At 51.0% G+C, this 131,822-nt stretch overlaps 5 protein-coding genes across 11 annotated transcripts; 2 read left to right on the top strand and 3 right to left on the bottom strand.

Annotated features, from left to right (window-relative positions):
- The first annotated feature begins 25,913 nt into the window (after positions 1 to 25,913).
- On the top strand, positions 25,914 to 32,696 carry NGDN (neuroguidin). Its single transcript, XM_068547491.1, has 11 exons — positions 25,914 to 25,951; positions 26,304 to 26,363; positions 26,988 to 27,059; positions 29,695 to 29,832; positions 30,084 to 30,168; positions 30,252 to 30,304; positions 30,556 to 30,679; positions 30,767 to 30,935; positions 31,714 to 31,870; positions 32,012 to 32,069; positions 32,525 to 32,696. The coding sequence occupies exons 1-11, from the start codon at positions 25,940 to 25,942 to the stop codon at positions 32,542 to 32,544; spliced, it is 948 nt and encodes a 315-aa protein (XP_068403592.1). The 5' UTR covers positions 25,914 to 25,939; the 3' UTR covers positions 32,545 to 32,696.
- A 36,231-nt stretch (positions 32,697 to 68,927) lies between these two features.
- On the bottom strand, positions 68,928 to 97,344 carry ZFHX2 (zinc finger homeobox 2). Of its 4 annotated transcripts, none has more exons than XM_068547460.1 (10): positions 97,115 to 97,344; positions 80,342 to 82,437; positions 79,637 to 80,154; positions 78,833 to 79,073; positions 77,425 to 77,499; positions 76,941 to 76,999; positions 75,275 to 75,475; positions 74,748 to 74,874; positions 71,103 to 74,573; positions 68,928 to 70,842 (listed from the first exon to the last, which is right to left on the bottom strand). In XM_068547460.1, the coding sequence occupies exons 2-10, from the start codon at positions 82,386 to 82,388 to the stop codon at positions 69,863 to 69,865; spliced, it is 7,719 nt and encodes a 2,572-aa protein (XP_068403561.1). In that variant the 5' UTR covers positions 82,389 to 82,437; positions 97,115 to 97,344; the 3' UTR covers positions 68,928 to 69,862. The 4 variants fall into 4 exon arrangements, with proteins under 4 accessions (XP_068403561.1, XP_068403571.1, XP_068403555.1 ...); XM_068547470.1 differs by lacking the exon at positions 97,115 to 97,344 and adding an exon at positions 89,221 to 89,280; XM_068547454.1 differs by lacking the exon at positions 97,115 to 97,344 and adding an exon at positions 84,645 to 84,771.
- Positions 97,345 to 99,805: 2,461 nt separating this feature from the next.
- On the top strand, positions 99,806 to 106,287 carry THTPA (thiamine triphosphatase). 2 transcript variants are annotated; one of them, XM_068547449.1, is made up of 3 exons: positions 99,806 to 100,144; positions 100,518 to 101,069; positions 102,179 to 106,287. In XM_068547449.1, the coding sequence occupies exons 2-3, from the start codon at positions 100,523 to 100,525 to the stop codon at positions 102,289 to 102,291; spliced, it is 660 nt and encodes a 219-aa protein (XP_068403550.1). In that variant the 5' UTR covers positions 99,806 to 100,144; positions 100,518 to 100,522; the 3' UTR covers positions 102,292 to 106,287. The 2 variants fall into 2 exon arrangements, with proteins under 2 accessions (XP_068403550.1, XP_068403549.1); XM_068547448.1 differs by lacking the exon at positions 102,179 to 106,287 and having other exon boundaries at positions 100,518 to 101,269.
- Positions 103,200 to 111,594, bottom strand: AP1G2 (adaptor related protein complex 1 subunit gamma 2). Of its 3 annotated transcripts, XM_068547445.1 has the most exons (22): positions 111,558 to 111,594; positions 111,177 to 111,387; positions 110,636 to 110,760; positions 110,351 to 110,492; positions 110,128 to 110,224; positions 109,878 to 109,954; positions 109,664 to 109,759; positions 109,179 to 109,259; positions 108,786 to 108,884; positions 108,555 to 108,610; positions 108,275 to 108,388; positions 107,949 to 108,089; positions 107,810 to 107,864; positions 107,607 to 107,729; positions 105,844 to 105,933; positions 105,627 to 105,754; positions 105,258 to 105,362; positions 104,808 to 104,931; positions 104,590 to 104,725; positions 103,736 to 103,899; positions 103,412 to 103,510; positions 103,200 to 103,324 (listed from the first exon to the last, which is right to left on the bottom strand). In XM_068547445.1, exons 1-22 carry the CDS (start codon positions 111,581 to 111,583, stop codon positions 103,223 to 103,225), a joined length of 2,391 nt encoding a protein of 796 aa, XP_068403546.1. In that variant the 5' UTR covers positions 111,584 to 111,594; the 3' UTR covers positions 103,200 to 103,222. The 3 variants fall into 3 exon arrangements, with proteins under 3 accessions (XP_068403546.1, XP_068403547.1, XP_068403548.1); XM_068547446.1 differs by lacking the exons at positions 108,555 to 108,610; positions 110,128 to 110,224; positions 110,351 to 110,492; ... (1 more) ...; positions 111,177 to 111,387; positions 111,558 to 111,594 and having other exon boundaries at positions 109,878 to 109,896; XM_068547447.1 differs by lacking the exons at positions 108,555 to 108,610; positions 109,179 to 109,259; positions 109,664 to 109,759; ... (4 more) ...; positions 111,177 to 111,387; positions 111,558 to 111,594 and having other exon boundaries at positions 108,786 to 109,168.
- Positions 111,595 to 113,746: 2,152 nt separating this feature from the next.
- JPH4 (junctophilin 4) lies at positions 113,747 to 120,732 on the bottom strand. The gene is made up of 5 exons (XM_068534761.1): positions 120,354 to 120,732; positions 118,834 to 119,605; positions 115,658 to 115,776; positions 114,769 to 115,301; positions 113,747 to 113,830 (listed from the first exon to the last, which is right to left on the bottom strand). The coding sequence occupies exons 1-5, from the start codon at positions 120,730 to 120,732 to the stop codon at positions 113,747 to 113,749; spliced, it is 1,887 nt and encodes a 628-aa protein (XP_068390862.1).
- Positions 120,733 to 131,822: the final 11,090 nt, after the last annotated feature.

The following is a 131,822-nucleotide window of genomic DNA, read 5'->3' as shown; positions in this document are numbered from 1 at the left end:
CAGAGTGCAGGAGAGTGCTGTGGAAGTGACCTGGTCAGGGGCTGTATATATGGGGCAGCAGGGCGCCCCCCACCCCCACCTGCACCCAGTCCCCAGCCAGATTTAGAAAGGACTGTTGTCACTGGAAGCATTTCCCCCAGGCTCCCCCCCCTTCCCAAACCGTGCTCCCCTCCCTGCCACCTCCAGCTAGGAAACAATTGGAAGTGGTTGTCATTGTTATGGCATGGAGTGAGCAGGGTCTGATTCCAGGGGGCGGGGATGGCTCCAAGTACAGCCAAAATATCTCCCAGGCCAGGCCTCACATTCCACAGCTGGCAGGAGAGGGAACTGACCACGACCACCATGACCTCAGGCAGGCAGGGCCCTGGCCCTCTGCTCCCCGTCCCCGCCCCCTCCGTGCTCTCCTGGCCCCTGACACTGCTGCCCTCAGGGCCCCTGCCCCCAGGACCAGCCTGGTTCCTCTTGCACAGTGTCCTTCCTGCTCCTTGGCCTGGGTCCTGCATCCAACTGTGAGATGGGACGGGGCTGAGTGTCAGCAGCAGAGGGGTAGGGCAGAGTTGGGCCCAGGGTAGGGGCTAGATGGGGGCAGCTAGAAGGAGGTTTCCCAGCCAAATGGCAAGAATGACGACCAGGGAGCTTAGAGATGGGGACTCTGGCTCGGGCACTGATTTCTTTGGATGGCTGGGCAATGTGTTGAGGTCACCAAGCCTCAGAGCCAGACAGGTCTTAGTGATGGGTCCAAGTCCTTCACTTTATGGAGAGAGGAAATGCCTTCTTTAAGGTCATGCAGCCAGTCAGGGCAGCAAGATTCAAGGGCGGTGGGGAGGAGCTCAGCAGATGGAGATGGAGCCCAGCCTGTGGAGGGAGGCCTGGGAAGGAGGGCTGGGAGTCCAAGAATTCGAGGACCCACTGTGCGCGGAGGGCAGGACCCGGCTGCCTGATGGTCCTAGTTTGGAGCCTTTAGCCCGTTTTCCTAGCTCTGCCCACAGGTACATAATGCCCTAGCCCAGGGCCATAGATAATACAGCTGCCCTGGTCTAGAAGGAGATGCCTAACCAAGACAGCTGTGCCTGCCCACACCCCTCTTGTGTTCTGTGGGGTGATATCTCTCCGGCTCTGGTGAGATTGGTATTCTGGCAAGTCGGGCAGAGGGACAGGAAAGATCTCCCACTTCCCTGGGGGCCTGAGGAGAAGCCACAGAGGAGGGGAGGAAAGGGAGCTGGGGCTCAGCCTGTGAGCACAGAACGTAGCCGATGCCACTCCTCCGGCAACTGGGTGTGCAAGCTTCACTGGCTCTGTGTCCAGGCAACCACTGCGTGGTTTGGTTTGAAATTCCCCCTCCTTCCCAATCACAGCTCTTCAGCGCACGCGGGTTACTCCATCTGATTAGCTTTCTGCTTGGAAGGAGAGCTGCAGGCTGGGGGATGGGGTGCAGCACAGGTACATTTTGAAGGGGGGGGGGTGGGTGCAGCAGGGTAGGGCCAATCCAGGTGGGGGCCTCGGTGAGGGCTGCTTGGTAACCAAGACACAGTGTGAGGGCGCTGAGCAGCATTAGGGGCAGGGAGCAGGCAAGTGGGAGGCAGACCATGAACCGCAGGGGCTGCGCGTCCAATGCAGCCGCAGCTCCGCAGTGTCAAGGTATGCAGCTGCCGAGGTAGTCCCCACAGGCCCTGCTCAGCAGATCAAATTCCGGGGGTTCCCGCCCAGGCCCTGCCAGGTGCTGAGCGATTAGGCCCACTGGTAGGGACCTCAGGATTGGTGATGAAGGGCAAAATCTCTTTTCATCCACCCCTCCATCTTTCCAAGCTAAAGCTGCTGCCCCTCCCTGATTTCCCAGGGCTCGGACACAGATGCAGGCAATTGAGATGCACAAAGAATGTCTGGGAGATAGCTGAGCCATTTCAAAGGCAGTATCTTCATCATGGGCCAGCCTCTGTGGCGTGGAACTGGAAAGCCTTTTCTACAGTTAGTACTAGTAAATCAGTCGTACTTTGTTTCCCCTCCTGTTGGGTTTGAGGGGTGCTGGCCTACTGATGTTATGGTGTTATTGTTCTCCACACCCCACTTCAGAATAGTACTCGCCTGTCTGCCTCTAGGCTCTCTGCCTCAGTGCCCCAGTTTGGAGACAGACTGGAGGGTCTGAGGTCCTAAAGATCCCCACTCTTTCTCCAGCCCTCCGGCACCTACTCTCGGCTCCATCATGATTCTCTTCCTTCTGTTCGCTACTGTTTGAAGACTGAGCAGCTTCGCTGATTCCTTCATTCAACGAGTATTTATGGAACAGCGATGTGCCAGGCACTTTTCTAGTCAATAAGGATCTAACAGTGACCAATACAAAGATCCTTCCTCCAGACAGCTCTGTTCAACCGTTTGTAGAAGTGAAATCCAGGCCTGAGCTTAGAGCCAGTGCCTTTGCTCACATGCCCATTCCTGGTGGGAGGAGCGAGGGGCCAGGGGCCCCTCGTGTGGTGGGTGTGTGGGGAGAGTGCAGAGTGTACTGGAGTGATAGCAGACAAGACAAAGGAGAGCAGAGCGAAATGCTATAAATAAAGAGGGGCCCGAGGGAGGGCCGCTTCACCAAGGTAGACCAAATAAGGCCTGGAGTGGAAGGAAGGTAATCTGTCTCCCCTGCTCTCCCCTCCCCAGCATTGTGACTGCTTTGTCTGGGCTCTGTCACCACCCTGATCAAGTGTCAGGCCCAAACAGGGGCCATTTGCTGTGAACATGCCAGCGGGAGTTCAGAGAAAAAGTTGCTAAAGTTACTACCAGGAATGGGAGGAGGAGGGGTGCACTAGGGCAAGTCAGAGGAAACCTCAGCATGAAAAGAGGGAAATCAGAAAGGAGCCCCCAAACCCAAAGGGATGGGAGCAGGAGAGGGGTAGAAAGAGGCAGGGGTCTTGGCCCAGAAAGAGGAAGGAGGCATGGGTTGTTTGCACACATGGGAGAGGGGACCCACCCTGGAGTGGGCCCAGCACTCCTATCTGCCTGCCCCCAGAGTCCCTGACCTTGGGGGGATCCCTACCCTGGCTCCACACGAGCCTGGGCTTAGGGCCGGAGCTTTGTGCCTGTCTCAGGTTTCCCTTTAGAAACAGCTGTTCCTTCTTGTCATTCTTTTGTCTTCCTGCTGGCTTCCAAATCTTTGACCCCCTGCACTCTGCCCCCACTCCCTTGTCCAGTCTCTGCTTTCCGATAGACAGTGGACAGCTGGACGGAGGGGCCTGGGGGGCTGGGGCTGGCCCAGTTTAGTTTGGGGTGTTGGGGAAGGTAGATCTTGCCTTCAGGGAGTGTTTAGAGGGGCACAACTCACTAAAAGAGAGGCTTGGGGGTGTGTGACTAGTCTGCATCTAGGCTGGAGGCCTCAGAGAGCATTCGAGGGGCAACCTGGCAAGCTTTGGAGTTGGTCACAAAGGTCCACTTTGGAACCCAGCCCCTCCATTTCCCAGCTGTGTGGTCGATGTCAGTCGTGGAACCTCTCTGAGTCAGTGTCATCATCTGTAACACGGGGATAGTAATGGGCAATTAAGGCCATTAGCGTTTGCACAGATAAAGGTTCCAGCACAGCCCTAGACATATAGTGGGCCCTCATTAAATGGCAGCTTTTGGCATTAGGAACACAGACCTGACTGCAGGCAGGTAAGGTGGTTTCCCTGCCATAGGTTCTGTGCCCCACATCTCCCTCAGTCCCACTAAGTCCACTTGGTTCAAGGGATGGTCTGGGCCAAGGTAGGTCAGAGATCCAGCAGGCCCATGGTCTCTTTTGCCCAGATTGTGGCCGCCTTTGGGAGCAGCATGACCAAGAGGCAGTCCTCAGGCTGTCCTAGGCCCAGTCCAGGCCCACAGCCCAGCCCTGAGGCTGGGAGAGACACCACTGCATGGCTGACAGGCCACTGTGCTGAGTCCCACCAGGAGTCACCCAGACTAAGTGGTGACATTGGCCAAGGACACCTGATGGGAGCAGATGCCCTGAGGTGGAAGCTGCTTGACCATTAGAACCAACCGTCAGTTAGATTTTGTGTGTGTGTCCAGGCCTGAAGCTCTTAGGGATCCTGGGTGGAGCTGCCTAATGGAGCTGGGCTGGCCCTAGGGAATGGGAGTTGGGGTGTGGAGGGGGGCAGATGAAACTGAGGCCCTCAGCGAGGGGACTGACCGAGGTTCCTTCGGCGGTTCTAACCATCCCTGGGCTTGAGCCAGACTTAGCATGTAGAGGGCCTAGGAACCTCCGGAAGGAGAATGGCCAGGGTATTGTGCTATGAAATAATCGGGCAAACTGAAAACCAGCATCCTGGAGTCACCTGGGCACTTCGGTGTTAGACCTGGAGCCCTGCACGCTGCCCTCTCTGTGTTGGGCTCTAGCTGGGGACCCAGCCCAGGTCCCCGGCTCCTCCACCCGAGGACCTCTGCTCTGTTCACAGGCATCCCTGGGGCAGTATCCTGGCTGCCAAGCCTGGATCAGCCCAGGATATAGAGAGACCATGGGATTTAATAGGAGTGGCTGGTAATTGCTCAGTGATTAGCCAAGAGGTTGAGTAATCAGCTGCCCCTTCCCAAGGGGAGAAGGGGTTCTCTATTTTTTTTTCGTCAGAGACCACCTTTTCTTTCTTTTTTTTTTTCACACACACACACTGTATTTTATTTTTACAAGAGATAAGTAGACTGACACCAAGCATTGTACATGGATGACCACAACAAAAGCAACAGTGATTGCAATTACCAAACATGAAACACACTCATACTATGTCATAATATTGACATTCAGTCCAGTAATCCTCCACTGTAACAGCTCCTTTACTTTGCAGTGAAAATTGATTTGTATATTCTTTGCCTCTGAGTCCTTGTGGGATTTTTTTTTTTTAATTCAGACAGAAAGTCACAAAAATTATACTCATCCTCATCAGTTCACTCAGTCCCATGTAATTAATTTTTTTTTTTTCATCTTGATCTTTTGTTAGCACTTTTATGGGTTCATCAGTTTTTCATTAGAGTTCTGAAAATGCTTATTCATTCAGTTCAGCAGTACAGTCAGTTACCAGAAACCTGTACTTGTCAGAGTCTTTTCCATGAATTTCTTGAAGATGAAAGCCTTTTATAGGAACATATTTGCAAAAGCATCAGAGTACACCCAGAACTGTCTGTAAATGACAAAAGACTTAAAAATGACCACTGTTAAAGATTTGATGAAAGTTCATAATAATGCAGTTGACAAGAAAATTAGTTATTTCTGAGATATACATTTTAAAGTAATAACTAGGATTATTACTTATAACATTATACCAGAACATATAAGATTTTTAGAAATTTCATGTAATGTCTGAAACATTTCTATTAACATATTTCCATACATATTTCCATACAAATACAAATATAAGATTTTTAGAAATTTCATATAATGTCTGAAACATTTCTATTAACATATTTCCATACATATTTCCATACAAATACAAATATAAGATTTTTAGAAATTTCATGTGATGTCTGAAACATTTATATTAACATATTTCCATACAAATAACCCAATGAAAGTTTAGTATTAGTTGTTTTGTTTGTTGTTTTATACTGCAGGTTCTTATTAGGCATCAATTTTATACACATCAGTGTATACATGTCAATCCCAATCGCCCAATTCAGCACACCACCATCCCCACCCCACCGCAGTTTTCCCCCCTTGGTGTCCATATGTCCATTCTCTACATCTGTGTCTCAACTTCTGCCCTGCAAACTGGCTCATCTGTACCATTTTTCTAGGTTCCACATACATGCATTAATATACGATATTTGTTTTTCTCTTTCTGACTTACTTCACTCTGTATGACAGTCTCTAGATCCATCCACGTCTCAACAAATGACTCAATTTCGTTCCTTTTTATGGCTGAGTAATATTCCATTGTATATATGTACCACATCTTCTTTATCCATTCGTCTGTTGATGGGCATTTAGGTTGCTTCCATGACCTGGCTATTGTAAATAGTGCTGCAATGAACATTCGGGTGCATGTGTCTTTTTGAATTACGGTTTTCTCTGGGTATATGCCCAGTAGTGGGATTGCTGGGTCATATGGTAATTCTATTTTTAGTTTTTTAAGGAACCTCCATATTGTTCTCCATAGTGGCTGTATCAATTTACATTCCCACCAACAGTGCAAGAGGGTTCCCTTTTCTCCACACCCTCTCCAGCATTTGTTGTTTGTTGATTTTCTGATGATGCCCATTCTAACAGGAGTGAGGTGATACCTCATTGTAGTTTTGATTTGCATTTCTCTAATAATTAGCGATGTTGAGCATCTTTTCATGTGCTTCGTGGCCGCCTGTATGTCTTCTCTGGAGAAATGTCTACTTAGGTCTTCTGCCCATTTTTGGATTGGGGTGTTTGTTTCTTTAATATTGAGCTGAATGAGCTGTTTATATATTTTGGAGATTAATCCTTTGTCCGTTGATTCGTTTGCAAATATTTTCTCCCATTCTGAGGGTTGTCTTTTCGTCTTGTTTATGGTTTCCTTTGCTGTGCAAAAGCTTTGCAGTTTCGTTAGGTCCCACTTGTTTATTTTTGTTTTTATTTCCATTACTCTGGGAGGTGGAACAAAAAAGATCTTGCTGTGATTTATGTCAAAGAGTGTTCTTCCTATGTTTTCCTCTAAGAGTTTTATAGTGTCCAGTCTTATATTTAGGTCTCTAATCCATTTTGAGTTTATTTTTGTGTATGGTGTTAGGGAGTATTCTAATTTCATTCTTTTACATGTAGCTATCCAGTTTTCCCAGCACCACTTATTGAAGAGGCTGTCTTTTCTCCATTGTACATCTTTGCCTCCTTTGTCATAGATTAGTGGACCATAGGTGCGTGGGTTAATCTCTGGGCTGTCTATCTTGTTCCATTGATCTATGTTTCTGTTTTTGTGCCAGTACCATATTGTCTTGATTACTGTAGCTTTGTAGTAGAGTCTGAAGTCAGGGAGTCTGATTCCTCCAGCTCCATTTTTTTGCCTCAAGACTGCTTTGGCTATTCGGGGTCTTTTGTGTCTCCATACAAATTTTAAGATGATTTGTTCTAGCTCCGTAAAAAATGCCATTGGTAATTTGATAGGGATTGCATTGAATCTGTAGATTGCTTTGGGTAGTATACTCATTTTCACAATGTTGATTCTTCCAATCCAAGAACATGGTATATCTCTCCATCTGTTGGTATCATCTTTAATTTCTTTCATCAGTGTCTTATAGTTTTCTGCATACAGGTCTTTTGTCTCCCTAGGTAGGTTTATTCCTAGGTATTTTATTCTTTTTGTTGCAATGGTAAATGGGAGTGTTTCCATAATTTCTCTTTCAGATTTTTCATCATTAGTGTATAGGAATGCAAGAGATTTCTGTGCATTCATTTTGTATCCTGCAACTTTACCATATTCATTAATTAGCTCTAGCAGTTTTCTGGTGGCAGTTTTAGGATTCTCTATGTATAGTATCATGTCATCCGCAAACAGTGACAGTTTTACTTCTTCTTTTCCAATTTGTATTCCTTTTATTTCTTTTTCTCCTCTGATTGCCGTGGCTAGGACTTCCAGAACTATGTTGAATAATAGTGGTGAGAGTGGACATCCTTGTCTCGTTCCTGATCTTAGAGGAAATGCTTTCAGTTTTTCACCATTGAGAATGATGTTTGCTGTGGGTTTGTCATATATGGCCTTTATTATGTTGAGGTAGGTTCCCTCTATGCCCACTTTCTGGAGAGTTTTTATCATAAATGGGTGTTGAATTTTGTCGAAAGCTTTTTCTGCATCTATTGAGATGATCATATGGTTTTTCTTCTTCAATTTGTTAATATGGTGTATCACATTGATTGATTTGCGTATATTGAAGAATCCTTGCATCCCTGGGATAAATCCCACTTGATCGTGGTGTATGATCCTTTTAATGTGTTGTTGGATTCTGTTTGCTAGTATTTTGTTGAGGATTTTTGCATCTATATTCATCAGTGATATGGGTCTGTAATTTTCTTTTTTTGTAGTGTCTTTGTCTGGTTTTGGTATCAGGGTGATGGTGGCCTCATAGAATGAGTTTGGGAGTGTTCCTTCCTCTGCAATTTTTTGGAAGAGTTTGAGAAGGATAGGTGTTAGCTCTTCTCTAAATGTTTGATAGAATTCACCTGTGAAGCCATCTGGTCCTGGACTTTTGTTTGTTGGAAGATTTTTAATCACAGTTTCAATTTCATTACTTGTGATTGGTCTGTTCATATTTTCTGTTTCTTCCTGGTTCAGTCTTGGAAGGTTATACCTTTCTAAAAATTTGTCCATTTCTTCCAGGTTGTCCATTTTATTGGCATAAAGTTGCTTGTAGTAGTCTCTTAGGATGCTTTGTATTTCTGCAGTGTCTGTTGTAACTTCTCCTTTTTCATTTCTGATTTTATTGATTTGAGTCCTCTCCCTCTTTGTCTTGATGAGTCTGGCTAATGGCTTATCAATTTTGTTTATCTTCTCAAAGAACCAGCTTTTAGTTTTATTGATCTTTGCTATTGTTTTCTTTGTTTCTATTTCATTTATTTCTGCTCTGATCTTTATGATTTCTTTCCTTCTGCTAACTTTGGGTTTTGTTTGTTCTTCTTTCTCTAGTTTCTTTAGGTGTAAGGTTAGATTGTTTACTTGAGATTTTTCTTGTTTCTTTAGGTAGGCTTGTATTGCTATAAACTTCCCTCTTAGAACTGCTTTCGCTGCATCCCATAGGTTTTGGGTCGTCGTGTTTTCATTGTCATTTGTCTCTAGGTATTTTTTTATTTCCTCTTTGATTTCTTCAGTGATCTCTTGGTTATTTAGTAACGTATTGTTTAGCCTCCATGTGTTTGTCTTTTTTACGTTTTTTCCCCTGTAATTCATTTCTAATCTCATAGCGTTGTGGTCAGAAAAGATGCTTGATATGATTTCAATTTTCTTAAATTTACTGAGGCTTGATTTGTGACCCAAGATGTGATCTATCCTGGAGAATGTTCCGTGCGCACTTGAGAAGAACGTGTAATCTGCTGTTTTTGGATGGAATGTCCTATATATATCAATTAAATCTATCTGGTCTATTGTGTCATTTAAAGCTTCTGTTTCCTTATTTATTTTCATTTTGGATGATCTGTCCATTGGTGTAAGTGAGGTGTTAAAGTCCCCCACTATGATTGTGTTACTGTCAATTTCCTCTTTTATAGCTGTTAGCAGTTGCCTTATGTATTGAGGTGCTCCTATGTTGGGTGCATATATATTTATAATTGTTATATCTTCTTCTTGGATTGATCCCTTGATCATTATGTAGTGTCCTTCCTTGTCTCTTGTAATATTCTTTATCTTAAAGTCTATTTTATCTGATATGAGTATAGCTACTCCAGCTTTCTTTTGATTTCCATTTGCATGGAATATCTTTTTCCATCCCCTCACTTTCAGTCTGTATGTGTCCCTAGGTCTAAAGTGGGTCTCTTGTAGACAGCATATATATGGGTCTCGTTTTTGTATCCATTCAGCCAGTCTATGTCTTTTGGTTGGGGCATTTAATCCATTCACGTTTAAGGTAATTATCGATATGTATGTTCCTATGACCATTTTCTTAATTGTTTTGGGTTTGTTTTTGTAGGTCCTTTACTTCTCTTGTGTTTCCCACTTAGAGAAGCTCCTTTAGCATTTGTTGTAGAGCTGGTTTGGTGGTGCTGAATTCTCTTAACTTTTGCTTGTCTGTAAAGCTTTTGATTTCTCCAGCGAATCTAAATGAGATCCTTGCCGGGTAGAGTAATCTTGGTTGTAGGTTCTTCCCTTTCATCACTTTAAGTATATCATGCCACTCCCTTCTGGCTTGCAGAGTTTCTGCTGAGAAATCAGCTGTTAACCTTATGGGAGTTCCCTTGTATGTTATTTGTCGTTTTTCCCTTGCTGCTTTCAATAATTTTTCTTTGTGTTTAATTTTTGCCACTTTGATTACTATGTGTCTCGGCGTGTTTCTCCTTGGGTTTATCCTGTATGGGACTCTCTGCGCTTCCTGGACTTGGGTGGCTATTTCCTTTCCCATGTTAGGGAAGTTTTCGACTATAATCTCTTCAAATATTTTCTCTGGTCCTTTCTCTCTCTCTTCACCTTCTGGGACCCCTATAATGCGAATGTTGTTGCGTTTAATGTTGTCCCAGAGGTCTCTTAGGCTGTCTTCATTTCTTTTCATTCTTTTTTCTTTAGTCTGTTCCGCAGCAGTGAATTCCACCATTCTGTCTTCCAGGTCACTTATCCGTTCTTCTGCCTCAGTTATTCTGCTATTGATTCCTTCTAGTGTAGTCTTCATTTCAGTTATTGTATTGGTCATCTCTGTTTGTTTGTTCTTTAATTCTTCTAGGTCTTTGTTAATCATTTCTTGCATCTTCTCAATCTTTGCCTCCATTCTTATTCCGAGGTCCTGGATCATCTTCACTATCATTATTCTGAATTCTTTTTCTGGAAGGTTGCCTATCTCCACTTCATTTAGTTGTTTTTCTGGGGTTTTTTCTTGTTCCTTCATCTGGTACATAGCCCTCTGCCTTTTCATCTTGTCTATCTTTCTGTAACTGTGGTTTTTGGTCCACAGGCTGCAGGATTGTAGTTTTTCTTGCTTCTGCTGTCTGCCCTCTGGTGGTTGAGGCTATCTAAGAGGCTTGATGGGAGGCTCTGGTGGTGGGTAGAGCTGACTGTTGCTGTGGCGGTCAGAGCTCAGTAAAACTTTAATCCACTTGACTGTTGATGGGTGGGGCTGGGTTCCCTCCCTGTTGGTTGTTTGGCCTGAGGCAACCCAACACTGGAGCCTACCTGGGCTCTTTGGTGGGGTTAATGGCAGACTCTGGGAGGGCTCATGCCAAGGAGCACTTCCCAGAACCTCCACTGCCAGAGTCCTTGTCCCCACAGTGAAACAGAGCCACCCCCCGCCTCTGCAGGAGACCCCCCAACACCAGCAGGTAGGTCTGGTTCAGTCTCCCCCAGGGTCACTGCTCCTTCCCCTGGGTCCCGATGCGCACATTACTTTGTGTGTGCCCTCCAAGAGTGGGGTCTCTGTTTCCCCCAGTCCTGTCAAAGTCCTGCAATCAATTCCCACTAGGCTTCAAAGTCTGATTCTCTAGGAATTCCTCCTCCCGCTGCCGGACCCCCAGGCTGGGAAGCCTGACGTGGGGCTCAGAACCTTCACTCCAGTGGGTGGACTTCTGTGGTATAAGTGTTCGCCAGTCTGTGAGTCACCCACCCAGCAGTTATGGGATTAGATTTTACTCTGATTGCGCCCCTCCTACCGTCTCACTGTGGCTTCTCCTCTGTCCTTGGACGTGGGGTATCCTCCTTGGTGAAGTCCAGGGTCTTCCTGTCAATGATTGTCCAGCAGACAGTTGTGATTCTGGTGCTCTCACAAGAGGGAGTGAGAGCACGTCCTACGACCACCTTTTCTTAAGCAAGCCTCCCTGGTACCATCGCCTGTCTCCCCACCTCTACTCCTACCATAAATTCAGGTGAGTGGCCATGAGCACACGTGCCTACACACTTTACACATACATGGGTATGTATACATCTCTGCAAAACACCTATGGTACAGAGTCAGAGCCGTATCTGTAGCCAGTCTCAAGACGGAGCATTAGTGTTTGATGAACTCTCCAGGAATGCCTCTCTTCCAGCTGCCAGCCTGTCTCATTCTTCCTTCCACCCTCCAGCTGGGTCCCAGTCAGTCACTTAATCAGGCACCTTGCTGAGCCTGCTGCATGCCCAGCTCTGTGGGGGCCACAGGAAGATCACATGGGCTCTGACTCACAGGCATTCCCATCAGGAAGCCACAGGTAGCACACTGGAAACCAAGTGAGGATGGCTCAGGGCTACACAGTGTGGTCCACATCCAGGACGACCCCAAGGCAGAGAAGCTCTTGTTCAGTGTGGGCTGGAACAAAGGTTTCTAGGTGGGGCTTGAAGGGAAGGTAGGACTTTGAGAAGCACTGGGAGTAAGGATGTGGTCTAGGTGGTGAGAATCCCAGCATGACCAAAGGCATGGCAGGGAAATGGCGTGGTGAGGTAGTAAGGACTCAGAGGACATACGCCTGGCCAGACTCTGGGCTCTGGAGATGTCAGGTGGGCTCACATTGTAGAAGAGGGGAAAGGGCTTCGTATGTGGAGTGCCTATCTGTGCCAAGCACCACGCCCGGTGTTTGATGCACATCATCTCCCTTAACGCTCACATTTGCCAATCAATTAAATTGCATTTTATGGTTCAGCAATGGGGTCCAGAGAGCTAAGATGTTTGTTCAAGATAAAGCAGCGGGACTTCCCTGGTGGTGCAGTGGTTAAGAGCCTGCCTGCTAATGAAGGGGACATGGGTTCGAGCCCTGGCTCGGGAAGATTCCACATGCCGTGGACCAGCTAAGCCCGTGCGCCTGTACTCTAGAGCCTGCGAGCCACAACTACTGAGCCCGCGTGCCACGACTACTGAAGCCCGTGTGCCTAGAGCCCGTGCTCCGCAACAAGAGAAGGCACCGCGGTGAGAAGCCCATGCAACGCAAAGAAGAGTAACCCCCGCTCGCTGCAAATAGAGAAAGCCCGCGCACAGCAACAAAGACCCAACACAGCCAAAAATAAATAAATAAATAAATTTATTAAAAAAAAAAAATCAAGCAGCAAGTGTGGTGCTGGGATTCAAGCCCCATTCTGTCTTACTCCAAGGTGCTTTCTGCTGACTCTGCCATGTGTCCCAGACCAGCAAAATGGACAGTGTCCTAGAGGCAGTGAAGAATGACTAAAGCTCTGTAGACCTGGGAGCAGTCACTGTGATGTCATGACAGCAGAGTTCGAGGGCCCAGCACAGGTATTACTGGGCACTTTGAGGGAGAAGAGGCTGGAGGCAGGGAGATTGGAGAGGAGGATAGGGTAACGATCAAGGTCAGGAGAAGAGCAGGGCCAGCAGATGCAAAGGGGAAAGGGCGAGGCTGGAAGGATTTCTCAGGAAGAAATAAAATGCCTTGCTGACAGACTGGACGCAGGAAATGAGGAAGGAAGACTCACGACTGTGTGATGTTGGCAAGGATGGGGGTAGCAGCAAAAGGGAACAAGCTCTTAGGTGGGCAGGAAGAGGACAACGTGTTTGGTTCAGGGGAGTTGGAGGTCACAGTGGGGCATCTGACGAAGAAGGTCTGCATCCCTGTAGGAAGTTGGAATTAATGGGACTGGCAGGCAGGGCTGGTACATGAGACTGACTGCCTCGGGGGATGGCCATGAGATCGGAGAGCTTGGAGAAGGCGACTCAAAGAGCACCAAGGAGCACGAGAAAAGGGCAGTTTCCTAAAAGCCAGAAGAAGTTCTTCAAGAGGAGCAGGTGGCCATAGCATCAGATGCCAAAGACAGACTGAATGTCAGGGTGGCAGAGAGGAGGAACTCGGGTGATCTTGGAGCAAGCACCTTCTGCAGTCACAGGGCAGAGCCAGGCTGCAGCAAGGTATTAAGAAACAAACGGATGAGTGGCCAGGAAGTGGAGGCAGTGGGTGTGACCCCTGCATTTGAGGAGCTTGGCAGTGAGTTGAGAGATTAGACAGCAGCTAGAAGGGGAAGAGTGCCGAGTAACACGATTTGCTTTGCTTTAAAAATCGGGCAATCCTGCACTTGTGAAGAGGGGGTGATAAAAGATGCCCTTCTTTTGTTCTCCAGTCCCTTTTACATTTTCTGGTTTTGGTTTCTTATTCCTTCTCTCTTTCGGGAAGCTGGAGGGGTGGCTTGGGATACTTGGAGGGCTGAGGTGACTGCCTCCATAAAGTGCGCTTGCAAACGGGAGGAGGCCCAGCTGGCTCGCTCCTCGTTCCCAGAGATGCACGCAGGGAGCTCACAGCAGAGCACAGGGGCAGCCGTGCCGTCATCCTGTGGCCCTCACCGACTGAGGCCTCCTGTGTTCCACGGTATGAGTACTAGCCTAGGGCTGGAGGGCAGAGAGTAGCCCCACAGAGTGATCTGGAAACATGAGTAGCACCCGTGGCTCAGCTTCTTCTGCTTGCTTATGCCTCAGTATGTTTATTGCACCTGGAAAGATGATGTTCCTGGTTTGACGACCCAGGTACCTCTGCCCGTCCCAACCCATAACCCGCCGTGGGAGAACGGCTGGTCTCCTGGAGCAGGGCTCTCGCTGGTGTTCCAAGAGGATGGAAGGTGGAGGCCGGTTCTTCCCTGATCTGCCTGCGCTGCAGCGCTGGGCAGCATTCCTGTTGCTGGGTTTGCAAGCCTGAGTTTTAGTGCAGGACTCTGATACCCGTCCTCTGCCACATATGCCCCAAAGTTCTACACAAATATTAGAAACTGATTAAGAACACAAAGAGATACATATACACATCACGCAGGTCCTTCCTGTCATGGGGCAGGGGTGGTAAGCAACCTCCCTGGGTCTGATTTGGAACAAAGGAGCCGGGAGCTGGCTGCTGTTTTCTCCCAGGGGAGCTTTTCAGGGGCAGCAGGCAACCTGACTGCCAGCTCACCTCGGATCCATGGACCAGACTAGGGATTGAGAGCTGGTCACACTCCTCAAGGTCTCAAGAGACCAGAGCCGGGGTCTTAGCTTCCCCACCTGCAGCAAGGAAAGAAGAGCCTTTATCAAAGGGCTGTGGACTGACTAGATAAAAAGGCTGACCCATATTGAGCAGGAAGAGTGGGGAGGCGGTAAGATGGGAAGGGAGTTGGTTTGCTGGGAGTGGGGAAGAACCAGGAAAGGATGCGTGGGGACCAGGAGATGCAGCGGAGGGCAAGGCCAGCAGATGCAGCGGAGGAGTAAGGGGTGAGGCGGCAGAGCTGAGGTTCAGCTGTGAACAGACCAAGACTGCAGAAAGAGCGGCAGAGCTGTGTAGCTGTGTGTCTGTGCATTGTGGTGGGAGATGACCTTGCCCCAAGGACAGAGCCTTTATGCTCTGAGAAGTCAGGGCAGGGGGCCGTTTCCAGCCCAGCCTCCCATGTCTGGGCCCCTTGTCTCTGAGATTACAGCCTCAGCTGCCAAGAGCAGCTCCATGGGGGTGGTGTGACACAAAGCAAAAGGCCCTTTTGTGGTACTGGGTTCCTAAGAATAGCTCTGGCTGGGCTCTGCGAGGTGTCCCCTATGGCCTGCATGTCCTGGGTCTCGTCCTCAGAGGTAGCCCTTTGCCCGGTGTCTAGTGCTGATGGTTTCTAGTTGTCAGGGGAGTAGAGGCTGTCAGCCCACCTCAACCTCTGCTACTTGTGCTTGTCCAGCTCAGCTTTGAGGGAGGGGACACAGCAGCGGGACGGAGGGAGGGGTGGACGAGACACTGGTCCAAAAGTGTTAGGAAAGGGGAGTCAAAGGCCACCAGCCTGGAAAACAAATCTGGCACCTGAAGCTGAAGAGAGTGAGGCGCTTAGGAGAGGTGGGGGGGGGGGGGCAAAGGGGCCAGGAGGGAGACAGAAGCAGGGGGAAGGGTAAGTGGGAAGGACTTGTGGAAAGTGGTGGAAGGAAGCAGATCCAGGCAGAGAAGTAGGGAAAATAGGTGAAGGGGTAGGAACTTAGGAAGAAAGGGGATGAGGAATTAGGATGGGGCTGGAGAGGAACGGGGGACAGGAGGAGGGGACAGGAATGGATGGGCGCTTGCAGAGAAGAGCAGATGGAAAGAGAAGAGAAAGAAGTGGTGAGAGAACAGTGGTGGGCACCCCTACAGAGACACAGGGCAGGGGAGGGGGTGGGGCGGCTCTTGGAAGAGCTTGGAAAGAAAACACTCCCAAATGAACGCCATTCCTGTGAGATAACAATGCAGTTCAGATCCCTCCCTAATCTCCCGTCCTATTCTTAGCCCTGCGTCCTCTCAGAGAAGAGGCCACAGGGCCCTGGGCTCTGTCCCTTCCCCCATGCCCTTGGCTAGAATTAGACAGACATGCCTGCATGGTCATCTGCTAACCAGGGTCCTCCTGGCTTCTGGCACTGTCACTGGAGAAGAGCGTGGAGAGGTGGAGGGAAGGGGACAGGAAGGTCACTGCACACCCTCTGTGGACCAGGCGGCACCTAGACTCCGAGGGAGTAAACAGGCAGGTCAGAGGCCCGTCCTCAAAGAGTTTTCAGATCAATGAACACACGGCCAACATGATCACAGGTCCGGAGTGGCAACACTTAACATGGGGAAAGTAACTGAAAATTTGAGTCCATAAATGTAGGAATGCAGAGGCAGGGCAGTGAGGGGAGAGGGCGATGAGGGAAGGTTTCTGCGGAAGGTAAGCTGGAGGTGGGTCCTGAAAGGGCTGGGTCTTGAGCAACCCCATCCAGGGCCACAGTCCAAAGCTGTGTCCATCCGAGGGAAATAAGGGAGACAAAGTCTTCTATGTCGACTTTTTTGGCCCAGCCTCCAGGGAACAAGGCTGTCACAGCTTAACAGGGAGCAGCAGGATTTTTAGGCACACTGGATTTTTTTGTTGCTATTTACTTGAAACTGCTGTTTCTTTCTTTCTTGTTCTTTTTCTGTTTTCCCCTTGCCCTCCCTCTTGCCTCTAGTCTCTTTAAATATTTTTCATTGTTTTGATATTTTAAATGGCCAGAAGTTATGTATATTTTTATCTTGAGCTCTTTCAACTCTGATGAACCTACAGAAAATAAATGCATGATGAATAATGTACCAAAGAAGATGAACAGCTGCTGTTCTTTCCTATGAGGCCTCCAATTGCTCCTGCAGGATAGGGACATAGATGAGATTCCCTGGATCTTATTCAGGGAGAGAGTGGAGGAGGCTTCTCATTCTGTTCCTTTTTCTTTCTCTTTCTCGCCCTTCCTCCCTCCCTTCCTTCCCCCCTTCCTTCCTTCCTCCCGCCCTCCCTCCCTCTTTTTTTGTCTTTCTACTTTTCTTCTCTCTCTCAAATCATTCTTTCTTCCTCCCTCCCTTCCTCTTTCTTTCCTTCCTCCCATATTATAAAAGTAATGCTCGTTACTTTAAAAATTCAAACAATGTATCTTCTACAAGGCAAGTGAGGTAAAGCTTCTTCCACTATTCACAGTCCCATTCTGCAAAGGCAACCATGGTTAATAGTTGGAGAGTGTCCATCCAGATACACATTTATGTGTAGGTATAAAATATACGCTTGGGATTTTTTTTTTTTTTTTTTTTTTTTTTTACTGGGATACACAAAAATGAAATGTTTGTAGTTTTGGAGGTATCCCAGGGGTCCCTCCTCAAGTAACTTGCATTTGGACGATTACCAGAGTCTCCAGAGGCTAAACAGTAATTAGCTCTTAAAAAAGAACCCAAATGAAAATGAATCCAAGAGGCTCAGGAGGATATGTAAGGGATGCCAACAAACATCCCCCTTCTGTCTCAGCTTGTCTTTGTCCCTGGACATCCTCCTCTTGGAAGAGGGGTCACTTGGACAGAGGGACTCTGCCTGGGGGCAGGGGGTATGTGGTGGGCTTTGGGGTCATGGGAAATTATCCTAATACAGCAGAGGCTATATCTGTCTCTGCACAACCCTAACATTGACATAAAGATGTCTGCTAATTTATTTTGCAAAGCCAATTCTGAACTGTCACATTTTTCATGCTCAGAAATTGGTCTGGTCATTTTTCTGTTTGGGGCTCTGTAACTTATCCTTTAGGTCACATTTGTACCTGTCCTTTGCTGACCTTTAGCCAGAAGTCAATCAAAAGTTCTGACCAAGATCCTAATATAGTTGATGACTCTGATGTAGCTCTTGAGCTGACAGCTGGTGTAACGTGGATGGCTGGATTCCTGCTGTGGAAGCATAAGTCCAGAAGCATCTGAAATATCCTGTACCCGATTCTCACCCTGCTCTGTGCTACTCCTGTGGGCCCCCCACTCCCCACTGAAGACCCCAGACTTAGCCAGTACTAAGCGTCCCTGGTTTCTGCCACTTCCCAGATACCTATACCCTGGCCATTCAAAGGGAACAAGGCAAAATTTAAGGTGGTGGAAAAAAGAAAGAAAAATTTAAGGTAATTTTTATGGATCCTGACAGAACAAGGTCAATAGGATAAGGGCCTGAAATATGGAACCATCCTGTCATTCAAACACGGAGTTGGTATGTAGAGGACTGAGGTGGGAGGAGGGCTTGAAATCAAGAGAAGAGAAGGTGCAAAGGGAGAGTGCAGGGGATAGGGTCAGCAGCCCCATAGGATGCTGGTGAGCCCTAGGAAGGCCTAGCCTCTCTGGGCAGTGCCAAGGATCCCAGGGAGGAGGGTGTGAAGGTGGTGTGGCTCCCACCCCTATGATCTTTCTCTTCTCTCCCATGTGACCTTGTCACACTGGCAGGGTCAGTCCTGCCCCAGGCTCTGGCCCCATTTCAGGCTCCAGGCAGGAGGGATAGAACAAGCTATTGCCCACCTTTGGAGTGTCATCATCAAGTCACCCTTGCTTCTGTGCTGTAGTTCTGGAAATGCAGCTTCTATCTTGTTCCTAAGACTTGGGCCCCACCCTGTGCCACAGTCTGGTAACTGAGCCCTGGTTTTGTTCCCTCTGCCAGAAGCCCTGTCTTGGTAACCCTTTTAGTTTCTCTGGTGCCTGTCTACTTCTCAGGGATTAGATTTTTTCCCTTAAGCCCCAGACTGGAAGCGGGGTGCCCTGTTTCCTTCGAATAGAGGGAGACAGTATATCTTAATGACTAAGAGCATAGGTTTTGACATCAAATAGGCCTGTGGTCAAAAACCCTGGCTTATGGACTAGCTGTGTGACCTAGGTGAGTTACTTAACCTCTCTGAGAAAAAAGTGAAGTATCGTGCAGAGTCTTGTGACTCAAAGTATGATCCGTGGACTGACATATCCTCATCAGTGGGAGTTTATGAGGACTGCAGAATCTCAGGCCCCAACCCAGGCCTGAGTTACCTTTCTGCATTTTAACAGAATCTGCATTTTAACAAGACCCCCCCACCCCTGGTGATTTAATGCACATTAAAGTTGGAGAAGCACTCATGTAGAGAAAAGAGGACAGGCCCAGGAAGAACTATTTTTGAATCCCAGCACTAAACCACAGTCTGAACTGTAAAATGTGGATGGTAATACCTACCCCATATACTTGACTTAAGGATTACATATACGAAGTTATAAAAAAAAAATGGTACAGCCACTATGAAATACAGTATAGAGGTTCCTCAAAAAATTAAAAACAGGAGTACCATATTATCCAGCAATTCCTTTTCTGGGTATATATAGCCAAAGGAAATGAAATCACTGTCGTGAAGAGATACCTGCATGTTCACTGCAGCATTCTTCACAATAGTCAAGACATGGAAACAACCTAAATGTCCAGTGGTGGATGAATGGATGAAGAATATTATCTAGCCCTAAAAGAAGGAAATCTTATCATTTGTGACAATATGGATGAAGTTGGAGAGTGTGATGCTAAGTGAAATAAGCCAGATACAGAAAGACAAATACTGCATGATTTCACTTATATGTGAAACCTAAAAAAGACAAACTCTTAGAAGCAGAGAGTAGAACGGTGGTTTCCAGTGGCTGGGGAGGTGGGGGAAATGTTGCTCAAAGTGTACAAAGTTTCATATATGAAGGATGTAAGTTCTGGCGATCTAACGTACAGCATGGTGACTATAGTTAAAAGTACTGTATTGTGTACTTGAAATTTGCTATGAGAGTAGTTCTTAATTGTTCTGACCACCCCCCCAAAAAAGGGTGGAGGTAACTATATAAGGTGATAGATACGTTAATTAGCTTGTTAGCTTGATTGTGGAAAACATTTCACAATGTATACATATATCAAAACATCACATTGTACGTTTTAAATACATACACTTTTTGTCAAATATACCTCAATAAAGATGGGGGAAAAAAAGTTATAGGCACAGCTCCCAACAAACAGTGAATGCTCAATAAGTGGTATCTATTAATATTACTTCCACTTGCCTGCTTGGCTTTCCAAACCTGTTCCAGTGCCCTCTTATTAGAATATCTTCCTGATTCTGACTGCTTTAATAGACTAACTCCCTTCATCTGCTGCCAGGCTGGTCTGTACTTTCTTCCAGCATCTGCAATGACAATGTTCCCCAGGATCTGCCCCATCTCAGTGGGCCCTGTCTAATAATTCCAGATCCCAGCTTCTTCCAGTTCGATTGTTCAACTCATGTTAATGAGAATGATAATGTTAATGGCAGCGTGCCTTACCATAGCCCAGGAATGAACGTTCATTCCACCAACACTGATCAAGCACCAACTTTGTGGCAGGCACAGTCCTGACTTCAGGAGCTCACAGATTACTACGGAGAGGCAGACAGGTATAGGCAGTGACAGGCAGTGACAGTATAGTGTGGCATGTACTGTGATGGAAGTGCCAGGTGCTGTGATGGAAGAAATCCTGGAGCACAAAGCAAGGCCACCTAATCTGGACTGGAGATCAGGAAAGGCTCCCTGGAGGAAATGACTTTTAAGGTCAGACTTGAAGGATGAGCTGGAGTAGATCAAGAAAAGAAGGAGCTGGGCTCCAGAGAGACCAGCTTGTCCAAAGGCCTGAGAGGAACTGAGGTGAACTCAGTGTGGCTAAAGAATGGAAGTAATCAGGGGATCTGACCGCAGAAGAGCCTAGGAGGCAGGTGAAGGCTGGTCACAAAGGACCTCATGAACCAAATTAAGGGAGTGTGAATTTTAACCTACAGGCACCGAGCAGCCATTAATGTGTTTTAAGGTGCCGGTGTGTGTGTGTTTGTGGTGGGGGTGAGGTGGGGGGGTGGTTATATTATCTGATTTTATAGAATTGGTGGTATAACCAGTCATTCTTGGGAAAAGTGACATTGAGTTTTCAGATTCATTTGCAGAGGAGATTCTAGATTTGTGGTCACAGGTAGGGAACGAAGGGAACTCCCCAGAGAAGCTGAGAATTAGACATGAGAAAGGGGAGGGGGCTCAGGAGAAAGGCAGCCAACCACATTTCTATTCATCTGTAGATTCCACCTTCAAAAGGTCCCGCCTCCTCCCTACTTCCCCATTCTCTCTTTAACGTCATGAGGCAAGGCCCCTTCTCGTGCCTGGATAATTGCAATAGAAACTTAACTAGTCTTCCATCTGCTCATCTCACCAAATGACTGGCAGACTCAATTTTCTAAAGTACCACTTCTAACATATCTGTCATTCATAGAAACTTCCAGGGCTCCATGTTGTCTCGGAGACAAAGCCTGAATTCTTCTGACTGGCACTTAAAGACACTTCATAAACTGGCCCCAGATTGTCCCAACTTAGCCCTTCACAACCTCCCACCTCCAGATCTGACTGGTCTCCCAACAGTACCCTCACCCCAGGCTGGGCTTTCCCACCTCTTTAATATTGAGACTTTTCCTGCCTGCCCCTCCAGGCACTGCTCAGTGGCTCTTCTTTTTTTTTTTTTTTTTAACTATTCCACTATTAATAGAGAAATTGCCAGCAATATATCCAGGAATCACTTAAAAATATCATTAGGGACTTCCCTGGTGGTGCAGTGGTTAAGAATCCACCTGCCAATGAAAGGGATACGGGTTCAATCCCTGGTCCGGGAAGATCCCACATGCCACGGAGCAACTAAGCCCGTGCGCCACAACTACTGAGCCTGCGCTCTGCAACTACTGAGCCCACGTGCCGCAACTACTGACGCCCGCGGGCTCTAGGGCCCACGTGCCACAACTACTGAGCCCGCATGCTGCAACTACTGAAGCTCACGTGCCTAGAGCCCGTGCTCCGCAAAAAGAGAAGCCACCACAATGAGAAGCCTACACACCACAACAAAGAGTAGCCCCCGATCGCCACAACTAGAGAAAGCCCGTGCGCAGCAACAAAGACCCAACACAGCCAAAAATAAAAATAAAATAAAATAAAATATATTTTTAAAAAATTAAAATAAAAAAAAAATCATTAACTTGTGAAGTCCACAATGATTTATAATGTACTTACACATACTTTGCTTCAGTAGATTCTCAAAACTGAGTAGCAAAATTATATTTTTCCCATTTTCAAATGTGGAAATTCAAGTTTTTAAAGGCCTAGCTGGCTCTGATTAAACATTCAGTAATACCACAATATATATAAATAACAAAAATGTTGACGGAATGGATGAGATCCTCTGATGATTCTTTCTAACGTGCATTTAGAAAAAAATTTTTTTTCTTTCTTTATTTTTTGGCTGTGTTGGGTCTTCATTGCTGTGCGCGGGCTTTCTCTAGTTGCGGCGAGCCGGGGCTACTCTTTGTTGCAGTGCACGGGCTTCTCATTGCGGTGGCTTCTCCTGTTGCGGAGCATGGGCTCTACGTGTGGAGCCTTCAGTAGCTGCGGCACGTGGGCTCAGTAGTTGTGGCTCGCGGGCTCTAGAGTGCAGGCTCAGTAGTTGTTGCGCACGGGCTCTGTTGCTCCGCGGCATGTGGGATCTTCCTGAACCAGAGCTCGAACCCGTGTCCCCTGCATTGGCAGGCGGATTCTTAACCACTGTGCCAACAGGGAATTCCCTCTAATGTGCATTTTTTAAAAAATTAATTAATTAATTTATTTTTATTTTTGGCTGTGTTGGGTCTTCGTTTCTGTGCGAGGGCTTTCTCTAGTTGCGGCAAGCGGGGGCCACTCTTCATCGCGGTGCGCAGGCCTCTCACTATCGCGGCCTCTCTTGTTGCGGAGCACAGGCTCCAGACGCGCAGGCTCAGTAGTTGTGGCTCACGGGCCTAGTTGCTCCGCGGCATGTGGGATCCTCCCAGACCAGGGCTCAAATCCGTGTCCCCTGCATTGGCAGGCAGATTCTCAACCACTGCGCCACCAGGGAAGCCCTAATGTGCATTTTTTAATTGAAGTATAATTGATTTACAATGTCATGTTAGTTTCAGGCATACAGCACAGTGATTCAGATATCTATCTATCTATATTCTTTTTCAAATTGTTTTCCCTTATAGGTTAATACAAAATATTGAGTATAATTCCTTGTGCTATACAGTAAGTCCTTGTTGTTATCTATTTTATATATAGTAGTATCAGTGGCTCTTCTACGAAAGTACTTTTTGATTCAGCAGGGCTGCTCCTGAAACACAAACAAAACTTTGTTGAAACTATGCAAGTACAGAAATAACACCCAAGATCTCCTACCCAATCACATTAACTATTTTCAATTCTCAGCTTCTTTCCAAGGTGTGTGTGTGCTTCTATTATATATACACATACAAAAATACATATATGGTATACATATAGGGCTGCTGTGGGTACATACAATATGTACATAATCTTATGTTCTAGCCATTAGAATTCCATATTTCTGCAATCTTAGATTTTATCATTTTTATGATGGCAGATGTTCCACTACTATCTATAAAATGGAGAAAATAATATTGCCCATCTTATGGGTTTACTATGAGAATTAAACAAGTTAAAACAGAGACACTCAAACTTGACCATGTTGCAGAATACACGGAAGGCTTATTAAAATAAAGCATCTTAGGCCTTGGCCTCAGAAATTCTGATTCAGTAGGACAGGGTGGGGTGCCTGAATCTGCATTCCAGATGCTACTAGATCAAGGACCACACTTTGAAAAACCACTGAATTTATACATGTAAAGTGTTCAGAATAATGCCTCGCATATAGTAAGCACTCAATAAATGGAGTTATTTGCTATTTCTGTGATAATATATGAAAATTTACTTGTTTGATATTTGGATTGCTTATAGTTTTATAACACCTTTATTGAGACAATTCATATACCATAAAATTCACCTTTTTACAGTGTACAATTCAGTCATTTTTAGTATATTCAGAGTTGTGTAACCATCACCACTACCTAATTTTAGAACATTTTCATCACCTCAAAAAGAAACCCCCTTCCATTAACAATCACTCTCTAACCCCTTGTTTGCAGTTTTTTGAACTTATAAATAATGTCTCTGTAAATATATATATATATGGCTTCTTTTCTTTTTTTGAAAGATTTTGTCAGAATAAATTCTAAGAAATAGATTTCTGAGTCAATGATTATGAGTATTTTTACATATAGCGTGATGGTTAATTTTATGTGTAAACCTGACTGAGTCATGAAGTGCCCAGATAGTTGGTTAAATGTTATTTCTGTCCATGATTTCAAACTATATTACAAAACTATAGTTATCAAAACAATATCATATTGGCATAAAAACAAACACATAGATCAATGGGACAGAATAGAGAGCCTAGAAATAAACCCACACATGTATGGTCAATTAATTTACTACAGAGGAACTAAGAATATGCAATTGGGAAAGAACAGTCTCTTCAATAAATGGTGTTGCAAAAACTGAACAGCTACATGCAAAAGAATGAAACTAGACCCCTATCTTACACTATACACAAAATTAACTCAAAATGGATTAAAGACTTGAATGGAAGACCTGAAACTTTAAAACTCCTAGAAGAAAACATAGGCGGTAAGCTCCTTAACAGCAGTCTTGACAATGATTGTTTTTGGATCTGACAGCAAAAGCAAAGGCAACAAAACAAAAATAAACAAGTGGGACTACATCATGCTAAAAAGCTTCTGCACAGCAAAGGAAACCATCAACAAAATGAAACGGCAACCTACGGAATGGGAGAAAATATATGCAAATCATATATCTGATAAGTGGTTGATATCCAAAATATATAAAGAACTCATACAACTTAAATAGCAAAAGAATTACCTGATTAAAAAATGGGCAGAGGATCTGAATAGGTCACAAATTTATGTTGAAATGGAAATTTTTCATAATACAAATCCTGATAAACGGTATAAAAACTATTGGTTAATTGACTGAGTAGGCTGTCAAGGCACACTGAACTTCCATGCTGGGCCTGAAACAGCAAATAAATGCTTGAGGCAGAGGCATGAGGACTGGATACCTGGGCCCTGCCTTTTTCTTCCTGAATCCATCAAAAGATTTAGAAACCAGGATTTTCCCACCCTGGTTGCCGAGATATGGGAGTTATTCCTTGTTTAATTCCAGAAGACCACTCCAAGTCAGGAAATCTGATTTCTAGTCCTAGCTCTGCTCGACAGTTGCAGGTAAAATTCAAGACCATCATTTCCCCTTGCAGTGCTTACTTCCCAAGGCAGACGATAGGAACAATTAATACCCATCCAACTGACTTCATCAGCCTGTGAGAAGCAGGAGTGAGCTGACATATTTGCAAGTATTGGGGAAAGATGAGACAGAGCATAATGAAATACTATATATGCACAGGCTGGGTTTAAACCAAGTTCTGCAGGGACCTGTGTGACCAGGGGCAAGTCACGTAAATCTGAACTGGCTTCATTTGTTAAACGTCCCTCCCTTCATGTCGCCGAACTAGTAGGAAGTGTTGGGGCTGCAGCTGGGGGCGTCTCTTCGCAGCGCCCCCAGGTGCGTACGAGGCGCGTGTGTCCTTACTGTCCGTGTCTAAACTGGCTCTGGGCTTCTCTGGCCCAACTCTCCTATTTATAGATGAAAAAAGCTCAGAGATCGAATGACTTCTCCACGATCACACAAGGGCCTTGGGGTCTGTGAGGAATCTAGGGCGGCCCGCGTTGGAACAGGAGCCAGCAATGGCGGCTTCATAACGTGGCCACCTTCTCAGAGAGAGGCCGAGGCCCGTCACCTAGCGGCGGGTTCAGGCAATGCAAGAGAAGCCTCTTGAAAAAGACTCCGGGTACTGCGGCGTCCAGGAGCCAATATGTTCTCAGTTCGCTCAGTTAACTCCTTTTTTCCATTGGGTCTTTCTAACTGTCAATCAATCAATTGCCGAGTTTTTACTGGCTTAGCTCCAATCATTCTACTCAATTTACTAATCACATGCTTCTTTCCAATAGCATCTTTACGTCGTTAAAGCTCCTCCTAAGTCTGACGAATTTAGCCAGTTCTTCTATTCCATTGGCTGGACCCGGCCTTTCCTCTCGTATATCCTGTTCGGGGCGGAAGTGAGAGAGCCCTTATTCCTATTGGCTTAGGTTTGCAAGCGGCGGCGGCCTCTCAAGTCTATCAAGACAACGTCAGCTCTCAGGAAGTACAGTTCCGGAAGGGGCGGGCTTTGTGAAGATGGCGGCGCCGGTGAGTGTAGTGTGTTTGCTTCGTCGGCTTGGTATTGTGGACGTTTCCTTTCTCCTCAGTGCCTCGAGGCAAATTATTGGGGCGAGGGAAGGGTGGTGATGGAAATAACTCCAGGGAGGCGCCCTCCTTGAAACAGCGGGGCAAAAGCAGTAGTAGGGAGACGGGGCTGGAGTTACCGCTCCTTTCCAGTGACCTGAGAGGCCGGCCGGCTCTGAGGCGAGGCTGTATGTGCACCGGAGTGGGAAGGCAGGAAGTCCAGGGTGTTTGAAGGAGAGAGGGGGTTTTCCACCTCACACGTTCCGTCTTATAATCCTGAGGAAAGCATGATTTTTGTTTACTCTCCCTTCCATAGGAGGTGCTGGAGTCAGACCTGCCAAATGCCGTGGCACTTTTGAAAAACCTCCAGGAGCAGGTGAGTAATGGCACCCCTTTGGAATAGATTAGTCACGAATCGGCTTTGACTTTGTTTGCCGCACCTCTAAACTTTGGTGATTTGGGGGCATATATTTGAATGACCAGATACAGTAAGAGCAAAATGATATAATGAAAACCTTTTCAGGCCACAATTTAGAGTAATTGGTTTCTCCGTCCAAAGGAATATAGAAAGCTCCAGAAAGAAAGCATCTGAATCAATTTTCTTTATTCTTATAGCTAAGGAAACCGATGCCAAAAAAGGTGACACGATGTGCCCTTTGGGTGCCTAGCTCATATACGTTTATGTAGTCCTATGCATTGCAAATTCAACTGGTACAAAGCTACGATGCCCCCATCACCACTGTCTCAGTCCCCATCCCCTCCCGCTGGTTTTGTAAGATGATCTCTTTAGCTTTAAGAAGAGGTGGAAAGGTTTTTCTATCTTTTAAAGAAGTATCAGAAACCACCTCTCCTATACTTTCCCAGAACTGAAAAGATAGTGGTGTACTTTAGGCAGTGTTTCAGATAATTTTTAGGTGGCATTGTTTAGCCTTTGCACTTCACAGCTCACAGAGATAACTTGATGTATTCTAATCAGTGGTTTTATTTGGGTTAATTTCAGGTGATGGCTGTCACTGCACAGGTGCAAGCTCTGACCAAAAAAGTTCAAGCTAAAGCCTATCCTACAGAGAAGGTAGGACATAAATGAAGAGTAAGCACCCCTTGACTTGATGTTCTCAACAGTTCTTTCCATCGTAGACTTATTGAGTGTCTTGTATGTCCTTAGTGCTGGAGCTTTGAAGATGAATAAGATCCAGTTTCTGTGCTGAAGTCTAGTAGAGAAGGCAGGTGAAAGCAATAGGTATAAGCAGTAGCAGTCATGATGAGCGGCTGTGCGAGCTGAGGAGCAAGATTAAATAAATATCACGGAGCAAAGGGAGTTAGGGGAGGCATCTCAGAGAGGTAACAGGATTGTGAGGAATAAATAGGAGTCAGAGGGATAGAAAGAAACAGCATGTGCAAAGGCACAAAGACCTAAAAGCATGGTGATATTCAGGGAAAGGAGGTAAGTCATGTAGTGTGCTTGGGTGTGCATTTTGTTTGTGTGTTGGGGGCAGAAAAGTAGTCACTCTGTGTGAAGAGCCATGTAGGCCAACTGTATTTCATTTAATATAAAATGCTGTTAATTGGGGACATATCACTGACTTTATATACTGAGCATACAGTGTTGCTTGTTAATCTATGACATAATGCTAAGATACCATTGATTTAAAGATGTATCCTGACTTCAGAGATGTTAAAATATAAAAATGATGCGTATAATATGGTAGTTTTCAAATTAAGGTCTTATAGAACCTTCTCAGGGACCATTGAGTGTGGGGCAGTATAGAAGGAGGTCTCTGGGGACTTCCCTGGCGGTCCAGTGGTTAAGACTTTGCCTTCCAATACAGGGGGTGTGGGTTCGATCCCTGGTCAGGGAGCTAAGGTCCCACATGCCTCGCGGCCAAAAAACCAAAACATAAAACAGAAGTTTATTGTAACAAATTCAATAAAGACTTTAAAAATGGATCACTTCCAAAAAATTATTTAAAAAAGAAAAAAAGAAGGAGGTCTCTGGATCCCTCATACCTACTTGAGCTGGAAAACTTGGGTGTTACCTGTTTTATGTATTGAGCTTTCGTCCTAAGATATCATTTAAGCAAAACGTCCTGTAGGTCAACAGAAATACGAAAATCATTATAGTAGGTTAATAAAAATCATTGAAGGATTTTTAAGCATGAGATTTACAGCGGATTTGTGTTTTAAAAAGATAGCTAGGGCTTCCCTGGTGGCGCAGTGGTTGAGAGTCTGCCTGCTAGTGCAGGGGACACAGGTTCGAGCCCTGGTCCGGCAGGATCCCACGTGCCGCAGAGCAACTGGGCCCGTGAGCCACAACTACTGAGCCTGCGCCTCTGGAGCCTGTGCTCCGCAACAAGAGAGGCCGCGATAGTGAGAGGCCCGCGCACCGCGATGAAGAGTGGCCCCCACTAGCCGCAACTAGAGAAAGCCCTCGCACAGAAACGAAGACCCAACACAGCCATAAATAAATAAATTTAAAAAAAAAAAAAGATAGCTAAACGAATTTTTTTTTAATTTTTAATTTATTTTTGGCCACGTTGGGTCTTCATTGTTGCGTGCGGGCTTTCTCTAGTTGGGGCAAGCGGGGGCTACTCTTCGTTGCAGTGCGAGGGCTTTTCATTGCGGTGGCTTCTCTTGTTGCAGAGCACAGGCTCTAGGCATGCAGGCTTCAGTAGTTGTGGCTCGTGGGCTCTAGAGCGCAGGCTCAGTAGTTGTGGCGCACGGGCTTAGTTGCTCCGCGGCATGTGGGATCTTCCCAGACCAGGGCTCAAACCCGTGTTCGCTGCATTGGCAGGCGGATTCTTAACCACTGCACCACCAGGGAAGCCCCTAATACACTTTTAATTTTAGAAAGTTTAGAAGATACATAAAATCACAAAAAAGAGAATTAAAAATCATCGTAATCACCATTCTGAGATAATCACTGGGGTACATTTTTTATTTCGTTGATTGTAAAAGTAATATATGCTTGATGGAAAACCACTTTTTCAGTACAAGCACTCCATTTCTTTTCCTCATCTCGATCCTCAGGGGTAGCAGTTGTTAATTATGTTATTTTCAGACATTTTTCTCTGCATATAGAACGTGTGTATAATACTTCTCACCTCCCCCCCTTAATTGGAACCACATTATTCACGCTTTCTATACAGTGTAGAAAGTGTGTTGACATAGATAAGTCCATGTCAGTATGTACAGGTCATTGTTTTTACCTATATCATATAATTCCATTGTATGGGGATAAAATCAGTGATTGTTTTGGTTAAATTAATTTAAAATTCATTACTGTATGGAGACATTTTTGATTGTCACAACTTGGGGGGTGGCATCAATGGTTGGAGGCCAGAGATGCTGTTCAACATCCTTCAGTGCCCAGACAGCGCTCCACAGCAAAGAATTATCTGTCCCCCAAATGTCAGTAGCTCTGAGTTTGAGAAACCTTGCTATAGTCATTTTGGGGGATACTTTATTGATTTTCCTGCTCTTATTGTCATACAGTAATTCTCTGAGCTGCGCTTCTGTTGTGTTAGCATAATTTTCTCTGTGGCCATTTTAGGTGCAGCCACTTCCTTGAGACTACTCCAGATACCTTATATGAACTGCATGGAAGAAAACTTGAACTTGGAAAAAAATTATTCTGTTCTCCCTAGACTCTCCTCCTTATTCTGTGGTTAAAACTGAATTTGCATCTGTTACTGTTTGATTCAACTCAGGGTCTCAGCCTTTTGGAAGTGAAAGATCAGCTGTTGCTAATGTACCTTATGGATCTGAGCCATCTCATTCTGGACAAAGCCTCAGGAGGGTCTCTTCAGGGACATCCTGCAGTTTTGAGACTGGTGGAGATTCGCACGGTATGAGGCATTTGTCATCTTAGAGTTCTGCGTTTCTGTATCCTGAACTCCAGGACTGTGACACAATAGCTCTCATTTAAGTGGGTGTTCTCATGTTTAAGGGAGGAAACCAAATGAAAAAAAGCATTTTTGTCTTCATTTGCTCTACTTTGTGCATATTTTAGGTGCTTTATCTGGCAACTTAACATAGGGACTTTTGGTGTATGCTTAATTTTGAGGAGGACATGTAATCCTATTTAACCACATTATAGGTTTTGGAAAAGCTTCGTCCTTTGGACCAAAAACTAAAGTATCAAATTGACAAACTGGTGAAGACGGCAGTGACAGGCAGCCTCAGTAAGTGGGGGAAGCTGTAAGGTTATGTGTGGCCGTTCACAAAGTTCCAGATCTTGTAAAATCTCTTGGGTCTTTTATTTTAGGTGAGAGTGACCCACTCCGTTTTAAGCCTCATCCCAGCAATATGATGAGCAAGGTAAGAGGTTGCATTATCCTGATTTTCCTGAGGAATCTAAGCCTGAATGAGCCTTGTAATACTCCTGGATCTCCTGGGATTCTCTTATTACCGTTGATTCCCAGCTTGTGCCTTAGAATGTTGAATGTGAGAGTCCCCTTTCTCCCTCTTGTTTGTATTCCCACCTTCCCAGAGTACTTCAGCTTTGGATTTTCTTAGCGCTTGTTTGACTAACGCTTCCTAAGTTTGTGGACATTATGTTCCTTTTGTAGTTGAGCTCTGGGGGTGAGGAGGAAGATGAAGCAGAGGAAGGCCAGTCTGGGGCTTCAGGGATGAAATCTGGAAAAGGGACAGCTAAGAAATATGTTCCACCACGCTTGGTTCCAGTGCATTACGGTATGAACTGTGGCTGCTGCTTCCTCAGCATGAATTGTGTTTCTCTTCTCTGTTCTGGGATAACCCTTGCTGATTGTTATCACATAGATGAAACAGAAGCTGAGCGGGAGAAGAAGCGCCTAGAACGAGCCAAGAGACGGGCATTGAGCAGCTCTGTCATCCGCGAACTAAAGGAGCAGTACTCAGATGCTCCAGAGGAAATCCGTGATGCTCGGCATCCTCATGTTACTCGACAGAGCCAGGAGGATCAACACAGGTCCGAGTCCTTGCAGTTAGAAATTGTTTTCTATGCTGTAGAGACCTGTCCTTTTGCTTTGAATGACGATGATTAAGTGTAATTCCAAGAGAACCCACATTATCTAGAAAGTGGAGTGCAAAATTTGGTGTGACGGTTTCTAAGAGTTAGGGGTTTGAAGTACAGAGTAGGAACTAGCGGGGGAAATGTCTTTTTTTCCCCCCCAACTGTTCAGGCTGAGCAAGTGCTACATGGAGAAGAATGTATGCAGTTCCACCTAGTAGGATTTTAAAGTTCTGTATTTCACTCTCACTGCTCTTTATTTTCTGCAGAAGGCAAGAAAGTCACGTTTTTATAATGGCATGGAGAGTGCTAGATAAGTTCAGGGAAGAAAAGTAGAAAAGCAATTATAAGTTGAACACAGACACATCAACTTTGCCCAGGTGTTCATCTCTACAGTTGGTAGATTTGAGTGAGAAGGTTCGTGTAGAGGATCCTGTTTATGGAGCTGGAATATAAAGAATTTTCTGATATAGTTTAAGTATTCCTGTGGATGGGCTGTGAGTTCATCTCTGGGGAGGAGGGAAGTTCTAGTGCAAAGAACATTTCACTGAGTATTGAGCATTGAGTGTTGAGCACACAGTATCACCTCACTAAATACTGTAGTGGCTTGCTATGAAATTTCTTGAGAACTGTCTGAACGAGGGGTGAGTAAACACCTGGGCCCAGGTTCTTGGCTGCAACTTTCTGCCTCTATGTACTGAGCATGCTGCAAGTGGTGTCTGTGTTTCTCTGGCAGGATTAACTATGAGGAGAGCATGATGGTGCGTTTAAGTGTCAGTAAGCGGGAGAAAGGACGGCGAAAACGAGCAAATGTCATGAGCTCACAAATTCATTCCCTCACGCACTTCAGTGACATCAGTGCTTTGACAGGAGGAGCCCCTCATCTTGATGAGGTGAGGTAGTGATACAGTGGTGGGAGGTGACCTTAATGCTGTCAGCTAAATGTATGTGGGCTTGTTGCCGTGAGGAACTTGGGAAGGGACACTAAACTTGGAAGCTCACTGCCATTCCTTCCCTTCGCCATGTGTCTCCAGGATCAGAATTCTACTAAGAAGCGGAAGAAGATAGCTAAGAAAGGTCAGAAGAAAAAAGGTTAGTGAATGGCTAGGACCTGGGTGAACAAGTGCAGGATGGGGTTTACGAATTGGGATGCCAACTCCGGATTTGCCATCCTGTAGGTCTTACCAACCTTTACAGTATCTCTTCCATACTGGGTGTTAATCTCTTTAGAGGTGGGCATTTATTTTTTTCTTTCCCAAGATGAAAATCAGCATCATTCACAAAAGAGATTTCTGGATTCTATTTCTGAAGGCCCCACAGCTCCTGTTCAGGTTTCCTTAAGTAAACTATAAAAATGTCACTTGAAGGAACCATTATCCCATTTCAGTTTCCATCCTGCTTCTAGTCTTTTGTCCTGGGAGGATACAGAGAGTATTGCCGAGGGAACCCACTCCTATCGAGCCCTTCTCTCTAGATGTCCTTTTTTTCTGTCCCTTTGGCTTTTCCCAACTGTCCTTTGCCTCATTCTTGGTTTCCCTTCCTTTCAGGTTTTCGGAGGCGGCGGTGATTATGGGTGTACATATTTAATTTATTTTTTGTCATCCTGGGATACTTCTAATTTCACTGTATGTAGGTTTTTTCCTCGGAATTCATTAATTATTTGCTCTGGACATGTGGAAAGATCTTTATTAATAAAATTGATTTTACTTACGAATTGAAGCCCCTTTTGCACATGTATTATGTGACTGGAATCACTGGGTATGGGGTGCTTTTGGTGAGAGGGTGAAGGAAAAGGGAAGGATGAAGTTTTGGGGGGAATAAGAAAGTTTGGCTTTCATGGTTTTCTTTGATAATACATTTTCACTAGAAACTAGAAATTGGTTATTTAATCAAAAAATATTGAGAGATTAGAGTAGTATAATCCACTCTTTCATCCCCACGTTGCCCCAAGTTCCTGTATGATTTGTTATAATGATAATACAGATCATCTGAAATATATGGATTTTAAGGTTTATTAATATATCTTGCTGGCCACCAGGTGGCATTAGTGGCTCAGGAAACCTCCTTTGGTGCTTGACTATAATCAAAAGCTAGATAGAACCTTTTCTCATTACCAAGAGTTATTCTTGTCTCCACTTCTCTGAACGTTTTTCCTTTCTTTCTAAAATAGCATGGACGTAGGGCTGATCTTAGGTCAGTTATTGAGAGTTAGAGTTTATCTGGAGAGAACAGTAGAGTGAATGAGAGGAGTGTGAAGAATCAGTATAGTCTTGTGTTTTTCAGCCTCTTTGACCCTCTTTCAACAAAGTCTTCAGTTTACCAGTGAGCAAACGCCAGCCCTTTTACAAAGAGCTTGTGAAAGAATGCCAACAAGCAGGCAGACAGAAAATTCCTGAAGACCAAGAGAATGAAAACCCCTCAGTCATATCAGCCCAAGTCAGGAGACTGGTGGGAGTTACATATCTGAGATCTTGTATTCTGTTCAGAGAATGACTTCTGTTAGTGAGAGATCCCTCTGGCCTTGGATAATTTAGAAGGTGGAAAGAGGGACGGGAAGAGAGTTGAGTCTAGAAGTAATTCATTGGAGTTAATGATGTGTCATGGAGAGGGATATAATTTGGATCATTACATCAGTAAAACGTAGTTGATTATAAGTCCTATGAATTTGGACTTATATTGGTCTGCCCAGTTGGGGTGGGGGTCTGTTTTCAGTCAGCTGTAGCTTGGTAGAAAGTAGTTAAGAGAGAACCAGTACTGTCTTCTGTTAACTCTGTGATTCTGGGCAAATCATGTGACATCTCTGGCCTTTAATTTTCCTCAGCTGAAAAATAAATGTATTAGACTGAATCTCTGAGATTTCCTCCAAACCAAAGAGCCTAGAGCTGTTTCTCACGGATGATAACCAAGATGCGCTTACTTCTGGGGCCTCTGACTTAGTCCCTGGCAGATCTGAGTGACCCTAATGTACCCAGAGCCCTCATACTTCTATCTCCTTGAATGAATCTAAGCAAAGAGCCTCAAGAACATATTTAGAGATTCTTTTTCCTTTCTGGCTGAACTAACTGGACAAGCGGTTAGGACTACTACATTCTCTTTTTAGGACTAGCTATTGCATTTGCATCTAATTTATTAAGGATTTTTGGATTGTGGGAACTGCCAAGGAAAAGGAGATGCTCTTTTTTTTTTAAAAAAGATCTTAACTTTGTGTTACATACTGAGCTAAGTGCTTTATACTTAATCCTTGCAAAATATGTTGTCTCTATTTTACTAATGAGGAAACTGAGAAACTTAGGTTATTTATTTGCCCAAGGTTACACAACTAATGAGTTAGAGAACCAGTGCTTGGGGAACACAGAGGATGGAGGACTGCCAAGTGTCCTGGGGTTCATGAACGTCTTCAGGATTTTGTTTTTCCTTTTTTTTTTCCCTTTAAAAATACATTGGTGGGTAGTTTATGACCTGTAGCTCTCCCCTCCTTATTGCACCATTTCTATTCAAGCCCTTGCCTTCAAAGAAACCACAAGTTCCAGACACTGTTCTGGCCTTTTTGTATTGTAGGAGTGAACTGAACAGACTAAAATCCCTGCCTTTGTGGACCTTAAATTAATTGAATCCAGTCTTTAATCTTAGGAAATCTTGTTATCCCTGGCCTTCTAGATGACAGGCGATATTTGAAGGAGATTTCCAACAAAATATTGAGTAATTTTGAGAATATTTGCACCAGAGTCATGAAACAATGTTTAGAGTCCATTGTTGACAAAGTTTTGCGTGGATTCTCAACCTGTAAAACAGGCATAAGCTAGGTTACTGTGGTTGAAGCGAGGATGAGGGGTCCTGGAACTTCGAGTTCTCATGGCCCACTTTCCCCAGGATTTCTGAGGAGCTCCTAGGAACCTTTAGAACTCCATAGAATGTAGTTTAAAAATCACTTTTACAGTAGTAGGGCAGGGCAACTGAGAATTAAGATTTCAGGGTTTCTTTATGGCTGTTGTTTGTTATTCTTTCTCATTCCTACTCAGATTTAGTTCTCTGGTTGTTCAGACCACATGAATGTCAGATTTCTTCAGTGCAGTGCTAACAGCAGATCACTTCCAACGTTCACTAAGTAATGTACATCGTTAGTGCTCATGGGCACTTGTTCAGTTTTATCATGTGATGGTAAGGAGAGTCTTAGGATTTATTTTTACTTGTTTTAATTTATTTAATCTGTTATTATTAAAAATGTGAAGGATCCTTCCTCCCTGGAGGTACAACAAATACCACTGATCACATTTCTCTCTCCCCTCCATCTGCAGAGCTTCTGCATTCCCTCTGTCATTCTTTCTACCCCATCCCCCCACCCCCCAGGTCTGTTTGACTGGTGGGGGAACCCTTCCCTTTCCTTCTCAGAGCTTGGTGGCTCCCTGGGGGTTTCTAATGATGGTTGGGAGTTTCACGGCAACGCTGGGAGGAAGCAGCTGAGTGAGGGGCATCCATTGCCCCAGGGAGGGAGCTATACTCCAGCATCCTGTGGGGAAAGGAAATCACTTGGAAATAAAGAGAAAATCTTTTCTCCAGTACTGATAAGCCTTAGTATTGTCATCTCAGGGGGTGGGAAAAGGGTTTGATCAAGGCCTTTTTTGTCTCTGAAGCTTTGTTTTGTTATGATTTTATGAAGGATTGGGGAAATGTCTGTCAGGAGTTCACAGCAGTCTTCATGGATACCGTACTAGAAAAACATGTTTATGAGGGAAGGATGACTCAATTATGTCCATTTTCAGCACCATGGAGAGTTCAAGCTTTCTCATCTTGTTCCTTGCCTTGGGTTGGTGGACGGTACAGAGCTAAACCAATCCATTAGAGCTGCCTGGTGTAGACCTGCCCTTATGCATAGCGCAGTTTATCTGTTCCATCTCCAGTTCTGATTGGTACGGATTGAGTGTGAGTCAGCAGCAGTCCTGAGTATTCCCATCCTCCTTGGGATCTATTAGGTGTGTAAACCTCAGATTCATGTTGAGACTTATCCAAGGATTTGGCTAATTTGACAGAAGCATATGAATGAAATACTGCCTTCTGCTCTATTGCTAACATTATTCATATTGTGATGCACGAGGTTTTTAACAGCACTTGAGAAAAACTCTGTCCGTCCCCCACTCTTCTTTGCCTTCAGACCCTTGAGGAGACTGAAAGTTGCTTTTTCATTCCTTGGGCTTGGCCTCTTTTTCTGCCTCTGCATGGAGAAAGGCATCATTGATCTGGCTGTCTGCCCAGTCTTGGCTTTTGTATTTCTTTGATCTCATTGTTCAGAGGGTCTCAGAGAAGCCCCAAGAGCCATGCCTTTGCATGTTTAAGCTATTGATGCTTTTGAAATAACAGAGCGTCGCTGTGTAAGAAGTGTATTAAAGGTCTGTCTCGAACAAATTTGGGTCAATAGGTGGCAGTAGTCACCTAGTCCCGAGGCCCCGACACCCCCTGAGTACAAGCACATTTAATGGCCGTTATATTTAAGGTTGTGAGATAGGAGGTCACATTGAAATAAAAATGGGGAAAAAGCAATCCCTTTTGGTGGGATCCGGGAAATGCTGAACTGTGCTGGGTTACTTCTGTGGAGGTGTTGCATGTCAGCTGCGAAGGGCACTGGCAGGAAAGAGCGGGGCCTCAGATTGGGCGAGGACTAGGTGGGTACCAGGGCTTCTGAGAGCTGGAGTGAGACTGTGTTAAATGAGGACCTGTGCTGAAAGGATAGAGTCTAGGGTTGGGGGAGTAGAGAGAGGGAGAGAGGGGGAGGAGGGAGGGGCAGGGCTGTGTGAAGGGACCATGGAAAGGGTGGGCCCTGATGGGAGGACTGCGGTTAGAGGGGGAGGGGTAGGCTGCTGCAATACCGAGCCTATCTGATGGGGGAGGGGGCCAGGGAGATACTGGTCTGTGCTGCAGCTGCATTGGCTCCCCTCCCCCACACTTCCCAAGGAGCCAGAGCAATGCTGGCAAATCTGTCTTCATGTATTTATTATTATTAAAAATGTGAAGGATCCTTCCTCCCAGGAAGCACAACAAATACCACTGATCACATTTCTCTCTCCCCTCCATCTGCAGAGCTTTTGCATTCTCTCTCTCTCCTTCTTCCCACCCTACCCCTGCGCCGACCCCCCAGGTCTGTTTGGTGGCGGGGGGGGGGGGGGGGGGGGGGACCCTTCCCTTTCCTTCTCAGAGCTTGGTGGCTCCCTAGGGGTTTCTAATGATGGTTGGGAGTTTCAAGGCAATGCTGGGAGGAAGCAGCTGAGTGAGGGGCGTCCATTGCCCCAGGGAGGGAGCTATACTCCAGCATCCCGTGGGGAAAGGAAATCACTTGGAAATAAAGAGAAAATCCTTTCTCCAGCTAATGAAAGAAGAAGCAGGCGGCGCACACATGCCTTTCAGTACCTGGCATTCCTCCCCTTCCTTACCCTTCTCTTTTCTGCTACCTGAATTCTGAGAGGGAAACCCCCTTGGAATGGAAAAAGCCAGGAGTTCTCTGTCCCCCTCCCTTACCTTGTTAAATCACTGTCTTCCCAGGAGAGCCATATAGAATTTAGTCTTCTAGCCTGCATGTTGTGTTACTGAGAGGCTTGAAGGGCAGCAGCCATGACTTCTCCCTCCCCACCTGCACCCCAGGCTCCCGTGCCCAGGCGGGGGCCTCTTTTGTTGCTGTCTGTAACCCTCCGCCGTGCCCATAGGTGGTGCTGCTGCTGCTCTGCATGTAGGGTCCTCCCCTCCCCTGGCGCCCTCCCCCTTTCTCCAGCCCTCTACTGCCTGATTGTTATTCCACCAACGTCTCCTCTACTGTTCCCTTTCTCAAATTAATTTTGTGGCGCTCTTTTTTCCGCAGTGCCATCTTCTTCCCCTCCCCCCTGCTCCAGCTCCCTTGCTTTCTCTGTCTCTATTTCTCTCTCTGTCTGTAGGATTTCCATCTCACTCCCCTATCTAAAATCTACACTCTTCCTTACTCCCTTTTTTTTTTTCTTTCTCTCTTCTGCCTTTGGCATCTTTCAGATGACTCTCGTAATTAAAAGGGGCCATGGGTGAGAGTGAGTTAGAGGAGGACAGGGTTGGGGTGCTCAGGGGTCAGTGTTCAGGGCTAGGTGAAGAGAAGGCCGAGGCTCTGGGGAGAATGAGTGGAGAAGGGAAAGTACACTTATCCTTTGCTGTCCAAGTCTGTTCAGTGCCTGGATTTTAGATAGAGTTCAGCTGACAAGGGACCTGGTGTTACCTGAATCTGTAGAATTTGGTTCCACGTGCTGGGAAAATGGAAGATGGGGAGTCACAAGAATTCAGATAATAAGGGCTTCATCCAAAAACTTTTGGTTTAGATTGCTAAGGATAGCTGTGCTTTTGTTATCCTGTATTTTGTAGAATCTGGAGGAAAACCATGCTCTAAAACCTGTCCTGTGGTCCCTTAGGAAATGTCCTGTTTTTGATCTTTTGAGTCCTCAAATGGTCCTTGCCGGGGCAACTGTGACGCCTACTTGGTGGGTACCCTGGCTCCCTGGTCACTACTGAGCACAATTCTGGCTGTAGAACCTCATTTTTCTCTTGGGACTGCTTCCTCCTCCTATCGTTCCATGTCTCTCCTTTATCTCAGCCAAGTTCATGGGGTTCCCCACTCAGCCATAGCTCCCTTTATTTGTTTAGTCTTTCCAGAATATACCCAAATTCACCAGAGAGTACCCTCGCTCTTGCCCCGCCTTGCTTCTTAACTTTATCTGGAGACTGCTCATTCATTGTGTTGACCACTGCAACCCCTCAGCTAACTCAGCGGTGTTGTTAGTTGTAAAGTTACCCAGTTTCTAGGATGGCTAATTTTCCTCTTATTGAATTATTTTTGTGGATTAATAGCATCCTGGTAGCTCCCTGGATAATAGTGCTGAGTCTTCGCCTTGTGTATGGCCTAGGAATTGCCCACAAGATGGATGGTGTGGCCTCTTTCCTTCATTCCCTGGTGGGAGGAGATCTTCCTTAGCATAAATGGCAGCCTCACAATGACTGGCTTCCATTTTCCTTGCTTGTGTGAGTCAAGGCTGACTCCAGACTGTGGAGAGAGGCAGAGCCCTGGAAAGAGCCACAGTGCAAAACACCACATCCTTCACTGTATTACCTGAGCCTTGGAGGTACCTATGGAAACCTCTCTTTTGCCTGCCTCTCCTGCCGTCTTAAGGTGTGTATATTGGTGGAGACAAATGGGCCAGCGGCTGCTTTGTTTCCTCAGCTGATTTTCCTGCTGTCCTTTTCCAGGACCTCTCATCCTATTTGGGGGACTCTAGTTAGCGTCGTGGACTCATGTAACTTAGACAATGAAAGAGGAAACCTGTTAAGGTCTCTCTCTTTTTTTGTCCATGCTGCACAGCTTGTGGGATCTTTGTTCCCTGACCAGGGATTGAACCCGGGCTCCCAGCAGTGAAAGCGCTGAGTCCTGACCACTGGACTGTCAGGGAATTCCCAAGCAAGGCTCAGTAAATATTTGTTGCCTGAATGGTAGGGACTTTTCAGCTTTAGTACCTTCTACAAGAGTTATAAATTTTTAACTATTTCTTCTCTAGGTGCTTACGGTACTGTAGCTAAAATTGTACTGGTTAAAATTTTTGTTTTCTTCCACTCGGCACTGTAGGGGAAAGTGGTTTGTCCAAAACTGTACAGATAAGTCATTAGCAGAGCTGGCGTTAGAACCCACATTCTCTCAGATACCTGGGTCTGACTTTCTGTTGACTACCCCGATGGAAGCCAGTGTTCCCATTTCATCCCCACAGTCACTGACAGCTTTGACGCCAGCAGCACAGTCAGGTTTTGTAGCTAAGCCAGCCTGGGCTGGCCTGCTGAGGGCGAGCAGCAGCAGTGCGAGAGCTGGGGTGTGCAGGCAGAGAAGGTACCTGACTCCCTGGGAAGGGCTAGCACTCCCCTCAGGTGCTACATAGTCCAGCCTCTTGGAGGGGGCCTTGACAGTAGCAAGGTAGAGAATTTCCAAAGTCTTGGCTGCTATTGCCCATTCCAGATTTAATTTGACCTTACTGCTAACTAATACACCCGTTGCCCTAAGCCTTCTCCCCCCTTAAAAATATTTCAGGGCTGGATAGCACATGGTGGTGGATGCCAGAAACTCTGGAGGCTCCGTTTTTTGCCTTGCAGCTCGTTTGCAACTAACTCTTGGGTCCGGGACCAATAAAATAACAAAAGGCTCTGTGGACCACCCACTTTCTCCTATTAGTGCTAATAATCCTAAATCTTAAAGAATTTATCTCTACTGTAAAGGCATCATTGTGACTCTATTAATAAATGTTCTTACAATTTTTGTTAATTAAAGCCTAGACTAGAAAATAAGCTCAGAAAGCATTCGTGTATTTCCACTAGGACTGAGCCTGTAGCAACTTACTCTGAGAACTGCTTTGTCTCATCTGCCAGCCTTGGGTTTAGCCCCACGGGTGAGATCTGGAGAATAAAAAGCCCTTGAGTGTCTACTTCCTCTTCCCCAATTTTGATTCACGCACTGCTAGCTCTTGCAGAAAGCCCTAGGTGGTAAAGAGATCAAATCAGAATTCCTAGCCAGGAAAACCCTGTCTCTTAGCTACAATGACCCTTGTCTGCCATTGCGTTCAGTTCTGTGGCAGTTAACACCAGAGAAGATTCATCTGGCTTCATACCCTCCTTCTCAGTTTCTTTCAGTCAAGTCTTAAGTAATCTATTGCTGATGGCAGGCTTCTCTTGCCCTTTTTATTCCCTCCCAAGGCTTTAAGCTCCAAAGCTTCCTAGATGCCTCCCACCAAAAGGGTGCTTTCTGAAACCCAGCCTTCCCTCTCTTTCTCATCCCTCAAATCCTCAAATTGATCCCCTAATGGCTGTGTTTCCCTCAGAGTGTCAGGTGACACCCTTAAAGAGCCTGCTGGGTGCTGCTAAAAATCCCATTCCTCACCCATCTCCCCGCTGGAGCTCCTGGAATCGGATTCTGCAGCCTCCTGTCATCCTAGCCTCCTTTTCTGTTCATTTGGAAGCTTTTCTCCATTGCTTTTGATAAATTCCTGGTGTGGCAGAAGTATCCAGAATTTAGGAAGATCCTATGGGATGAGTCCCCTGTCTCCGGCACCTTTGTTGACCCTCAGGGATCTGCTCCTGCCCCCTCCCTGCAGTGCTTCTGTACCCCCCTGCCTGGCCTGGGCTGGGCGGGATCAAATGTGGAAGTCCTCTGCACAGACACTCCAGCCCTCTTTATCCTTCTTGGCAAACAAAGCATGTCTCTGCCCCTGACTTCCTCCTCTTTCTTCTCCATTATTTCTTCTCCTTCACCTTGTCCCACTTCTCCCTTCCCTTCACGAATACCCTTCATTCATCTTCCTTTCAATCTCCTTCTCGTCCACTTGCTCACCGTCGCCCATCTGCGCCCGCTCCCTCCACCCCCCCCCCCCCTTTCATTTTCAGTAGCTGTCTTCCTCATCGCCTGCCCATGCTGAAGAAGCAGCATGCTATGGGAAGAATGGCTGCAGAGTGGGTCCCTGGTTGTCAGAGTAGGCGGTCCCTTTTTCTCCAGAGGATCAGCAGCTGTCTTTCCCCATCTTGTCCTCAGGAGCCAGGGAACCCCAAGACGCTGGCTGTTTTTGGGGATGAACAGCTCTCCCCTTTGCTTCTCCCGGTCGTTCGGCTCCGGCGCCCCCTTGTTTGGCTCTTCCTGAGTGTGGTCTGTCCTTGTTTCTCCCACCCTTTCTCTCGTTTTCTCCCTCTTTCTGTCTCTCCCCAGCACAAAGCGGCGGCAGGACTGAATGTGTCTGTCTAGAGGCTCTGCCAGGCTGTGCCCCTCACTTTTGCCCCTCCCCCGTCGCTGTGCGTGCTGTTGGGGGGGGAGGGTTGGAGGGCGGTGGCATGGTGCCAGCCAACCCAGAACCATCTGCGGTGCCTTCTGCACTGAGGCGGGCTCTGTCTCTCCCGCCCACCTCCTCTCCTACTCTTCCTCTCCCATTTTTAATTAGCTGCTGAATTAATTAAATCCCACATGCTAATTAACATTCCTACAGGGAAGAATGCTAGGTCAGAAAAGTAGGAGGTGGTAAAAGCAAGGCTTCTGTCCATTTAGGATAGGAGACTTAGGGATGGAAAGGGGGCTGAAGGGTTGAAGAGGAAAGAACAGTCTAAGAGTGGAAAGAAATCTGAGGGAAGTGTGAAGAGACAGAGAAGGGAAATCATGGAGAGTGGAGCCTATTGAAGAGGAAAATAATTAGAATTAGTAACATTGGAGAAATGAGAGTGTCTTGACGCTTCTAAAGGTTAGAGGTAGAGCTGTGGGTCTCAAACATTAGCATGCATAAATAACCTGAGAAATAATGATATAGAGGATGCTAATTTGCTTCCTTGAACGTCTTCTAAAGAAATAAATCTCAATTTTAATAGGAGTGCTTTAGGTTAGAAATGAAGGAGAACGTCCTCCTTGCAAGTCAGTGACATGCTCTAGTGAAGGAACTCTTTGGGAGATAAATTCTTATCTGTCTAGAATGGTTAGAGTTTACCCAAAGCCGGATGAACTCTGAAGGTTTTTTCTAGATAGACATATTAATCCTTAAATGTATACTGTGTCCTGGAGAACCAAGAACATCCAGGATAGGAAAATTCAGGATTCATTCTCAGTTCCCTTTCCTCCTTGCATTCAGGGTGAACTTTGAGTTTGATCTCTGTGGTCCAGTCAACATTTTAGGGATGAGCCTTCTCTTCAAATCAGATAATTACTTCCCTGGGGGGTTTAGTGCACTGATTCCTAGCTAGGATTTCAGAGAGATGACTGTCTGATGGCTAGCATAGCTTCTGTCCTTGACCGAGGGCTGGAGAGACAAGAGAAGAGCTGCAGATGTATATGGAGCAGAAGAAGGGAGGTTGGGGTGTGCATTGACAAGGGTGTGGTTGGCACTGAAGATTCTGTTAAGGTCACTACTGTGGTCCGACCTGAAACAAAGAGGGACAACTTGCTTGTCATCGTTTTTCTCCTCTGAAAAGTAAAGGAGACTATATTCAATGCAGATTTAGACTCCCTCCTGTCTAGCCCTTCACCAAAGAACTGAAGTCTGGGAGGAGTCCCTTGGGTTAGCAGAGCCTCCTGACGGCAGCTACCCCAGTGTTTCCCAACCTTTTTCAGTCTGAAATACACCAGGAGCAAGTTCTATCATGTCTACTCTCCTAACCACCATTCACTTAGACGGCATTCCCCACTGTTATTCATACCGCAGTAATTAATTCACTCAGAAGTTTGCGTGTTAAACTGTGCAGAGTAAAGAGTATCATTAATTTAAGAAACATTTATTAAGCACCTACTATCTGCCAGACACTAGGCATCAGGTTTAGATATAAAAATAAGGGATGAGATAGAACTGCTACATCTAAGGGGTTTATATTTTGGTTCAAAGGGGAAATAAAGAATATACAGTAAATGGCAGTAACTCACGTTGTGTGTCTGTGTGCAAATGGGTGTGAACTCCTTGTAGCACCTATTCCCTGTGCTGCTTTTGTGTCCTCTTATATTGTTACTTACTCTTTCTTATACATGTGTCTTAGCTGTCCACAGAGATGGGATGCTAGCTCCTTGAGGGCAGAAATCCAGGTCTTTAAAGTGAGGTACACGTAGCACTAGCCTAAAGCCTTACACATTCCCAGCTATTCGGCAAATGTGTTGAATTGGCATAGAGCCATATATCAAGGTGTAATAGTTGCTTTAGAGTCTGTGACGTTCCTAGTTGTGGTAAATATTTGTCCTCTGGAGGGAGGACACAAAAAGTTACAATAAGTATGATGACGAGTAAGATAATTATGTGATGACCCAGGGAGGTCACTACACAGTATAATAGTGCTTAGGCTCCTCAGTAGGATTTTAAGCCAGTTCCTAAAGAGGGGCCAGGGCTGAGGAGTGGCAGTGGAGTGCAGAGAAAAGGACATAGGCTTGTTTTTATATGTACTGTATTTCCTTTTACTTTTTTATAGACATTTCTCACCATCTTCCTACTCCAAAATTATGGTTAGGCCATTTGTACACATTTGGACCCTGTTTTGTTCACTTAACGTAGTGGTGTATTTTCTTATGCTATTAAAAAATCAGATTAAAAAATCCTTAATCAACATGTAATATCTCATCATGGATATACCATAATTTATAAAATCATTTCTTTTTGTTAGACATTTATGATGTTTGCAGGTTTGTCGTTGTGTTTTCCTTCTGTGACAGCTACCCACATCTTTATACAGAAGTCTTTGCAATTTTCTGAAGTGGAATTTCTGGGGCAAAGGATAAAGGCCACCATTCTGGTCTGTGGAGTGGCTGCATTAGATTCACCTGAAGGAGGTTATGATTATATTTCTTTTCTCTTTTTTAAAAAAATTTATTTTAAAAAAATTATTTATTTATTTATTATTTTTGGCTGCGTTGGGTCTTCGTTGCTGCGCGTGGGCTTCTCTTTAGTTGTGGCAGCGGGGGCGACTCTTTGTTGTGGTGCTTGGGCTTCTCACTGTGGTGGCATCTCTTATTGCGGAGCACGGGCTCAAGGTGCATGGGCTTCATTAGTTGCGGCATGCGGGCTCAAGCTGCTCCGTGGCATGTGGGATCTTCCAGGTGCAGGGCTCAAACCCGTGTCCCCTTCATTGGCAGGCGGCTTCTTAACCACTGCGCCACCAGGGAAGCCCCAAAAATTTATTTATTTTTGGCTGTGTTGGGTCTTTGTTGCTGCGCGTGGGCTTTCTCTAGCTGCAGCGAGCGGGGGCTACTCTTCGTTGCGGTGCGCGGGCTTCTCATTGCTGTGGCTTCTCGTTGTGGAGCACAGGCTCTAGGCGCACGGGCTTTAGTAGTGGCACGCAGGCTCAGTAGTTGTGGCTCGTGGGCTCTAGAGCGCAGGCTCAGTAGTTGTGGCGCATGGGCTTAGTTGCTCCGTGGCATGTGGGATCTTCCCAGACCAGAGCTCGAACCCATGTCCCCTGCATTGGCAGGTGGATTCTTAACCACTGCGCCACCAGGAAAGTCCCTATATTTCTTAAAAGAATTTATTTTTTGAGTAGCTAAAAATGTAAACACTACAAAAGGGAGTATGATGAAATTTCCTTTGTACCTTTGTCCCTCATTTCCCTCCCCAGAGGTGTTCTATGCATGTATAAGCACATGTATAGATAAAGAACATTTGTAAATAAAGAGATCATTTGATCCCACCTCCCGGAAATTCTAATCTAGTCTGAAGTGGAACCTTGGAATGTCTCTTTTCCTCCCCTAATGCTTTCTAGCTAACTCTACTATGCAGCCAGATTTGGGACCATCAGGTTAGATGAATTCTTGGGATTCTTTCCAGGTCTAAAATTTAATGACTAAAACTCACAGAATTAGTAATTTAAAAAATAATGATGATTAATGTTAGGACTAAATCATCAAGTATCATAGATTCTCGTAGGAATGATCTCAGAGATCCAATTTTTGATACTGAATTTATTATTAATCAATACAAATAATGGTCACCATTTATTGAGTGCTTATCTGTGCCAGGCTCTGTGGAAAGTACTTTTTATACATTCTCACTTAACCCCGTAGCACTCCATGTACTAGGTAATTCTTAAACCAAGGCTTTGGAAGGATTAAGCAGCTTACCCACTATCAAGGGACCATTAAGTGGCAGAGCGAAGATTTGAACTCAGGCCTCTTACTCCAGGCTGATGTTCATTACCCTCTACCCTCCACCCTCCACCCTCATCATTAGATTATACTATGCCTGGTGTTTGGTAACTTGCTTTTTTCACTAAAAACATACCTTGAATATCTTTCATTTCATATATAAAGGTGTATATATCTATATATATATACATAATTTAGTTCATTTTTAGAGGGTGTTTTTGTTGGTCATTATTTACTACACATGAATACATTTCTAAAGCAGATTTCAAACAGTACAGATAAGGGAAACCCCTTTGATTTTCACTCCAATTCTTACAACCACTATTATCAAATTCATGTATATCTTGTGGATTCTTTTCCATGTATTTACGTATGTACAGAAATACATGGTTTTGTGAGTGTTTTATAGTTATTTTATTTTTACATAAATGGGAACACACTATACATAGGGTTTTATAACTTGCTTTTTTATCTTAATAATATATCTTAAATCTTTCCATATCTCTGCCTAAAGATCTTTCTCAATTTTTTCACTGCTACATAATGTCTATAGTTTATGTAACTATTTCCCTAATGATGGGAATTATTCTAAACACTGTTGTTGTAAAGAGTATTGAATTATTTTTCTCATAAATGTCTAGAAGTAGAATTGCTGGATAGAAGTTTGAAATGTTAATAGAGACTGAAGTTGCCCTCCGAAAAGGCTAATACGCCAGTTTATACTTCCACCGGCAGCCTGTGAGAGTGCCATTTCCCTTGCCAGCACAGGACACGCTGCAGCTCTTCCCCTGAATTTACTTTATGTTAATTGCTTCTTCTGGATGGTCTCCTGCAGAACACGCCAAATATTGACAGATCTCTTTTGATTAAACTCTAGGGTAACTTTTCCCCTATTATTTTTGACCTCTGTCCTGGGCCTGTTCTCTAACATACATAGACTTTTTTTTTTTTTTTTAAGAGTCTAAATCTTGTGTCTCTTCTGGAACATCCTCATGCCTGTCTGCATCTCCCTCCTGCAGTCAGTGATAGGTCTGCAGTGGTTCAGGCATAACCCTGCTTACAGCCAGAATGACTTCTCTCAATTACCTATTGGCACAGGGAGAGGCAAGTTGAAGAATTACATAACACTTTGTTTTAACCAACTGCATATTTTCTGCTTTAACACTTTCTTTGTTTACTAGCTGTTATTATTCCATATTTTTGTGATCTGTTTAGAATGTGTGGGTCAGGCTACCTTGAGTGGAAGCCGCTAAAGGGCGGGATCATCATCAGTTCGTTGAGAGGCCTCTTGATTATAGGGCAGCTTTGGCTGGTACCCAGACTGAAAATGGGCCTGCCCTGCCGTCTTTTGGATCACATACACAGGAATAAGTAAACAACAATGAGAAACAAACAATTCTAAAATTAAATGAGAAGAAATAAACATTGTTTGATACATTAAAAGGTTCAGTTGCCTTGGGCTTCCCTGGTGGCGCAGTGGTTAAGAATCCGCCTGCCAATGCAGGGGACACGGGTTTGAGCCCTGGTCCGGGAAGATCCCACATGCCGCGGAGCAACTAAGCCCGCGAGCCACAGCTACTGGGCCCGCGCGCCTAGAGCCCGTGCTCTGCAACAAGAGAAGCCACTGCAATGAGAAGCCCGTGCACCGCAACGAAGAGTAGACCCCGCTCAGCGCAACTAGAGAAAGCCCGTGTGCAGCAACAAAGACCCAACGCAGCCAAAAATAAAAATTAAAAAAAGTTCAGTTGCCTTAATAATTATTAGAAGAGAAAGAAAGAAGACAGATGAATTCAGGAAGCCTTGTATTTCTTAAGGCTTGATTTTTCTCCTGTGTGAGTAATGGAAGAATAAATATGTGGAGAGGTAAGAGCCTCTTGAAGCCCTGGGGATCTCGGGGTCCTTGAATAATTTGGAGTGTTTGCCTCTGTGGCCATAGAAAGTACAATTGGGTAATTTAGCTTCCAAATCTTTTTTTAAAAATAAATTTATTTATTTATTTATTTTTGGCTGCATTGGGTCTTTGTTGCTGTGCCTGAGCTTTCTCTAGTTGCGGTGAGCAGGGGCTACTCTTCGTTGTGGTGCGTGGGCTTCTCAGTGCAGTGGCTTCTCTTGTTGTGGAACATGGGCTCTGGGCTTCAGTAATTGTGGCATGCAGGCTCAGTAGTTGTAGCTCATGGGCTCTAGAGCACAGGCTCAGTAGTTGTGGCGCATGGGCTTAGTTGCTCCATGGCATGTGGGATCTTCTTGGACCAGGGCTCGAATCCGTGTCCCCTGCATTGGCAGGTGGATTCTTAACCATTGCGCCACCAGGGAAGTCCCTAGCTTCCAGATCTTGATGGCATGAACTGATGAATGAAGAAAAAAGTGACAGTGAGGGATTATTCAAGAAATTCCAGAGCATTAGAGCTGGAAGGAAGTTTGGAGGTCATTTAACAATAGCATATGGCTTAATGGGTTTTGGGATCTGAAAAAACCTGACCTTGAAACTCAACTCCCTAGCTGCATAGTTTTTGGCAAGTCACCTATCTCCTCTGAGCCTCAGTTGCTTCGTTTGCAAAATGAAGATAATAACTACTTCATAGGATTTTACGAGGAATGGAAGTAAGTATAACGCATTTCTCGTAGTACCTGGCATATAGAAGGTACTTTGTACATGTGGTTATCACATGGGCCAGCACCCTCATTTGCATGAAGAGACTGGTTCAGGGAGTGACATGGACAGCACAAGTTCATGAGTTGTGAGTAGCGGAGCCAGACCCCGATTTAGATTTCTTGACTTTTAGCCCAGTTTCCTTTCTACCACCGCACAATGCAGTCTTTTTCCATTCATTCTTTATTTTAAAAAGGAAAAGAAAAAACATGCCACCACCCCCTACTTCCCTCCCCTCCATACAAATTCTTCTTTGTTCTTTGTGTATAGTGTGATAATTGGGACAGAAACCCTACAGAGGTACAGGATAGGAGGCAGTATTCAGTTGGAGAGGCTTAATTGACCAGCTTATCAAAACTGGCAGCAGACTGGTGATCCTGGATCTAGCTCTGGCTGTGAGCAGGGAGGAATGTACTTTGAGTTCCTCCCTTATTTCCTACTGTGCTTGCCGGCTCTGGTTGGCCAGGACTCCCAAATGGATGAGGCTGATTTGAGCCAGCATCCTATTGGCCAACTCTGTTTCCTCCTAACCAGGAGCTGCTGAGAGGAAAATGTCTGGTTGGCCTCTGGGATTTTTCTGCAATCTTCAGAGGGAAAAAGGGAGGAGGGGGTGAAACTGGAAGGTACAAGGCTGAGGCCCTGGCCTCAGCAAAAAGATACAAATGCCTGGGAATCCTTGGCTCCCTTATGGCTAAATTCTGTGCAGAGATTGCCCTGGATGGAGGAAATTGGCCACACTCACCCCCTCTCCTTCCCGAGCTTCTGTCGGGAACTGTTGTATCTTGTGCTGACTAGCATGGCTGCCAGATCCCTCTTCATTGAGGCACCCTGTGCTCTAGACCTTTATCTGCCTTTGTGGATCATATTTTATTTTTTCATACCCCCCCCCCGTCCCAAAAGACCTTTTTTAAAAAATTATTTATTTATTTATTTATTTATTTTTGGCAGCATTGGGTCTTCGTTGCTGCGTGTGGGCTTTCTCTAGTTACGGTGAGCGGGGGCTACTCTTTGTTGCGGTACGTGGGCTTCTCATTGCGGTGGCTTCTCTTGTTGTGGAGCACGGGCTCTAGGCGTGTGGGCTTCAGTAGTTGTGGCTCATGGGCTTAGCTGCTCCATGGCATGTGGGATCTTCCCGGACCAGGGCTCGAACCCGTGTCCCCTGCATTGGCAGGCAGATTCTTAACCACTGCACCTCCAGTGAAGCCCAAGGCCTTATTTTTGTTAGGAGACAATGAATAAATGAAATCAACTAATCACTGCTAATGAGTTTGACTTCTCATGGTATCCTTCCCAGATGACATATACCTTAACCTAGGTAAGAGAAGCACATCTGCCTGCAGAAGACCAGAGGAATGACTCCAGGCCTGGGTAATTTGGGCAGCATGGTGTCTGTAACAGGTAGCATTTGCTAGGCATGCACTATCTCTTCTGTATTAGGCACTGTCAGAAGAGTGGGAGAAGTCACGAGCCCACTTCTGGAGGAGTTCACAGTTTAGAAGGGAGTCGGGCATGCTCAAATCATCACTGTGATGTAGAGTGTGCTTTGGAGCGGACCATTTGTGTGCAGTCCGATGTAAGATCAACTGAGGAGATCCATTAGTCAGGGAGATCTCAGGGCCTCAGTCCTGGCCTGGGTGGTAGCAATGGGGAGCCTCACTTTAGCTGTCTGTAGACTCAGGATCATATGGAAACCTGATACTGTGGTGGAGGCAGAACTCCTGAGGGGAGTTTATACTGGAATAAGTACAGCCTCGTGTCTAAGAGGAATTTTCTTGGTGTAGCAGAGGCCTTGATAGCATTGTTCAGTCACACCCAGGGGTAGGGACAGTCTTCATATGCTTTCATCCAGTTCTCTTACCTAGAGAATAACTGTATTGAGCACGAATCATGTGCAGAGTGGATATGGGAATCAGACATGTAGACTCCTTCCCTGACCCCAAAAACCCATGGTCAAGATTCAGGGCAAAGCTTGTAGGACCTAAAAAGGAAGGGTAAGTGTTTAGTAATTACTATTAAAACAACTTAATGGCAGGAATTGAGTTACAAATAATTATGTCTGTTTTCTTTTTTTTTTTTTTAGTAAGTACTCTGTACCTCCTTGCTTGGAGCTAGCTACTTAGCAAAACCCTTGATAAATAGTTGATTGACTAAGATATGTCAGTGAAAGGAAAGCCATTTCTGAGGGCCTTGGTAGAGTGATGTTGCATCACTTGAAATAAAACTCCCTCAGCTTTAGGATCCTTGGAGGGAGATGGTGAACTAAAGGCAGAATGCCGTCATTAGTCTGGCCCATGCCACTGGAAAAGCCTTGTTCTGTTATGAGATAGATAGACAGACAGATAGACAGACATAAATAGGTAGTAGGTAAATATTAGATATCATTCCCTCTTTATAGATGAGGCAACTGAAAGATGGGCTGACTCCCCCAGATTCACCCAGTTGGTAAGTGGCAGAAGTGGGAGTGGAACCTAGGTCTTCTGACTCTTGATCCAGGGCACTTTCCTCTACCCACATGGCCTGGACTGAAGCCATCGGCAGCTCACATCTAATAATGGGACAGGATGAAGTAACTGAGGCCTAGAAAGGCTCAGTGACTTGCAGATTATGTTTTGAGTTGATCATTATTTCTGAGAAAGATCTTTACTCAAATGTCACCTTCTCTGTGATCACTCCATTCAAAGTTGCTCCTTGCCCCTCTCTCTATACACAAACCCCTATCCCCCTCCTCTACTTTATTTTTCTCCATACCATTATCACTGTTTAACATTTATATATACTTAGTAGGCTTACCTACTGAACATTGCCTTATGGCACATTTTAGGCTGACATTTCAGAAGCAGAGGAAGGAATACAGTGATTGGAGTGAGCCGAGACATTGTAGGTCTTGGGCCTTGTCTTCTGGCTGAGAAGGGATTCTGCTGAGCAAAAAAGTCTTGGAAGTCTGCTTAGTTGAGTTCAGCTTCTAGGTCAAGGATAAAGCTAGTAGTAGATAATGTTTGGAAGAAGGGATCTGGGCAACAGGGCTCATGGGTTCATTTGCTCTTGTGCTTGGTCCTGGGCTCCGTCGTGCTGAGGGAGGCCAAGAGGGTTCTGAGGGCCCAGGTTCCCTGGAGCAAATTCTATAGGTTTGTGCAGTTATGAATAAGGCTACTGTATTAAGACTTCAGATTTATGCAAGATTTAATGATTCTTGAGGGAGGGATTATGAAAGGATTCTGGGCGTTTGTGTGCTGTAGATGACATAACCCTGGACTGAGACTTAGTAGCCCCAGCTTCTAATCTTGGCTTTGCAACTCATCTTCTGGGTGGCTTTTGTTTTTGTGTTTATTTATTTAGGCTGCACCGGGTCTTAGTTGTGTCACATGGGATCTTCATTGTGGCATGTTTAGTTGTGGCATGCGGACTCTTAGTTGCGGCATGCATTCAGGATCTAGTTCCCTGACCAGGGATCGAACCCAGGCCCCCTGCATTGGGAGCGTCTAACAAACTTGAGCATAACATTTCTTTTTTTTGAAAAATTAATTAATTTATGGCTGTGTTGGGTCTTCATTGCTGCGTGCGGGCTTTCTCTAGTTGAGAGCACAGGCTCAGTAGTTGTGGCGCACGGGCTTAGTTGCTCCACGGCATGTGGGATCTTCCTGGACCACGGCTCGAACCCGTGTCTCCTGCATTGGCAGGCGGATTCTTAACCACTGCGCCACCAGGGAAGCGCGAGTATAACATTTCTAAAGCCAACTCCATCATTTTCCCATCACATCTACTTCTTTTATTCACTTTCCCAGATGATGGTTCCATTATCTTCCTGACCACCGAAGCACAGAACCTGAGCATCATTCTGGATTTTTCTCTCCACTCTCCCCTATGTACCATATATACCATCAGTTAAGGAAAGCCCAAACTACTTCCCTTTCCTGTTACCACTGTTTCAGTTCCTAATCTCTAACTTCAACCAACCACAACCTCCTGTTATCCCTGCCTCTGGTTTCATCCCCATTCAAATCTAGCCTTCAATTAAAGACCAAAGTCATCTCTCTGAAGCACAAATCTTACCATCATCCCCCTGCTTAAATCCTTCAGTTGCTCTTGATACCCTGTAGAGCAACACTGACATTTCTTAATGTGTACACAGGAGGCCTTCCGGACCTTCTCCTGCATGTCTTTGCCTTATACTTCATGCTGCGCAGCAACGATCTGCCCTTGGTCCCTTGCGCTCACTGTTGCTGTTTCGCAGGCATAGCCTGGCATAGAATAGGTGCTCATTAGTCGAATGATAGTGAATAATATAAATGTGAGACCCACTGGACTAGAAGTGTCCTAGGTTTAGAGCTTCTAGGATAGGATACTAGGGAACCTAGATAGAGAGCCTAAAAGTTCCCCCAACTGAGAGGGTGTGTGGACCCTACTGACTATAAAATCATGCTGCACAGCTTATGGGATCCTAGTTCCCCAACCAGGGATCGAACCCCGGGCCCACAGCAGTGAAAGTGCCGAGTCTTAACCAGTGGACCACCAGGGAATTCCCTATACATTTCTTTTCTGCTCTTTGGTTTTGTGGTCTGGACTTGAGTCTCAACTCTGTTCTGGGATTCAGGACCCTTAGACCTAGTCTTGAATCTGTCAGTTGGGGCAACTCCCATCCCATCTCCAGGCCCAGAAGCAGTGGGCGAGCAAGGCAATTAAGAGAATGGGCTCTGGGATTTCCCTGGCAGTCCAGTGGTTAAGACTTGGTGCTTCCAATGCAGGGGCAAGGGTTCGATCCCTGGTTGGGGAACTAAGATCCCACATGCCATGCAGCATGGCCAAAAAAACCTGAAAAGGTAGAATGGGCTCTGGAGCCCAGTCTGCCTGGTTGGAACTCTCCTCTCTGTAGTTAACCTCTTCCTGCCTCAGTTTCTCCATCTGTAAAATAGTCCGTATCTCACACAGTTGTTAAATTGAATGAGTTAATATAGTTCCTGTTGTAGAGGAAGTGTCGAGTAAATGTTGGTTGCTATTATTGTTGAAGGAAATATATTTGGCCTCAGGGACACCTCCAGATGACATAATTATGAGCTTGACTTAGCAGAGGTAGAGGGAACTGAGGGCTCCTTTTCAATCTTTAGTCCTGGGGTCTGACCTAGCAAATTATATCTGAGTGACCTAGTCTTTCCTATCTGTGGAATGGGCATGAATAATGCTGGCCTCTAGCAAGTTCCTGAAGGGTGGAAGAGCTAAAGAAGAAAGAGAACAGGGGTTAAAGAAGACCTAAGGGGTGTTCCCTGTCTCTGTTTGCATCCGCTTCCTAGATGCCTTTACCCCGAGGCTCCCAGAGCCCTCATGCTGCTCCTTGGACCCTGGGACGGTCATGAAATATCCCTTCTTATACTCCTGGCTTGTTTCTCTTCTCCCAGGCCTGTATCCTAGAGAATCCTGGAGTCTCTGTGCTGAGGTCCGATTGATGGCTGTTGTGTCATCCCTTTGGGAACAGCTGCTTAGCAGTCACCCTTCCTGGACAGGCAGAGTTTCCCCAGGGAGCAGTAGCCTCAGTGGTTGGAATGTTAAGTCTCTTTCAGTTTCATCCATTAAAGCCTGTCTGGGCAAGAGTCTGTGTTGGACCCAGCACTTGGACGCACTCCAGCTGAGCTCAGGCCCAGGCCACTCCCCTGATATATATGCTGGATTTCCCCATTTAAAATGGACAGAGGGAGATGCTTGCATTATTCTAGACATACTCTTTTTTTTTTTTTGGCTGCGTTGGATCTTTGTTGCTGCGCACGGGCTTTCTCTAGTTGCGGTGAGCGGGGGCTACTCTTCCTTGCGGTATGCGGGCTTCTCATTGCGGTGGTTTCTCTTGTTGCGGAGCACGGGCTCTAGAAGACACGCTCATTTTTATTTGCTTACTTTCCAAGATGAGATATTTAAACTTCACACCTAACTGCTAAAGAGGCTGTCAAAAATGTAAGGTACAGGGCTTCCCTAGTGGCGCAGTGGTTAAGAATCCGCCTGCCAATGCAGGGGACACAGGTTCGAGCCCTGGTCCAGGAAGATCCCACATGCCGCGGAGCAACTAAGCCCGTGCGCCACAACTCCTGAGCCTGCACTCTAGAGCCCGTGAGCCACAACTACTGAGCCCACGCGCCAAAACTACTGAAGCCCGCGCGCCTAGAGCCGGTGCTCCGCAACAAGAAGAGCCACCACAATGAGAAGCCCGCGCACTGCAATGAGGAGTAGCCCCTGCTCGCCGCAACTAGAGAAAGCCCGCGTGCAGCAGTGAAGACCCAATGCAGCCAAAAATAAATAAATAAAATAAATAAATTTATATATATAAAAAAGTAAGGTACAGAGTCAAGACACTCTGGGGTGTGGCCTTACCCGTGGGCGTGCTTCACCTTAGCTCCACACTGCTGCCTTCCTCCACTTCCTCAGTTTCTCTCCATGTTTCTCCAAGTGCAGTTTTAATTTGTTGCACTTCTGGTGGGAAAGAAAATGGCATGCCCACCTCATAGGTCCATTTCTTCTGGTCCTAATCCTAGGCAGAGCCACATACTGGAGTTAGGTAGATTTAGAGAAGAGACAGAAAAATGGTGACTTAGTAAGTCACCTAGCAGTGGTCTGCACCAGAGTTCCTCAAGGTGTGGCCCAAACAATACCTGTTATTACAATCACCTTGGGGAATGGGGAGAGTTGTTAAATGCACATTTCTGGGTCCTTCCCCTCTCCTATTGAATCAGAGTCTCTGGAAAGGTGACCTGGGAATAAGCATTGTAAAGAAGCGTATCAGGTGATTCTTATGCTCACTCCAGTTGGAGAATCAGGGCTGTAGAGGTTGGTGTTTTATTTATTTATTTTTTTAAAACATCTTTATTGAAGTATAATTGCTTTACCATGGTGTGTTAGTTTCTGCTTTATAACAAAGTGAATCAGTTATACATATACATATGTTCCCATATCTCTTCCCTCTTGCATCTCCCTCCCAAGGTTGGTGTTTTAGTATGGGGTGGCCTGGAGTAGGGGACTGAAGTCTGTGGAGTAGGGCTCAGCAGCCTCATTGAGCACTGGTCAGGGAAGTGCTCAAGGTTCAGCAGGAAACATCCCACTTAAACATCCAGGTTTTCCTGAGTGGCATGTTCTGCAGGTGGTGATGGAGACAGAGGAGGATGTGGGGTATTCACCAGCCCTCTTGCCGGAAGGTAGAAACCCAGCCCCAGGTGATGGAATTAGTCAGATGGGGCCTACCAAAACATGTACCCTTTTAACCTTAGCTTCATTCATTCCAGTACTTACTGAGCTCCTCCTATGTGTCAGGCACTATTATTGGTGGGATACATTCTTGAACAAAGCCAAGATCCCTACCTGCCAGAGGTGAGAAGTAGAAAATACACAATAAAACAAGTCAGATAGAAGGTAATAAATGCAATGGAAAAAAGAAAAGGCAGAGCAGGGTTAAGGGGCTGGGTGGGGTCAGGAGTCAGTATTAAATGTGAGGTCAGGTAGACCTCCTGAGCAAAGGGCAGGAGGAGGGCGGGGCGGCTGGCTGTGCAGTTGTCTAGGGAAATGCACCCGGCTTAGAGAACAGACAGTGCAAAGGCCCTGCAGCAGGGAGCAGATCTGCTGTGCCCTTCAGTCTGGGGCTCAAGGTCTTAAGCCATTTCCCTAGAAAAGTTGCTACCATGACCCTAATTCTTTTAGTGCTCAGGACCAAAAAGAAATCTGACAGTAGCCTTAGAAGACATGAGCTGAGCTGCAGAATTGGAAAAGGTCAGCGGGCTTCTCATCGCGGTGGCTTCTCTTGTTGCAGAGCACGGGCTCTAGGCACGCGGGCTTCTTAACGGAATACAGGAAGTCCAGTGCCACACTGAAGGAGTGGCAGAGATGGGATCACACTGTGGTCCCCCTTCGTGCTCACTAGTGTTAGATTTTTCTGGGGAGTTTTGTTTGAGATTAACCCTCCTGAAGGGTAGGGGGGTTCACGTTGCGCTGTGGAAGTGGTGGGCTTGGAGGCCTTTTCATCTTCCCCGAGGGTCCCACCCCCCCAGAGGCCATCGCTAACCAGTCTTTCCCCCTTCTTTGCTGCTAATGGTGGGAGCCTTAGAGAGTGGCTGTCAGGCAGAGTGATGGTTCTAGAAGACAATATACGGTTTATCAGTGTTGAATTTTGTAGCTCGCCTCTGCCGCCACCGTTGGAGGGAGCGGCCAGGCTTGGCAACGTTATTTGATAATAGAATAATCATCATTTATACTGCAGCTCGGAGTGCCTCTGCTACTGATAACGGCTCGGTGCCTGGGTGTTGGGGAGATAAAACAGACTCTAGAAGGGAGAGTGAACCGGCTTGGAATCCATGACCCTGGAAGGCTGGACTTTGGCCTCTCTCACTGACCTCTGAGAGGGGACAGTTTAGCAAAGATGTTCCCCAGGGATAAAAGCAGCCCTAAAATGCTTTCTTTAAAAAAGGTGACCTGTGAGCACATCTAGATCGTACCTCTTGCCCTCCCTGGTTGGGTAGTTGACTCCACTTTGTCCCCCCCTTTATCAGATCATTCTTCAGCCGGGGGAGTAGTCAGCAGGTGGACAGTGGGGCACACTCTGAAGCGGCTCTGTGAGCCCGATGACAAAAGGCCATCCTGCCAGGTACACGGGAGGGAAGGAGGAGAGGGGTCAGCCAGTTCTCTTACAGACTCTTAGGTTGGAGCTCCAAGGGACCTTGTGATTCCTGCAAATTTGGACGTAGACCTCTTCCGCAAATCAGAATTGTATTTCAGAGCTCTTCTGTCTTTCCGATGGTGTGGTGAGCTATCTTGTGAAGAGAGTCATCACTCTTGTGAAGTTGCGGGTGTGTTTCTGTACCGGGAGGGTGGCCGTGAACTGGGCAGCGTTCACACAGGAGGACCCAGAGAGCAAAACCAATTTAACAGGGGGACTTCCCCGGCGGTCCAGTGGTCAGGACTCCGCGCTTCCACTGCGGAGGGCCGGGGTTCGATCCCTGGTCCGGGAACTAGGATCCCACAAGCTGCGTGGCATGGCCAAAAAAACCCAATTTAATAGCATTCTCAACCTTTGAAATGAGCTAGACTCCATCCATCTCCATTGTCCGCCAGCTCCCCAAGGGGCTGTGCTGGAAAAGATGGGCCCACGCTGTGGCAGGACGGTGGATATTCAGAAGCTCGGGGGAGCCGTGGTTCCTGAGGTCTCCGAGGCTGGCTCCGGGGTCTCCTCACTCTCGTGAGATATGTGTCCCTGCAGGTCAAAGACAGCCTCTCCTCTTGAGGACTCTGATGGCCAGGCTAAGCAACCTCAGGGACTCCAGATGCCGAAGTGAGAAGGACAGGAAAAGGGAAAGTTGCTAGGAATACAGCAGGAGGTGTCCCAGGAGACATTTGGGGTTTCCTGACCAGATTGGGATTGAGGCTGGGATGGGAGTAGAAGCCTTGCGTCGATACCAGTGATACATAGTGGGGTCGGGGGTGTCCTGGAAGGGAGGGCAGAGGTGGCTTAGTGCTGATGTTCTGAACCCAGGATATCAGGAACAGTTGGGGAGAGTCTGTAAAGCACGAACTCCTGCCCCCATCCCCACTCCTTTGGGAATAGACTCTCCAGAGGCAGGTAGATGCTGCGGGTTTCTGCGGGGTGAGGGCCAAGGCAGGGTGGAAAAGACAGGCCCAGGCCTTAGTCCCAGAGGAAAAAGGGGGTCTGGGTGAAGCTTTTAAATAGTATATGTTTGTGATAAACCTCGTGCTGGCCTTGTCCTGAAGTTTTTTTGTTTTTTTTTTTAATATTATCTTGACTTTTTTTTTTTTTTTTTGTTTATTTATTTTTGGCTGTGTTGGGTCTTTGTTGCTGCATGCGGGCTTTCTCTAGTTGCGGCGAGCAGGGGCTACTCTTCGTTGTGGTGCGTGGGCTTCTCATTGCGGTGGCTTCTCGTTGCAGAGCACGGGCTCTAGGCACGCGGGCTTCAGTAGTTGTGGCTCCCGGGCTCTAGAGTGCAGGCTCAGTAGTTGTGGCTCGCGGGCTTAGTTGCTCCGTGGCATGTGGGATCTTCCCGGCACAGGGATTGAACCCATGTCCCCTGCATTGGCAGGCAGATTCCTAACCACTGCGCCACCAGGGAAATCCGTGTCCTGAAGTTTTAACAACAGAAAATAGAGGAACAGACCTAGGCTAAAGGTCAAGAAATCTTGGTCCTAACATCAATGCTATCGTTTAGTGGCTTTGTGACCTTGGACAAATCACTTCACCTCTCTGAGTCTCAGTTCCTTTTACTCTAAAATTAAGTGATTAGGCTTAATGGTTGCTAAGGTGTCTTTCCAGCTCTGAAAATACAGGTCTGTGATTCTAAGAGTGATTTAGTTTCTCCGCCACAAGGTGGTTTGGTACCTTGTTGTATTACATTTGGAAGACGAGAGCTTGGGTGCTGCGCTTTGTTTATGGAATGTGATACCTGGGGCCAGCTCATCCATCTGCTAGCTTCCAGGCCAGGACCACCCCTGATCACTTGATAGAGCTTTCCCTAAAGTGGGACACTGCTTCTGTGGGAATAGAATTCATTAAATTAGAAAATTTTAAAATGAGGGTTCCAGGGCCCAATGAGTTTGACAATCAGGGTTAAATACATTCAACAGTTTCTTTTTTCTTTTTTTTTTTTTAACGCGATTTCTCAGAGCCTTTAATACGCCAGTATGCATCTTGAATCTCTTAAGAGGGAGAATATGTAGTATTTACCAAATAATTTGATTGTGAGATCCATTTTTCTTTTATTTATTTATTTATTTACTTACTTATTTATTTATGGCTGCATTGGGTCTTCGTTGCTGCGCGCGGGCTTTCTCTAGTTGTGTCGAGCAGGGGCTACTCTTCGTTGCGGTGCATGGGCTTCTCACTGCGGTGGCTTCTCTTGTTGCAGAGTACGGACTCCAGGTGCGCAGGCTTCAGCAGTTGTGGCGTGTGGGCTGACTCAGTAGTTGCAGTGCGCGGGGTCTGGGACGTGCAGGCTTCAGTAGTTGGGGCCCGCAGGCTGGGTAGTTGTGGCTCGTGGACTCTAGAGCGCAGGCTCAGTAGTTGTGGTGCGTGGGCTTAGTTGTTCCGCGGCATGTGGGATCTTCCCGGACCAGGGATCGAACCCGTGTCCCCTATATTGGCAGGCGGATTCTTAACCACTGCGCCACCAGGGAAATCCCGTGATCCATTTTTCTAAGGAGCATCTCATCAGGTTCACGTGTCATAGAGCACCCCGAGAATGAAGTTTCACTATGGTGACATCTCTTTTTCTTTAAAAACAACAACTCAAAGTTAGATGCCGTTACTCGCTTTTTCCCAAATCCTTGACCTTCAACGTGGTAGGGGTGTCCACTTTTCCTACTCTGGAATCCTAAAGACAGACTGTCTTGTGTCACGGTCTTCCTAGGGCAGCCTTGCGGGCAGTGCCGGTGATCCCTGAGTGAACTGCTGTTGAATCGACACCCCTCACGGTTCCCCATACGCTGCCCCCATTCTCCCAGCAGCAGACACTCACAGGGTGCCCCCCACCTTGACAAGGGGTAGCGAAGGCCAAGTCAAGAGGGCGCCTCTGAGCCCAGAGTCTGGTCTTGGTGACCTGGTCTGAGCGTCACTGGGGCTGGATGGACCAGGTAGTAGCTGTTGACTCTGGTTTGGGGTTGGTTTTCTGTAAGAGACAGGGAAGAAAGCTGCCAGAGTCCGCCGCCCTAGGAATATATACTTCTCCAGGCTGGGCGGGGACGAGGAATCAACTGTGTCTCATTTGGGCAGGAAAGGCTGGGTCACTCTCACTTGGACTCAGTTTTTACACGCCCTTTTCCATGCCCCTGTCTTGTCACTCTGCCCTCTTTCTCCTTCATCCTTCTTTTGGGTTCTTTCTGTCTCCCCGCTGTTCTCCTAAGCAGACAAGCTCTCCTTTCTCCTCCCCGATCCCAGTCTCCTCTTCACACTCCCTCTGCGCCCCCAGCCTGGTAGCCTGCCCTTTAGGAATGTTAATTAGCATTCCCGATTTAATTAATTCAGTAGCTAATTAATGATTGGGGACTGGGGGTGGGGAGCTGGGGTGCAGGGGAATTGGGGGCTGGAGGTGGCAGGGAGAAACAGCGGAGGCTGCAGAAGGCATCGCAGGTGGCTGTGCGGTGGCTGGCACGGTGCCCACTGCCGTGGATGCAACACTCACGCGCACGCACACGTACACACACACGAAAGGAAAGGGTGATCGAGAAATAAAATCAAAAGCAGGGAGAGAAGGGCACAGGGGCCCTGGGAACTGGGGGTGGGGAAGGCTCTAGATCTATTTGAAGCTGCTCCGGAAGTGGAAGAGGGAAAAAAAAAAAAAAAAAAAAAGAAACCACCACAGGCGCAGCGAGAAGAGAGCTCTCCCGATACCCCACCCCGCCCCCACCCCACCCCAGCCACCCCTCCTCCCTGGCATGGGATTCATGGGCACCAGCTGAGGACAGGGTCCCCTCCCTCTGCCTGCCATAAACATTGGCACCGAGGACCCAGACTCAGAAGGACACGACATTCGCAAAGAAAATGGCTTTCCTTTTAAGTTGCTTTGTAAAATACATATGTATCTATTTTTTAAAAAACATTGCACCCGTTTTGGTGTGAGGGCGAGGCGAAGGAGAGAAGGTGACTGAGCCAGGAGGAGAGAGCACAGATGGCTTGGTGGTGGTGTGGTGTGGTGAGTTGCGGGAGCAGGAGAGGGGTCCGGCAGAGGTTGGGCGTGGGCGGGTGAGGACCCTGTTTTCCTCTTTTCGTTTTGCTGTGGATGAAGGAGAGAGAGAGAGAGAAAGAGAGAGAGAGGGGGTGGGGAGAGAAGCGAGACAGATGGCAGAGTGGAGAGGCGGCAGCCAGTGCCGGCACTGCCCAGCCTGGGCGGACCCAGCTCCCCCCGCCTGCCAGCTTCCAAATGCCACCCTTCCCCCATCCTCCGTCTCCCCATCCCCCCAGCTTGGCACTGATCTCAGAGAGAGAGGGAGGGAGGCTGGGCAAAGAGCATCTGTTCCCTCCATTCTCCCAGCTCCATCGGCTGCCAACCTAGGGCCATCGCCTGCCTCCATCACCCTTCCTTCCGCCCGCCTGCCCGCCCGCCTCCCCACCCAATCCCAAATGGGTGCTGGATCAGGTGCCGAATCTGGCTGCCTCTCGGGTATACCAGTCACTATGCATTGCTGTGTGTCTGCCACTGCTGCCTGGCACTCGAGGGGCCGTGTGTGTGTATGTGTGTGTGCGCGTGTACATGTGCGCCTAAGTGCGTGCTGTATGTGAGCCTCCTGGGCATGGGTGGGGGTTGGCACTGCGGTTGCCAACCTAGTGTCCAACCAGAAGGACAGAGGGATGGAGTGGAAGAAGGAGGGGAGAGGTTTGGCGCCTGGGAGGACAGAAGGAGGGTGCCAGAGTTGCTTCATGCTGCCTGCTTGCAGGCATGGGCACTGCGGCTGCCACCCTCGTGCCCGCGGAGATGGAAGGAGGCGAATGGGGAGGGGGCAGCGGCAGGAGTCCTGGTGCTCTGGGAGGAAGGCTTGGGACCCGGGAGCCGTTGGCATCACATCCGTCAGGCTGGCGCCCCAGGCGGGGTCCACGGGAACGGGCCCCAGGGGGCGGAGAGGAGGGGCAGGGATGTGTTCCTGATGTTGCTGTCCCTCTAGAGCTCAGCTCTGGGAAATGGTCGGGCTCCGAGGTGGTTGGTCCTCTTCCAGTCTGGGAAAGTGAAGCGGTGGAGAGAGTAGCCAGGGAAGTGCCAAGAGCGTCCAAAAGCCAAGAGGAGAGGTGTGCCCACCGCTCCCCAGGGAGAGCTCGTTGGGCTGGCAGACCGGCCCTTTGTCAGAGCACTGAAGAAGCAAGGGGACCCGGCAGGAGGTGGGTGGGTGCTGGCACTGCCCAGGCAGCCTGGCACAGGCTCTGGTGTTGTGTGAAGTGGGGAGGGTGGCGGTGTCTCTTGCCAATCTGCCTGAGAGGCTTGTTGTGCCAGGAGTGAGAAGGGAGGAGGAGAGATGGTGTGTGTGTGCGTGTGTGTGTGTGTGTGTGTGTGTGAGTTGTTTGGGAGAACAGACTTTTTTCTGCCGGGACCTCCTTCCCATTCCCTCTTAGGTGTGGGGAGTGGAGCGACAGACGGAGAGAGGCGTGAGGACACAAAGGAGGAAACACGCCATTGCCAAGACCCCAAGGAAGGAGGATGGAGAGGCTGGCAGTCCTGCCTGGCCCCCAGCCAGTTTCCTGCTAAAGATGGCCAGATCCCCTTGCCTGGTCTGTATATGTTACTCTGCGGGCGTCTGCGGGGGAGGGAAGGGCTTGCTTGTGAGCTGGGATCTAGAATGGGAAGGGCACCTTTCTGTGGATCCCATTTGGACTCTCCACTCTAACAAGTGAAGTGTCTGGTTTTCTCCCTGGTGCCCTTCTCCCCTCCCCCTCCCTCTACCCCAGCCCTCTTTCATCTCTATCACCACCTGGCTCCTACCGCTTGGCACCTAACCAACTAGATGCCGCCCCGCTTGGCAGCCCTGCACTGGCACGTGAACGCCGTCTCAGATCCTGGCACTGCGGCAAACCCAAAGCCACCAAACATGCTCATGACCGCCACTTGGTGGCAGTGAGAGTGGCGCACACAGGCGTGCCGCGCACTGGGTGGAGCCCTGCTGGGGAGTGGCCGAGGACACCCTCAATAGAGGGGCTGAATCCTTGCTCTTCAGCCAACCCCAAGTCCACCTTCCTTCCAACCAGACACTGACTCCCTCCTCCTACCCCCCACCACGCCCAAGAAAGGGATTTAGATGGTGCCACTCTGTGTTTGAGCAGAATTCCAAGGGAAGCTGGGGCACAGAGGAACAAGGGCACGTTTAAGAGTCACACCCAAGGCTCCAGGCTGGTGGACTCTATTCCTCTCTGGGGAGCAAGGACAGAAAAAAAAAAATCCTAAGAGGGCAACATGAGATCCTAGAGAGAGGCCAGCCAGCTATGTTGCCACAAAGATGGTGCCAGAAGAGATTGGAAGGGAAAGAGTAGGAAGAAGGAGAGCCCCTCAGGCCTTGGTGCTGGGTAGTGGGGTGGTTGGTGCCTGTGTGTATTTCATTCTGCCCTGTGCCTTGTGATTGGCTGAGCTGTGGTTGAGTTGAACTGGTTCTTTCTCCCTTGTGAAAAGGCCCATATTCAATAACAGTCCTAGAAAGATGGAGATGTGCTCTAGGCCTAGAGAGGTGGGCAGGTGTTAGGAAGACAAAGGCAACTGGGACTTGTCCTTCCAGAAAGACCACTCAAGGAGGTTTTGTGTTTAGGAATTTCTCTATGGCTTCCCAGTTCGAGGTGGACAGATTTCCCTGTCTTTGAAATCCACCTCTGGAAGAGAGACCACGGATCAGCAATGAGCCCTCCCTGGCAGAGAGGAAGGCCCCTAGGAGTGGAACCCCAGCATCTGTGGTGACACAGACCAGCCCTACACCTCCAGATGCAGTGCCATCAGGAGTCCTGCTAAACTGGACCTTGGGCCTCCATGTGGAAGAACTTCCAGCAGGTTGGGCTTTCCTTGCTTCCTGGGTGGCCAGAGGCTGTGGGTCAGTGACTAGGAAGATATTCGGGTAGAAGAATTGGCGGCTCTGGGTGACGTCAGGGGAGGTTGGGCGGCTCAGCTAGGGGTAGGACCTGCTCAGAGGGGAGTAAAGCCATTGCCCGGCCTTGGGGCTCTCTGACTTCAGCACCTCTGGAAGTGGATGCAGCTTCAGAAGCAGCAAGGTGGTTTCCACAGCAGAGGAGAAAACAGGGAGGCACTCAGTCAAGGGGGTGAGTGGGCAATGCTTGTAACTTTTTTCCTGTTGAAGAACAGGCACCATAAGCAGAAGACATAGTCAGATTTCCAAATGTCAGGGTAATGAGGATAATCTGGGGTGACGCTAGTCCCCTGTGGCAGCCCCAGCCGTAGCAGGGTTAGGCCTTGGGTGTTGGAGAGTTAGGGGCAGGTCACAGATGTAGACGGGGCTGAGCAATCTAAATAAGTGGTTCTCAGACTCCAGAAAGCACTGAATCACTTCAAGAGTTTCTGATTCAGTTGGTCTGAGGTGTGGTCCAGGAATGTGCATTTTGAACAAGTTCTCAGGTGACCATTGATGCAGGTGGACAAAACTTTGAGAAACACTGTTCTAAGAGATGGCAGTCACCTTGTAGGACAGTTAATCAGGTCTGGATTTCCCACGCCTTTTGCATCTTTCTTCATCCTCCCCAACCATATTCATGTCTTTATGCAGTCATGCATGGGATATATGTGTTGGGGGGGTGTGGGGATGTGTGTTTTTAGGTGGGGGCAGCAGGAGGAAAAGGAGAGATTGTGAGGTCAAATCAGGCAGATTTAACTTGTTAGAACTATGCTTCTCACTGGCAGGAGTTATCACAGAAGAATCCCTTACGGGACACTTTCAGCCCCCAGGTTCTGATGGATGGCTGCCCTGTTTCTGAAACCAGAACCCCTAGGTTAGGAGCATTGTTGGGAGATTGCTCTCTGCGGTCCAGTCAGATGGGTGTGGATTCTGCAGCTCGGTACGGGATGGGTCCTAGTTACACTTCTCTCTGGAGGCAGGTCAGGGTCCCGGGGAGTGGAAGCAGGGGTCGGCAGAACCCAGGGCCTGGCCTGCTGCTGATGCTTAGCGAGTTGCTGCCGGTGCTGCTGTTTGAGCACTTGGCGGGGCTCTCCAGGAGCGAGCACAGTGGAGGCCAGGCCAGTTGAGAAGGCATGCTGCAGATTGGGATATCAGGGAGGGACTATGGATGTGGGGCAGTGCTGAGCTCCTGCTGATTACTTGTTCCAGTCTTTTAGCCACTGTTTGTTTAAGAGTGTGTGTATGGCTGGGGAGGAGTATGAGTCAGTCCTGGTCACCATTCCCCCCTCACTGTCTTTCTGGTCCACCTGTAATCAACCTGCTTCCCCACCAGCCTCTAGCCAGACACCTCTGCATGACTGGGAGCTGCAAGAAACATGAGGCTCAGACTACTGACAGGGAATAATGCCATTGACCCCTTGTCTCTCCTTTGTCTGAAGGCTGTGGGGATTCTCTATATGAAGGAGAATGATGGGGTGGGTCCTCACTCAATTTTATGTTCTTCTGGGAGTTTATGTCTTTCCCCCGGGAGGCTTTCCCTGGGGATCGATCACTTCCCATCTTTCCCCAGATTTAACGAGTCCTGGCCTAGGTCTTCTACGAACTTCCTCTCTGGCTTTTTTTTCATCTCATCTTTTCACAATTGTATCCACGCTGTAATTCTGTAAACCCCTGAGGCTGGGCCTATAGCCTTTCTTATTGTAGCCAGAACTTCGTTGGAATTGGGACATTTCTTCCTTACTCAGTTCTCTAAGAATGACATCCTCAGGGCTTACAGGTTTCTCATTAGTTGCTCCCCAATACCTGGCCCTTCATGTAACACAGGTTCCCAGCACAGTTTATCCCTGTGTCTCATATACGTTTTCCCCAGAGTTTCTTCCTGGTTTCTCTTCTACCTCCCTCCCCTCCCTAGCCAGGCTCCTCTGTCCCCCAGATTACAGGGTTCCTGGTAAGGACAGCTACTCAGGCAGCTCCAGTCCACGACTGTGAATGTACATGGTGTCTCCACACCAGAGGAATTTAAGGTCCTTTCCCATGGATTAATGGTCAACATTTGGTCACCCTTCTTGACCCTGGTTACATTTCTCTGTTTATAAGCTTTTCCTACTTCCTGTTGTGTGAAGAAAATTACTATGTATTGGAGGGTGTTTCTACTTAATGGGAGTGTAGTTGATGGCTCTGGGGCACGGCCCTTGTGCCTGTATGCCCGTGGGGCCCATTCTTTCTGGCATTTGTGTGCATCCGTGTAGCTCTCTCTATACATGGTTCTGCTGTTGTTTCTGACGGTGTGCTTGCTTGCTTCGTTGGTGTAGTTGTATAATACACAGAGCTCTGTATTTCAGATGTGAATATCTATACAGGGATGAATGATTAGAGGAGCGAATGTGTCTACTCCAGGGGCTAGAGGGTCGGGGGGAAGAACAGGTCTCTTTCTGTGGTCCTATTGCAGACTCTGCCCCATTTGGCCACTACGGCTTCAGATTTTCTCATTTTCTTCCACAGACTTTGATTTTTGTTCCTAGTTGAGAATTGGGTACCTTAAGCCATCCCCATACAGGCTCTGGTTTAGAGCAAAGACAGCCAAGATCATTTCCACCTCCTCCTCCTGGTACTGACCCTGACAGTAAGTAGGGTGGACCAGAATTTGGATGCTTTAGGACCTGTGTGTGTCAGAAACCCTAAGCCTTTGCCCCGAGCCATGGAAGACCAATCTTATGAGCCCTTGATTCAGGCTCACTTTAGAGCTGGCGTGGAGGGGAGGGTACCACGAGATAGGTATGGATGTGCCACGTGCTCGAGTTGGTTTACGGCTCCACAGAAGCAGCACATTTTAACCTGGGCGACTTGGCATTCACCTCTAGCATTCTGCGTGGGGCTGTGCTGACTCAGCCTCTGTCCACAGGAGCCACCCACTCGCTGAATCTCCAGAGCAGAAGTGCTGCTGCTGAGGACTGTGGTCTCAGGAAGGGGTTAGGGAGGAATGCTTCCGGCCACTGGGAACATGGAATGGCACACCCTCCAGAAGCACGTTGACTGACCTAAGTCAGCAGTTGGCCAGGCTCCTCTGTCCCCCAGATTTTAGGGTTCCTGGTAAGGACAGCTACTCAGTCAGCTCCAGTCCACGACTGTGAATGTACATGGGATTCTCCACGCCAGGGAATCTGGGTGTAAGAGATTATGTTGAAGGGCAACAGGAGGAGGAGTTTGTGGCTGTATTAACTCCTGGTGAAAATATTCATAGTTCAAACTAAAGCCAACCTACCCTGGCTGTAAATCCCTAAAATGCATGAAACCACACCTCTAATCATCCCATGCAAGGTGTTTGCCAAGGTTTTCTTTAAAACGTTCCCTCTTTTTCTCCTGGTTTTTTTTTTTTCTCTAATTTTTCTTTGTTTGTTTTCAACTTTTATACACATATCACATTCCCAGAAAGCACAGAGTGAAAAAGCTTCTTTCCTCATACACATGCTGCTAAGAAAATAGTTTTATACACAGAATTTCAACAGGAGAGAGAAAAGGATAGAGAGGGAGGGAGGGAGGGAGGGGTGCACGAGAGATGCTGAGGTGGGGGAAGGTGGGAGCAGCAGGAGCAAGCCCGTGGTTGGGCAGTTGCATTCTTCTTGCATTTGGAACTGGCGTTTTTGGCATCATCAGAATAACTAATCCACCCTACCCCTGATGTGCTAGGTTAGGAGCTTTTCATTTTAGAAATGAATGGGACCAGAAGTGAGATTCACAGAGCATATGGGGACTAGGAACTGAGCTAAGTTTTCCCTCCCCTTTTCTCTCCTCCTGTCTTTTCTGCACATAAGCCACTGCTTCAGTATTAACATGTTCAAGGAACAGGGTGACAGGCCAGGAAACCTAAATCCCAGGGCTGGCTGAATTTGTGTGTGTGCGTGTATGAAATGGATACTGGTAGTAGAAGCAGCCTGAAGGGAGAGTTTGGAAGGAGACTACCTAGACAGGGGGAGGTCTTCGGGGCAAGGGTCGTAGGAGAAACTACCTGGAGGACTGGGACATTTTTGCAGGCTTTTCTTTGCTAAAACACCTGCGTCTCCACCCATTGCCACTGTAGCTGGGCTTTGGAGTTGCCACAGTTACTTGATGCTCACAGAGACAAAGAAGTTAGAGGTGGGGAACCCTCTTCTAGCACATTCCTCATCTGTTGGTTCCCTTGGTGATCTCACTCTATCAAAGGTTCGCCTTGTGCTTCAGTCATCTCCTTGCCCACCCATCCCCTCAGCTGTCATCAGCTCGAGACCCCATGATCTTCATAGGGAGGCCCTGACTCCTTTGTGTGTGTGTGTGTGTGTGTGTTGTGGCGGGGGGGGGGGAGGGGTACTTCCAGCAGCTGCTGCTTCCTGGAGGAGATGGGCCAGGCCGGAGGAAGCAGGGGCAGAGGATGGGGTGGTGTGGGAAGAACACAGACAGGGAATAAGGGTCCCCACAAAGGCAAAGAGGTTCAAGAAGGGCCAGAAATCTGAAGGGGGCACCAGGAAGGGAATGGGAGGAGAGGTGTGTGAAAGAAGTGAATGAGAGGAGATGGTGGCAGCTACGTGAAAGGGAAGCAGACCCAAGATTCAGAAACCAGACTGCCCGGGCTATAGTCCACCCCTTTCCTCCTGAGACGGCCAAGCTAGTTTCAGTGACACTGACTTTTGTAACTCACAGCTGAGAATGAGGGGATGTTTGTTAACCTGTCCTGATAAATACTCAATTCAGGGGGCAAGGATGGGGTTCTCTCCCCAGCCTCCAGGCTCTTCTCCCCATTACCAGCTCCCGCTCCTGAGGCTGGGCACAGCCAGGGCAGGGCTGCACTCCCGTTAGTCTTGTGGACCACTGAACCCAAGCAAGGACTTAAAGCCATTTGATCTTCCAGAGACAAGGTGGTTCAAAGACCTTTGAACCATTAAAATGGGGTGGGGTGGGGAGTGACACAAACAGGAAAAAAACCACTTGTTTGATGGGAGAGATTTCAGGCTTTTTTCTTTTTTTTTTTCCAAGTTCGTTTTTCATTAGTTCATTCCTCTGGTCTCTCCATCTCTCTCTCCTGCACGTGTGTGCGTGCTCTCTCTCGCACTCGTGTTTTGTTTTTTTTTTTTTTGGTTGTGTGTTTCAGTTTTTTTTTTTAAAGAACTTTGGATTTGCCGTTGGTGGGCAGCGCCGGTCCCGGAGGCTGGACCGCCACGTGGCAGGGCTGGGACAAGGGGCAGGCCGACGGCTGCTGAGAGGATCTCTGTGTTTAAAGCCTTTGAGAATAAGTTACTGCAGTTTCCGGGGTGCAGGGTGGGGGCTGGCAGAGGGGTTCCTGGCCGCGGCTTCCCCTAGAGTTCAGGCCACAGGGGCTCCCCTGTCAGGTGAGGAGGGAGGGGTGTGAGGAGAGTGAGCTGGGAGCACTTCTCCCCGCTGACCTCCAGTTTGGTTAGAGTTTCGTGGGCTCCCTGCCCATCCCAGGCTCCAACCTTGGGAGCCAACTGAGTATTTGGAAAGAGTTTGTGAGCGGTATGGTGCTCTAGACGAGGAGGGTAGGAAGGAGAAGGGGGAGTGGCAAAGTTTATTTTCCTTCCCCCTTCCTTGTCTTGGGTTTTCTTTTTCCTTTCTTCTTTTTTTTTTTTTTTTTTTTTTTGGTGTTTTCTCAGTCAGTGGAACAGCGTGGGATAACATATTTGTGTGTTTATAGGAGTTGGAGGGGTGACTGGGAATTCAGTAGGAAAGAGGCTGTAGGAAGATGAAACCAAGGATGGATCTTGTGTCTGGTGGGCAGGGTGGATGTGAATGAATAATCGAGATGGCAAGATGGATGTGTTGCCCGTGAAGACCAAGGGGCCAGGATTTGTGAAGGATCGGTGTGTCTGGGGGTGGAGGAGGAGGCAGGACTCTGCTGGAGGTGGGGTGTGTGAAGCCCACTGAGGGTGGGAACTGAGAGATTCCCAGGGGGGTGGGCAGGGCCAAGGGTGGGGTGAGGGATTTGAGCTCCCACCAGACAACCCTTGGGGTAAGAGAAGGAGCCCCGAGGCCCTCCCTATCCCCGCGTCTTGGTTTGTCTGTTTATAAAGCTAGAAGTGTAGAGGTAGTAGTAGTTTTTGGGTTGGAGTCCGTGTGAGGTAATCTTGCTTCCTCTTTGGCAAAAGCCACAGCAGCCGTGGCGGCAGTGGCGGCGTTGGTGGTGGCGCCAGGTGGGCCCCCTGGGGGCGGGGCCGCCTTGCGCCTGTGGGCCGAGGAGCGCAGGTGCGAGGCCAGGGCTTCTCGCCCACTCAGCAGCACCTCACATGCCAGGCAGTGGTAGGTGCAGATGGGCACCCGCAGCGGGGGGGGCATGGAACCCCCGGAGCCCCGCCCAAAGAAGCAGAAGGATCTCTGGTGAGCAGTGGCCAGGGCCTCCCCGTCAAATGCCATCTTGCACTGGCGGCAAAGGTAGCGGTGGGTCACGTCCACGGTGGAGATGCCGGTGCTGCCTGTCAGCAGCTCGTCGGCCTCCCCGGCCTCCCCCTCCCCTGGAGCGGGCAGTTCAGGCGGCTTCGGAGGCGCTGTGGCTATGGGCTCGGGGGCCTGGGGCGGTGGCTGGAGGAGGGCGTTGGGGAGCAGTCCGATGAGGGTCTGAGGTATCACGGGGTTCATGGGAAACAGTCCCTTCTTCATGCCATAGAGCTGTTGGAAGTAGGCCCCCTGTAACTGGGGGCCAAAGACAGCTGGCGGTGTGGCCCCCCCTGCAGAGGGCAACGGGAAGGGCAGGAACTGGCCCCCCAACAGGGCTGGGACAGTGGCCTTCAATGCTTTGAGGTTCTTGAGGGCGTCAGTGGAGGAGTTGGCGGGGGCTGCAGCTGGCTTTCGCTCACCGGAGACCTTGTCCCCAGAGGGTACAGTAGGCGGGCCTGGGGCAGGGTCAGTGGTGCCTACTGTGGAGGTGTTGGTGTGGTCGGGCATAGGTCTCTGAGGTAAGGGGCAGCCTGGGCCAGCAGTCTGGACCACTGTGGTAGCAGGCAGGACCGAAGTGGCGAGGCCAAGGAGGCCTGAGGAGGCTGCAGGGCCTAGGAAGATGAAGAGTGATGATTAGCCACCTCCTGGCGCTGCCATCCTTCCTGCTGGAGGCCACCTCCAGCCACATACTCATGCGTCCCCACCGCCTGGCCTCCATGCTCCCTCTCCTCCCTTCTCTACCCCACCAGCTGGAAACACAGGGAGGCCAGGGAGGAGACTGGAGATGGGAGGAGTCAAGAAGGAAAAGGAAGGGCACCTCATTAGAGGGAGATGCCCTCTGAAGTCTAGCTTCTCCCAACCTCTCACTCACCTGTGCTGAAAGGAGCTAAGCTGCCCAGCGGGGGCTGGGCCAGAGCTGGGCCGGACAAGAGGACCGGGGCCAGGCGAGGCAGAGCCGGGGCAGCCCCGAGGGGCACAGAGGCAGGTGTGGTGGCAGGTGGAGCCTTGGGAGCGGGGGGTGCCTCGGGTGCTGGGGCCAAGTCGTAGCACTTGCTTTCACTCTTCAGCTGGGCTCGGACTGCCTCCTTGAGCTTGGCCAGGTGCTGGCGGGAAAAGAGGTGGCCTCGGCAGGAGACATAGAAGTCATACTTGACATCACAGTAGGGGCAGTCGGTGCGCTGGGCTCCCAAGGGGCCCTCACTGCTGCCCCCAGCCCCACCGACTGCTGCCCCCTGCAGCTTGGCCTTCTTCTCCTTGGCACGAGCATTCTGGAACCAGACCTGGATGACTCTCTTGGGCAGCCCAATCTCCTCCCCCAGCACCTCGCACTCCTGCATGGTAGGGGTGCGGTAGGCTTCGTAGCAGGCTTTCATGATCTTCAGCTGCAGGCTGCTCATCTGGGTCCTGTAGCGCCGCTGCCCCATTCCATCTGGGACCCCAGCCCCACCTCCTGGGCCCCCATTGGTCCCTCCAGCCCCGGGGGACTCTGGTTCAGCCAGGCTGGAAGCTGACGAATCACTTAAATCCCCTGCAGATGGACTGCAAGCCTCACTCTCTGGAGAAGCTTTAGACGGTTCCTCTGGGCCCTCATCCTCATTGGGTGGAGGGGGAGGTGGGAGAGGTAGAGGTGGCTCTGGTGTCAGAGTGGGGGCCTCTTTCCCAGGTGGCAGGAAAGGCAGAGGCCCAGCAGCAGGGGTGACCGTGGGGTAGGGAAAAGCAGGTGTTTCCCTCTTTGGGGCCTCCCTCCCAGCCCCATCATCCACCTTGCCCAGCAAGTGGTTGAACTTGGGGAAGGGTGCGGGGCTGGGTGTGACGGGGGCCTTGACTGCCGGACTGGGCACTCCCCCGGGGGTGCTTCGGAACTGGCCCTTCCTCTCCCGGGCCCTGGTGTTCTGGAACCAGACCTGCACCACTCGCTTCTTGAGCCCCACCTCCTCGGAGATGCAGTCGAGCATCTTGCGCGTCGGGTTGGAGTCCTGCATGTACCAGCGGTACAGGATCTCCAGCTGCTCCGGCAGGATGGTGGTGCGCAGGCGCTTATCCCTGGGGGGCTCACCCTCCCCACCCACCCCTGCTTCGCTGCCCGTGGGAGACAGGCTACCGTCCTCGTGCTTCCGTTTGAGGGGTGGCCCTGGCACTGGTGGAGTGCCTGGCACCGGAGGGTTTCGCTCCCCGAACACCAGCAAGGGCAGGTCTAGGAGGTGGGGGGCAGTGCTGGGCTGCACAGGTGGCAGGAAGTGCAGCCGGCGGTGACTGGTCAGGAGGTCCTGGCTGGGGAAAGACATGGCGCACTGGTCACAGGCGTGGACGGGGGAGGGTGAGGGAGGGGCCCTCCCTTCAGGCTCTTTGCCTCCTGGCTTCGTGGCCTCTGCTTGGCCCAGCTCTTCCCTGTCTGGAGGTTCTGGTGATGGGCCCTCGGGCCCCGCCGTGGGTTCCGGGCCCTGTTCCTCCTCTGCGTCTTCCTCCTCTGCGTCTTCCTCCTCTTCCCCCCTCTCTGCCTCTTCCTCCTCTTCCGGATGCTGGTCGTCATAGCATTTCTTGAGGTGCCGCACCAAGTCAAAAACACAGGAGAAGGTGGCCCGGCAGCGCCGGCAGCCGGAGGCTCCCCCAGTGCCTCCCCCGCTGGGCACAGGCCCACCGTCGCCGGCACTTTTGCGAGCCTTCTGGCGGGCGTTCTGGAACCACACCACCACCACACGGCTAGCCAGGCCCAAGAGACTTGCGAGCCGCTCCACCTCTCCGTCCTTGGGGTAGGCGCTGGTCTCAAAGAAGGACTGCAGGGCTTGGGTCTGGAACTCTGTGAACTTGGTTCTGGAGAAGCGGCGGCCTGCAGGCACTAGGGGAGGAAGATTCCCTCTGGAGCTTTCTTCCTCCTCTGGGGGCCAGCGTCCTCCTGCCCGGCCTCGCTCCTCAGGGGGGCAGGCCCCCCCTGCCTCAGGCTCTGGGACCAGGAGAGGTGGGCCCAGGTGGGGAGCAGGTGAATCCAGAGGCCCATCGGGAGGTTTGGGGGACCCTGCCGGGGGCGGGTAGAGGCTATCATAGCTCTTTCGAAACTGAGCGGCGTATCGGCTCAGGGCCTCAAAGGGCAGAAAGCGGCGGTGCACGTGCTCCTCGTGTGTCTTGAGGATGAGCATATTGGAGAAGAGTCTCCCACAGGCCCCGCAGGCCAGCTTGTCCCCACCGCCCAGGGCCTCGGGTGGGGGTGGGGTTGGGGGAGGGGGCACAGCCTGCTTCCCTTCATTGTACTGGATCACCAGCTCAAAGCCAAAGTTTTCTAGAAGGGCTTTGGCTGCGGTGCGGGCCGCCTCATTGGGCGTTGGCTGGGGGGGTGAGCTGGGCGCTGTCTCATTCCCCTCTTCTGCCGTGGGTGGCCGCTCCCACTCTCGCTCAGCCAGCTCGGCCTTAGGGGGCGGGGGAGGAGGGGTGGCGGCCGGCAGGGACAGCAGGGGCGCGGGCCCAGCCAGGGCCAGTTTGGGCCCTACCTTGAGGTCATGGAGGTAGAAGGGCAGGAGCAGCTGCTGCTGCTGGAGCTTAAGCAGGGACTCGGGCACCAGAGGGAAGGAGGGCAGGACTGGTGGGGCGAAGAGTGGGGCTGGGAATCGGTGCAGGTCCAGGGGAGGTGGGGGAGGGGACAGGAAGGGCAGTCCACCAGATATGAAGCCACCAGGGTCAGGGCCCTTCTTCTCAGTGCCCACCTCCCCCTCAGTCTCGCCTTCCTTGGGCTCTTCCGGGCCGCGCTCTGGCCCCTCGGCCTTGGCGTCCGTCTTGGCTCCCCTTGAGCGAGTCTGGTGCAGGACGGAGCGCATGTGGATCTCCAGGGTGGAGCTCTGGTTGTAGGAGACGCGGCAGACCGTGCACTTAAAGGGCTTGTCTGTGGCGGCGGCGGGGGCGGGTGCTGCACCAGCTTCCCCGCGGGCAGGCCTGGAGGGGTCAACGGCAGCCTTCTTCATCTTGTGCAGGTGGGAGACCGAGTTATAATGGACCAGGAGGATGTTCTTCTGCGTGAAGGACTCCTTACACACAGTGCACTTGTAGGGCCGGGCAGGGTCGAGAAACTTGTCCAGGGCAAAGTTGGTGGTCTTCCGATAGGTCAGAGGGTGGCGAGAGTCAGCTGGAGCTGGCTCTGCCAGGCGGGGCTCCCCGCCAGCCCCCTCTTCCTCCTCAGCCGTGGTGGGTGGAGGAGCTACTTCGTCAGCTTGGGCATCGGGCTGAGGGGCTGGAGACAGGGCTGGAGAAGGGGGCTGGTCAGGGCTTCCCATGGGCTTGTCTGGGGCCTCGGCTGAGGGCAGGGGAGGCTCAGGAAGAGGATCAGGGCTGGCTTCCGGGGTCAGGTGAGGGCCTTCTGGGGGGAGAGAGAAGGGGGCGCAGTGAGAAGGGAACCTCGTCTAAATCAGACCCCACCCACTCAGTATCTAGGGCAACTCATCCTTGCCTCAGTTGTCTTTAGACCTTCTTGGTCCGAGGAATCCAGGTCCCCTTTCCTGCCACCTTGGGAGGTCTGCCCTCCCTTCCTTACCTGCTGCTTTGTCTCTGCTGGGCACAGGCTCTGGCCCGGGAGCGGGGGTCTCTGGGCCGTCCCCCAGAGGGCTTAGAGCGGGCCCAGGCAGCACTTTGGTCGTCAAGGTCATCTCTACAGTTGTGGCCTGCGATGGAAGAGATCCCAGTGACTTCCCACCACCGTCCCGCTACCCCAGACCCCCCAGCTCTGCACCTGTGTCTGTGCCCAGCCCAGCTCCAGACTCCTCTGTGGACAAACCTCCCACCTAACTTCTGCCTGCCCCACGGAGGAGAGGGCCTGGGCTGCTGCCTCTCCTGTCTGGCAGCCGCGCCTGCTGTGGAACAGTTCCTCTCAGGGCCCAAGGGCGCTTCCTCCCCAGCGAGTAGAGGCTCTGGACGGCTCTGGACAGGTTCGGCTCTGAGGTTCCCTCCAGCTCTAAACTCCACCTTCAGATCCACGCAGAGCCGCTCCCCTCAGCACACACAGCTGCCCGGACACCGCGGCCTCTGCCTCCCCTCGTGCCCGGCCCCCCAGCCTGCACTCACCGCGAGCAGCAGCCTCTCAACGCACTCGGGCACCACGTTGTGCAGGTGGCTGAGGTGGAAGTGCAGGGCAGGCTGGCCCACCAGCTGCTCCTGGCACAGAGGGCACCGGTACTTGGGCTGCACTGCGTGCTGGGAGAGCGCGTGCGCCCTCACCTGCTCGGACTCTGGGCTCAGGAAACTGCAGTAAGGACAGCAGAACACCTGGGGCACACAGGCGGTGGGGGAGGTGTCAGGGAGGGGTGGGACTTACCATCACTGCCGGGACACAGCCTGGTCCTACCCCTGATGGAGGAGGAGTCCCAGTCCTGAAAGCTGGCTCCTCCCTCACTTCACTAGGACGGGGACAAAGGCCTAGGCTGCGCTGCCCTGGCCTGTCTTCTTTGTCCTGCCCTCTCCCTCCGTCCTGGCCTCTCTCTTCCCCTGTCTCTGCTGCCCTACTCCATTCAGCCGACAGGACGGCCCTGTACCGACCTCCTCTGATTTAGTTTTCTTTCCTTACCTGCCCCCACCCTGCCTGTATCTCCTCCGTGAAATAGCTCCCCTTGCTTCTGGCACTTCCTGGACCCAGAGGCTCCCGAATCCCTGCCACTCTGCCTCTCCAAGGTCCCTGGACTAAGCGGGGCGCTCCCTACCTGTCTGCTCAGAAGCCGGCTCATTTTCCCTCCGCTCCCACTTTCTTTGCCTGCCTTTTTCTCCCCTTCCCTTTTTAACGTAAACAAACACCACAGCTCCCCCAGTGGCCCTGGAAAATTCTGGCCCGGCTCTTTTGGTGCATTCCCGCCCGGACCTCCAGAGGGTGGGGCATGAAGGCGCCTCTACTTCCGCCTCAGTCACCTGACTGCCTGACCTGCAGCCTGCATTTCTGTCAGCCTGCACTTCCTCTCCTGTCGCCTGTGCCACTGGTCCAGGCCTGCATGTCAGGGAGGGGATGGCCATAAAGGAAAGGTATCCAGACACTCATCTTAATGCACCTAGCCCTGGGAGCAGATAGCTGGAACAGGAGTTAGGAGGCAGGGGAGCTGAAGACATAAGCCGTTGCTGCAGCAGTTTGCAGTCATAATACACATGGCATATTGCAGTCCAGTTTGGAGAGCTGGGAGGCACAGGGTGGCACCTCAAAACCAAAGGCTGGGAATCCCCTCAGAATGAACCCTTTCAGGCCCCAGAGCTAAGCCACTCTTGGGCCCTGCCTGGGTCAGCCACTCGGAGACTTGCAGAGCTCGCTGTCTGTGTGGATCATCTGGGTCAGTTCCTCTACCCTGAGGAAGGAGGTGCCAGGGCAGTTCCACCCAGGCTCAGGGTTCTCTGTAGAAGATGAACTTCACATCTTTCTGCTCCCAACAGGAATAAAGAGCTGGGCAGCAGCTGGTGTTTTATTTTTGCCTTTCTCTTTTCATTTTGTCTCCCTCTGTGCTCCACCCCTCAGGGCCAGCTCAGCTGGTGCTCACATCCGGTAACTGGACCTAGGTGCAATTTCTGAAATGTTGTATTTGGAGTGATGTAAGTCACAAGCATGACAAAATTAGATCTGCCTTTGGTCTGAAATCTCTTGTCTGTAAAGATCTACTAATTAGAAGTTCAGCCTGTAGGATGTGAGCAGATCTCAGTAAAATTAGACGCCCCCCCCCCCCCCGCCCCAGATCTTCCCAGTTACCCCGGTTCTGACCGTGGTCTGGTCGGCACTGTCTCCAGGAGGGCCAGTCTTGTTCTCTGCCTCTTCAGAAGCTGAAGATGAAAGGAGAGATTAAGAGACTCTGACAGCCCCTCCCTCTTCCTTTCACAGACCCCCGGCCCTTAAGATGACCTGATTTGTAGCAGAGGGCTTCCAAGGTAGGGGTGGGCTCTGGGGAAAGGGAGAAAGGGCAGGGAAGTACAGAACTGCACTCAGTACAGGGAGGGAGCTTGGCAGGGCTGAGCCCGGGTTAGCGGGATGGCCAGAGGGCAAAAGCACCCAGCTTTCTGTGGCTCCGCCTCCCTTCCCTCTGATGAGCCCTTTCTTTCGATCACTTTAGCTCCTTCTGCACAGGAAGCCTTGCTGGGTGTCTGGATTACCGCAAGGTCCCATGAGCACCTCAGAATGTATAATATTAGGATTGGGGGGTGAGGAGGGCAAGGGATGGAGAAAGAAATGGACCAGATGAGCAACTCACCCAATGGTTCTGTCTTATTCTGGGCATCTTTCTCAGGGGTGGGTGGCTCAGCTAAGGGGGTGACAGGAGCCTTCCCTGTGTAGGATGAAGGGAGAGTCAATTTAAAAGGATGAAGCACCAGAGAAGGGAGGACATAGGGCAGAGGAAGCAGGACAAGCAGCCAGGCAGTAAAGGGAGAAGATGGATAGATGAATCAATAGGAGAGGACAAAAAGCCGCCAAAAAGAAATACAGAGGATGAGGGGGGAAATTACAGTGTTGGAACTGGTAGAGCCTAAGAAATCATCTCTGCGAGTCTAGCCCCGTCATTTAAAGATGAGGGAACAGGTCCAGCAGCGGGCGACAGAAACAGGACCAAACTCAGCTCCCTGTCTTGACTGATCGTGGAAGAAGGGAGCCCAGAAATGTAGAGTGAGGGGCGCCGAAGAGGGAAGGTGAGGTTGAAAGGAAGCAGCTGCAGTGAGCAGGGGGCGGCAGGTCTAGCTGGGAGAGGAGATTACCACTCAAGCAAGAATTGACAGATGTGTAGGAATTTATTTTCGGTGGCGGCCTAATTAAAGTGTTAAAGTTCCTTAACTCCATTCAGTCCTGCTCCAGGATCGTTAGCTATTGATCTGGGCCCCTCCGGCACTTAACTCCAGCCAGTGTATTGGCAATTCAATTAGCGCCAGTCAATGCTGCCTGTTCCTGGCTCCTGCTGCCCCTGCCCTCACCCTTGTCCACTGCCGGCCTCTGCAAAGCCCGGACACCTGTGCCCACCTCTCACAGCCCCTTCCGGGCTCTTCTGCACCCTCTGGATCAATGGTGCCTGGCGGGCTCTTCCCAGTCTCTCTCGTACAACCTCAGCTGCCTAAGGGGGACCCTAAGCCCAGCCTTCGGACTGAAGACCTCCTAGGAGACAGGAAGAGGCTGGGGAGCTCATCAAGGGCTTCCCATCCTGCTGCCTTCGGGCCATGCCCCCAGCTCCCACCTCCTTCTGACAAGTCCCGGCCCAGCCCAAAGCTGATTCTATTCTTTCTCTGTTTTTCTCCCTTCCTCTCCTTCCTGACCAGCTCCTGCCACACCCCACACACACACACCCCCGCCCCCCCCAAGCTTTGCCAGCACAACAAGTCACCACTCGGAATCACTGGGTGGTTCCTTCTCACCTCCCTTCCTGCTCCACTCCTCCACCCAGCAAAATCCCTGCTCTTCTCTGCCGCCTCCTCCAACAGCCTCCTGTTCCCCACCTCCCTCGGCTGCCCCAGTGTTCCTAAAAGCCAGTTTCAGCAGCCTTCCCAGCGCCTTTCCGCTTGCTCTGGACTGTGCACGGACCCATTTCTCGTCCCCGTGCCACTCTCTCCTGGGCCCCCAGCTCCCGCCCTGGCTGCCCTCTCGGCCCAGCTCTTCTTCAGTGCCCTCTTCCTCACCGGGAGGCTGGAGCTGCCCGTGGCTGAAGCTCAGGATGCCCTGAAGAGCTGAGAGCCCCTCGTCGGCTGCTGGGCCACTCTGTAGCAGCTGCAGGCGCCGCTGGGCCTGGGCATCGCGGTGGGCAGGGGCGCGCAGGTGCTGCAGCACAGCCAGGCGGGAGGGCGTCTCCCAGGCGCACAGCAGGCAGCGGAACAGCCCCAGCTCCGTGCCCGCCGCCGCCCCCTCCATCTCCAGCAGAAACTGCAAACGGGAAGGAGGCTGCTCAGGTGCAGAAGGACGGACGGATGGCCGCCCCTAGGTCCCAGGGGGCCCCTTTGCCTCCCCGGGGGGCCTGACCAGCAGCACCCCGACACCCCTTCCTCCCTCTTGGGCTCTCCTCTTCCTTCCTTTGGCCACCTGAGTGTGACTGCCTTTTCTCCCCCGTCTTCTCCTCTTCCTCCTACCAATCCTGGACTCCCTCCTAGTATATGAATGGAATCTGGTTCCATCCTCTTGAACTTCTGGGGACAAGATGGGCTGAGCAGACACAGAACCCTCCCCCTGGTCCCATACACCAGAAAAGTTGAATAAAGTACCGGAGTCACTTGGTCAGAGTCCACCATCCTTTGGTCTTTCTCCATGTCTGTCTCCAAATAGTTTTTCCCCTGGTGCCCTGGCCTTTTTTCTCCAATCCCGCCCCCCTGGGTTTTCGCATCACCTTCCCACTCTGCGTCTCCTTGCTCCAGCCCTGTCCCCTTCTCCTCTCTCCCTCAGGCTCTGTGCTGTGCCCTTCAAATCCCAGACCCTTTCTGCCCCACTCTCACCTTATAGATCTGGCTGTTCTCTTCATGGGCCGCACCCCGGGCGTGCAGCTGCATCTTCTCCTTGCTGTTGGACTCGAAGTCACAGATGTTGCAGCGCAGGTGCAGGGTGGGGACAGACCCATAAGGAGCCCCATCTCCCAGGGGCACTGGGGAGGGGGTGCCCATGGCCCCACTCCCCTCCCTCAGGTGGGCCGCCAGCTGGTACTTCTGAGCATGTTTGTCGGTCTTGAGGTGGAGTTGGAAGTTGGCCTTGAGCTGGGTGCCATAGCAGCAGAGCTTGCAGCGGTGGGTGTCACCAGCTACCTCCTTCCACTCGGCCTCCGGGAGGCTCCGGCCCACGCTGCAGTGGTAGAGCAGCAGCTCCAGGCTGTCTGTGCTGAAGGCCTGGCACACGAGGCATCGGAACACCTTCAGGGATGGGCTGTCATCTGGGGGCGGCGAGGCAGGCAGCCCGTCAGACAAGGGGCCCAGAAGCTGACTTTGAGGCAGGTGGGCATCCGGGGAGGGGCTGCCGGGGGCTAGGGGACAGAGACAGGTTAGTGGCCCCAGGAAGGAACAGGGCAGGGTCAGCTTGCTGTGAGGGAATGGGAGGGGTGGATGCTGAGGGAGCTGGGGTTATTTAAGCGGCGGGGCTGGCCCTGGAGAGAAAGCAGGGAACTGAGTTTGGCCCCGAGGAAGGGAAAAGAGAACACCCAGGGAGCTTACCAGCTGTGGGGAACTTGTGGGCAGGTGCTCCGAGGTGGTGGAAGCCATTGAGAAGCAGCTGGGCTTCCAGGGGCTTGTCTGGCCTCAGCCCGGGTCCAGGCAAGGGAGCCTGAGGCTGCCCTAGGGCCTGGGGTCCGAAGTACTGGAAGAGATCAGGGGAGGTGGCCGGGGCAGCCCCTGCTGGGGGCGGGGGGCCTGGCCCCACCAGCCCTGGCGGCAGCCCCAGCGGCAGCCCCTGGTGCAGCATGAGGACGTTCTGCATGTGCTTCTCAGAGGTCATGTGGATGCGCAGATTGCGGGAGATGTTGGTCTCGTAGCTGCACACCTTGCACTGCCAGGACGCTTTGGTCTTGGGCTCCTTGTCCCCCGCGGGGGGCGGGAGCACTGCCTCTGGGGGGCTCCCCTGCCCCCCCGGCCCCGCCTGGAAGCCCTGCAGGTTGGCCAGGTGCTTGTCGGACTGCATGTGGATGCTGAGGTTGCCCTTGGTGGTGGTGGAGTAGTTGCAGACGTCGCAGCGGTAGGGCTTGTAGCCACAGTTGTAGCTCTCCCCCCGGGCGAGGCGGGGGTGGGCGCCCCCAGCACTGCAGTAGCTGCAGTGACTGTTGCTCTCAGGGTGCTTCTCCCGCATGTGCACATCCAGGGTCTGCTGGTACTTGTAGTGCCAATTGCACTTGGGACACTTGAGCGTCTTGCAGGAGTTGCGCGAGTGTAGCAGAGCCATGTGGCTGGACAGGCTGAGGCCCTGGAAGGCCGCAGGGGCCGGGGTGTAGTCATTGGCTGGGCGATAGGGCTGGGGCGGGTCACCAGGGTCTTCGGGGGAGCCCACTGGGGCAGGGAGAACGCCCCCGTCCTTGGAGGTGGGTGAGCTTTGGTTGAGCGGGGGGCAGAGCCCTCCATCCTCCTCTTGCCCCTCGGGGAACCAACCTGGCCCTGCCTCGCCTGCCAGCGTCGGCGATTCTTTGGCTTGGCTTGGGCTGGGGTTCCAGGCGGCCGGGGTTGTCAGCGGGGAGGGCGGGCTGAGGGCCATGCCTTCTTCCACGGGCAGGACAGGGGCCTGGGCTTCGGCCGCAGCGGGGCCATCCTCGGTCTGAGCCGCGTGGGCCTCCATGTTCACGGTGCTGCTGTTGTCAAGGGGTATTTCTAAAGGGGCGTGAGCAGGCAGTTGTGGTGCCAGGAAGCTCAGGAGGGCCACGCAGCCCTCGTCCCCATCCCGGAGCACGGCTGGGTTGCCTGGCAGGCCCTGGTGTTGAGCAGCGGTTAGCTTCACCCCGTGAGACTGTGTGTGACCCACAAAGGCCTGGGGCCTGCCGAAACCCAGGCGGCATGGGAGGCAGAGCCAGAAGAGTGCCCTGGGGTCTCCTCCCCTGCTCCCCGTGGGGCCATCTTTGGGATCTCCAGGTGGGTTTGGAGCCAGCTGGTAGCTCCAGAAGGCTCCATCCCTTCCCTCACAGGTGGCCGGAGATGGTGCTGAGGTATCGTGGGACAGAATTTGGTCAGAAGAGCTAAAGCCTTGGATTGGGTCAAAGCCATGTTGGATGTGAAGGGCAGTGAGGTGTACAGGGGGCGGGTGGGCAAGGAGGGGCAGGCTGGGCTCTTCCTTGATGCCTGCCTCACCCCAGGGGAAGCCCTTTGGTAACGGGAGTTCGCTGCCCCCTGGCAGGGACAGCTTGGCCACTAGGCAGGCCTCACCGCCAGCTGTGAAGACTAAGTGGTCGCTCAGGTCCACAGGAGGGAGCCCTCCCCCTTCCTCCTCCTGCTCCCTGTCTTCTTCCACCCCCAGGTCCTTTGGCGGGAAGCCACCACAGACCGGCTCCTCTTGGGGCTCCCCTATCTCCTTTGGTGGGACGAGGCCACAGCCTGGCTCCAGGGGCCGCCCCCCGGGCTCTGAGGACCTCATGCTCTCAGAGGCGGAGGGGGCAGCAGGGGGATCTTTGGTGACAGGATCAGAGGGGGTGCGGGGGGAGGAGGTGTCCGGAGGCGGGGACGGGGCATTGTGCCCAGGGGAGGGGGTGGTGCCAGCGGTAGAGGACGAGTTAAGGGTGGCCATGGCAGACGGAGGAGAGCTGGGGGTTCATTTCAGCGTGACAGCCAGGACCCTGTGGGGGAGACACGGAGAGAGCGGAGCTGTGAGGTGGCAGCGGAGACACCCAGTCAGGCAGTTGATTCTCCGGATCCTCCGGCCCCACCCTCCTCCCTGAGCGCCGGATTCAAGTACCCATTTGCCAGCTTGAAGCTTCATTACCTTAGCGTCTAACAGACTTCAAAGTGAACATGTGCAGAATCAGAACTCTGTATTTCTGCCCTGGACTTGTTTCTTCCCATCTTTCCTATCTCAGAAATTGGTACCACCATTTATCTGGTTGCTTAGGCTAGAAACCCACAGTTTCCTCTCGCCCTCACCCACGGGCAGGCAATTCGACAGCAGTCTCTCAAGCGAGCGTCTCGGCCTTCCATTCATCCTCATCTCCGGCAGCACCACGCCGGCCCGAGCCATTACTGTCGCTTTCCTGAACTAGTGCGACAGACTCCACGTTGGCCTCCACTTCCACTGCTGCCCCTCCTTCCACTCAGAATGATCTTTTATTTAATTCTCAATTATGAGAAATGCCAAACATACATAAAGATAGACCAAACAATATAAGGAACCCGTTTGTACTCATCACCCAGCTTCAACAGTCTCCAAACTCAGGGCCAATCTTTCCTTTTTTTTTTAATTGAAGTGCAGTTGATCTACCATGGTGTGGCAATCTCTGCTTACAGCAAAGTGACTCAGTTACACACACAGAGACATTCTTCTTTATATTCTTTTCCATTATGGTGTATCACGGGATATTGAATATAGTTCCCTGTACTATCCAGTAGGACCTTGCTGTTAACTCATGGCCAATCATGTTTCATCTATATCCTCACCCACTTCCCCTTTTCCTGTATTGTTTTAAAGCAAATTTCAGGCATCATAATCACCTTTCAAAATGTAAACCATACTCTATTCTGCTGAGAACCCATCAGTGAGTTCTCACTGCACTGTGAATAAAATCCAAACTCTGCTCCCTGATCTACAAAAAAAGCCTATTTGATTTGGCACCTGCCTACTTCTGACACATCTTTAATACTCTCCACCCCACCTGGCTGGCCAACTCCAGCCCACTGGCCTTCTTGGTCCTCAAACACACCAAGTTCATTCCCACCTTAGCAGCTTTCCTGAGCTGTTTACTCTGCCTGCAGTGCTCTTCCCCCAGACTTCTGCCCAGTGGCTCCTTGTCATTCGGTGTCTGCTTAAATAGCACCTCTTCCAACAGGCCTCGCCTCTCTACAGAAGCTAACACAGCCGGCGGAGGGATGGGGGGGTGGGGAGGGGTATTTTCCTCCGAGATTCATCACTACCTGATATTTGCTGGTTTCCTTATTTCTCCCTTCTAGAAACTAAGTTCCATGAGCGCAGGAACTCTGCTTTATTGGTTGCCTTATCACTGGTACCGAGAAAGATGCCTGCCACATACACATACATGTCTGTTGAATAAATCAGCTCTGGGAAAGACCCTCAGATTTTCCACACCCTGAAGAGTTAGTTTCCCTAAGTCAAGGTCCTCTTGCCAGAGAGGCCACAGTGACTTTCCTCTGGCCTGCAGACACCATGCTACTCTCAGATGCGTTCCAGATCCATCTCTCTTCACAGGTGGGAGAGCTTCTGGCCAATTGAAAGACAATGGCTTGTATGAGATGACCCGCCCCTCTCCTCCTCCGCGGGGATTTAAAAAAAAAGTAACAGTAATAATATTAAGGTACATATAGCATGGTCCTGGCACTGTGTTAAATGCTTTAATCGATTATCTCATTTAATCCCACGACAACCTTATTTTATGGGTGAGGCACCCAAGAAAGAGAGGCTGAATAATCTGCTGATTGTCACACAGCTCCAAGGTGGTGAAACTAGAAAAGGACTGGCGGGTACAGAGCTAGACCCCAAAGCTGTGGCCTGGGCTCCTCCACCTACCCGGACTGCCCCTCAGACAGTACTGGCAAAATGAGCCTCCAAAAGTCTAGAAGTCAGGGTTCCTGAGCTGCCTCCAGCTGACTAGAATTACCGAGCCCCACCCCCTTTTTTACCTTGGTCCCCCCTCAAACTCACCAATCCCCCCATGCCTCACCATCCCATGCTTCTCCCAGTGTCCCAGATGGCCTGACTCCTCTTCAGTTCTTAATTATCAGCAGATATCGAACGATTAAACCTTTAGCGCTCAGGCCAGAGTGCTGCCAGGAAGTGGTGTGGCCTCTCCCGCCTTGGGCAGCCTCTAACCCTCACCTTCAGATTCCCTGATTTGGAATGGGTCCTTGGTCTGGCCGCACTCAGCCTGGAGGCCCCCATTCCCACTCCCCTCCTCCTCCTGGGGGGCCAGCCAGGCGTGAAGTCGAAGGAGGAGCCATTAAGGAGCTCCGCGAGGGGCTGGCTCTGCATGCTAATGAAAATGCAAATCAGCACCTGGGCCGAGGTGGGGTGGAGAACTAACAGGGAAGTAAAGGAATTGGACGGGAGGCGGGAGGCAGTTATCTTACATAACCAGAAAGCAGAAGCCCTGAAGTTGTGGGATAAAGGTATTCTTCCTATGGAATCCTTGGGGTGCCGGGGGAAGTGGGGAGATACATGTGCTGGAGTGTGAGGGCCTGACATTCCACTGTCACCCCCATAACGGGGGCTCACCTGGTAGGAAGAACTGAGACGGGGCAAGAGCGGCCCCTCCTGGGCCCTGACACTGAGGGCTGAACTTGGTAGGTGCTCTCCCCCTGCTGGCCCACCTCACATCCGTCAGCAACTTCTCTCTGGCTCCCAAATCACAACTCTAGATCAAACTGCAGAGGAGGGCTAGGAAGACCTAAGCCCCAAATCCTCTCTCCAAAGCTTTTACTTCCCAGGACTGGAAAAAGACAGCTGGTTCCTAGCTAGAAACCAAAGGAGCTTAGCTTTGGGCTAGCTAGTGGGTGAGACCTGGATCAGCGGAGGGAGGGTAGGTCTGAAGCTGTTTAAAATTGCAAATCTCTTCCCCCCCTCCCCCTCCCCCTCTACAGGAAAGAATTTCAATTGCAAATTTGTCTTTGCCTCAGTGCCTCTCTTCCCGCTCCCCCCACTGCCACCAACTCCCCTCCCCCCTTCTTCTCTGTGCTTCTCCCATCACCCACTATTTATTACAAACCTTGAACTGCAGCAATTATTTTTTCACTTTCCCCCCCTCCTTCCATTTTCCTCCGCCTCAGTCTTTTCTTCTGTCCCTCTCTGAATCTCTGTGTCCCTTTCTCTGCCCTTCCTACCTTGACCTCAGTTTTCATCTCTTTCTGGAGACAGGTCCCCACGCACCACCACCAGGCCCAGAGTCTTATTCTCCCTCAGACCACTGTCATTCCTCCTGTGGTTCCAGGCTTTCCTTAAGGGCATCTCTTCCCCCTCAGGGTACACCTTAGATGTGGGGAAAGGGAGAAGGCGAGCCCTTAAAGGCCCTGGCATTCCTGTGTGTGGAGGAGGGAAGGAGGAAGAGGGCGGATCGGGTGTAGGGTGGAGGTGGGGGGATAGTCAAAAGGAAGGACCTGGGTAGAGGCGAGGGCCGGGGGCCCATGAGGAGAGGGGTTAGGGGAGACCGAGCAGGCAGTGGTGGCGGTGTGATTAGAGCAGAGATTGATGTGAAGGGGCGCCACAGACGGCAGAGAGAGTCAATAAAACGAGAGGATCACATTAGAGGCGACAGAAAGAGCTTTAAATTACAAGGCTGCTGCCACCGAGGGGGATGGGAGGAGGCAGTCCTGGAGCCAGGGGAGGGTGGAGAGTTCTGAGGGTGTAGTCATCCCCTAAGATGAATCATCTAGCTCCAAAATGGCCCTCAGCCTCCAGAGCTCGCTTGCTGCCCCTTCATTCCATCTCCCTCCCTAATGCTTCCTTCCCTCACAGCGTGAGGAGAAAGGGAAAATGGAGAGAAAGCTATGGGGAAACAGAAGAGATTTTTTGGGGGTATTGCCCTCTTCCTCTGTCCAGACCCAGGTCCCTCCTTATTCCTCAAGGAGAGAAGGAAAGGATGGCAGTGCTACTTCTTTCAAAGGTCAGCTAGGGACTTGTTGCCCCATCAACATAATCCCTGAACTCAGATATTCTTCCATGGGAGGTGGGCAGAAAGGCACCCTGTAAGTAGCTGGACAAGAATTCCTACTTCTTGAAATGTACCGTACTTAGAACAGGAAGATGCCAGGGAACCAGGAGGCTTCAGGACAGACAGTGGGACCCAGAGAGCTACCAAGAAAGATGTTATGAGAGGGACAGAAAGGCTTGGATGTGACGTGGAAAGCTGCAAAGGCGGGCTCTGAGACCACAAAAGACAACACTCTTGAGACTTCAGAACCGGAGAATTACAGGAGCCAAAGGGACAAGGGCAAAGGAAGGACCAAAGAAGTGAGGCCTGAGGAAAGGAAGAATGTGCCCCTCACCGAGGAGGCGCCAGGCCGTGGGGCCTATAGAACTGGAGGCAAAGCTAGCCAGGGGCACTTCCTCTGGAGCTGGAGTCCCAGCAAGACCAGGACTCCCCTGGGCTGGAGCCCCCTCCCACCTCTGGTGGAGCTGGAGTGGAAAAGTGACACGACTGCTCCCTAGTGGTTACGGAGGGAACATCACCGAGGAGAGGACAGGCCCGCAGGGACAGACTGGCTTTCTCCTCCCAGCTCCCCTCCTTAAAACAAAAAACAAAAACCCCTCTCCTTTCTTTTCTTCAAACCCAACGACAGGGCAAAGTCTTCCCCAGCAAAGTTGGCCAGAGGGCACTGGCACATTTGCTTACAATTTGCATACGGTGATTTCCAAGTCCGAGCCCTCCAGACATTTTTGCCTTTCACTTTTCCAATCGTTCCATCTATCCTCTTTCCTTGGAGCCCATTTTAGGGACCTTTTCTTTCTTCTCTCTGAAATCCCTGCCTCCAGCCTGCCCTCTTCCACACTAACTTTGCCCTGCCCTTCTCTCCTTTTGGTTTCAACCTGTTGCTTTTAAGAGGCAGCCACAGAGGGGAGGGGAACAGAAGCAGGAAAGATGGAGTGTGTGTGCCCGCATTAGGGGGATCAGTTGGCACCAACAGCAAATAAACTCTAACCAGGTGAGATTTCTTTTCTAAGGCAGTGGAAGAACATGGGCTATGGATTCACTTAGACCCAGGTTCAGTCCTGGCTCCCCACCACTCACCAGCTATGCAGCCTTGGTAAGTTACTTATCCACTGTTTTCTCATCTGGAAACTCCCTGGCCCTCACTCCCAAGTGCTCATACAGGAGAAGGGTTTACAGCTGGCTTCGTGCTGTTATCTGAGCCTGGGTCTCTCCAGTACACCTACAAGATCACACAGCTGCCACCGCTGTCCTTACCCGGCTGTTGTGAAGACTAGTACAGGTAACATGTGAAAAGTGCCCATACTGGTGTCTATCAGGTCAGTTTCTTTCCTTCTCTCTGGCTCTCCGCCCCCACCACCCCAAAAGGGGGGCAAGGTGTGTGCAGCTAGGCTGATGCTTTCCTTCTGTCTTGCCCCTTCTTGACCTGGACTCATCCTCTCATCTCTGCCCTTTTCGACTGAGGGCAGATTCTTCGGTGGGCAGGATTTAAATCTAGTCTGCCCAGCAGCAGACTTCATTTCTCACCAGGCCCTCTTGATTGCTGCGTCTAGAGACATCCCATTATCCCGAACCAGAGACTGGAAGCTTTGCCCAGGCTCACACTTGGATCAAAACTATTATGGCCTCTCCTTGCATTAAAACTATCACTTTCTCTGTCTCTAAAGCTTACCTTCTATATTTAAAAAGAAAACAAAAAAGGTACTCCTATTCCTCCATTTAAATTCTACCTATCTCTCCTAGACATCTCCCTGGCACCCCAATACTTAGGGAGTGTTTACTTGGTGCAAGAGAAGTTTTGTCCAAAAGAGAGAAAATAAGAATGGCAGGAAATGAGACAGGCAGGAAAAGGAGTATCATAGAGGGTAAAGAAAGACAGCCAAGGCAGAGAAGAGGACGGAGGAAGAAGGGAGGGAGAGGGAGGGAAGGAGCGGGGAGCTGGATCTTGATCTGTACATGTAAATACCGAATCTTGAATCTTGGAGAATCTCGAATCTCGTTGAGAGCTCCCAGTTTTGGCAGCAGATTGGGCAGGTGGCCTGTCCCCAGTGAGAGGGATGGAGCAAGCAAGATGCTTAAAATGGGCATGCAAGATGCTTAAGGTGGGCGGGAGGGAACTGGGTGGGGTGTGAGGAGAAAGGAGAGCCTGAGAGGAAGAAGATGGGGGTGGGAGGGAGTAGACAGGGCGAAAAGGGAAGCTGTGGATTAAAACCACAACCAGAGAGGAACATCCATCCATATTGGCGTGGCTTTGTTGAGATGTGCTGCAGCATGTCTGCTGCTGGAGGAGAGGATGGTGTGGAGAGGAGTGGAGCCTCTTGCCAGTGCATCTCCCTCAGTGATGCCACAAGTGTTAGGACGGCAGTGTGGAGCTGTGTGATCTTGTAGGTGCACTGGAGAGACCCAGGCTTAGATAACCGCGCAAAGCCAGCTCTGAACCCTTCTTCTGTATGAGCACTCCAGAGCGAGGGGACAGGGAGCCGTGCCCTTGAATTTAGATTCAGGATCCTATCTGATCCTGGCATGGGGGACCTCTGCGGAAGACCTTTGATCTCCCTGAGCTTGAAAAGAATTACGTGCAATTCTTCTAGAATTACTTGGAAGGATACCATTGTAAGTGGCTGTGTATATAAATAAATCCTTCTGGTCCTCTGATTCTGCATGAACCCTTGTGATAGTAATGACTCTGTTTAAATACTATTAAAACAATAACAACAAGAACTAATAATAATAGTATCTTTAAATGTTTACCTTGTGTCAGGCACTGTGCTGAGCCCTCTGGAAGCATCACGTCACCTAATCCTCCACTACAATCTGGTAAAATAGATACAGCTACTCATTCCCATTTTACAAACATGGAAACAGACTTAGATGGGTTATGTAATTTTTAAGGTCTAACACTTGGAAAATAGAGTCGAGATTGGCCTCAGGTAGCCTGACCCCAGTGCTCTGCTCTCAAGTTAATTTGTAAGCTTCTGAGCTCTGGCTGGTAAGCATTCTGAATGAGATCCTTGAGTCTGAGTGTGTTATTCTGCGCTTATGTGTGTTGCTTTGAGCATATGTGCTGTCATGCTCTCCTTTGAGCTTGAAGGTGTTAGATGGCCTTCTCCCAGTTGTTAGTGTAAGATGGGCCCGAACAGGCCACTGCTTTGTGTGACTCCAGGGGGCGCTATTCGCATTGCAGTCTATGCACGGGCCCTGGCCATTCTGTGTGTGTGTGTGTGTGTGTGTGTGTGTGTGTGTGTGTGTGTGTCTCTCTGCTGGGGGTGGGGTGGAGGTGTGTATCAGATTTCTGATAACCTCTCTGAAAGTTGGAAGTCTACACATGTGTATTCTTAATAGCATATGAACTTCAGAAAAAACGGTATGGTATTATTTTAAAACATAGCCTTTAAGGTCAGACAGACCGGGAATCAAATTCTAGTTCTATTCCCTGTGATGTAAATGTCCTCGGGTGGGTTGCTTAAAGCTTGTTGCTTCATAAATAGAATGGGGAATAGTTCCTCCTGGAGTTGTGCCCGTTGAGACGATCATTACTGAGACTGGCACTTTGTATGTGATCAATAAAATGGAAACGATAATTGCTCACCCACGTGTCTTATTCCCCGAGTTCGGGTGTACGTGTGTGTTTATTGCTTTTTATTGTGTGTGTGGCTGAGGGCCTGGGTGTAGCCCTGTCCCGGCACCTCTTCGGGGTTAGTGAAGGGTCTCACCGAGGCTCTCGGTTACACCCGCGTGGGCCCTGGGCTGCCCGTTCAGCGGCGGGGTGTCCTGTGCGGGTGTGCTGCCACGTGCCTGGCGTGCCTGTTTGTGCTCGGTGGCCCGGCTGGCGCGGGCGTGTTTGGGGTGGTGGTAATTACTGGGATGGCCCAGCCCTAATGAGTGTGATCTCGTTACACTCTCACCGCCTCTAATGGAGCTAACCTCATTTCACAGCCATTAGAGATGGAGATGAGGCCCCGCCCCCGGCCCCGCCAGCTGCAGCTCCCGCAGCCCCGGCCACGTCCTTTCCCTCCGGCTCGCCATTTCCCCGTGCCACCGCTCCTCTCCCTCCCGGTCCTCTGCTCCTCCTTCCAGGCATCCCTCCCCCGTTCCCCATTGTTCTTTTCCCTTCCCGTCTTTCCGCGCCTCTCTCCCCTGCCCTGCTCTTCCCTCGTCCCCCTTCCCTCCTCTCCTCCATTCCTGGCTTCCTCTCTCCTTTCCTCATCCCCCTCCCTCTTTCTTCCCCGGGTCCGTCTGTCCTCCGCGCCCTCTTCTCCGCGCCCCTCCCCCGCCCTTCCCTGCTGCTGGCCCTCCCCTCCCCCGCGGTGCCCCGTCTGGCCAAAGGACAAATCTCAAGGGGAAACCAGCAAAGACAAACAAGGAGCAGTGACTTCATTATCGTCGTTAATTTGCCACTTCAGTTCCTCCCACAAGGGTCAAAGCCGGCACGGCTTGAACTCAGGACTGACGCGGAGGCTGAGCCGGCCGCCCGCCTTTCCCGCCTTAAGCCTCTTCCACAACCACTCGGCCTCCCTCCTCCTCGCCGCCGTCATTTCTCTGCAGGGGGTCAGGCTCCGGGTTTTTCTCTTCCGTTTCTTAGTCCTCGCAGCCTCAGCCTACCACCTTCCTTCCTTTTTCATTTAAACCGTGGCCTTCTCTCCACCTCTCTCCCGGCTCCAAGTCACATGGTTTTTACCTTTGACTCCCTCTTTCTCGTCCTATTCAGCCTGTTTCCGCTTTTCCCACTCCTCCCTGCTCCGTTCATCCTGAACCAGTATCTTGGTCTTCCCTCTTCCTAACCTCAAGCACACTCCTTTCCCTAAAGCACCGGGATTTATCTCTAGGTTTTGAAAACCACATAGCCTGATGAAGCTGGGGATGGGAGGAAGGAGGAGTTTGTGGTCCAAGCAGGAAATGTGGTACAGAACGTGGAAATGGCTGGATAGAAAGGAAGACAACTGTGATGGGGGTGGGGGGGGACGTGACAGGCACATGAGTCAAAGCAAGCAGCAGAATCTAGACTCAGACACCTGAGACTCAAGACACACTGGGCCCCAGAGAAACAACCTTGCCAAGACCAGAGAAAAAGGAGGATGGGCCAGAGGGCCTTGGGCTTGAGACTGGGGGCTGGGGTGGGGTAGGGGTGCATCACCAACAAAACAAGGAGTGAAAAATCTGAGGATGGAAATGGCGTTTACCCCATCAGTTCCTCAGGGAAACACAACCTAACACTCCTGTCCCACCCTCTGCCCTCCTTCACTGAGAAGCCAAATGATTGGCAATTGACTCTTGACCTTTAGCCCAATGCCAGCCCCAAAGGGAGAGGCTGAGGGTAGTTGGCTGTAACTGGAGGAGGCACCAGGGAAATGTCCACACGTAAAGTAAACATTTCTTCACCCACCCCTGCCCCACCTACTCTGCACATCAAAATGCCCTCTTCTCTCCACAGAGAGTGCTTGCTACTTATGGCCCTCTAATTGCACGGGCCCCTGTGCCAACACTGTTCCACTGGGTGGCCCTGCTGTGATTCCAAGGCTAGAACCCTGGCTTCAGTGTAATACCATATTCCTGCCCAAATACAGAGGCAGCTCCTGTTCTCTCATTTGACTTTGAAAGAGAGATTTTGAGGGGTGCCGTGCTGTCTTGGGAGGTATTAGGAAAAGGTGTCTTCTTCCAGGTGTGTACAGCCTGCACGGCAGTGGTACAGCTTGGTGACAGGAGAGCAGGTGGATCTCAGCCCTGTTACCCCTTAACTGGGCACCCTAGACAACTGGACACAGAGGCCCTGGTCTGCACAAGTGCTTATAAGAGGGGGATACTGAGAGCCAATGGGATTACCTCAGGGTGCTGAAAGGCACCTCTAAATCCTTCACCCTGTCTCACCAGCCTGGGGGGGGGAGGACGGGTGGGCAGGCAGTCCCCTGGGGCTTTCCACAGATAGGCAAGGGGCTCTAGAAATGTGAGGGGTGGGATGACTGAGAAGCCAGAGAAGAAAGATGGAAAAATCAATGAAATGAGTTTCTAACGGTGAGGTAAAGGACCGCCGTGTCGACAGCCTGTCGCCTGCTGCAAAATATGAGCTGCCCAAGTCCATGGTGGCGGCTGACAGAGCATCCAGCCGCCACTGTCCCCCCTGCAGGCCCCCGCCCACCGGCCCCTTCTCCAGCTGCCCTGGCCTTTCTTATTATAGCTAGACTCTCCCCCAGGGCTCCCAGCTCGCTTCCTCTCAACCAGAGCTTCTTTCCTAGATTCCTTTGATCCATTTGCCACAGGAACAGGTTAAGTTATAATTCCTGATTGGGTGCATCTTTCTCCTCTATGGCTTCCGTGTTTAGACTCCCCACCCTTCAGACCTCAGAGCTGTGATGAGCTCTGCATCTCCTGCCTCTCCTTCTTTTACTTTATATCTCTCGACTCCAACAACGCATTGCGTAGTCAGATGTCAAGGCCATCCCTCACAGCGTTTCTTATATCCAAGTCTGTGCCTCTTTCTGCCTTTTGGCCCACTTGGCCAATGCTGACTTCCTTGTAATTGTCTGGATTTGGACAGGGTGTTTAGGATGGGCCTGGAATTGATTTATGAACTCTTTATGATCAGCAAGTGCGTGCGCACGTGTGTGTGTGTGTGTGTGTGTGTGTGTGTGCGTGTGTGTGTACTTATGTATTTATATATGGCAGATTCAATTGTGGTTTCACGATTGGGAATGGGGTGGGGTAAGGATGCTACTTCCAACTCAAAATCTCCGACTCTGTCTTTAGAAACAACTCTCAACCTTTTCTGGAAACCACCTCCTTTCTCTAGCCTCCTCCGTATCTTCCTTCTGGGCTCCTAAGACTGTTCATTCATGTTTTCCTCCCATTATCTCTGCAAAGACTCCCCAGATCAGCCCCTAGCGTCAGCCCTGGATGCTTCCAGTCTCTCCTCTCTCTGCCTCAGATCTCACAGTTGCTCCCCTCCAGCCTTTTCCTTCAGTGTCTGCTTTCCCAGCTTGCCCATTTATGCAGACTTAGGCCTGAGGGGCGGGGTGAAAGGAAGGTGGGCAAGTCTTTTCCTTGGCCTCTCCCTATTAGTTTGACCTCTTGATCAATAGATATTAAGCATCCTCCGTGTGACAGACATTGTGCTAGGTCCTGGAAAACGATGGGAAACTAGACAGATGCAGCCCCTGCTCATATGGCCATCAGGACTAACCCTGGATCTCTCACCCGACAGCTTCTCTCAGAGTCCCGCTTTTTTTCCCCCCTCCCTCCACAGCCAAGTTCCACCATGCCCTCTGGCATTTCAGAATCCTTCCCTATTCTGTATCCCTGCTTCACACAGCTCTCACACAGCTCCTATCCCCTGTAATCTGCATTTCCAGCTTCCGTCTCCATTCCTAAACCCAAAGCAAGGTTCATCTTACATTTTCAGTGACTCCCCTCCCTGCTCACAGAGCCCTTCTCCTTTCACATTCTGTACATGCCATTTCCAGCTCTCTTCCTTCTTTTCCTGCTTTTCAGTCCTACCATCCAGTCCTCAATGCCCCTGTCTCCTGAGGTCTCTTCCTCTTGTTCCTGCAGGCTCTAGTGAACCTCAGGTGCTCACAAACAAGACTTCATTTGGAGCTAAGAACAGCTCCAGGGAGGCAAGGTCAAGCTACCAGACGCAGGAATCCTACAGATTTGACTCTGGCCCCGGCCCCATATGTGTGCAGCTCCCTAGCAAAGCAGCAAGTTGTTCCTCTATGGGTCTTAAGGTAACACCGGCTGCTCTGACATCATGGAGGGAGGACCCCTGTCAGGTTGCCAAGGCAACACCAGCAGTTTATGACATCAGGGGCTGGAGGTCTTTGGTGCTCAGGGGGCTAGAAAGATTCCAGTTCCTATCAGCTAAAGTAAATGGGAATTCTACTTTTTCATCTCTTTGCTCATGTTGCCCTGGCTTGGGGATGAAAAGCAAAGGCCTCCGGTGGGGTAGTGAGGGATTTGGCCAATGGAATGAGCCAAATCTCTCCTTCTCTTCACCAGATATCTCTGCGCTCTCTCTCCTCTCCTTTGGCATCTCTCTCTTTTGGGGCTTCGCCCAGTGGTATTTCTGCTCTGCCTTTTTTCCAAATCGCCCCTCCTGCGGTGCTCTCTTTGCATCCATCACGCTGTGTCCTTCTCACACCAGAGGCATTTGTTTCCTTTGATATCTCATCTCTCCTCTTTCCCCCTACCAAGCTCTGTGCAGCTCTGATCTGCTTCAGCACTCCTCCCTTTGCCTTCCATTTCCCTTCTTTGTACCATACTCTTTTCCCACCTCATCTTATTCTTCCATTCCTCCTTTCCCCCATTTTACCACTGTATTTATTCAGTTCATATTGCTTTTTCTGGTGACCTTCCTCTTGAGAAATAATCTATCCTATCTCTCCCTCTCTCCTTCTGTATCACTATTAATTCATGTTTTATTTCATTCTCCCAATTTTTCATTAATCACCCCTTGGTTCCTCCCCTGCCCCCCATTCCACATATATTTTCATCCCTTCCTTTGCGCGTTCCTCACGTCATGCATTTCTCTACCCCATGCATTTATTGCACCCGGCCTCCCCTTCCTTTCTGTCACTCTATTCACCTCTGAAATATTCCATTTTCTGCCCATATCTACCTCCTCCTTTTACCCTTCAAGCTCCTGAAGTCTGGAAAAACAATAATGGGCTTAAAACAAGGTAAACTCTCCAGACTCTTTATCCACCTTTCCCATTCTTTAGGCTGAATGAACCTGGCCCCTTGCATAAGATATCAATAGCTTCTGTCACACTAATGTAAACTGCCTCGTAAAGAATCATGCTGAATCCAAATATGATAAGAGTGAGGACCCAGGAAGAAGATGAATTAGAAAGTAGAGAAAAAGCCACAGATGTCTAGAATGAACTGAAAGATAAGGGACAACCAAGCAGGGTGGAGCTTAGAATCCCAGAGAATGTCCCTTTACAAAATCAAAGTTGACAGTGAATGAACATAATGGCTCTGACTGATGAAGGGGTTATATGCCCCTGGAAGCCCATTAAGTTGATTTCTTGGCCTGTTTATGTGCTTTCACAAACAATACTCCCCAACTCTCCCAGCCTCTTTGCTCTCTGGTACATTCGCTGCTGCAGTTAAAATGCTGGGTGAGAAGGTAAGGAATACAAGAAACTTAGGGTGACCAAGGAGAAAAGGTAGGAAGAGTGCAGATTATGGGAACAAGGGTGAAGAAGAGGCAAAGGAGATCATGGGAGACAGGGATGGGGAAAAAAGGGGTGAAGCAAAATGGGGAAATGAAATGATATATAATGGTAAAGTGAGGGAAGGGAGGAAAACCAAGTCAGCGAGGAAGAGGTTTGTGGTGGGAAGCTCCTGGAGGTGAGGTGCTGATGGGGGACACAGGCACATGGCAAAGGGGACAGTCAACAATGCTAGGAAGTTCCAAAGCTCCCTGGGTGAAGATGGAAGAGGAGGCCGTCCCGGCCATGCTGAAAGGGCACTCGAATCCTTGGGGGAGACACATCTGCTCCATCCCTCCACTCTTCCAGGCCTCTGACCAGTGACTACCACAATCATCAGTCATGACTGATAAGCAAACTCCAAAGCAGCCTGAAAAGGCCAGAGATATCCGTTCAGACCCTGAAGGAAAGGGCATGGAGTCCTAGATGGGTAGAACAGTCAGGCAGCCAAGGTGTAACACATAGTGACACGGACACACAGGGAAAGGATCACCCGGGTAGGAGGTCACATCCGGAGATAGTGACACACAGACAGACTCGGAGATGGATGGGTGGGGAGAATGAATGAGGTGTAGAATGGCAAAATCCAGAGGTAGGGACACATGGACAGAGGTCAGCGGGGCAACAGGAGCAGCAAAACGCGTGGTCGAGTTCTCGTTGATCGGGCTATTCAGAGAGAGGGACAGACAAGAGCAGACGGGGAGTTGGGGGCCAGGAGAGACACACTTCACCTTGAATAGGAGTAGAGGCCTCCCCTCACCTACTACTCGCACCTTTCTAAAACAAAACAAAACAAAACAAGCAAAAAAAAACCCCCCAAACCAACAAACAACTCAACTTCTGGCAAAACCTCAGATCGAAGATTAAGGGTATCCACGTCCTCTCCCACCCTCCCAACCCCCAGCGCGCTTGCCCATCCATCTGCCTGCCTGCTAGCCGCCGTTCCTCCCCCATCCTGCGGCCGGCGGGGGGCCACCGAGACCCAGACGCCTCCAGACTGACAGCTCCGAGCCCCCGCACTCCCCCGGCCTCCCCTTCCCTCCGGGACCCCCGCTCCCTGCATAGCTCGGCGCGGCCCGTCTAGGCTCTCGTTACCCTCCATCTGTCCGGCTGGCTCCTGGTCCAGCCTCGAAACCTTTCCCTTCCCCGTCTCTACCTCCACCCCGGTATCTCTCTCTTCGCCCCATTCCCGCTCGCAGGCCCTCTCCTTCCCTCCCATACCCCTGTCCCTCCTTCTCCTCAGGCCCTCGGTGTGTCCGTCTGTCCGTCCGGGTCCCCTCCCCCAGTCCCTTCCCGTCCCTTTCCGTGCCCTCCAGCGGCAGTCTCCGAGCGCCTCCTCTCCCCTCCGTCTCAAGCTTCCAAAGAGCAAGGAAGGGAAGAGGAGAGAGGGAGAGGAGAAAAAAAACCAACCCAGCAGCATCGGAAATCGATGCACTTACACCTCAGCTGGAAGCAGGGACGGGAGTCGAACCGCGGCCGCCCAGCAGCGCGAGGCGGGGAGGGGAGGGGGTGGCTCTTGGAAGGGACTTCTCCGATGTGTTGATTCCTTTTTTTCCCCTCCTCCTCCCTCCCTCCAGCGCTCACTCCGGGGCGTCGGGGACGGAGATGGAAAAAATAAATAAATAAATTCACGGCGGTGAGGGAAGTGAAGGAAAATAATCAATGCTATTTGGCTGCGGCTGAAGTGTTTTCCCGGCTTCGTGAGGGGGTTTCCATTGATTCACCCTGGGCACTCGCTCGCTCCCTGCCTCCTCCTCCTCCTCCTCCTCGCCCTCCTCCTCCTTCTCGCCCTCCTCCTCCTCCTCCTCCTCCTCCTCCTCCTCCTCCTCGCCCTCACTCCTCCGCCTCATTCACTGGCTGGAGCCGAGGCGTCCCACACAATGGAATAATCAATACCCAGGCGCCCGGGGCGGCCCCACTGAGCAGGTGCAGCGGCCCGCCCGCCGCGGAGTGTGCCGGGAGTTGTAGTCCGTCCGCCCCCGCCCCGGCCCCCCGGTTCTAGAGCTTGTGTCCGCCTGCTTGGCTGGACTGTGGGCGGGACCCGAGGCCCGAGGACAGGCGGACAGCGGTCCCGGCCACCTGCTTGACTGTGGCGCCAGGTCCAAGCCGGTGCCTGCAAAGAGGGTAGGCTCCTTTAAACACTTTCCTGTCGTCTCCTCCTCTTCCTTCTGCCTGCAGAAATCGCACACGTGTTTTGTAATTTTGTTTTAAATCAGCTCTAGAGCAAGTCCTGCTTCTGCCAGCTTCCCGGAGCCACTCGAGGCCTATCTCTCTTTTTTCACTTCCTTCTTCTTGCTTTATTAGTTCCTCTCCCTTCCAGTTGGGCACTAGAACCTTATCTTCCACAGCAATTAGTCTTGGTCCCTGGGAGCTTCTGTCTCCTCCACGTGGTCACATAGTCCCCAGAGTTGGGTGGGGGGAGGGGAGGTTCTGGCTCTCCATCCTCATCTTCAGTTTATCAGCTCCCATAAGCTCTCCTATATTCTAATAACAATAGCTGCTAAAATTTATTGAGTGCATAGGGACAGTTCCAAGCACTAAATATATTAACTTATTTAATCCTTACAACTAGTCTCTTGAGGAAACCAGGGCACAAACAAGTTAATTAACTGGCCCAAGGTCACACGGCCAATAAGTGACACCCCCAGGATTCAAATCCTTATAGCCTGACTCCAGACCTCACACTAGCTGCTATAGCCTACTTCTCTTAAAAGAAAAAAATCCTGGAGTTCACAGGAAAAAAGGAAGGAGAAAGAAACTAACATTTTGAATCTCTATGATGTGACAGTTTGTCACCGAATTCCTCACACTAAACTGTGAGGCAGTCCACATTTTACCAAAGAGAAAACAGAGGTTTAGGGAGGTGGAGTTGCTAGCCCAATGCCAAACACTAGTAAAGTGAAGATGGGACTCAACTCCAGGTCTGTCTAGCTTTGGATTCTGGTCTTTCCTTTTCCTTAAACTGCTGCCTTGGCCCTACTGGACTGGACCTTATAACTCACAGAAGAGATTAAGTCTTCTTCCTCTGGGCAACAAAACTGATAAGCAAAGGACAGATGAACAGCAGGCCAGTGAAAGGAATTAGGGGCTGGGGTCCCTCCCCTCTCTGCACATTGGTACCTGTCAGAGGATATGGCGGGGTATGCCTTAAAGAGATCCCAAGTTCAAGATGCCATGTCTGTAAACCAGTGTCCTCTCCATAGTACCTCCCATGGGTCACGTGTTTCTAGAAACATACTGGGGAGAGGACAGGTATTTAGAACCTAGCACTTCTCACCCATCATAGGAGCAGGCCCAGGAGTTGACAAGAGCCACTGTTCTTCAACAAGCTACCTTACCCAAAGAATCAGACATACAGTTGATGCCTCCAGCTAATCATAGCCCTGGGAGGGAGTAAGGAGAAGGAGCCTTCTCTATTTTGTCTCCCAAAGCAAAGGGCCATTCTCATGTCTTCCTATATTTTAAATGAACATAAGTATTTCTCCTATTACTGACAAAGCCTGCTCAGGGGCCACTGGACAAACTCCTCAGTCTGACACTCAAAACCTTTTCCAACCTGCCCCTCAAGTGTATTTCTAGATTCATCTCTTTCCTCTTACACACGGGCCAGGTGCTCTCCAGCTTCTGAGCCTTCGCTCATGCTGTTCCTGTCACCATCTTGGTCTCCAACCGTTGAAATCCCGTCATGTCTTTAGGTTTCATCCAAAATATCACTTTCTCCTCTTATAGAAAGTCTCCCATCCACCCTTATCCTGAACATTCATGGGGATGTATTAACTCCCCTTTAAAACTCCAGAGTCCAGAGTAGCTGTACTGGTCTTAGTTATCCTTTTTTTTTTTTCCCCTAGCTCATTCCCATTGGCCTGCATTCAGTGGGACACCATAATAGTCAATAAAATATTTGCTAGACAGCGTCTGAGTGGCTTGTATTCCAGGCCCATCTGCCAAGGGGGTGAGGGGGTTGTAGACAGGACTGGGGCCTCAGCTCCTTTTCCATCCGACTCTCTCAACTTTGGTCGAGTCCCGCTGGCGTTAATCGCAGCTTTCCTGTCACCATAGCGACGGGTGGGGCAAGAAAGCAAAGTCTCCCTTTGGAACTACATCTCCCATCATGCACCCGGGCCCCAGGGTGCCGACTCAGCCGGCGGCCTGAGACCCGGGCCGCCCCTATCCCCGAGAGCCGGCAGGGGTCTGGGAGGAGGAGCAGAGCGCAGGGAGACGGCTTCGCTCTCGGCCCACCGCGGAGGTTGCGGCCCCCCATAAACTAGCAGGCTTCTCGGGCCCCGGCCTGCCCTCGGCATCGCCACAGCGGGCCTAATATGGCGGCTCGAGCCGGGACCTCCCGGGTGTGCAGAGAACCGGGCCGAGGTCCGGGGCCAGGAACTGCTCCCGGCATTCCTCGCGGGCGTGGCGTGGGCTCCCTTCCCCCTTCTCCAGGTCCCGCGAGAGGGAGATCGTGGGGCTTTGAGGTGAGATCCGAGGCTCCGCTGGCCGTTGCTGTGGGGGGATCGGGCGGGGTCGCCCTCGGCAGTGAGCCGCCGTCCTCCCGGGGTAGCATGGTGTCTAGCGGGCGCGTTGAAAGGACACCCGCTACACGGCCTGCTTTCTAGAGAGCCCTTTGGATTGAGGGCATTTTCAGCAGTGGAAGGGGTCTAACTGGAGACTTAATCCCTATTGCTGAACCTTAAAACATCAGAGACAGGAAGGGGCCATCCATCACAGAGGCAGGGAGGAAGGGCGCCCAACAGAGAGCCCTAGGACAGTGTGTGCGCCTCCTAAGTTCTTCCGGGGGTAGGGGGTCTTTGGGAGCTCAGCCAATGTTTGTTGATTGACTGATTGCAGGTAGCATGGCCCAGGGTCTGATTGAAGTGGAGCGAAAGTTCGTTCCCGGCCCTGGCACAGAGGAGCGGCTGCAGGAATTGGGGGGTACCCTGGAGCGCCGAGTCACTTTCCGAGACAGCTACTATGACACCCCTGAGCTGAGCCTCATGCGGGCTGACTACTGGCTCCGACAGCGAGAGGGCAGTGGATGGGAGCTCAAATGTTCCGGAGCAGCAAGTGTCTCAGGACCCCACACTGAGTACATGGAACTCACAGCTGAGCCTGCAGTTGTGGCCCAGCTCTGTGAGGTGCTGAGGGCTGAAGTCCCGGGAGCTGGAGGCGTGGCTGCTGTGCTGGGCCCTCTAGGGCTGAAGGAAGTAGCTAGTTTTGTGACTAAGCGTAGTGCCTGGAAAGTGGTGCTGCACGGAGCTGATGAAGAGGAGCCGCCGCTCAGGGTGGACCTGGATACAGCTGACTTTGGCTACGCTGTGGGTGAGGTAGAGGCCCTGGTGCAAGAGGAGGCTGAAGTCCCAGCTGCCCTAGAGAAGATCCACAGCCTCAGCAGCATGCTTGGTGAGGGAGACAGGCCTTTCTGTGCTTCCCTTGCACCTCTTCTGGGTGTACCCGCTGGGCCAGTTAGTGGGGAGGGTCTCGAGGCTACTTCTGTAAGGGGAATTATTTTAGCAATTTTCTAGAGGACCCAGTTTGCTTAGGGCTCTATCAAATCCGGTTTCCTCTTTTGCAATAGTTGTCTAAACTGGATTGAATCCTTCCATGTGTGTCTAATCCATCCCAGTCATTGTCTCATGTAGTTCTCATACCTCTGGTCACTCCAAGTGTCCTTCAGTTCCATTTGTCAGTTCGCCTCTTCAATCTTTCCATCCCTCCTTCCTTCCCCTTCTCTCATTTTTACAACTAAATCCTCATTTAATTTGTCCTATTGGCGTGAGTAAAAGGCAAGAACGTTGTGCCTATGTGACAGACAGCGGGGCAAACGTTAACAGATTAGTTTTTCTGCTCCCAGGCTTAGCTCCCTTGTACACAGTTCATCCACAGGAGTATAGGGTTGTGCATGCCATCGGGCCTTACAGCCCTGGAATGCTGCTCTTGCCTCCCCAGCAAAGCCACAGCGAGTTCCCTGCTATCTGCCCAGCATGCTGCCAGGCACTAACAATCAGACACTGGCTTATTGTGACTCCACACCACACAGGCTAGAATTCCCCACGAATTCCACCCCATGGCTGTAGCTGCTTCTCTTCTTTCTACATCCCTTGGTTTCTCTCTCTGTGTGCATCTCTGCATGTGCTTCATTACCAAGCTAATGAGCTTTGGCCTGCCTGGATAGGCTTTAATCTTGATTGGGGGGCAGGAGCAGTAATTGAAATGAGTCGCTATCGAGGCACCCTCTGTCTTCATGGCGCCTGAGTGCCTTTCACCATTTCTTGCTGGAGGAGAGGCTCATGCTTGGCTTCCCAGGCCCACTCCTGCCTCAAGTGGCCCTCTTAGGCCCCGCTTCCCTAGGCTAATCAGGGAGTGGGCTGGGGAGTTAGAGAAGCTGGTTGGACGGGCGTTTGGAATCCCAGTGCGGCCTTGGAAACAACTTTGGGGTCCAGCTGCGTGGGCAGGGAGAGTCAAAGCATTTTCGGCTCTGTCTGGTTCCCTGCTCATTCTTTTGCCTGTAGGTGTGCTGGCGCAGGAGACGGCACCTGCCAAGCTGATTGTGTACCTACAGCGCTTCCGGCCTCAGGACTATCAGCGCCTGCTAGAAGTGTACAGCTCCAAAGAGAAGCCTTAGGGGACTGGAAGATCCAGACGTGACATTGGGCTAGGGTGTCACTTGCCCGATGGGGAAGAAAGCTCTGGGTCGAATGAGGTTCACTCCTGGGCTCACTGTGCCTCTTCCTCTCTGGCTTCCCTTCCCACAGTGACTCCTCTCTCTCCAGCTCCGCCTGTTCCTTCACCCTACCCTCAGCCATCCTTCCTGGAGCCCTCCCTGGCTGCCCCCTCTCTCTCCCTCATCCGTCAGATGCAATCTGTGGGCCGCCCCTCTCCCCTGGCCGCTAAGCAGCCTCCATTGATTTCCGTTCGTGTTTATAGGATTTCCACTTAGCCGTGATCAGTAGTTAAGCGCAGGAAAATCCCTTGCCACCCTCCCTCCCTTGGTCGATGCCATTGATTCTGCCAGCGGCTCCTAAACCGCCTTACAGCTGAGTTAGAGATGAGGGGAGGCAGCAGGGATTTCCCTGCCCTGGGGTATGGGGAATAGCAGAAGGTTGGGGAAATGGGTGGGAATCCCTGTTAGAAATCTAGAAATTCTGGTTTGATGTTGCCCCTGTGCCCTGCTCTGGCCCAGAGGGTAGAGTGCCTCCTGTGGAAGTTTAGGGGCACATGTGCCCCCCAACCTGGAAAGGGGTAGAAAGAAAACCTTCCTTTGTTGAAACCAGTTCCAAAGGCTTAGGGCAAGATACCTACTTCCTGTGTAAGAAGGCTCTTCCCTGGCTGTTATTCACATACGTTTTCTACCTCAAATATGGCTTCCCCCCTCAGGCTTTATTGGGCTTTCACTGCTTGTGGGGTTGGGGGCAGCCCCCCCACTCCAGTTTCTGCAGTGGCAAGTACAGGACCAGAGTGCCACCTGCTGGTTGTTCTCAGATATGGGCTCCAAGTAGCTGGGGCCCCTGGGTTTGGGGACCCAGGAGGATTTCAGGCTGTGAGTGGAGGCCGAGTTACTGCCAGGTCTCCACAGGCAAGTTGTTCACCTCAAAGATTTCCTGCACCGACTGGCCAAAGTGGTTGTAGGTGAGGCGCAGCTTCAGCCGCAAGGGGGCCTAGGAACACGAGAGCAGAGACCAGGGTAAGCGCCAGTGACTCCTCCCTTCACTGGGTCTTAGCCTCGAGGGGCTCCTGGAGCTCACCTTCTTAGGATTGAGGATTCTGAGGAGCTGGGTCGTCGGAAGGCCACCCTGAGCTGGAACTGTGTCCCCACTGGGAGCCTGTAGCTGCAGCTGGAAACTCTGAACACGGGAGGTTGGATGGAGCACACCGCAGGGCAGCTGGCTGGGCTCAGGTAACCCCTCCACACCCAATAGTTTTAAACCCTCTTCCCATAACTCCCCAAGTGCCTGTCTCTGCAAGTCACTCCCTTCTCATCTTGTCCTCTCCCCCACCCACCTCCTCTACTTAGTGGCCTTTTCTCCTAGAGTACCGAGGCCACCTCTGAATCCCAGTCTTCTACAAACCTTGGGCACAGCGGCCTGGCAGATGAAGTGGGTGACATCACCCCCTGAGGTGTTGGTGGCAGTGACAGTGATTAACAGCAAAGTAGGGGTTCCAGGGGGTCGAACGAAAGAAAGATTCAGCTGTAGTCCTTCGCGCTCAAACACTTTGAGATTCGGGATGGGAGCTACAGCAGGGAGAAAGAAGTAGCTCAGTGTATGGGCTGAAGATAATAGCTCACTCATTCAATAAAAATCAAACGAGCACCCATTGGGTGCAGGGCACTGCTCGAGATGCTAGTGACAGAGTGGATAAGATGCAGCCTCTGATGGAGCTTACAGCCTAGTCGGGGGAGAGAAACAATAAACAAGAAAGATAATCACAGACTGTAATTGGTGCTCTGAAGGAAACAAACTATGCCAGGATAAGTGCGGGGAACTAACTTAAATAGGAGAGGTAGGGGAAGGCATCTGACAGTTTAGCTGAGGCCTTAAGATTGAGAATGAGCCAGTCATTTTGATGTGCTGGGGAAAGGACATTCCATGTGAAAAGAATATGAATGCCAAGGGCTTGAGGTGAGAGGGCCTGAGGAGCTGAGAGGGGGGCCGGTGGAGCGGGTAGTGGGAAAGCATGTGAGGTGGGCGGGGAGGAAGCAGGGCCCGCAGGCCAGGGTAAGAAGTCTGGAACAAAGGGAAGATACTGGAGGGTGTCCAGGAGGAGACTGGCATGATGTAATGAAGCCTTTTACTAAGATGGGGATGTGATGGGGGTACACAGCAGGGAAGAGGGTTATCAACCTCAGTCCTTGGCTTAGAAGGGGAAGCAGCCTATTTCCACCGCCCCTTCTTTAAGACATCTCCCCTTTGCTGAGGCTTACCAGGGGGTGGGGGAGCACAGGGAAGGTTGAGGAGGTGTATCAAAGCGCCTCCTGGGGTGGGATCCAGAGGGGGAGGGTGCTGGGCATCCCCAGAAGGGCCATCCAGGAGATCTAACAGATCCAAGAGCTTTGAGGCCTGGGGGAGAGGGCAGAAGGGTCAGGGCTGGGTATGGAAGCTGGACCATGCTCTTCCCCCATGGGGCTCCCGGCCTCTTCACCTGGGGTTCTGTGGGGACAGGGGCTGCTTCCGAAAGCTGGGCTGTTTCTTTGCTTTCCTTTGCTTCCTCATCAGCCTGAGAGCCACCTCGCTCCACAAGAGGTATCTTTTCCAGGATGGCAGCCCTGAGAGGATGGAATGCAGGTGTATCCCTTTGGGTAGACCCTGGGCTTTGCACAACAGGCACGTGGGAGGAGGGGTAAGAACATGGGGAGTCCTGGGCACATGGTGGGTCAGAAGTGCCCCTCTGATTTCCTAAGACAGCACAGTCTTGCTGGCCTTCAGATGAACAAGGATGGTGGGAAGCCCACTTAGCTTCAATGAACTGTGAGTAGGAGGCTCTGACTGGAGGAGGAAGGACACAGGTGAGGATGAGACCCCTGCACCCAGAAAGGGACAATGGGGAGCGGGCCAGGGGTTGGTTCCCGCGCTGCGGCAGAGTGGCGCGCACCTCATGTGGTCGTACTTTCGGAAGAGGGTGTTATACTCCACCGCCCGCTGCTGCAACTCCACGTCCAGGCAGCTCCCGTAGACGGACACAACCTGGCGGATGCGGCTGGGCCGCAGGGTGGTGCGTGAGTGGGAAGGGTCGTCTGCCGTGCCCTTCGCCTCCAGGATGCAGCAAGGAAGGAAGAGGCTCCACAGACCACAGAGATACCCATGATTCTTGGCTCAAAAAGAAGAAGCTAAGGACGGAGGAGTGGAGATCGGGGTGTGGGCCTGGACAGAAACTCAGAAACTGGGGGGCACAGTGAAGGGACATTTCTCACTGGAGGTACCGAGAAGAGGCTCTGTGGGAGGGGCTGGGACCCACTCTTACTTGTTGTCCCCATGGAGCCGGGTGCTGAGCTTCATGAGGGCTGTGAGGGCATATCCTCGGGTGGCCGGCAGGGACATATGGGACTGCAGCACCCTTTCCAGCAGTGCCAACACCTCCTCTTCCTCCACCTTCCAGGGGGACACAGGGAGTGACCCTGGGGCCAGCCCTGCCTCCCCTGATATGTCCCTCCTCAGTGTATCCCCAACGCAGGACCCACCTGCAGGGGCTCAGTTTCCTCACAGCTCCCTTCCAGCAGGAGGTCCCCATATTCCCCGATGCACCAGGCTGCCACCTGCACCAGCGGTTGCTGCGTGGGATGAGAAACATGATGGGCCTGTGTCTATGTCCCCTCCTCCCTTCCAGACCCCGTGACATCCTTTAGGCAGTGCAGAGATGGTGGAGTTTGGAGGGGTGGGGAAAGGGAGGGGCCTCAGCACTGGGAGCAGTTATGAGCAGTTTTGTTAATTTGCTCCCAGCTCTGTCCTGGCTCCTGGGCTTCCTCTGCCCTCTGGTGGCCAAGTTTCAGAACTACATGGCCTAGGATGGACCTACAGATTATGGTACTAAGTAAGCCAGACATAGAAAGACAAATATTGTATGATTATCACTTGTATGTGGAATCTAAAAAGTAATAAAAATGAATCTATATACAAAACAGAAACAGACTCACAGACATAGAAAACAAACTTATGAAAAAAAAAAAAAGAAAACAAACTTATGGTTACCAAAGGGGAAGGGGGAGGGGGAAGGATAAATAAGGAGTATGGGATTAACAGATACAAACTACTATATATAAAATAAATAAGCAAGGATTTACTGTATAAATAAGCAAGGATTTACTGTATAGCGCAGGAAACTATATTCAATATCTTGTAATAACTTATAATGGAAAGTAATCTTAAAATATGTATGTATAACTGAATCACTTTGTTGTGCACCTAAAACTAACACAATATTGTAAATCAACTATATTTCAATTAAAAAAATATCCTAGAATAAAATTCAGAAAGTAATGCCAAAACAAAAACAAAAACAAACCTACATGGCCTAACCACAAGGGGTGCAGCAAGGATGGGGAGAAGTGAGGGGGGGTCCTCCCTTGCGGAAAGGGCGGGTGGTTTCTGCCTAGCCTACTAAAATAATATGGAAAGGGGGCTATAGATACTGGTTGCCATCTGTGATTTCACTCAGCATTCAAGGTAATAATAAAACCGGGGACTTCCCTGGTGGCGCAGTGGTTAAGAATCTGCATGCCAATGCAGGGGACACGGGTTCGAGCCCTGGCCCAGGAAGATCCCACATGCCGTGGAGCAACTAAGCCCGTGCGCCACAACTACTGAGCCTGCGCTCTAGAGCCCGTGAGCCACAACTACTGAGCCCGCGTGCCCCAACTACAGAAGCCTGTGCGCCCTAGAGCCCTGCTCCGCAACAAGAGAAGCCACCACAATGAGAAGCCGCGCACCACAACGAAGAGTAGCCCCCTCTCGCTGCAACTAGAGAGAAAGCCCACGCGCAGCAACAAAGGCCCAATGCAGCCAAAAAAAAAAAAAAAAAAACCTATCAGGGACTTCCCTGGCAGTCCAGTGGTTAAGATGCCACACTTCTAATGTAGGGGGCACGGGTTCGATCCCTGGTTGGGGAACTAAGATCCCACATAAAAAAAAGCAAAACCTAATACATGCAGAAAGAGCTTTTATCTATCTCATTTGATCAAGGCATCTCCGGGAGATAGGCAGGGTAGAATGCTGAGTAGACCTAGCATGAAGGTAAATGAGTCATCTGTGGTTGCACAGACAGTAGGTGTCAGAGCCAGGACAGAAGTCCAGGTGTTCTAACTACAAACAGGGCTCTGTCTTTGAGTGTCTCCTCTGCTAGGTAGAGAGCTGTGACCTTGAGGGAAAAACAGTTGGGAATCAGGTGTATGGAGCAGGCGGCCCAGGAAGGGCTGGGCAGCCCCAGGCCTGGTGGTGGGAGCAGTACCTGGGAGATGTCCTCAGCCAGGGCGCTGTAGAGACGGCGCACAGAGTAGGCATGGAGCTCCTGGGCACCCCCAATCAGCTGGGTCAGGTTGGCCACTGCGTCATCACGCACATGGGTGCCTGCCTGGAGGGGTGAATGTGGCTGAGTCAGTGTGGTGAACCCTGCACGCTCCCGCCCAGCTCTCAGTCCAGCCCCTGCCTCACCGTCATCAGCACACGTAGGGTGGTGTCTATGTGCCACCGCTTGGTTGGGGCAAACCTAGGGGACATACGGCTCTTCAGTCCTGGTGCTGACGGTCCCTGGATTCCAACCTCTCTGCCTCCTGGGCACCCATCCCCTCACCTCTCTGCTGCCAGCAGGATGCCTGAGGCACAGTCGGCCTGTAGATCAGGGGGGCAGGACTCCAGAAAACCCTGCAGCTCCTGTGTCATGGCTCGCACGTTGGAGCTATTCACCAGAGCCAGGCTCAGTTCCAGGGCCCGCCTGGCAGGAGACATGTGTGTTTATACAAGGTAACCCAGGTCACCCTATGACATGCCTCAGGCCCCCCCTTCCCCAGGCACCTGTCTCCTCAGTCCCCTTTCTCCAGCTGCTCTGAGCTGGCCTGGGTCTTGGCCACCAGGCGCTGGGCCCTCTGCCCTGCCCTCTCGTTCCTCTGTCCTGCTCACCGGCTGAGGGAGCCATCAGGTTCCCGCAGACATTCCACCACGGTGGGCCGGTGCCGCTGCACAGCGCTGTGATCAGACTGCACCAGCCTCAGCAAGGACGTCAGGGCTACGTACCTGGCCAGAGCAGGAGAGGCCCTGTCATGCCATGGCCGTCAGCCCTCCCCACCCTGTCCTGCCCTGGGTATAGGAATGAGAGGCTGGTGAATCCGGAGACTCTGGAAGGAGGGCAGAGGACCCAGGGCTCAGTGACACAGCCCAGCCAGACACCTGGGCCTATTACCTAATGTTCCTGTCATTGTTGAGCAGGAAGCGGCCAAGAATGTTGACAGCTAGAACCTACGGAGGCAGAGGTTGGGGGCAGTCAGGGAAGGAGCAACCTGCTCATTCAGGAGTGGGGACTGCGTGGCACAGGGTGACCAGGGTGGGGAGGAGAAACCAGTGAACAGGACCTTTCTGCCTGGCTGGGGCGGGTGGGAGGGGCCCCAGGGGGGAGGGGCATACGGGAGGGTACCCGCAGGCCCGCTGCAGAGCGGATGTCCATGATGGTGAGCACCGTCTCAAACAGGACCGCGTTGCCCGCATTTCGGCTGGTGTCTGTGTTCGTGGCTACCTGCGTGGATGCGAGAGAAGATGCATCTCTAAGGGGCTCCATCCTCTCCTCAGGTCTCTGAAAGGTCTCCATCATATCATCCCTCAAACAGCTAACAAGGTTCCCTGAGCTCCCGCTATGTGCCAGGGGCTACTGCACTGAGACAGACTGTGTCCCTGTCCTCAGGGAGATCACGGTCCAGAGGGAGATGGAGACGTTATCATATAGCCACCGCATGGTGAGTGGTCATGTGAGGGATGCGCAGCGCCAGTGGGATCACAGAGCAACACACTTAACCGGCAACCCCACCCCCACCTGGGCCAGCAAGTCATTCATGGTCTCACTGCTCTCCTCGTGGTTCCGGCCCAGAATCCGAAGCAGACGAAGTATCTGGACCTGAAATTGGGTTAAAGGTTGGGGGGTGGTTCTTAGGGGAAGGAGTCGTGGGGCTGAGGAGAAAAGTCCAGCACGGAGGAGAGCGTTGTGAGGGGTCTGGCTGGTTCCCGAGAACCTCCCTGGCCCTCCCCCCACCTCCACTGGTCCCTTGGGCCCTGGGAGGGGTTCAGAGGTGTGTGATGCCAGGGGATTTGAGGACAGGCTTTTTAAACATACTGTTACCAAACTGGATTTTCTGGCCTTCAGGCATCCCCCTCCCCACACTGGTCCTGGGAGAACCTGGTGCCTGCCACCCTCCCGCCCAAGACACTGACTGAGCCCAAGTGTTCTCTGGGAAGTGACCACTGGCCATGGGCTTACTAAGCTTTTTGTTCTAGGGATATAGCAGGGAAGGGTCAGCCCACCTGCAGGAAGGGGTCGCTGACTCCAGATATGCTGTGTTCTGTGGAGTATCCCGTCGTCACCAGAGTCCGGAGGATGTGCACCAGCTGGGGCACCATCTGGAGGGAGGGCGCGGCCTGGTCTGAGCATTCTTCCTAATCCTCTCGATCTTCAGCCCCATTCCAACCCTACTGCCCTTTTCTTCCTGGCCCGGGGCCCGCCCCTTCGCCAGCCCACCTTTCGAAAGTGCTTGAGGGCCGCAGGGCTTCGTTCGCAGAGTTCCGTGATCAGCGTGATGGTGCCCAGCAGGACGCCTGGGTCAGGGTGGGGGAAGTGAGTGGTGGGCCGGGGCACAGGGGAGTCTACTGAGTGTGTGTGTTTGTGTGCACGTGCTACCCTTCTCCTAGGAGCTGCTGTTCCCATCCCGTGTCTCCCTTCTGTCCACAGCCAGAGCTGAGGCAGGGGACGAGGAGCCCCATGGCCTTACCGTGGTGGTGTTCGTGAAGCAGTTGGGCACAGGGTGGGAGGAAGATGTTGGAGAGCTCAGGGACCTTCCGGATCATGTGCACTGCAGTCAGAACAGCCTGCAGAGGTCAGGGGTCTCAGAGGGGGCAGGGGTCTGCCAGGATGGACCGCCCTCCACACCTCTGCCACATGGAAGACAGGGGACAGTTTCTGGAGGTGCAAGTGCCTAGAACCTGCCATCTCACCTTCTTGCGCACATAGGCGCTAGGCTGCAGGAGTAGTTTCTCCACCTCAGTGGCCAAGTCCCGGCACATCTCAGCAGAGCCCGTGGCACTCAGAGTGCACAGAGCCAGGCCTTGTACAGCCTGAATCCCTTGGCTCAGGTCACTGCAGAGTTTTGGGAGGACGGTCAGTCAAGCCTCTGAAAAATCCAGCCCTTCCCAGTACCTACATCAGGCAACCCCCTGGGATTTCCCAGTTCCCCACTCTCCCATCTCCCTGATTCCAAGCGCTTCCCAGAACTCTCTCACTTCTTGATGCTGTTGGTAATGAGCAGGTGGGCATCTTGCCTCTCATCCAGTAGAAGCATGGCCCCCAGGTAGCCCACCCTCTTGTCTGTGAACCTGGGGGAGGCGATCAGTTTCAGGCACTCCATCTACAGGGAAGGGGGCAGACCAGGAAGGGGCAGGGGTGAAACCAGAGGCACTAACGTCCCTTTTCCATCTTCCTCCTTTACACCAGATTAACCTGTGAGGGCAGCATATCCCATGACCCTCCCTTCAACAAGAAGAGAGGTTTAGGAGATTTAGTTAGTGGGTAGTTTCAAGGAAACAGGAGGATGGGAAGAGAGGAGAAGGTGCCCTGAATGGCGCTGGCCAGAGAATGAAGGGTTCAGCCCAGCTGATGACCAGTTGGGGTTATACTGCGGAAGGAGGTCTGCGGTGCATGCTGTGAGGGCTCAGAAGCTTTGTAGAATAAAGAAATCGGGGCACAAATAGGTGAGGGGGTCCGAGACGGTACTCCACTAGCTTCTCTCATCAAACTTAGAAGGGAGGCGTCCCTGCCCAGTACCTGTCCAAAGTGGGCGGGGTAGCCTAACATGTGGACGTAGAGCAGTTTGGCCAGCTGGCGGTGCCTGTGCAGAGGGTCCCCATCGCGGAAGGAGGCCCGGATGTGGGCGCACTCCTTTTGGATCACCTCCCGCTCCTGGGCCTGGGTCTTGGCCTCACGAATCTCCTGGATTAGATCCTGAAGCTTCAGCGAGGACGAGGACGCCACCATCCTGGGGGGCAAAGCCCGGGAGCGGAGAGGGCTTTAACCCTCTGGCTGGAAGCGTCTGGCCTTTCTGCACAGGCTTGCCCTGTACCAAGTTCCTGAGGGCTTGGGTCCCACCGCTACTCTAAAACTGAGCCCTTTCCCCACGCGGGTCCCCAAATTCCGCCCCCTCCTCACCGCAGGAGGAGACCTCCACTACGCATGCGTCCCCGCCCCACTCCACGCCCGTTGCTACCGAGCATGCGCCGGAACCCCGCCTATTTCCCCCCACCCCCACCGCCCCCCGCCCCACCTCTTTTCCCCGAGTCTACACCTGGTTTCCCATCGCTAGGTCACCCGTTCCCTTCCTTCTAGAGCCCAGCGCTGTTTCTTCCTCGGCAACCGCCGTTCACTTCTCAGGCGGCCTCAGCTTCCCCACACCAGGACGCCAGCCCTAACACCAGCCTCACCTGGCTTCAGTCTCAACTCCGCTCCTCTCCCCCCAGCGCTTCCTGGTACCAGCCCCGGCGAGCGTTGGAACTTGGTCTGGTCCTTCCCTCTCCCCGCCCCCATCACGGGACCCCGCCCCTCCTGGGCCAACCAGCAGAGCAGTCTTGAATCCTCTAGCTCAGGCCTTCCTGGTTTGGAGTTGAGGGGAAAGAACTCTTAACTATTTAGGGCCGGCGAGACTGTAATAATAGGCCTGGGGGTCCCCAAGAGGGCTCCTTTACCCGGAGAGCCTCAGAGCTTGGTTTGAAGCCATCACACCCAAAGGAGAGGACAATTTCCCCCCCCTTTTTTTGAACTTTTTTATTAATATATTTTTTTTTTGTTAAATTTCTTTGTATTTTTTTTTTCCTGCAAGACTTGGTGTTGGTGGCACTGTTGTAGTTTAACTTCAATCCCAAATTCCATGAAATACAAATTAGAAGTAAAGGTTGAGAGGGGAGGAAGAGGGAGGCAGGCCAAGGAGTAAACAGAGTTTGACTAGAAAAAAAGAAGAGTTTGTGTGTGGTGGGCATTCCCAGGCAAGGCCATTCCTTGAGGGAGGGGGTTGGCAGGCAGCTTGCCTCTGCCTCATGCAGGGGAGGGAGGAAAGATCCTCTGGGGACCCTACAGTACCCTCTTCCTAGGGCTTCCTGCCCCCAGGGGAAAAGCTAGTACCAGGGATCAGCTACAACCTCAAACAGAGCTCTCCACCCACCTCTCACCCGGGTTTGACTCTCACCTCTGCTGTGCCTGGAAAGTGTGTGAGAGACTGGCTTCCTTTGATCCCCTCCTTCTGTTGGTTTCCCATTTCACAAGATTCTGATATGATGGGGGAAGGGATATAACCCACATAGGGACTACTAAACAGCTTCTGCTGCCCTGTGAGTTCTTATTAGCTTGTCTGGTTTGTTCTCCAGAAATGCCTTCCCAGCCACTACTGCCAGAGTTGGAGAGTGGGGTCCTTGCTCAGGTGCCTCTAACCCTCTGCAGTAGAAATGTCTCCTTCAGGTCCCGTAGAAATTTAATCAAAGGCCACACGTGAGTCCAGACCAACCAAACGAACTTTTAGGGGGGGAGAGAGAAAGGTGGGAGAGGGTGGGCTCGGCCGCATAGGACATTTTCTTTCCTTTACACGTTGCTCTTGACATGGCATGCCACCCTAGGGGGTTGGATGAGGGGGCTGGCTGTTGAGGAAAGAAAGAGGGAGAAGATGCTGGGGAGCCATTCTACTTTTCATTCCCCTCATCTCCTTCAGGGAAGGATGGAGCTCGGCAAGAACCCAGCTCCGTGCCTGGAGGTGAGGTAGGATCCTCCAAGGTCAGAGATGGAGGCTGCACCCCCTCCAACTTTATCACTAGGCCTCAGAGGGACGCCAGGCCCTTTGGGTCAGGGAGTCACAGCAGCATGGCCAGTGCCTCGCCCAGGATACAGTCTTCTCCCATATAGAGTATACCCCTTCTCCATTTTCTCCTTCCTTTCTGCTCAGCTTCTGGGAGACTCCTCAGGACACCAAACCCCAACCCTCATCCAAGTTCAGGTCTAAAGAAAAGGCAGGGAGGGTGTGGGGCAATGGTCTGACTTAGAATTGTGTGTCTCAGAGAAGAGAGCGACTCTGAGCGAGAAAAGCCCTTCATATGTAAACAATCTAGAGAGAGAGAGAAGGGGTGGGTGGGGAAGGGAGTGAGGAAGACTGAGACGGAGCCAGAAGGAATGAATCTGAAAGGAGAGAGGGAAAGAAAAAAACAAGAGAGAAAACCAGAGGGGGACAGAAAAGAAAGGAAAGGGAGAAGAGAAAGAAAGATAGGAGAAAAAACAACCAGGAGGAAGAAAAGAGAAAAAGGCAGGTCAGAGGAGTGAAGAGGCAGCAACCAAAGCCAGAACTAGGCCAGGCAGGAGCCTCAGGTGAGGAGCTGGGAGAACAGGAATGCCAGGCTGAGGTCCAGAAGGGCCACGGCTCCCACCACCAACGGGTTGGCAGCTCCCTAGAGAGATGGGGGAAAATGCAGTCTCAGTGCCTGAGGACCGGGTGCAGCGACGGGTCCCACCTTCCTGCCCTGGCTGAGGTGGCAAAGCAGAAGAGTCCCAGGCACCTCTCCTCAGAGGCCAGAGCAGGGAAATCTCCAACCTTTGCTTTGGATTGCAAAACATTCCTCTGCTCCCAGGCAGGGCCCCACCTTCCCTCTGGCTCCCTCAAGTCAGCCCATCCTCCCTCCTCCTTCCACTCCCCTCCCAGCAGCACGTGGCCCAGGCAGAAGGTGCCTGGCCTTAGTATCAGACTTTGGCAGCAGCAGCCTTTACTGCAGTGAAGCAGAGAGGGGATGAAGGGGTGAGGATGTGGTTGCTAGGAAACAAGAGAAGGCCTGGAGTCCAATCAGAGTGCAGGGTACTGGGGAAACTCCACCCCTCCCAGTTTTCTGCCTTCTTCCCTATTTCTCTTCTTCCCAGGAGAGGGAGGGAGAGTCAGGGTAGGGAGGGAACAAGCTTTTCCTTTTTTATTTCTGGGCACCAAAGAGAGAAAGTGTGGAGGTGGGGGTGGGGGTGGAGTAGGAAACCAGGAGCCGGAAATGATATGAAAGGAGAGCAGGCAAAGATGTTCTGGCTGTACTGTTAATTATTCGTAACCTTGGTGAGTTACTGTAAGTGCTCTGGGCCTCAGTCCTCCCATGTGTCAAATGAGGGAGTTGGACGTGAAGGTCTCTAAGGTCCCTTCCAGCTTGCAAATTCTCTATTTTTTTGAGGTGGGATATAGTCCAAGACTGGGCAGGCAAAAAGGAAGCTAAGTGCAAATCAAAGCCCCTCAGGGGATCAGAGAGAGGTCTGGAAAGGATGAGAGGCCAGGCTTTGAGGAGAAGCGGGACCAGGAAGGATGGGAGACTCAGAGGGCACAGGGCGGGGTGGGGTGGTGGGGGGGGTCTCTCACCGGCTGGGCGGGCCTCTCGGACGCAGCAGCCTCCTCAGCCTCTTCCATCAGGAACCCGGCTTCAGGACCCCTCGAGGACAGGCCCCTCAGGACTGGCAAGGCTGTGGGCTCCGGCTCCGAGCGCCCTGGGGTCCTCATCTGGAGCAAGGGCTCTTCATCCTCCCCTTCCTCCTCTCGAAGACTTCCGGAACTGTCGCTGCAGCCTCCGAGGAGTGGGGAGCCATCTCTGGGCTCTGGCCCCTGCAGCCCAGCCTCATCCTCTGCCTCATAGCCAGCTAGTTCTTCTGCCTGCTCACCCGGGCCCCCCCACTCCTCAGGCCAAGCTTTGGGGCTGGAGAAGGGACCTCGGTCCCCTCCAGAAGGCAGTGGGCTCCGGCAGGCAGTGGGTCGCCAGGGTTGGCGGGAGGAGGCAGGGCTGCTGGGCAGTTCAGGGGAGCCCTCTGAGGGGGTCAGTCCATTCTCGTATACCCCAGGGCTGTCCTCATCCAAGGGCTCTGTGTCAGAACCTTCCGAGTCCTGCCTGGGTCTGCGGCCTGGGGCAGGGATAGCTGAGAATCAGAGGGGCCGAACTGGCCTTGGGCTGCAGAAGCTACAGCTTTATCCCCCTGCCTGGGTGCCTCCCAGGACTCTGGTACCCCCAGGTTTACAGCCTCTCATTGCCAGACCCCAATCCCCTAGTCCTTATGACCCTATTTCATAAATTCCTACTTCGCTCCTCAAACAACTGGGCCTGGTCCCCACCCTCTCTCCCCTTAGATCCTCATACCCTGGCTTTTCCCACCCCAGTCCCCTGCAGGGATTCCCTTCCCCTTTCTCCATGCCCAGGCTCCCCAGCTCCCCAGGAAGCCACCCCCTCCCCTGGCCCCGCCCCAGGCTGCCCACGCCTCACCTGGGGCCTCCAACATGGGCTGCAGGTCCTGGGCTATCAGTTTGGCCATTCGAGCTGCCTCCACAGCCTTCTCGGCGACACTGCTGGCTGCCACTGCCTTTAGAAGGGCGTCTGCTGCCCTGTCGGGTTCCAGGGACACTGTCTTAACAGACCTACTCCAGTCCCTTGGCCCAGGTCCCCACTGCATCACATCCCCCAGATCTGAGCTCACCTCTGGACTCCTCACCCTTGCTCACTCTGCCAGCTGCTCCCCTTCCCCGGCCTGGCAGGGCAGCCGGCCTTTGGTTTCCTCCCCTAGATCTGGGCCACGCTTGCTGTTATCACACCTTCCTGCTCCTCTCTCACTCCCTCCACTATTCCATCCAGTAGTAACACTTCCCTTCCTCCAGCTGCAGGGCCAGGCCCTCCCCACTGCCCTCAACTCTGTTATTCCATTCCTGTCCTGTTCCCTCCCAGTGACAAATGAGGCCTCGCTCTCTTAGCACATCTCTCTGCGGCTGCACCTGCTTGGTGCTCACAAGCTATGCCTCTTTGCTGTGTTGCTACCTCTTGTTATGAGAATTTTACATCTTGTTTTCTTCAGCCACTTCTGTTATCACATCGTTCTCCCTGCCCCCATCACTGCCACTGCCCGCCCCCCCCATTTCCTCATTTCTGAGCTCTGGAACTGGAGTAAGGGTGGGTCTCCCCTTTCTGCTACTATCTATTCCCTCTCCCTGCTAACGTGCATGCTTTCTCACCATTGTGATTACACCTTCTAAGAGGTGAGCTCTTAATCTCCCTTCCACAACTCCCCTTCAACCCTGCTCTGCTCCTTAGTTACAGGTAACCTTGAAGCATTATCAATCCTTTCCCCTCTGTTTTTTCTCAGTTCTCCATCTGATGTCAGATGTTTCCTCAATTTTCCCTTCCCTTTTACCTTCTGCTGTTAATCATAGATGCCTTGTAATTATTATTATTATTTAACATCTTTATTGGAGTATAATTGCTTTACAGTGGTGTTAGTTTCTGCTGTATCACAAAGTGAATCAGCTATACGTATACATATCCCCATATCCCCTCCCTCTTGTGTCTCCCTCCCACCCTCCCTATCCCACCCTGATGCCTTGTAATTATTAAATTAGTTCTGTAATCTTGACTGAAGGTGGGGTGTAAAGGATCAGAGGTAGAAGTAATCAGATATACTTGCCATGGGCTTGAATGCATCAAGACCCATGACTCCCTCTGGCCCTGGGCCTGTTTTATCTGGCCTAAGAAAGCAGTCTGGGTATGCGGGTAGGGAGAAGGGTCATGGTGTTCCCTGTCATCTTAGGTCTACTTCCTCTCTATATACCTTGGGAGATATGGTCAGCCTCCTCCCCTCAAACCTGGTGGGTCAAGACCTTTAGAACCTGCTTGGAGGGATCTCAGATAACCCTGCTCTTCTGTCTTAGGACTTTCAGGATCTATATGCCTAGCCCTGTCCTGAAACTGAGCTGGTTTCAGAGTTTAAGGCAGGGGATGAGGATCACAGTTTTGGGTTGCATTGAGTTCTGTTGGCAGCCAAGAAACTGCAACATTGACAAGGTCCTGTATTTTTGACTTTGGAGGGTATGGTTGATCAAATCCTAGCCAGTAGACCCAGTCAGTGCTCAGGCATCAGGCCAGGCTCAGGCTACCTGGCAGAGGCACCTGCTGCTGGGGCTCTGCTGTTTCCATGGCAACCAGCAGCCAATCAGGTTTGCCAGGCCTGTTGCTGGGGAGACCAACCAGCCTCCTCCCACTGCCTGATCTTTCTGGCTACTGAGATCAGTTTTTCCTGCACATGCCCACTCCCCATCCAGCCTGAAGTGCTCCCTGGTGCTCTGCCCTTCCCCTTCCCTGGCTTAAGGCCCTGGACTCTAACCATCCAGACACTCGGATGTATCTACAGATTGACATTCTCTGGTTCAGGCATCTACTCTGGATATGACCTGTTCACTCACATACACACACACACACACACCCCTTGTCACCCATTTTACAAATTCACTGAAGCATATTTGGACATATCTTGACTTTTCATCCTCTGAAACACTCTCAAATTCAAACAAGACCCTTCAACTGTGCCCTCCCCTTTAAAGAAAAACCAATATCTAAAAATTCCTGTGTGTAAATTGTATAAATCAGGGGCTTATGAACTCCTTACAAATAGATTTTTGGCTTTCTTTAGTCACAAGCCATATGCAGCTATTAAGCACTTAAAATGTGGCTAGTCCAAATTGAATGATGTACTCTAAGTGCAAAATACATATCAGATTTCAAAGACTTAAGAAAAATGGGGCGGGGGGGAAGTAAAATCTCTCCTTAATTATTTCATATTGATTTTAGGTTGAAATGATAATATTTTGGATATATTGGTTTAAATAAAAATATATTATTTAAATTCATTTCATCTGTTTCTTCATATTTTTTTCATACAGCTACTAGAAGATTCAAAATTATGTACTAGACTTCCATTATATTCCTACTGGACTGCACTGCTTTAGATAATGAGGTTCCTGATGCATGAAATGTAATCTGATTTGCAGAAAGAAAATTTCATTTATAGGCAAGTCTCCTCGCCTTCAACCTTTATCCGTTGGGTTAAGGGAGGCAGAGGAGACAAAGCTGAGAGGGACTATCTTTTCAGGTGGAGAGATAAGCTGTACAAACTAGACCTTCCCAAGGCCTAAGGCTGAAATGATAGCAGACTGTGGGCTGGCTTGGATGTGGTTACGAATGTACACTCCCTGTCTCTCTGCCGGGGGCTGCTGCTCCCAGCAGCAGAGTCCTGGAGGCCGGATCAGCTACAAGAAGAGGAAGACTAGGGACATGTCTGAGTTCCAAGAGGTTTCCTGGGCCGGCACAAGGCAGCGCTCATTGCTACTCCCACACACAATGACACACATCCCCACAAAAGACACTGAGACACGCTTACAGTCTAACAGGGCTTTCCTCAAATACCCAGCCACCCACAGTTACACCCACGTCCACCTGTGGCCTCCGATATAAACACCTCAAATACCCAGGGCTACAAATGCCTGGCCCTAGGCCTGCTCTTCCCCACCGGGCCCTAGGCCTTGCGTCTTGGTCCTCCTTTAGGCACCGCCCCCTTCCTTATCCCTAGAGTACCTTCTCCCCTTAACCCCGCTACGGCCTCTGCACCGGGTGCCCACCTGGCAGCGGCGATCTCCTGGAGCTGGCGGGCAGTGCTCACGGCTCGACGGGCGCCCTCGACGGCCCTGTCCACCTTCTCCTTGACTTTGCCCCGCCGAAGGGCCAGAGGAAGAAGGCTGCGCACGCGCCCCCCGTGCACCAGCCGGTTGCGCTTGTACTTGCCCTCCTCGCGGGAGCCGTCGGGGCGGGTGGTGCGCCCGTAGCCGTGCCGCCGGTTGCCCAGCCACTCGCCCTCGTAGCGCAGCCCGTTGGAACGCTGGCTCACGCCGTAGCCGCTGCGCCGGTCGGCGCGCCATTCGCCCGCATACACCTCAGTGGCCGAGCCCTCGATGAGGGCGGGCGGCGCCGGGGCCGGGGGCCCGCTGGCCTCGGAGCCCGGGGGTCCCGTGCTGCCCACCTCGCTGCTCACCTCGCTGCGCAGGGAGCCCCTCTTGCTGCCCAAGGAGCTTCGGCGCCCGCCCGCCCGGAGCCCGCTGAGCAGCAGCGAGCGGCGGAAGAACCCGCCGGCCGCGGGGGTGCGCTTTCGGCAGGCCGCGCCGTCAGCATCCCCAGGCCCGGCCAGCACGAAGCCTCCCCGGGAGCCGGAGGCCGGGCTGCCTCCTTCGTCGCCGGGCAGGGGCAGGGGCGGGGGCGGCGTCGGGGGGTCGCTGTGGCCCGAGTCCAGGGAGGTGCGGCGGGGCGAGCGCAGCAGCGCCGCCTGATGGTAGGGCACACTCTGGCGCACCCCGTAGCCGTGGCGCTTCCCAGCCTGCCACTGGCCCTGGTAGGTGCCTGCGCGGGGCGGGGTAGGAGGGGGAGAAAGAGTCAGGACCCGCCGTTCCTTGCCACCCCCAGCCCCATGAGCCCCTGGAAGCCTGAGTCGGGTGGGAGAGGTGGGGGCAACTGGCGTGGAGGTCGGGGAAGGGCACTAGGAGCCGGGGACAGGCCAGGTGGGGTCGGAAGCTGTGGAAGAACAGAGGGAAGACAGGCAGGTAGTGGGAGATCCGTGGATTAGGGCCGTGCAGGTAGACAGGGGAAAGGGGGAGGGACAGACAGGCTGGGGTGTGTGAAGGACAGACAGTCCAGAGGGTGTGAGGGACAGGTTGACGGGGGTGTATAGATGGCATATGACAAGCAAAGAGAACTGTCGGGGGCTGACTGAGGAAATGTGAGGGGACAGGCAGAGCATAGGTGTTAGGGACAGGCAGGTGGAGAGGAGAGGTGTGGGACAGGTAGACAGGGGGTGTGTGAGGGTTAGGTAGATGCGGGGTGTGAGGCTCAGGCAGACAGGGAAGGGGTGAGGGCAGGCAGATTGGGGAGAGGGAAAATCAGGCAGGGGACAGACAAATGAGGAAGGCGTGTGTGATGATGGGAGGAGAGGGCAGAAAGATGGGCGCAGGGGCGCATATTGACGCGGAAGGCGTGTAGGATAACAGCGGGGCACCGGGGGTTGTATGGCTGGGGAAGGCATACGCAGGGCAGGCCAGCGGGGAGGCGCACGCGGACGAGCAGACAGACAGTAGTGGGCAGGGCCCCGCACCTCCGTCGGAGTAGGTCTCGGTGCCGTAGCCGTCCTGGAAGCCGTCCTTCCAGAGCCCGGCGTAGCGCAGGCCGGACACGCTCTCCCACACACCGCTGCGCCCCTTCAGCCCGCTCAGCCACTCGCCGCGGTACGTCCAGCGGCTCTTGCGCTCCACGCCCAGCCCTTCGCGCTTGCCCTGCTGCCAGTGGCCCTGGTAGCTGTGTCCGCCGGGCCCCGTGAAGACGCCCAGTGACTCGAAGCCCTGCGCCCAGCAGCCGCTGTACTCGCCCTGGGCGCCGGGCCCCGTGCACACGCCGTAGCCATGTGCCCGCCCCGCCTCCCAGCCCCCCACGTAGCAGCCCCCGTCGTCAAAGTCGAACTTGCCCCCGGGGGACATGCATGTAGTTGGCGCGGCCTCAGCCCCCCGGTGGGTCAGCGCATCCTGGGGCTGGAGAAGCCGGCTGGGGGCCTGGGAGCCGGGCGAGGCCTGGGGGCGGGGGCAGTTAGACCGGGGCCAGGCGGGGGGCGCCCAGCGCGGGCAGGCAGGGCCGGACCCTCATCCTGAGTGGCTGCGGAGAAAGAGGGGGGAAGTGGCGAGCGAGGCCCCTCCTCTTTGCCCGTCGCTCCCTGGCCCAGTGGCTCCGGAGCCTCAGCACCGCCCCCCAACCCCCCACCTTTCAGCAGCATCTTCCAGCAGCTCCTAAGCTTTGGAGGCACGGGGCTCCCCCATCCCTCCGTTCTTGTGGAGAGCCCCTCCCAGGGCTTGGGGTCCTAACCCCAAGCAGGAGTGCCACTTCTCCAACCTGGAACCCCAAAGTATCGAGTGAGGATGGCAGTTGGGTGGGGGGTACTGAGAGGGGGCTGGGCAGAATCGTAAGCCACCCGCATCCCTGGCTGCTGTCAGGACCCCTCTGCCCCGGTTCTTTGGCTTCCCTGGCAAAGGTCGGGGGGGGGGCGGTGGGGGGGTTGAAAACGTAGGGGGGAGATCGGAACAAGGTGGGCAGAGGGTTTGGTGGGGGAAAGGATGGGGATGGGGGAGGCTCTGCAGGGGAAAGGCGAGGGTGCGGATGGGCAGACAGGCAGAAGGGAGGGGGCAGGTTACTCACCATGTGGACTGGGGCTCAGGCTGCCTCCCAGGCACAGCATCCATGGCAGGATACCTCCACTCCCACCTCGCCCAGACAAGACAAGCCCCCCCCCCTTCCGGAGAGACTGCCCCAACCCGGAGAGCCCAGGTGGGGGAGCCGCAGCAGAGAGTCCCCTCTCTCCCCAGCCAGAGGAGCAGGCAGTGGGGGGCGCGCGAGGTAGTGGCAGGGGTAGGGGGAGATGAGAATAGTGTAGGGAAAAAAAAATCTGCCTTGGATGGAGGTCAGGAAGAGGAGCTGGGAGCTGGATGGGAAGAGAGAGGGGGCTATCAAGAGGGGGTGTTTTTATTATTTTCTTCTTCTTATGGTTGGGAGAGGAAAAAAAAATCAAAATTCTGATTCCATCCCAGCACAAATCAATGTTTGCTCCATCCCAGCATCACGGGGGAGGCTGGGCCAGGCAGATTTAAAGGGGCAGGGAGAAGAGAGGAGAGGAGAGGGTGGGGAGAGGAGAAGACGAGGAAGAAGAGACAGTGGCGGTGATAGCGTTGGGGGGCGGGGATGCCTGGGCAGAAAAGGATGGGTGCCTGCTCAAGCTGCGATGAGGGAGGAGGCAAGTAGAGAGGAGGATGAGAGGCACAGAGACCCCCAGGGTGGAAAGAAACCCTGGGATGCTGGCAGGGAGTGGGGTGAGGCTGAGGGGAGGGGAGAGGAGCCAGGGGGAGGAGACTGAGCTGAAGATGGGGAGGCTGGGGGAGGTCGAAGCCAGCGGGGGGAGGAGAGGTGCTGGCGAGGCCGGGAGAGGGCGAGAGGAATACAAAGAAAGAGGTGCAGGGGTGAGAGCTAAGGCGGGGGGAGATACTGTCGGAGAGGGAGAAAGGGAGGGAGACCCATTCTGGGGCTGGTGAGGGATGGCAAGGAGAAGAAGAGGCAGGGGAGGAGGAGAAGGAGGGAGAAGAAATAGATATGGAGACTGAGAGAGCGAAATAAGGGTTGTGAGGGAGGGAGAAAGCTCTGCACAGGGAGGGCGGGCTTGGGCAGAGACGTCTAGCCAGGAAGAGCCCAAGCAGGGGCTGGAGGGCCGGAAGTGGTGTTTCTGGGGCCCTGGGGAGAAGGATGAACCTGCCAGCTGCTTGGACTGAAGCCAGGAAGCCTTTGGGCCTGGATGCCTGTGTCCACCAAGTCCACTGTCCTCCCTAAGAAACTGCTGCAGGGGACCAGGAGGCTCCCCACCTGTGCTTTCTGAGCAAGCTTGAAATGGGGCCCTGCCAGGAAGCCTGGACCCACAGTGTTTTTCCAGGCTGCACCATCTTCCGCCCCCCACCAGCTATTTCTCCCTGGGCTGTCCCTCTGAAGCAGGAGGGCAGACATGAGGGGGTGTATTGGTTTTGAATGGGGAACAGGGGGTCATGTTTGGCAGTGCCATGAAGATGCTGGGGCTTTGGAGTTGTCTCTTTTGCAAACCTAGAGGCAAAGACACATTTGGGGAGGGCCCTTATCGTGGCAAGGCCCTCTTCAGCCTTCCACCGCTCCCTGACCATTCACCCGAGGGGCAGCACATCCTGGGCCTTCCTGTTTATAGACAGAAGTAGGCACATACTGTCTTCCCTCCCCTCAGCTTACTTAGATGCTGCATCTACCCTGCCCCTAAGCATTTAGGAAGGAGGACACCATCCAGTTACAACAGGGTAGATAGTTAAATGCACTCAAGTCCTTTTCTTTCTTCCTTCCTTTCTTCCTTCCTTCCTTCCTTCTTTCTTTCTTTCTTTCTTTCTTTCTTTCTTTCTTTCTTTCTTTCTTTCTTTCTTTCTTTCTTTCTTTCTTTCTCTCTTTCTTTCTCTCTCTCCCTCTCCATTTCTTTGTTTCTTTGTTTCTTTTTCTTTCTTTCTTTCTTTTTTGGCCGCTTGCAGGATCTCAGTTCCCAGACCAGGGATTGAACCCAGGACCCCAGCAGTGAGAGTGCCGAGTCCTAACCACTGGACTGCCAAGGAATTCTCTAAAGTGTGTTTATTTTCATACAAGGTCTGGTCCACCCCATCATTTTACTGGAAGATAACTGAGGCCCAGGAGGGGAGATCACTCACCCGAGGTCACACAGTAGAGGTGGCAGAGCTAGGATTAGAACAGACTTCAGACCTTTTGAGCCCTGTAATTCCTCCCAGGATTCCTTGTACTTGGGAACCTCCCTTAAACTCAGGAGATCCATTTTTGATTATGGTGGTAAAATAAAGAGCATGAGGTTTGGAATAAACAGGAATTTCCCTTGCACTTTGTTTTTCTAAAGGTGGATATGAAGTTGGAGAAACACGTACATTTTAAGCCTTTAGGGATGGGACCACATCTTCTAAGGATGTGGTCCCAGCACATGGAACATGTCCTAGCATGGAACAGGGCAACTGTGGGTCTACTTGGGACAAGAGTGGTGGTGGAGAGGTCCTTCCTTCCTCCCTCCCTCCCTTCCTTCCTTTCTCCATTCATCAGACATTTACATAGTTTACTGTGTACCAGGCACATTGTCCTGGGCTACAGATCCAGTGGTGAATACTGCAGTGCCTGCTCTCATGGAGCTCACTATCTAGTAGAGAAGACAGACAACTAACAAGCAACTCTAGAGTAGTTTGTGTTATGACAGGGGTAGAAATAGAGACTAGGGATGGAACCTAACTTCGGCTGGCTCCCTAGGGAAAGAGGCATTGAAGAGGAATCCAGAAGGAGTTCTGGGGCAGGCCCAGCTGCATCACATCGCTCACCCCTAGATATTCAGGCCTTCCTTCTCCACACAGTGCCTTGTACTATTCAGACCCTAAGATTCCCGTTTTCTCCAAAAAAACAAAGTGTGGGGGGGCAGGGTGGGCTGTGAGGAAACAAGAAAAGAAAAACAAAGCTATGGACCTGAGGAGATGTGTGCCCTGTTCTTTAGGGGAGAAGGATGGCAGGGTAAGTGGAAGGTGGGGAGCGACGCTTGTTGGTAGGTTGAGTCAGTACTGAATTCTAAGCTGCAAATCAAGGTATAGGTCTGATGACGCCCTGAAGAAGTCACTGGCAAAACTACCCTGGCACTTGTGGGGCTCACAAGTCTTAGCCCCCCCATAGTGCCCTGAGAGAGGCAGTTTTCCAACCTCTCTCTGGTCTGTCCCTACAGGTCCTATAATCCCTTCTTTTAGGGTAAAGATGCTTTTTTATTTTTTCCTTTCGGAGGATGCACTGGTTTGTTCTTCCACAATTTACCAATGCCTGGGGGTCATAGAAAAGGAAAGCAACATGAAGTGAAGCAGCTCTGGGCTTGGAGCTGCACTGTGGGTGGTCCTCCACCTGCATTACTTCATTCAATCCTCACAACAAAACCTAGCTGTGAGCAGCCCAGGCTGGAGGCCAAGAGCTGGGCTTGCAAAGATGGACAGACCTCAGTCTGAATCCTGATTCTACTGCCTGCTAGCTGGGTAAACCTGAGCACATTCCCTAACTTTTCTGAGCTGCAGTTTGTGTATCTCTAAAATGGGAATGCCCTAACCTATCCCCCAGCTTATGGTGAGGATTGAAATGATCATGTATGAATAGCACGTGTGGTTATATATAGAGGGAAAACCACCTGGTCTAGTGCCTCGTACATAGTAAATGCCCAGTAAATGGGGCTTGAAAAATAGGTGGCATTATGCCAGTCTTATAGGTGAGGAATCTGGGACCCAGAGGTTAATTTGCTCAATGTTGCACAGCTAATATATGGCAGCGTTTGGAGTTGAATATCTATCAGACTCCCAAGTGAGTATTATTTTAACAAATGCAATTTGGGGGCTTATTTCTAAAAGTAAAACATGCTCATTGTAGAAATAGGAAAATAAAGCACAATATCAAGAGTAAAAATCACCCATAGTCTCACTGCATGACAAACACTTGAGCATATTTTCATATCGTCTTCTCTTCTACGGATTTTTTATTTAACATAATCAGCTGAATGATGCATAGACAATTTTGTATCCTACTTATTCGCTTTGCATTACACTGCAAGCATTTTTTCATGTCATTAAAACATCCTTGAATTTTTAATGGTCGCATAATATTCCACTGTTTGGATGCAGCATAATTTGTTTAACCATTCTAGCATAGCACTTTTATGCCATTTGCACAGTTTTTGCTATTAAAAATTAACATCTTTGTTTTTTGGCTGTGCAGCAGGGCTTGCGGGATCCTAAACAGGGGTTGAACCCATGCCCTCGGCAGTGGAAGTGCAGGTTCCCAACCACTGGACTGCCAGGAAATTCCCAAAACATTTTTAAAAGAAAGCATCTGAGATACAAAGATTTGTATAAAAGATGTTAATTTCTGGCAGTTCCCTGGGGGTCCAGTGGTTAAGACTTGGTGCTTTCACTGTGGTGGCCCAAGTTCAATCCCTGGTGGGGGAACTAAGATCTCACAAGCTGTGTGGCCCAGCCAAAAAAAAAAAAAAAAAGTAAAAATGCTTTATCATGGAAAATTTCAAAGATAGACAAAAGTAGAATAAAAACTCCCATGTGCCCATCCTTCAACTTCAGCAATTATCACTTTTGGCTAATCTTATTTTCTCTTCTGCCATTTATTTCAAAACTTAGGTATCATGTTATTTCAGTCTATGGTTTCTTGAAGCTGGATTCTTAACAGTATTAACAGACCCGGAATTGCTGGGTGAGAGGATAGAAACACTTTGTAAGATTTTGGATTTATTTTGCTAGAATCACTTCCAGAAAGGTTGTACAAATTTGTACTCTCCCCAGTGAGAGTGTTGATATTATTGCACCCCAACCTGTATTTGACGCGCACACACACACACACACACACACACACACACACCCCTTCTGCCAACTTGACAACAGATGAAAAGTGCTTTTTCTCATGCACATTTGTTTGATTGCCAGGCTTAGACTGAGAAGGCACTGCAGTGGAGTGAACCCCCTGAAGGACCCTTAGAAACATGCTGATACCTCCTGGGGACCCCAGCCAGGGCTTGTAGGCTTGGGGGTTCATCTTCCAATTGAGCTTCCCCCTCTCCCCCCAGGGCAGGGAGGAGCTTGGGAAGCTCTCCCACCTCATCCCACCGGCAGCCACCAGGGGTCAGGATGGGGCCAGAGATCCCCATGGTGGGAGAGAGGGTAAGAATGGCCTGCGTGGGCAGACACTGCATTTCCTCTATTTGGCCACTGCTGGCAGGACACACAGCTCCCCTCTGCCTATCAGATCATGATTCCGGAATGTTCTTCCCTGCGTGACCACCCCTGCCTCTCACTGCTCCCGGTTTTGGCTTGCTGAGAAGGGAAAGGGTGCTTGAGAACTCGTTTCTGCTTCTTTCTCCACACTCTCTGTGGGACTGGATTCTCTACGGAGCAGGGGTTTTTAACCCAAGGTCTATGAACTGAGGGACCCAAGGATGGGCCTTAGGGACTGTGAACCCTCTGAAAATGGGCAAATGGAGCATGGATGTCCATTTTTTCCCCTCTGGGGAGAGGACAATAGCTTTCATGAGATTCTGAAAGGGGCATCCATGCCCAGCAAAGTCCAGCATCTTCTGGTACCCCCCTCATCCATCCTAAGCCCATTTGTTTCCTATGGTGGCTGTGAAGGGAGCAGCTTGGTGCTGGAAAGAGAAGTAGTCCTGGGGGTTATGCTACGGGGTTGGGCCTTCTACATCATCCAATGGAGCTGAGAGAAAGAGTCTGAATTTTCCCTGGGGTGGGATGGGAAGGAGAAAGGGAGACGGGCAGTCATTGGGACTGAATTAGATTTGGGTACACACTAAGGTACCCTGCCTCACACTGAGGGGCACATGTTTGTATGCTTTAAATGATCAGTGTGGGGAGCAAAGGATCAGGGGAAGGAAGGCCTGGGATCACCCAGGCCATTGGTCTTGGAGCCTGTACCTCTGAGCCATGGGTGGCGGCAGGGATAAGACGCCCAAGAGGTAGAGAAACCAGCCAGGTTACATTCCACCAGGGCACTGCTCTGTGTCTTATTTCATCACAACTTGCTCGAAGTCCTAGCCCCTGTACATGTGTGGATGGGAGATGGGGTTAGGACCCCCAAGATCCCCAGAGCAGTGCAGGCTGGTTCTACCACAGAGAGGGGAGCTGGGGGCTTGGAGAGGCTGAGAGTCAAGGCTAGAGTCATCCAGCACATCAGATATGAAGAAAAACCTGAGCATTCCTAAATCCCACACTAATACCCTGGTTTATCTCATAATAATGGTTTATATTTGTACATAAAGGTAACCTGAGGATACAGCAAATCATGATCATTACCCACATCCCTTGCTGGCAGCAGAGGAGGAGGCAGCCAGTAGAGACCTCGTGGTTAAACCACAATTATCATACGGGTGTGAATACACGGCCTTCTGCTTCAGGCTCCTCAGTTTCCAACGTTCACTCTGCACTCAGTTGCTCCCTCATCTCATCCTCCAGGGTGGAATTTCACCTCTTGCAGCTGCAACTGCTATTTCCCACAGAATTTCCTTATTAAATGGGAAATTAGCATGTGTGAAAGACAGATTAACATCTAGTTGACTCTTTCTCTCTGATGAAAATAGAAAATATATTTTAAAAGTGACATCTTCGAAATAAAATGGGAACGACAATTCAAAACACCGTGTGCCGGGAATAAACGCAGGGAGATATCCCTCTCTGTGAAATTCATTTTCAGGTAAAGAGGTTTCTCCTTCTGCCCCTTGGAGCTGGCGGAAAGGTATCCCACCTTTTCCTCCCTTGCCCTTGTGCGATGCCTCCTTCCAGATGTGGCAACCACAGGCTCAGTTCCTGCTGTTTACGCTCTGGTCCTCCTGGACCAGCCTGCTCTTGGTAACCATAGAGACCAGAATGTGCCCTTGTACTAGCCTTAGGTGGGAGAGCAAGGGCACACCATTAGTTTAGCCTCCCCCCCTCTGCTTTGTCTAACAGTGTCTCTGCACAAGCACCTTTACCTATTCAATCTGTTATTTGAGTCATGGCTTTCCAGCAACTCCGGAAGAGGTGGTGGTGCAGGCTGATCATGATGTGAGACACGGAGAAGTTGAGGTCGATTTCACCCTTCAGTGAGGACTGAGCAGCCAGCGTGTCCCTGGTTCCGTGGTGTGGGAGGTACAGAGGGAAGCTACACACCTGACAGCTTCACACAGCTGGTAGCTCTCGAGCTGGGGCCTGAACCAGGGCGCCTCCCAGCCCCTTCCCCTCCCTCGATACACGGTGAACACCCCCCTGAGAGAGAGGTGCATTAGGTATCTTCCTGTTAGCACTGGCTGCTTGAAAGTGACGCTGACTAGGTGACCCAGGAAGAGGGCAACATTAGGACCCGGATTCTTTTTGTTTTGCAGACTAAGTGGGAGATGATAGTACTAGTAACTGACATTCACTGAAGGCTTACCAAGTTGTGTGCTAAGTTCTGTGTTTGCAGTATCTTCTTTAATCCTCACAATAACCCTATGAGGTAGGCACTATTATCCCCGCTTTACCGATGAGGACGCTGTGCATTATAGAGATTGGTAGCTCTGTCCTAGGTTAGCGGTTCTCAAACTCTGGCACGCAGCAGAATCAGCCAGAGTGCTTGATCAAACATAGTGAGTGGGACCTCACCCCCGGAGTGTGATCCAGAAGGCTGGGGTGGGACCCAAGAATTTGCATTTCTCCTGAGTTCCCCGGTAAGGCTAATGCTACTGGACCAAGGAGCACACTTTGAGAACCACTGCCCTAGGCCTTACAGCTACTGAGTGTAGAGTCACGGCTTTAGAGCAGTTTCTTTGGTTTCTAAAGACTGTGGGGTTTTTTTGTTTGTTTTTTGTTTAGGTTGCACTGCACAGCTTGCGGGATCCTAGTTCCCCGACCAGGGATCGAATCCGGACCCCGGCAGTGAAAACACCAAGTCCTAACCACTGGACCGCCAGGGAATTCCCTAAAGCCTATGTTTTTTAGCCACTGCAGACACTGCCTCATTGCAGACTTTTCCATGAAGATTCCCCCGAAACCCTGCCCTTGGTGGGGCATGGACTGGGTGAGGAGGGCAGTCAGCCTCTCTCTAATCTCCCTAATCACACCCATAGCTTTCTCCCCACCTGGAAAGACCTGTCCCAGCCCCCCAGCTCTTTTTCCTTATGGCTCTGTCACCCTGTTGGGAATATCTGCCTAACAGCACGACTCCACCCTCTCCTCTGTTCTCAGTTCTGGGAACCATCCTGGTCCTACCCTGCCCATGGGAGGAGCGATGGTACTCATTTGCTAACTTGGCTTCAAGGCCATGCGGCGACTGGTGTTGCTGTGATCCTGTTGTTCCTTTGTGCTTCCAGGTCTGTCCTTGTGACTTCATGCTCCAGACCATCTAGTGACTGAGGACCCTTTCCCGGGGTCCCTGATGGCCAGACCTCTCTTGTGCTGACCTCCTGCTCACTGGAATCTTGGCAGGTCCCCTCCTGCTTGAGTGAGCACTGTGTGAAAGGTAGGGCTGGAGCTGCCCTGAATATGTTCAGAGTGACTGGACATTCATCACTGGGGAAATGTCTAAGGTCATAATCCCATCCTTGAGGCTGGGCTACCCTTCACCTTACCCACCACTGTGTCCCTGTGCTGATAAGCTACAGGAAAAGCAGACTAAGTTGGCTTTTATTGCTACTATTTAGTGGTGATCCTGGTACCCCTCCCGCATCAGAGCGAAGTCCCGGGGTGGGAGTGAGGGAGTAGCGTGACCTTGTAGTATAGCAGAAAGCATCACGCAGGGACAACGTGAATATTGGCACCCAGATGCCACATCCGGCAGCTCCAGCGCCTAGTAAGCCTCCCACTGCAAAAGGCCACTGTCTCATCTTTAATAAATCAAGCATTAGATTTAAGCACATTAGAAGGCCAAGTGTCTCTTTTCTATTTCTGGCCTTCAGACACTAGTGCCAGTGGTGACCTCAGACTGTGGACGGGAAGGATGGTTAAAGGGTTCGTGGCCCCAAACCCTTCCCGGGAGAGCCCTGAACAACTCGGGAGAGAGGCTGACAGTTTTCATTTTGGCTGGTGACACACCAGGCCCTCTGTCTTTGCCTCGGTTCAGATTTGATTTCTGGGCCTTTGTCTCCATGAGCTTTACCCTTGAACAGCCCTGTCTGTCACACTCTCACAAGTTTCTGGACGGCTCTCCAAGCAGAACATGGGACTCAGTTCCTAGGGCGGTGCTGGAGTCTCTGACATTGTACTGTCTGTGGTTGTGCTGCCCCACTCCACCCCTAGGCCCTAGAGTGCAGAGGCCCCATTCCAGTGGTAAGCAAAGCCTGACAAGGTGCAGTAAGAGGCCAGAGGCTGTCACATGTCCCCAGCGGCTGCTAACCCCTTCCCAGGTCCCACTGGGCTACCACAGCCTGGTCATCTGGATTTGTTCTGAAATTCAGAGCTCAGGCTACTCCAGTCAAATCGCCCCCCTGGAGAGGAGCAGGCAGGCAGCCGAGAGGGGAGCCGGGGTGTGCGGGCCCTGTGCCTCTGTGGTAGGAACTGGGGACTCTTCCTTACCCCAGGCTCCAGCGTGGGACTCCCGTGCAAAAGGGAGAGGAAATGTTGGTGGGAGGGGGACAAAGAAGGCCCGAGGTACTAAAGGCTGGGACAAGCCTCTGGCAGTTGTGGGAGAGAGGCCTCTGGTAGCCCCAGGTGGGCTGGGCCCACCCTCCCTTTGGAATGCACTCATGCTAATGAAAACCATTATCAGATGGGTTTGGGATCTGCGGGCTTTAGGGTGGGAAGGGCAAAGTTCTGGGGCCCCTGAAGAGGTGGGTGAAGTTGATCTCGGGTGGCCTCGGCCTGCAGCGGCTTGAAGCAGGGTTTCGGTTGCAGGCCAGAGACTGAGTTCGGGCAGTGGCAGTGAGAGCGCTGAATCCTAGTCACTAGACCACCAGGGACCAAGTGGCCGGTGACAAGGCCCTGGCCCGTCAGCTGTGTAGAAATGAATTTCCACATAGAGATGGAAAGCAGCGAAACGAGTGAAGTGTTTATTAGGAGGAAAAAGAGTACAGTACGTGTGGATAGACACACAGGGGGGCTCAGAGGGGGAGTCGCGCCCTTGTGGTAGTTTGAATCACTTTTATGGGGCATTTCTTCTGGGTTTCCTCTGGCCAATCATCTTGTTTTGCCTGGTCTGAGTCCGTATTTGGTTTATCTCAGGGTCCTTCCCTGTGTGCGTGCGCATCTCTTAGCCAAGATGGATTCTAGCGAAGAGGCCTGTGGGTAGTTGACATCACTTACTGTGGGGTGGCGTGCCCTCCCTTTTTGACCTCCAGGGAGCCTTTCTGCGCATGTGTAGTCCGGGAGGTCTCCTTGATTTTGAGAATGAGGAATATGTGGTCTTCTATCTCTTATCTGGGCAGGGCCCAGCCTCCTCTCTCGATTGTCCTGTTATTGATATCTTGGAGTTTCTGTCCACA

Source organism: Eschrichtius robustus, chromosome 1 (assembly GCF_028021215.1).
Source record: "Eschrichtius robustus isolate mEscRob2 chromosome 1, mEscRob2.pri, whole genome shotgun sequence".
In the NCBI taxonomy this organism is placed as follows: Eukaryota; Metazoa; Chordata; class Mammalia; order Artiodactyla; family Eschrichtiidae; genus Eschrichtius; species Eschrichtius robustus.
The sequence above is the reverse complement of the archived record's forward strand: the minus strand, read 5'-3'. Positions and strand labels throughout refer to the sequence as shown.

Coding starts and splice junctions, on each gene's coding strand:
- AP1G2 (XM_068547445.1), bottom strand. CDS start 111,583: ATGCGTAGTGGAGGTCTCCTCCTGCG. Junction 110,493..110,635: donor ATTACCAACAGCATCAAGAA/GTGAGAGAGTTC, acceptor AAAACTCTGCAG/TGACCTGAGCCAAGGGATTC. Junction 103,900..104,589: donor CTGTGCTCCCCCACCCCCTG/GTAAGCCTCAGC, acceptor TCCCTGCTGTAG/CTCCCATCCCGAATCTCAAA.
- THTPA (XM_068547448.1), top strand. CDS start 100,523: ATGGCCCAGGGTCTGATTGAAGTGGAGCGAAAGTTCGTTCCCGGCCCT.
- NGDN (XM_068547491.1), top strand. Junction 30,680..30,766: donor CTTGGTTCCAGTGCATTACG/GTATGAACTGTG, acceptor GTTATCACATAG/ATGAAACAGAAGCTGAGCGG. Junction 32,070..32,524: donor GAAAGGTCAGAAGAAAAAAG/GTTAGTGAATGG, acceptor CCTTCCTTTCAG/GTTTTCGGAGGCGGCGGTGA.
- JPH4 (XM_068534761.1), bottom strand. CDS start 120,732: ATGTCCCCCGGGGGCAAGTTCGACTTTGACGACGGGGGCTGCTACGTG. Junction 119,606..120,353: donor CGAGACCTACTCCGACGGAG/GTGCGGGGCCCT, acceptor CGCCCCGCGCAG/GCACCTACCAGGGCCAGTGG. Junction 113,831..114,768: donor CCGAGAGGCCCGCCCAGCCG/GTGAGAGACCCC, acceptor CCATCTCTCTAG/GGAGCTGCCAACCCGTTGGT.
- ZFHX2 (XM_068547460.1), bottom strand. CDS start 82,388: ATGGCCACCCTTAACTCGTCCTCTACCGCTGGCACCACCCCCTCCCCT. Junction 79,074..79,636: donor AGAACAGCCAGATCTATAAG/GTGAGAGTGGGG, acceptor TCCCGTTTGCAG/TTTCTGCTGGAGATGGAGGG. Junction 77,000..77,424: donor GAATAAGACAGAACCATTGG/GTGAGTTGCTCA, acceptor TTTCATCTTCAG/CTTCTGAAGAGGCAGAGAAC.